This window comes from Talpa occidentalis, unplaced genomic scaffold (assembly GCF_014898055.3).
Source record: "Talpa occidentalis isolate TD23 unplaced genomic scaffold, MPIMG_talOcc4v2.1, whole genome shotgun sequence".
NCBI lineage: Eukaryota > Metazoa > Chordata > Mammalia > Eulipotyphla > Talpidae > Talpa > Talpa occidentalis.
This window is the reverse complement of record NW_026555331.1, coordinates 45,455,752-45,599,930: the sequence shown is the minus strand read 5'-3', so window position 1 is coordinate 45,599,930 and position 144,179 is coordinate 45,455,752. Positions and strand designations below refer to the sequence as shown.

Here is a 144,179-nt window from a genome sequence, read left to right as displayed (position 1 = left end):
CCCACTGAGGTAAGTTGATTTTATTAGGCTATAGTATCCTTCATTTGGAGCATCCGATTGGGAATTTGGTATTGGGGAAAGAAGCTAAAAGATGCAAAAGAAGATGATATTCAGGTGTTCTGAGGCAGTCAGTGGAAGTCCTGAGGAAGCAATGTGCTGAGTAAGTCTCAGCCATGAGGTGGAGAAAGATTAGTGTAGAGTGAGATTATGGAGCAAAAGTGAGAGAAGCAGAGGAACTAAGTTGCTGAGTGATGAGTGGTATAAAGCAAGCTGGGATCCTGCACCTCTTTTCCACTTCTACCAGGCATTTCAAATTCCCAGAAGAAGGCAGAGAATGCTGGGCCTAGTTCCATGTAATTCCTGTTTTCCTTGGACGAGTGGCATTCTGTTCCTTGCTACTAAAGAACACCTACCACATAAACACTCTCAACATTAACCATCTTGTATTGCCATTTTCCACTGGTACATCTCTTCTAGAAGTTCGCTGAGGGTACTGTTCTTTATTACAATTCTATATGTCTAGTACTAGATACAGTGCCCAGGCCACTGCAGAGATGGAGTCTTGCTGTCTGAGTAACGAAAAGTGTGCATAATTAATAAATGTCTTGTAAGAGTATCTGGGTCCATGGGCCTCCCTGGGGGCACTAGGGGTTAAGTACCGCACTATCAAGCAATTCGCAGCCTCTGCAGCACCGAGTTCGAACCCCGGGCAGGGAGCAACCCACATGGCGCAGCAGACCTCTCCTGACTCGCCCGCTGCTCCCCTCAGCAGTGTACTTCGGTCAGTCTGCCTGTTCAGTTTCCTGCTCTGTCTCTGGTGAATCCTCTCACCCCCCACACCTCTGACCTGTAGCCTAGCTCTTGTATGCGTAAATAAATAAATCTTTAAAAAAGAAAAGAAAAGAGTATCTGGGTCCATGTGGTACATTTCACACAGAAACTTCCCCCAAAGTAGGAACTGACTGTGTCTAGTAGGACCAAGTGTCAACCGACCAAGTAAGGAAAAACACTAACTGGTGTTGATGAACCCCCCAAATACCTGCTAAATATGCGGAAGGATTAGGAAGCCGATATCTACGCCGAGATCTAATTCTCCCCGCTCAGTTATGTACCTCTGTACATAATGAAAGTTTGAAGAAGTATTGCGTGGATTTTTATAGAACTCAAAAGTACATACAATTCTTCTGAAAGCTCACTGATTACTCTTAGCGCATTGTATTTTAATTTTGATCTCTGGAAAATATCAGGAACAGGGAAAGAACTCCCACCCCCACCCCACCAGCCCAGGGCTCCCTAGGAAAAACAGTATTGAAATAATACAAACATCTTGGATCAACCCTCTTTTGAAAGGAAGAAACTTGCCTCACCCTCCCAACAGGCCCAAAGTCTGCACAGTTTGTCCGCCAAGAGAGTGGGACTTGGCAGCTCTCCTTGTAAACTTCAACCACAGGAGGCCTCTGATTGAATTGAAATTGTTTCCTCCGGTCAGATTTTGTTGGTGGTACGCCCCCCCTCAGGATGTGAATTCATCATATTTGCTGTGAGGAGAGACTGGGTGGTGGCAGGGGCAGATGAGAGAGAATGCAAGTGCTGCGTGTGTGTTTCACATATATGCACATGTTTTCCCTGGTGTGCCTTTAAGGACATTGACTCTACCCAAAAGAAACCTGGAAGATTATATACATTCTTATTTATCCTTAATATCTTTTAAGGTAATTGGAATATAATCAACAAAAATAAGGAAATTGGAAAATGGACATGGAGAAATGCAAAGGCAAAATTGGCAGCAAATTTTCTACAAGTCACAAGTCCAACATTCTTTGACAGCACACACACACTTTGTAACCTTTGGGGAGCCAGCACTATTCAAAGGGATGGGGACTGGAGCCTCCCTGGTGGTACAGGAGTTAAAGACAGCGCTATCAAGCTATCACCAGCCACTGCAGCATGAGTTTGATCCCAGGCCAGGGAAATGACCCACAAGGCGCAGCAGACCTCTCCTGACTTGCCAGCTGCTCCCCTCAGCAGTGTATTTCAACAGATCTGTCTGTTCTGCACCCCACTCTGTCTCTGGTGAATCTTCCCACCCCTCACATCTCTAGCCTACACCCCAGTTCTTATATGCATAAATAAATAAAAGTAAATCCTTTTAAAAAAAGGATGGGGATTAAGTCTTCTGGCTTCATGGTGATGGGGGGGTGGGGGCGGTGGGAAAGGAAATCACCTTGACATTTATTTGGTGGGCCAGTATCTCAGCTTGTTCTTCAAAGAAAACCCTTTCACCTAAACTATATCATTCTATTTTTCTTATTGTGGCAAAAAACACACAACTTGAATTTACCAGCTTAACCATTTTTAAGTATACAGTTAAGTAGTACTAAGTATATTGACATTGTTGTGAAAAAAAATCTCTAAAACCTTTTTATCTTACAACATAGAAACTATACCAACTAAACACTAATTCTTCCTCCCACACTCCCTGCACCCAGCTCGCCCTTGGTGACCACCTTTCTACTTTCTGTTTCCATGATTTTGACTACTTCGGACACTTCAGGTGAGTGGAAGCACATTATTTGTCCCTCTGCGACTGGCTGATTTTTTTTTTTTAATAGAGTGTTTTATTTATTAATTTTTTAGTGTGAATTTTTTTTTTAATTTTTTTTTTTAATAGAGGAGGCATGCTTTTATTTATTTGTTTGTTTGTTTGTTTGTTTTGTTTATACATGCACTGGGTACAGTCAGAAGTGTGGGAGGGTGAGAGAATTCACCAGAGCCAGAGCGGGGAGCAGAGCAGGCAGAAGGACCAAAGGACACTGCTGAGGGGAGCAGCGGGCGGCAGGAGAGGTCTGCGCGCCATGTGGGACCCTCCTCTGGTGGCCGGGGAGCGGCCGGGGATCGAACTGGCGCCGCAGAGGCCGCGGGCAGCTTCGCAACCCAGCGCTCAACCGCTGCGCCACCGGGGAGGCCCTAGTGTGAATTTTTTTAAGATTTATTAATTTATGCATACAAGAACTGGGGTACAGGCCAGAGGTGTGGGGAGTGAGAGGATTCACCAGAGATGGAGTGGGGAATAGAACAGGCAGACTGACTGAAATACACTGCTGAGGGGAGCAGCAGGAGAGTCAGGAGAGGTCTGGTGCACCATGTGGGTAGCTCCCTGGCTGGGGATTGAACTCGTGCTGCAGTGGCTGCAGATAGCTTCATAGTCTGTGCCACCAGGGAGTCCCCTGCAACTAGCTGATTTTGCTTAGTATCATGTCCTCAAGGTTCACACATGTTGTATCTTATGACGGGATTTACACATTCTATAAGGCTCCATAATATTCCATTCTATGTATATTCTACATTCTCTTTATCCATTATATTTTGATGGACATATGAGTTGCTTCCACCTCCTGGCTATAGTGAACAATGCTGCAATAAATCATAGTTGTGCGATATCTCTTTAAGATACTGCTTTGAGTTCTTTGGGCTATGCACCCAGAGGTACAATAGCCAGATTTAATGGTAATTCTATTTTTAACTCTGAGGAAACTCCAGACTACTTTCCAGAATGGCTACACCATTTTACATTCCTACTAACAGTGCACAAAATTTCCAGTTTCTCTCCATATGATCCCCAACAATTGTCACTTTCTGTTCTTTTGATAGTGGTCATCCAGATAGGTGTGAGGGATTATTTTACCTCAGGACACTCTATTTTGCATGAGGAAACTAAAGCCCTCCTATGTGGGGAGAAAGGGTTCTTTCTGATCCCCAGGTCTAGATCTGGAACTTCTACATTGGAAAGTATGTCAAAGTAAATGTCGTGGTGTTTCCATCCTGGTTTCTGACGAGTGCTCCTTGGGGCCTGAGCAGCCTGCCCTGCCGGGGAGTAAGTGAAGCCGCAAGATAAACACAATGGATCCTATAACTCATCAATGGTAAGTAAATTTAAGATGTTTTATATTATAACAAGAACAAATATATTACAAAACTCACATATATTTTTAAAGATAAAACAGCCCTATAACGGAGACCCCACCTGCAGTGGGGTGCTTCAAGCCATATCCTTCACAACCCTGGGAGGTGCAAGCTCTCTCTTCTTCACCATTCGAAAACGGATAGCTTGAAAAGCACTAGCACAGTCCACAGAGTGCCATAAGTGTGTTTTCTTACCTTATTTAGTTATAGAATTGGGGAGGGGGGTTGGAAAAAACATTAGAGGCAGTTCATCTTACCCCTCCCCCCATTGTCCTTTTACAACAGGAAGCGAGGGGTGAATGGCTGTTCCCACCTCCCTGCAGCAGTGCTTCTCTGTTCCCCAACAAAGTAGACGTGCCTGCTCACAGCCTTGAGGACTTATGTTACAGCGGGAGTCACATGCATAGAGCAGCGGCAGACATGGAGAAAACGTGTTTATTTTTTTTGTTGTGTTTGGTTTGATTGTCTAGCAAGCGAGAAAACAATAAATCACTTTAAAATTTTAATCCAGTGCAACACAATTAAACAGTCTGCTAGGTGATGCCCAGTCCCTTATGCTTTTCTTTCCTCAGTCCTCTCCAGAAGGATGACTAGGAGTTCTGTGGCCCAGTGACCTCAAGGAAACAGAAAGCCTGGGTCTGGGGACCAACCTGCTGTTCTCTGGACCAGCTGCAGAGTGACTCTTTGGAACTCCACTGGGGAATCACTGGCTTGAGTGGTTCCTGAGCATTCAGCTGGTGTCTGTTGCTAACACCCTGCTGCTGATAAACTTGCTGTCTTTTCTTTGTCCGCCCACTCAGGGCATGGGGCCCCTCTCTGCTGGCTTGGCCTCCCCTTGGCTTTCATTGGTGACTGACCTCTCTGAGTATTGTTCCATCCTCCATCTGGTCTTCTAGATCTACAGTCCTTTGCTACACCCAGTCTGCTGCAAGGCCTCCTCACTCTCCTACATCAGGCCCCTTGGGGACTCAAACTCCCAATACTCATGCCACATTTAAGGAAGGGTAGCTCCAGGACACACTGTCCAGCCTGGCTTCATGAAACCACATTTCCCACTGACTGAGCTGTGCTTCCTGATGGTCTGACCCCATGCTGCAAGTCCCTGCAAGAGGAGCAGGTAAAGGGATCCCAGATGGTAGTGGTCCCCAACTTTATCTAACTTGACTATCCTCCTCAGGGTTGAAACCTAGAGAAGGCAAATGGAAACATCCACCTTAATTCTTCTTCTTCCTATTTCCCTCCCTCCCTTCCTTCCTGTGGCCCCAATGAGGCAATTCAACACTTAACATTTCTCTGAATTTAACATTTTGGGGTTTTAGGCAAGATTTTCCAGCTTGGGGCAAACTTGGGGTATCTCTAATGGGCCACGCTGGTTCTTGGGGAATTAGAGAGAAACCAAAAGAACTGTGATGGCTGATTTTATGTGTCAATTTGACTAGGTCTTTAGGGGTACCCAGAGAGTTTGTTGAACGTTATTCTGGGTGTTCTGTGTGGGTGTTTTTATACTATCTTCTTTTTTTATTTTCAGTCCTTTGGTCTGATACTAGAATTAAACCATCAGATCCCCTGGGTCTCTAGCTTGCCAACTCACTCTGCAGATCTTGGCACTTGCCAAACTCCACAATCATGTGAGCTAGTCCTCCTAACAATTTTGTTGGTGCTGTTTCTCTAGAGAATCCTAATACAGAAACTGAGAACAATTTTCCTTTCCTTTTAATTGCAAAGTGTGTTGTTGAGAACTCACTCTATTCTCCCCTCCAGGCTTGGTTTCTTATGGATGGGAAGTCATCGGTTAGTAGGAAATGCAAAGAAGGGAATTAAAGTCTATTCATTTAATATTTGTAAAAAATACATATACATGAGTTAATAGAGTTGAATGGTCAAACTATAAACAACCCACATAAATATCTGCGGGAAACAGTTTCTGCTTCAAAAATGTTCCCCAATTATCAAAATTATTCAATATACTGAGGAACAATGATCTCCTGCACTTAGTCTCTATGCAAATTATGTCATCTATATAGAAGAATGGAGTATCTGGTATATCAAAGGAGTTCTTGAAATGTAAAATTAAAGGTTAATTTTTCCTTCCTCCTTATTAGAAGAATAGGTCAGGAGGTAACAGCACTTGAACCCAGAAAGGGAAGTATGGGGAACAGAAATGCCCTCCAATCTTATCCCATCATTTGAAATTAGAGATATTGTCCCATATAGTTTGATTGACCAAACAGCAGTCCCAGGAGGTGGCAGGATCCCTGGGATGAGTGTGAGCTAGTCCTCCTAACAATTTTGTTGGTGCCGTTTCTGTAGAGAATCCTAATACAGAAACCGAGAACAATTTTCCTCTCCTTTTAATTGTAAATTGTGTTTCTGTTGAGAACTCACGCTATTCCACACTAAGCTCCACGCCTGAGGCTTTAGGGGCTATGGTTAATGTATGCAAACTCTCAGTTGGCCCCACGGTAGAAGAGTCATCTTCCTTTGACAGGATGAAGGGGCTTCAATAATGGACTTCTCTTCAGCAACAAGTTAATCTGAAGACTCAGGGACTTTATATGATCTCAAAGGGGAGCAATTGAGATTCTTAAAACAGCTGAATCTGGAGGTATGTGCAACCACTTGGTAAAGACTGAGCTGAATTAATTTTATTTATAAAAATAAATGTGATATCTCTTGAGTTTCAGAGCAATTGGTATCGATTGTACTTAGATGAAAGGTCTCACAAGTCATAGAAATACATCATAACTAAATCCATGGTTCAGCATTATTAAGAGTGATTTGGATCTTTCTAAGCTACACTTAAGTTCTACATCTAGTGGTCATGCTAAGAGTCCATGATCATTAAAAGACTCAGTCTTGGGCCTCCCTGGTGGCGCAAGGGGTTGAGAGACAACCTATGAAGCAATCTGCAGCTACTGCAGCACAAGTTCGATCCCCGGCCAGGCAGCTGCCCACATGGCACAGTGGACCTCTCCTGGCTCGCCCGCTGCTCCCTTCAGCAGTGTGTTTTGGTCCATCTGACTGTTCTGTTCCCTACTCTGTCTCTGGTGAATCCTCTCACGCACACTCCCCAACACCTCTGGCCTGTTACCCCAGTTCTTGTATGCATGGTTAAATAAATCTTTAAAAAAAAAAAAAAAACGCAGTCTTTTTTTTAAGATTTATTTATTTTTATGCATACAAGAACTGGGGTACAGGCCAGAAGTGTGGGGGGTGAGAGGACTCAGCAAAGACAGAGTGGGGAACAGAACAGGCAGATTGACTGAAATACAATGCTGAGGGGGAGCAGCGGGCGAGTCTGGAGAGTCTGCTGCGCCATGTGGGTAGCTCCTTGGCCGGAGATCGAACTTGTGCTGCAGAGGCCACAGACAGCTTCATAGGTTGTGTCTTAAGCCCTTGCACCACCAGGGAGGTCCCAAGAAACTCAGTCTTGACAATGACTTGGTCTCTGCATAATTGCAATATGCCAGTGAATTCTGCGTTTTGATACTTTTTTTTTATTTTCTCTCCCCATTCTTTCCTCCTTCTCTCCCTTTGTTTTTAAATTTACCAAACATCTGTTGATAACATCTTATGTACTAGATTTTGGAGATAAAATAAAATTGGAAATCCTTTTTCTTGAGGACCTTACAAACCAGAGGCATAAAAGAAAATGAACTTAGAAAGTGATAAATGCTCTTGTCAGGACACTATGACAGCATCAAAGAGCTGCCTTTAGCTTAGCCTCATAGCTCCAATTTTCAAAATGGAGATAGTAATATTCTCTTAACCAACAAAAAACTTGGTAAATGTTCTAGAAGCAAACATTAAATGTGAATCACATCATGGAACTACTGTATACTAATTAATACAAGATTGTTCCATGGTAGAAATAAGGCAGAATAATTAAGTAGTGACTTAAAAAACAAATATGAACATCATTTTAAATTTCAGTTACAGGGATTCAGATTCCATAGAGGTTAACCAGGACTTTGCACAATAGGAACAAGCCCTTGTGACCCTTCATTGTGGAATTTAGAATCGTTTAACATCGCCACAGTCATGGTTAATAGAAACTCAATCTTGAGCTGCCTATCAGCCTTCCACCCCAGCTCCATGCACAGAGAAAGAGGAAAGATTTCTGACTCCTAACTCTACCTCTTCTGCCCCCTTCTTTCAGGGCAAAAGGCAGGGAAGCACTTATTACAGGGAGGAAGGTGGGTTCTGCCAGCATCAAGTTCCTTTGATTAGAGGAGGTACAGCCAGGTGGATCTCAGACTTGTATTTCTCATCCTAATTGTTAAGTTTCCAAGAGACCTTTTAGGACTAGTATCTGAACCTTGTCACTTAAAGGGTATGAATCTATTTAATTGCAATATCCCACATCTTTCTTTGACATCTTGACCCATGATTATTTGTTCATTCTTACTTAATTTTTGAACTAACTGTAATCAAAAATATTTCAATTATATAGTTAAACTCCCTCAAAGTTCCACAGAAGTTTTATGTACAAAATGGAGAGAGAGAGTGAGAAGGAAAGAGAAAGAGGAAAAAGAAAAAACGCTAACATGGAAATGAATTAAAAGATTATTAGAAAAATATTTTCATGTATACATTTAATTTTTCATAGTTTGACACTATTTTTTACATCATTGTTTCAGTGTCCTTGTCTTATTTGAATGTGTTTTAATATAAAGTTGAATAGTTAAATACACCTTTCCAAAACCAAAACTTCCCTGAAATATTTATATCATTAGTAAATGGATTTTGGCACATTATCTATTATGATTTGTGGCTTTTAAATTAATAGTGAGTAAAACAATTAAAATTACTGATAAGCAATTGGATTATTTGTTTGAATTAAGCTTTTAATAAAAACAAAATAGGCAGAAGAAAAAAGATAAGGCACAGTTTTTCAGCATTCAGATGGTTATTCTTGCTCCAAGTTTCAGCTAGAGGATAAACCATCATAGGTAATTGAGAGCAAAACATCATTATGTAGATTTTATTATTATTGCTAAGAAAAAAATTCTCAGGGGTAGGTGGGAGGCAGGTTTTCAAAATTCAATCCCAAAACACATCCTTTGTTCACTAAAGTCTTGAAATTTTGCAAGCGACATAAAATTCAGTTGCTACCAACACAGATTCCATCAGGAATTATATATGGCTAACCAATTGAAGCAAAATGATACAAAGTACAACCCTAATAACTGAAAAATTTTAATTAATAAAAAAAGAATGGTACAAATAACATGACCAAATGTTGCTGTTAGACTGTAACACCACCACATCATCTTGGTGTTTTTCTCTTGAGTTGAGCCCCATAAACAAATGGGATTTGGATTTTTCTGTCTGTGCTTTCATTTGGACAGCAAGATGTTGAGATAAACCAGTAGTCTATGCAGGCACAAACCCAGCCGAAAGTGAGGCCAAGTAGAGGTAGCACAGGCACCTCTGCCAAGTCGCGTCAATAATGTATGGGCTGTCAGTGGTTGATCACTGAACTCGGCCCCTCTTCCCTTCTGCAGGCTCCTTTCCCAGTGGACAGTCAGGCCAGCTGTCTAGGCAGCAGGAATAGCCCTCCTTTCCCAAGCCCCGACCTGTGGGAAAATCTTCATTGGCCAGTAATTGATTCCACCCTGCCAGCTCCATTACTCTAGGCTCCAGTCAAACTGGCAGCAAGCTGATGAAGGGAGCCTGCTCAAGGGGTGAGGGAGTGGGAGCAAAGGCCATCAAGTCCCCCTGCAATTAACACTAATCTGAAAATTGGCCTCTGACAGCAAAGCCCGGCACCTGACAGCTAATTACTTATGTCAGACTGATGTGCACTTCATAGGGAAAGGTTATTTATCAGAGATCAGAGTTTCTCCCTCCGCCCCACTTATTTTTTCTGTTTGTGTTGCTTGAAAACAGTAGGGAATTGTTCCTGGTTGCTTAGATCCCGGAAATCCCAAAAGTTCTTATACTTTATTTAACCGAAAGGGTCCCAAATACTTTAAGACCTAATGCACATTTGGTGTGTTGCTCACCTGAGCCGGCGACCAGAGAAAGATGTCACTATCCCAGAGGGTAGGGTTCATTTCCTTTTATACATGGAGTCAAAGTGATGGGGACATGGGCAATCCAAATAATCAATGTCAAAACTGTAAGGGACTCAAGAAAGGAAAACCAGTTGCATTCATTTCATTTTTAAAGTGCCAGTTTACCATGGGGAAGATCAGTAAATGGCTTATTTTGGAAGTGGAATTTAAAAATCTGCCATCTTATTTTCAATATCTTCTCAAATCTTCACATGGCTATCTAGTAAGTGTATGGGTGACTCACGTGGACATACCGTCCTTCTGGTGATTATGTGTACTGCCTTGCCAATAGTAAAAATGATTATCAGTGGGGAAGCGGGACTAGCCCTTTCTTTCAGTCAACAAATATTTTTTGAGCACCTATTTTATGTGAGGCACAGTTCCAGGTTCCACGTATATGAGACAGGCACATTCTTGCTCTTAGGGAACTTGAGGTTTGGAGAGTGACACAGATTAGTAAGGGAATTACAAGGTAACAATGATATACTTTTTTTTTTTTTTTTTTTAATAGAGGCATGTTTTCTTTCTTTCTTTCTTTCTTTGTTTTTGTTTATACATGCACTGGGTACAGTCAGAAGCGCGGGAGGGTGAGAGAATTCACCAGAGCCAGAGCAGGGAGCAGAGCAGGCAGAAGGACCGAAGTACACTGCTGAGGGGAGCAGCGGGCGGCAGGAGAGGTCTGCGCGCCATGTGGGACCCTCCTCCGGTGGCCGGGGAGCAGCCGGGGATCGAACCGGCGCCGCAGAGGCTGCGGGCAGCTTCGCAACCCAGCGCTCAACCGCTGCGCCACCGGGGAGGCCCAACAATGATATACTTTAGAATGTTAAAATAAAAGTTTTGAAAATACCTAAAACAGGACCTACCCTAAATTTGTTTCCACAGAAAGTGTCCTTTAGGCTGAGAGTTGAATAAATAGAGGAGTTAGGCAGGGAACGGAGAGATCAGTGGGAAATAAAAAGATAAAGGAGATATCATGTACACGAAAACTGGAGTAGATAGGACCCCAATGAGGCTGATATTTAAAGCTCGTGGTCAGTTCCTCCCTAGGTTTTCCAAGTACGAATTACAAGTTGAACAGACTTTTTGCTATTCATCCTTGCTATCCTCTTTCATCCAACCTGACCTACTTTAGCCATCTACCACTGGGAAAGATCATGCCAAGGAAATCCCAGACCCACTGAAAAGCAATCAGGGTTATTGGGTTAAGATTGAACAGAATCAGAAGTCCTGGGAGAATGGAGAGCTACAATTTTTTGCCCACAAATGACCTACATTTTCAATGGGACTACCTCTCCTGCCCCCATCATATTGGAGTATGGGTTTTCATACAGATTAATTTATTGATCTAATAAATATTGAGTGTGACCTCTGTGCCAAGTGATGGGATACTGAAGTGAACAAGGCAGGCATGGCCTCTACCTTCAAAGAGCTACTATATCCCAAGGAGTAGAGAAATATGAAACAATTATATAAAAAATAAATTCATGTCATATGTGGGAAGTGCTAAAACTTCAAGAAGTAAATTATCAAAATCATCCATAAGGAACAGTTTGAAAACAATATAATAACTAAAATGAAAGATATTGTCATTAAGATATCTGCAATGTGAAGTCAGAGGAAAGTAGGGCCCATGGGTTGAATCCTTGCGCTGTGCTAGTTCTGGGATACAACTTTATCAGTTCAGTATCATTGGCTTCTCATAACCCTCCTCATAGGAGGATATTATTACTTTCCCTATTTTGCATATGAAATTACAAAGATAAAAGTGCCTCCTGGGTGGCTTAGGCAGTTGAGTGCAGCTCTGTGAAGCTGTCCGCAGCCTCTGCAGCACCGGTTCCATTCCGGCAGGCCGGCGAGGGTCCACATGGCGGCAGACCTCTCCTGTCGCGCCCGCTGCTCCCCTCAGCAGTGTATTTCGTCAGTCTGCCTGTTCTGTTCCCCGCTCTGTCTCTGGTAAATCCTCTCACCCTCCCGCACATCTGGCCTGCACCCTGTTCTTGTATGGATAAATAAATAAATCTTCTTTAAAAAAAAAAAGAATTACAAATATGCTAAAAAGTTTAAAGAAACTTGCTCAAGGTTACCTGACTGGTAAAGTAGGGAATGGTAAGGTCTGGGCCGAGCCTGATAGTTTCCCTCCATCCATAACTACCAAGAAAGCAACCCAGCCAGCTGTTCATCAACTTCACTCCTGAGGACTTGGGAACAAGTGTCCCCCCCAGGCACAGGCACACTGCTAGGGGCCAGAGCAAACCTGTGGGGAATGTTTTGTGGCCCCTGCAGAATATTTTATGGCCCTTGTCACATAGTCAAAGCAGCAGATTGTATCATCTTGGGAAGAATGTTCATCCTCCAAGGTATGAGATCCTTTTCATAAGACCTGGTAGACATTATGGCATGAATGTCATTTCTAGCCCATTCTTTCTACTGCACTTTGAAAAGCATGGTAGTGAATATAGAAAAACTCATCCAAACTTATGGTTCAGGAAGTTAATCTCTGTCAAGGCAGAATGATGGGATCAGTCGTTATTTCTGAAAACAGGAAATCAAAGGATACAGGAAAGAGAAAAAGGGAATTTATAAACAGGTGTAACTGCACACGAGTGCTAGCCACACTACACAGGACTGATTTCAAATCAGTGGTAGAATTAGGACCAGACCGTCAGTATGTCTGCTCTCTACTTAGGAAGCATTGCAGTTTCTAAAGTCACAGCCAAGTCTGTGCACACTAACACAAACTAACTCTGCGTTAGCTAAGGTACGAACAGGGAAGCACTAGGACAACTCAGACACAAAAACCTGCTGAAAGCAAGGAGCCTTATGCCAGCATGGCGCCCAGCCCATCCCTGGTCTGAAGTTTCCTCAGGACACAAAGCCCACAGTTCCAACTCGAGTGACCCCTGAGCTGGGGCTCTTGTCAAGACAATGTCAGCAGCAGTTTCTGAAAACCACAGACACTGTGATCTCTATCCATAACAGATCGTTATGTTTCGGCTTCCTAATCGCCCACTTGGAGGACAGAAAGAGAACACTAACCAGAGTGACCAGGCTGTGGCCTTCCCTTGGCCCCTGGCTCCCGCTTGGAAGCCACCTCCCCAGGCAGGCTTTTTTTAGGCACTCCAGTGGAAACTGTAAGATAGTCTCTTGGCCCCAAGTGAGGTCTCCATTCCACAGCTCCTGCTATCTGTCTAGCAAGAAACTCAAAAGTGTGACACACTGACACCCACTTGTGCTCCCTAAAAAACTTTTTTTTTGGTCAGTGTTGAAAATGCTTAAGTTTATCAAAGTCCTGTTTTTTCTTCCATTTTTATCTCTCAAAATCATTTTTTTTCCTGTAAAACAAACTGCCCCCAAAACAAAAACACAAAATATCTCTGGTACAAAGAGGCAACATGATTTTTTTTTTCAAGTTTTGGTTTGTTTCACTGAACTGGATTTATGCCAATTTGCTTATATAAACGGTGAGATGGTATGATTTTGGGTTCAAAAGTCTATCTCATCTGTTTTGTAAATAAAGGATTCATGTTTTTGGTCTTCTCAGAAAAGTTTGGGTTTTTTTTTGTTGTTGTTGCTGTTTTTTTTTAAAGAGCACCTGACCTGGCTTCACTCTAAGGCTGGCATTTTGGGAAAGCCAGCTCATGGAATAGCCAAGGGCAGGAATGCCAGCTTGCCCATGTGGCTCCGAACCACTACCGCCAATTTCCATTCCCCTCTGCTTCCCACCAACCACATATCATGAAACCATATGTATGCCCAGGACCCCAAAATATTTCTGCATGAGGGGTTCCCCATACAGCTCTCTGGATTGCTGGAAATCAGCCATCACTTTCAAAGCTTCCAAAGTCCCTGGACTGCACCAGAGTGCCCCACTGAGCCGAGTGACACCTGCTCTCTGCCTGTCTGGACCGGTGGAAGCCTGCTGTGAGATCACTGGCACGGTGAAAGACCCCCGGAGAACTCCCTTAACCAAATGCTTGGCAGGTGGACACCAAGGCCACCATCCCAGACACTGAATTAGAACACTATATTCAAAATTACCATCATCCAAAAGAAAAAAAGTATTTTGGCAGACCAAAATACAAACTCTCATCAAGTTTAATAGAGGATTATTAATAGAGACAGGCTTTATTTCAATTCTCTTTGCCTATATTCTGATCTCTTTGGAACACCCATTAACAACATGCATCAGAAAGCTGATTTATAGATTAATATTTTCTTAAGCATGAAGATGCTTTTTTAAAAAAATAATAACTGACTTTGGCTTATACAGTGCCTATCCCAACAAAGGGAAATGCACATCTTTCATAATCATCTGGCACTAACAAATATGCAAATGCCCCTCCACCCCCAGAGTGCACCAAGTTGTAGGCTGCACAGCTGTGAGTCATCACACATTAATGTGGACTTAATTTGAACTGGTGCTGGAAGTAGTGGGCACAACTCAAATTAGACATGTGGTGGGCGTTTAACCACAATATTACCAATCTCCATTCTGACATCTGACAGTCCTTAATAATTAACTGCATGTAAATGGTCAAACCTTCTCTCCCTGTTGGACCAGTCTCCAGCTATACCAGTCTCTGCATTGTAATTGCTAGTTGGGGCTGTCAATTGTACTTGAAACAAATCATAGGCAAAAGATCAGACAGCTTCAGGAGTCCTGAGTTCTCTGATCTATTTGCCTTGTAATTGAACTAGAAGGCCTTCCCAGCAGCTCCCATATGCTGCCTCCTTAGAAAAATAGAATATTCTCTCTCGATAAGAGGGAAATTGATTGTGTTTTGAGGTTTAATTGGAGGCTTTTGGGAAACAAGCTTTTGTGATGGGATCTGCAGGATTCCCCTGAAATACACCAAGACGGGCATGTTGCCCCAAACACACTATTTACTTCTCTTTCGAAGTAAGACAAAATGAACTTACTTTGGGTCTATCAAACGAGATTAGAGCTTTCTGAAAATCTGAGGGAAGTGTTGCCTGGAGAGTGTTGGTGGTCAAATCCTGAACTATAAACCCATCATCTCTTAAAAAAGTATTATCAAATTCAAGTTTAGATGCCCATGGCAAAATATTCTACTGCTTCTATTCAGCTAAGCTAATATCTTAAGAGTTATATTTGTTTCTGTTGGCCAACACAAAGATTCAATTGATTATTTTGGAAAGTATGACTGTCCACAAAAAGATTATTATACCTGATAGTAAAGGAAATCTTGATTGGTGAGTTCTGCAAATATGTAGCATCTAATCACACAATTGCATTTAGAACCAAATTATATATAACGTGGATAGAGACAGAAATGGATTTTACTTTTGTATTATGGATGAACAAAAATGTACTAAGTAAACAAATTATATAAAACTGATTATAGAATTTAGACAAGTAAAAAAACTTAGTTTTCTATTTAGTTTGAATTCTTTATGTACTATGCAGGTACAATTGATAGACTGACTATGAGGTTCTCTTTTTATTAAAACAACACCGGGCTTCCCTGGTGCACAAGGTGTTGAGCACAGCACTGTGAAGCTATCCAAGACCTCTGTAGTACAAGTTCGATCCCTGGCCAGCCCAGGAGCTACCCACATGGTGCAGCATACTTTTCCTTTCTCACCTGCTGCTCCCCTCAGCAGTGTATTTCAGTAGATCTGCCTATTCTGCTCCCCACTCCGTCTCTGGTGAATCCTCTCACCCCCCACCCACACCTCTAGCCTGCACCCCAGTTCTTGTCTGAATAAATAAATCTTTAAAAATAAACAAATTAATTAAATAAGTGCTTTTCTCAAGGCAATAGAAACTTTAAAATTAGAAAATAAAATAAATAACTAAAACAATGCCTCTAAGAACTTGTTCTAAAATCTTGATTGCTCCAGTTGGAAACTCTCTAAATCATCATACTGGCACTTTTGAAAGCAGATTCTACTATTCAAAGTGGATTTGCCCAAGTTAGGCTGCAATGGTGAGGTTTTATGGTGGAGCTGGGAGATATATCATTCCAGCTGCTATGAGGTACAGTAATAGGCATGATACTATATGTGACGTGGTAAATAAATAATTAAAAGAGCTGTCAAGCTCTGCCTGTGTCCTTAACCCTCTGCTTGCCCCCCAGGCCCAGTAAGCACACGTGAAGTATCACCCAATTATAACCTAATGGAATAAAAATGAGCCAAGAGGGAATAGGGACAAAATGGATTAAAGAGAGAGAGTGAGTGTAATGAGAGAAATCATCTCTTCAGATCATCATGTACATCTGTACACAGAATCCATGAAGCAAACAGATGTGAGGGCCCTTGGAACTTAAAATATGAGTGTGTCCTGATCATTTCTCTGTCACAGAAAAAGAATAAGCTCTTTTCAAAGGCCCTGTCTGAGGAAGGGCTAACATCAAACAACCTCAGAATAACCAGGAGATTAAAGCCTGAAGCTATTCAACTTCCTGCCTTGTAACTAACTAATCTACTTAAAGCTGGAAGAAGATGAGGAGCGCCATTGTAGCAGAAAAGCTCTCCAGATCAGAAGCGGCAGCGTGGTATACTGCAAGTTGCCCAGAGCAGGAACAGGAAGACTTAAGGCTATGGCCCACCCTAGGTCTGACCCTGTGACCCAGGCACTTCCATACGGGTATCTTACCTGGCCGTCTCCCGACATGGAGGAGGGATGCCCTGCTCAGCACTTCTGCAAATAGCCCCCGACACAGTAAGAACGATAAGAAAGGCTTCCTGGCAAAGGATGAAATTAACTCCTTTTGGGGGGCTCCGAAAAGTGATCACCTCTTGACTGTTCTTGTAACAGGGTGGTCCCCAGGAAAGGGGGAGGTTCCAGGTTTCCTGCCCCACCCAAGGGAGGGTGGAGCTGAGCAGGAAGAGAAGAGGCTGCAGAGGAGATTGAGGAAGGAAGGAAGCAGGATGCAGAGCCAGAAGGAGACCTGGAGGAGGCACATGGAGCCGAGAGGCACGTGAATAAACTGCGCTTGCCTTTTGGACGTGGACTGGTTGACACAGACGTGGGTAAGGGACCCGTGGGGAGGTGATAATGGCGGTTTTTGTCTTGATTTTGATTTTGCTCTTTTCCCTCCAGACTTGTCTGGTTGTTTCTGATCCTTTTCTGTGAGTCCCCACTGGAAGATGCTTTGGACTTGTAGCAAGTTTTGGGGCCTTGCTCTGAGCCAATCCCATTTGGATGGACTTTTACCCATGAGGGGATGGGTAACTTTGGGTGCTTGATTTAGAAACTATATTCTTTGTCTTTCTGTATTCTTCACTGATTGTATTAAAGTTCCTTCCCACTAAAGTCTCATTTGTTTTGTGTTGATGCGGCGGATGGCAGAACCTATTTAGAGGTTTGGGGGGTCTGGGGTTCCCCTCCCCCTGCCCTGTAACATTCAGACCACTGGCATAGCCAAGGGCACCTCTAACATTTGCATGTTCCCTGACTCTCCACTGTTCCCCAGGACCCATCTTTAACTGCTAGTTTCTAAGCACTTCAGGTCCTGCCAGCTCCTGGGTCTGGCTCTCTTTTCGTTCCATTCCCAGTCTAGCCTTGGCAGTCCCCGGTCCTGGCCTCAGATAACCGCCATAATTCAGGGTCCTGGCATGGCAACAGCACTTTAACTAGAAACCTAAAAATATTTTGGAAAATGACTGTGAGATGATTTGAGAGGGAAGAGTCACTTCCACAAGCAGTAACACTGACCAAAAGACCTTGCATATGTTCTTTTTTTTTTAAGATTTATTTATTTATGCATACAAGAACTGGGGTACAAGACCAGAGGTGTGGGGTGTGAGAGGACCTACCAGAGACAGAGTGGGGAACAGAACAGGCAGGTTGACTGAAATATACTGCTGAGGGGAGCAGTGGGAGAGTCAGGACAGGTCTGCTGCACCATGTGGGGGATTGAACTCATGCTGCAGTGGCTGCGATGAGCTTCACAGATTGCATCTTAACCCTTTGCGCAACCAGGGAGCCCCCCCCCTCCCTGGCATATATTCTTTTTTTTTTAAGATTTATTTATTTTTACAAGAACTGGGGTGCAGGCTAGATTTGCGGGAGGATGAGAGGATTCACCAGAGACAGAGCGGAAACAGAACAGGCAGACTGACAAAATACACTGCTGAAGGGAGTAGCAGTTGCGACGGGAGAGGTCTGCCATGCCATGTGGATATCTCCCTGGCCAGCCGGGATCAAACCAGCACTGCAGAGGCTGCGAACAGCTTCACAGCATTGCATCAACCTGCTGCGCCACCAGAGGAGGCCCCCAGCATATATTCCTTGATGAAACTTTGCAAAAATGTTAAGTACTGCTGCTGTCTGCCCACCTCCTCTCCCCAAAAAAAAGTCAGGTCTGCATATTAGTCAGGATCATATTCATATGCAGTTGACCAGCTTCTAAAACTGAAAATGTTGTTAATATTTAAATTAATAAATGAAGTGTCTGCAAATGCTCCCCTTACCATACCCTCGGTTACTCACCATATCACAAAAAAGTAAATTATTGTAATGTATTCAAGTCTACAAATATAATAATCTGCAATAATTTACTTAATAGAAAAATAAGGATGAGTTATGAAAACAAATGTGTCATCAAGGCCTATGGGATGCTAGTCCAAGCTAAAAATTGAAGCAGAACTGTAATTATAATAGAAATATAATTATGGGAATAATTACATTAAAAAAATAAAACTCAAAATTTGGTCACTCTAGGAAGAGACAATTAAGATTCCTACCTCTTACATCACTTGAGTCATTTATGAATCCAAGAAAATAGCGGTTGCTCAGAATAGTTGGTCAAGGTATCGGACACACTGAACCACAGACTGGAACATAAGGTGGGGGAGGGGTGCCTGAAGCAGGCTGAATAAGAACACTCACAGAAAATACTCCAATTCTCTATCAGCTAGATTAGTGAGAAATGCAGACATTTCTCACTTTTCATCAGCTCCCATTTGCTGATCTGTTTATTCTTTGCTGAATAATAGACAATTAGATTTCACATTTGTTAATTTTGAACCAGTAACTCAGAGATTTCTCTTAGAGTACAGATGAAAGCAATAACACAAGCACTTGTCAGAAAAGGAAATATACATTTAAGGTCTATAAGGAGCACATTTTGGCTAACTACATGTACAGTAATTCAATGTATCCTTTGTAAAGGGTAATGACCAAAATTCTTAAGACCGTCATAGTTAGTTTGGAATCCAACTCTAGGATTTACTGGTTTTGTGATCTTGTACAGTCAGAGTAATTTAACTACTCTATACCTCAGTTTCTTCATCAATAAAATGAGGATAATCCCTAAAGAGAAGGAGAAGGATTCACAGGATTTAAATGGAAAAATGTATAGGAGGAACAGAGAGCAATACTTGCATATTATAGGCATTTAGTAACTATTAATACTGCTAGCATCCTATTGCAAGCATACTAAAGGCTTTGAAAAGCATTGAGTTCTAGGGCCTCCCCGGTGGCGCAGCAGTTGAGCACTGGGTTGCGAAGCTGCCCGCAGCCTCTGTAGTGCTGGTTCGATCCCCGGCCACTGGGTGAGGGTCCCACATGGCGCGCAGACCTCTCCTGCCGCCCGCTGCTCCCCTCAGCAGTGTATTTCGTCAGTCTGCCTGTTCTGCTCTCCGCTCTGGCTCTAGTGAATTCTCTCACCCTCCCGCGCTTCTGACTGTACCCAGTGCTTGCATAAATAAATAAATCTTAAAAAAAAAAAAAGAAAGAAAAGCATCAAGTTCTAGACAAGTGTTAAGATACTATTTATGACAATATGATTGGATTTGGGAGGGTAGGCAATGTGAGAGAGTTGCAGTTATGAATTAAAAACCAAACATAAAAGTAAAAGCAAAAGAATAGGTAAAGAGATCAATGAAACAGAGTCCAGAAATAGATTTACATGTATATGTCCAACTAATTTCCAGATTAAGTACCACGTTAATTCAATGAGAAAAAGTTTTTTTTAAATAAAAGTTGGAGTAGCTGAATATTCATATAGAAAATGAAACTTTTGCCTCTATTTTATTCCATATACAACATTAAATTGAGATAGATCATAGACCTAAATATAAAACTCATAACCATAAAGCATCTAAAGAAACCACAGAAGTTAGCAAAGATTTTGTAGACTGCATGAAAAAGCACTAACTATGAAAAGTTTGCAAGACCATTGAAATTTAAAATTTCTGTGCTGTTAAGAAAGTTGACAAGCCGCAGAAAAACAAAAGTAATTGCATGCCTATATTTGATAAAATACATATCTAGAATACATAATGAACTCCTACAAAGTAGCAATAAAAGGTAAACTATCTACTTTTTAAACAGGAAAAAGAACAATCACTTGACAAAATAGAAATATAATTGTCCAATAAGCACATTTAAAATGAATGACATCAATAGCCATCAGGGAAATGCAAATTAAAACCACAGGGGTTAAAGACAGCTATTAAGCTATCGCCAGCCACTGCAGCTTGAGTTAGATCCCTGGCATACCAGGGAGCAACCCACATGGCACAGCAGACCTCTCCAGCCTAGCCCGCTGCTCCCCTCAGCAGTGTAATTCAGTAGATCTGCCTATTCTGCTCCCCACTCTCTCTGGTGTATCCTCTCACCCCCGCACCCTTTGACTTACACCTCTGTTCTTGTATGCATAAATAAATCTTTAAAAAAATAAAATAAAACCACAGTGAGATACTGTTATAGGACAGGGAGAGGGGCAGCCCAAACCCCGCAAACCTGCCTATTTTACATGGGTTCTGCCATTCGCCGCATCAACACAAAACATAGGAGACTTTAATGGGAAGGAACTTTAATAAAACTAGGAAACAATACAGGTGAGGCAAAGAGTCCAGTTTTTAAATGAAGCACCCAAAGTTACCCGTCCCCTCGTGGGAAAAAGTCCATCCATATGGGATTGGCCCAGAGCAAGGCCCCAAAGCCTGCCACAAGTTTAAAGCATCTTCCAGTGGGGACCCACAGAAAAGAGTCAGAAACAACCAAACAAGCCCGGAAGGAAAAGAGCAAAATCAACATCAAGATAAAAGCTGCCATGGTCACCTGTAACAGGGTGGTCCCCAGGAAAGGGGGAGGTTCCCTGCCCCATCCAAGGGAGGGTGGAGCTGAGCAGGAAGAGGAGAAGCAGAAGAAGAGACAAGGAAGGAAGCAGGATGGAGCCAGGAGACCTGGAGGAGGCGCATGGAGCCTAGAGACACATGAAGAAACTGCGCTTGTCTTTTGGTCGTGGACTGGGTGACACAGATGTGGGTGACTGTTACAATACCATTTCACACCTGCTAGAATGCTAAATATATATATATATATATATATATATATATATATAGAAAAGATGGAAACCAATATTTGTAGAGAATATAGTATATTTGAAGCTCTCACACATTGCTTGGGAGATGTAAAATGTCACAAGCACTTGAGAGAAGTGTTTGGAAGTTTCTTATGATGTTAAACTTACATTTACCTATGAAATAGCAATTTCACTCTTAGACATTTACCAAAAGAAATGAAAACATGTGTCTATATTAGAGTCCTATTCATTACAGGCATATCAATCAGCCCAAATGTCCATTAAGAGGAAGGTGGATAAATTGTGATAGAATCACATAATGGAATGTTACTGATAAAAGAACAAACTACAAATTCATTCAGTTACGTGAAAGAATTTCAAAAACATCATGTTAAGGGAAAGAAGCCAGATTCCAAAGGTGATGTGCCATCTGATCCCATTTATATAAAATCCAAGGACAGACTGACTATGGTGATAGAAGTCAGAAAGTGGTTATTTTGTTGGGGATGAGGGTATGGAAAGGATAGGAAGAGTCACAAGGGAACTTTCTGGAATAATGGCAATGTTCTATACATTGTTTTAGGTAGTAGTCACAAGAGTATACACAGTTGTCAGAAGTCATCAAACTGAGTCTCCCCTGTGGTGCAGTGGGGTGAGTGCAGCGCCGTGAAGCTGTCCGCAGCCTCAGCAGTGCCGGTTCGATTCCTGGCCTGCCCCGGGGAGAAACCCACATGGCTCAGCAGACCACTCCTGCCTTTCCCGCTGCTCCCCTCAGCAGTGTCTTCAGTCATTCTGCCTGTTCTGTTCTCTGCTCTGTCTCCGGTAAATCCTCTCACCCTCCTGTACATCTGGCTTGTACCCCAGTTCTTGTATAAATAAATAAATCTTTAATAAATAAATAAATAATATATTTTTTAAAAAGTCATCAAACTGAGCATTTAAGTTCCATATGATAATGTGTTAATTATACCTCAATTAAACATGTAAAAACACATAAGAACTTGTGACTCAGTGCCTGCCCTAGCAAAGTCTACAACCATGATGAGGACAAAAGGTATTTTCGTATGTAGAGTATTAGAGAAATTAAATTCCATTTATAGAGTATTTGTGGGGTCTAGTTTATTCAGACAGCATAGTGCATGACACACAAAAAAAAGTGTTTCCCGTGAAGCCAGTAAACTACAGGATCTGAATAAGATTTTCAATTCACAAAGAATTAAAATTCTTCTTTGGCCTTCCTTCCCCACAATTTCTAGTGGTTGACTGAAAGGAGTTGGCAGGTGCCTGTGAAGGGGTCATTCTCCTCTGGCAAAAGAGCCCTAGGTTATTAAATTCTTCCTCCTTGGGCCTTGTTCACCTCCACTGTTTATTGTTTTGTCTTGTTTATCTACTGCTGCCAGCCCAAGGCAGGCCTTGTCCTCTGTGTGCTCCCCACAGGGATTATGCCTCACTCAACACTTGGTAATGTTTTCATTACTGATCCTAGGGTGATCACAATGACTAACAAAAACAGCAACCTCCCTGACAGTCACACTCTTGATCTTGGGAGCAGAAAGAAAAAAAGTCCAAATCATTTTTCTCTCTTAGTTTTATTCATATGTTACATTTCTGTGTTTGTGTCCTAGGGCAATCATGCTTTTTTTCATTTGTGATGTTCTAATTGATAGTGACATGGGCCGAAAATTAAAAACCACTCAAGAGAAACCATTCCTGGCTCGCTGGGTCAGTGGATGAAGGGAAGTGTGCTGACACAGTTCAAAAAAGAAAAACCTCTGCAGGGTGCAGGGAGGGAGAAGCCAAGAACCAGTGCTTTATTTGGGGCATTGTTTCCGTTCCTAAACCATTCTATCGTGTGTCCTCTTTTCACTCACAAATGGAATATTGTTCCCGCTCCCTCTGCCAACAGACCCAAAGGGAAGAGGAGAGGGGGAGTTTAAGAAATGAAGCAGGTACGGCTTTCCCTGGTGGAGTAGCGGTTGGGCGAGGGCCTGAGAAGCTGCCCACAGCCTCTGCAGCGCAGATTCGATCCCCGGCCCCTGGCAAGGGTCCCACATGGCGCGACAGACCTCTCCTGCCGTGCCCGCTGCTCCCCTCGGCAGTGTATTTCGTCACTCTGCCTGTTCTGTTCCCTGCTCTGGCTCTGGTGAGTTCTCTCACCCTCTGCACCTCTGGCCTGTACACCCATTTGTGTATGCATAAATAAATAAATATTTTTTTTAAAAAAAAGAAATGGGGCAGGGGAAGGATATACAAAATGGTTCATTTTATGAGTAAGCTACACAGAAACTGAAGAGGTGAAAGGACCTGTATGGTTGCATTGTTCCTCCCTCATTTAGGGCAGATTAAATCGCATGGAGCAGATGGAGATAGTTTGCAAACACTTATAGCTCCCCTCTAAGCTTTTGCTGTGTGCTCCCCATTCAATAAAAACAATTATTACATGTGGTTAAAGGTAGTAAACAATCTTATTGATACTCCCCTAGAAACACCATTTGTACAGATGTCATCACCATTCCACATCTAATTTTTTTAAGTCAATTGGGTCTTTCAACTCGAATGAAATTTTCCTCTTGCCTTCCATTCTGCAGTCTTTTGACATGGAATATTTGAGCTTCTAGCCATCGTATAACCAACATATTCACATCTGATCCATGTTTCAGAATTTTCCAGATCAAGTATCACCTCATTCAAGAATTCCTGGACCACCTCTTTTTTCTCCACTCCTAAAAGTCCTCATGGTTTCCTCTATCATTACATCTGTGCTCTGTACCCTCTTACAGCACTTAGGATTTTCAACTTATTAATCTCTCCTGCAACTCTCAGATGAAAGACAGAGTTTTTAGTAAAGTATTTATCATCTCTTCTACATTAATGGACCCATGATTTCATCACACTTTGTGGAAGTGACTGTTTTAAACATTTATTAGCTCCTCTGTCTCTCGGCTTCAGAATCACAGGGATGATATCTCTACTTCATTGAATATCCAATATGATCCCTTACATGTGGTACACAATACATGTTACATACCCTTCCATTAAATTTAACAATTCAGACATCATTATGGGTCTTCTTTTTTTAAAATTAGGCAAGTCAGAAACAATATTGCAAGAAGAGTAAACAGGCATAGAGAAAGTGGCAGTTGTATGGATAGCTCTTGAATTTGATTGGAAAAAAAGAAATACAAAAGTAAATAAAGGGAGAAAATTGAATCACAATAAAAGTAAGAGTTTCAGGGATTTTTGAGAACTGAGCATATGTGCAGGCAACAAAGGGGAAGCAATAGGGAGAGCAAATGAAGATAAAAGAGCAAAGTCACAATAAAGATATCACGGTCTTTAGGGAGACAGGAAATTAAGAATGCTGATGGAGAATAAGTTTTGGAAAAAGAATAAAATGCCACTCATTCTTCCATAATGGGATGAAGAAGACAAAGTAATGAAGATAAAGACAGAAAAGAATTACTAATGAAAATAAAACCCAGAGGACATAAGTAAATTAGACGGTATCTTGCTATACTTTCTTAATAAGCAGCTTCTGCTGGAAGAAAATCAAGCAAAATCCTAGAGAATTTGAGAAGGAAAAAAGGGTCAGAGGAGCCAGTGGGTAGGAAAACAATTGTGCAGCATTTAATTTATTCTGTGAAGTTCTCCCTATGTCCCCTTCTCAGCTACCCTCATCTGAAATACTCCCCAAGTCCATATTAACTGATGTAAAAACAAAAAGAACAAAATCAGCAAAACAGAAATTTAAAAAACCAGAACCATTATACTCACGTTGAACATATAATTAAGAAAAAATCACTGTGAGGTTTCATTTATGAAGTTGGATTTGTTAACACATAAGCAGTTCTCTAGCAGGCACTTTTAAAAGTTGTACTTCCAAAAAGTAATCTAGTGATTCAAAATCTATTTAGGAAAATTTAACCTTTCTTATCGAACAGGTTCTGTGCAAGGCCTGGTTTTGAAGGGATCTCTGACCTCAAGAAGTACATGGCTAGGGCCTCCCTGGTGGCACAGGGCTGTTTACAGCCCTATCAAGCTCTCGCCAGCCACTGCAGCATGACTTCAATCCCTGGCTGGCCAGGGAGGAACCCAAATGGTGCAGCAGACCTTCCTGCCTCGCCCACTGCTCCCCTCAGCAGTGTATTTCAGTACATCTGCCTGTTCTGCTTCCTACTCTCTCTGGTGAATTCTCTCACCCCCCACACCTCTGGCTTACATCCCAGTTCTTGCATGCATAAGTAAATAAATCTTAAAAAAAAAAAGAAGAAGAAGAAGAAGTACATGGCTAGAGGTAGCACAGTGACTGATGTCTTTCCATTCATTCAACAAAGTCTGGATACTGTGTGCCAAGAATCTTGCCTGGACGTTGTAGGCAGATAGTACTGGACATCTTGTCTCTCAGAAGAAACAGAAAAAAGCAAATCCCAATTACTTATAAATTTCGAAAGTGCTACAGAAATGCGTCATAATTACATAAAGAAAAAAGTCTGAGGGCTAAGAAAGCATATACCAAACTTAGTTAAGGGGTTAGAGAAATTCTTTCTCAACAACTAAAGGATATAAGAAAATTATTTAAGCCAGGTAGTGGGAAGAGACTTCAAAGGAGAGAAGTGCATGCAAAGGCTCCAAAACAGTAGATCATGAGGCATTTGAGGAAATGAGAGGAAGCCAGGGCTGCTGGCACACCTACAGCAAGGGGGATGATAAAGCAGGGTGAGGGGGGCCGAGAACTCTATAAATCACATTAAGGAGTTTGAATTTTATCCTCAGAGCAGTGAAATGTCACTGATGGTTTTAAACAGATTAGATTATACTCTTTTAAAAGATAGTCTGTGTGCAAAGTGGGGAATGGGGAGAAGAGATGGAACCAAGTTTGGGTACCGACAAGCCAGCTAACTAGACTACTGTAGAAGTTAGCAAGAGCAGTGCCCGAGGCTTGGACTTGGATGTGGCAGTGGAGATGGAGAGAGGTTCAGCAGGAAGACTTGACAGGGTCAGATATTGGACAGGATATGGGAGAGAAGAGAGAAGCAGAGTCAGCTACGAGCAACTGAGTGGACAAGATGTCATTAAGTCGGGCAGAAACATGGAAGGAGGGACCCCTTGTCCAGTCATGAAGTGGATAAGCATGAATCCGGAAATCTCACACCGGTTCCCAATCCAGCCCTGCACAGAACAGGGAGAACAATGCTCCCTCCGGTACAAACATCAACAGTAGCTTGTTTGTGGTAATCAAAAGATCAAGCAGTTTTGGCTCACACGTGTGTACTCACTCATGTGCTATCTGACAGGGTGTTAGTCTTTCTTTCCTTCCTTCTTTTCCTGGCAGATATCTCTATCTGACAACAGGAACAAACAAAACTCTGGGATTTGATTTTCTTTTTCTTAATTCCCAATAACCTTTTTACATAATCTTCAACAATAAACGGCCTTTGAGTGTATGAGCACAGGCTATACTGTGTTGGAAAACACTTATCTTCCACACACTTGGATGAAAAGATAAGCATTAGTCTATAGATAAAGCATTAGGCAGCTAATACAGCATTAGGCAATGTGTTTTCCCTTCTACTTTTCTATTCAGTCATTAAAAGTGGCTGGCCTCTGGATTTGCCTGGCTATCTTAATCCCTCTTCACCTACTGTAGCTGTTTACTCTTCATGATGGGTTTGACACCTAACACAGCATGGAGCAGGCACTTAGCCAGCTTCTGTTCTCTGTTCTGTAAAAGGAAAAGGCAGGGATTCAAAATTCAAAAGGAGGAGCAGCTCAGAATCTAGTCCTATGGAGGAAGTCTTCCTGCTGCAAGAAGTCAGAGCAATGGCAAACTCTTCCCAGCCCCCACCTAAAAAATTATCATGTTCTCAACCACTTGCTTGAGACTGAAGTTAATGCTGTGTCCTTAGGGTATTCAAAACAATTCTTAGCCATAGAATTCCAAGAACAGATATTGGGAAAAGACTCTGGTGACCCATGTTCCAATCCTAGTTCTGGTATTAATTAGCTAAGTGACCTTGAACAAGTTATTGGGCCTTGCCAAGGGGTGGGAAAAGAAACCCTCACACACTGTAGTTGGTGAAATTGTAAACTGATCCAGCCTCGATGGAAACAGTATGGAGGTTTCTAACATATTAAAAATAAATATACTATGTTATCCAGCAACTCCACTCCTAGGTATCTATCCAAATGGAATCCAAATGGAAAAACACTAAGTCAAGTGTACACACTTATGTTCATTGCAGCACTATTTACCATAGCCAAATACAAACTACCTAAGTGCCCACTGACAGATGAGTGAATTAAGATGGAATCTCTTGGAGTAATTTGGTGAAAAATGATGGTGGATTGGGAGGGGTGATAACATTAGATATGGTGAAAATTGGTGGGATTCTGAATATGTTTTGCAAATAGAGTCAAAAGAATCGACTATTAGGTCAGAAATGAAGGTTACATAAAAAATGTAGGAGTCAGTGGCAATTCCAAGATTTTTGAACTCAGCAAGTGGCCAAGTTAATCAAGAACAGAAGACTGTGGCTGGTTGGATATGAAGGGAGTCATAAGTTCATTTTAGGAGCTAAGATGTCCTAATGTAATAGATGATGAGTAAATAGCATATGTGTGTGAGAGAATTCTAGAAGGGTTTTAGCTAAAAATCCAAATTTAGGATTAAGCCATGTGAGATCATTTGGGGGATAAGTGTGGCTAAGAAGATAATAGATGTAAAGACTGAGGAATCAGCACTTCAACTTGAAAAGGTAGAGGAAGTGAGAAGAATAAACATATTTGTGTATTTTTAATGTTTCTAAATTATATACTCTAACTCCTTAACATTCAGAGACCCTTCTAGAGAAAACCTGGTTGGATCCTTCTTCCTTAAAACTGACTCCTATAATGGATCCTTAGCATTTTCTAGAAAGTCACCTTGGATTAAGCTACCAAAAATTGCCTGTTGGAATTATGGGCTCTAAATTCTAATCCCACCATCTTTTTTTTGGTTTTGAGAGGGAAAGTGAGAAGATTTGAGAGTGGCATTGCATGATTCCTTCAATTATTTCCAAGGTAAAGTCATTCTGGAATGTTCAACTACAAAAGGCATATTGGAATACCAAGAAACATAAGTTATCTTACCCTGCTAATTAAGACACTATTCAATTTTACTTAGAAAGATGTAGACAGTACCTCTACCTTTGGATGGATCTTAGCAAAATACTTGGGAAACTTGAGCTCTAAACCCCAATCTAATCTGAATTTCCCTTATTTCAAAGGATGTAGTTTAAAGTTTATTTTTCATGTATATTTTATCATGACTCTTGAGGCTTTGACATTGTGAAATTTCCTTTAAATGTGAAAGCAATACCAAATAATACTTACAAGCTATTTTCTGACTTCTCTACCACAGACTGGAAGAAATGTGGGAAGAGAACGGTAGTCCTATTTTCGATGTAGAAATAGTTAAAATGTTAGTTCATTGAGGAACAAACATTCATGTGGAAAGAAATCATGGGGAATGTAGTTTTTTTAAAAGGAAATTTGATAGTATGGGTTAAGTGCTTTCTAATTTTCTTTTACACAAGCCTAAACTTTATGTTATTACCTTATTGTACCTCTCAGAATTTCTCAAACCTCTAAACAAAGGGGTAGAAAGTACACAACTACAAAAGAATCCAAATCCTTTTTCTGTGTCAGAATACAATACCAGGACTAGTCCAATTACATAGGACTAGTCCTCTTTTAGTTGCAGAAAGAACACAATCATGTTTCTTAACTGCACTTACATTCCCTGGGTAACTCTAACTGCTTTTTAAGCAACTAAGCAATAATAAGTGAGATGTCAACACCTAATTCAATTTCCAGATTAATATTTACTTTGAAAAGTTTGAATCATTGTTGAAAAAAGGAGGCAAATAATTCCAAATTTCTGACACTCACTGATATGTGTAGTCTTAAAATATATTTCATAAATTTGTCAATGCCTAAAGACTTGTATGCATCTAGACCTTGGGATAAATAAGCCTATACAAGCAAATGAATTCTCATTCTTTCAGGAAGGCCTATGGAGGAATATCAGCTTTAGAAAAGCATAGACTTGGGTTTGAAGATTAATTCCACCATTTTACTACTCATGCCCAAAGGCAAGCTACCTTACCAGTTTAAGCTTTAGCTTCCTTGTCTAAAAAAAGAAGATAATAGATACCTTCTTATTGGATTATTGGGAGTATTAACCAAGATAAATCAGGTGAATACCTATGGCAGGACTGTTGCTCAACAAACTTGATTACCCCCTACCCCATTAGCAATGGGGAGAATAGACTTACTTAAGGCTAGTGATGAAAGGAAATATCTTGAGTGTGTTTTGAAATAAACATCATCTACCAGAGGGAGAGCACAAAATTCTTTTTTCAAGTGACTACATCTTGTGATTTCCATCACTTTTTCATAAAGCAAGAAAACCTTTGGCATTAACAAATCTATTAATGCAGCAGTATGACTATTGCTCCAGGGAAAGCTATGATGAGCCTTTTCCCTTTTAAATTAGGTGTTAGAGGAAAGTTTTTCCAGGTTTGAAAATTCAAAAATTAGAATTCATTTTAGAAACTTCTACCAGTTATCCTTGCAATTGAGCTAAACCAAATCAAATCTTAGTCTGAGAGTTTTGTTTCTGAAGCTATATTTCCATTCACATAAATTCTTTTCCTTTTTGTATGGCCCAGGAATAACCAAGTTCTTTTGCTCTTGTTTCCTTATTTGTGTTCTCTAGAGAAAGCCAGATGCTCTTTTTTCATATTTGTTGAACCGTGACCAAGAGTGGTCTGATGTGCTCTGTGTACCTCTAGGCTAACTTTGTAATTCTGTGGTCAGTCTTTAATTTGTGTTATCCAGATATTTTCTGTAATTTTATCAAACTGTCTCCCAACCCTTAAAGTCTTTTACAGACAACTTGGTGACCAAATCTAACATGCCTAGAACTCATGGTCTTTAGCCAATCTCTTCTGGATTGAGATCTCACTAAGTAAGCAAAACCAGGCCTTGATGTTTCTTGGAAGGAAAACCAGAGGAAAAGAGAATGTGAGCTGAATTATTTAGTAGATGATAATCTTTCCTACAATCAGCACTGAATTAACCACACTTTGTAGTCTGAAGTTTAACTGTAGGGCATCCATTGGAATGACATATAAAACCAAGGTACTATTAGTTTTTCCTATTACAATGCATCATTTGTCTAACATTCTTGAGAATGAGGACTCTACTTATGCACTTCACAACTTATTGAAGTTTATTCCCCGTAAGTGCTAAAACTTTCTACTTTAAATTGAAATCTTTATAAAAATGACGGTTTCTCTCCCTTTCTTAAAGTGCAACAATCATCATTTCATCTTGTCTTAATGACTAAAGTCCATAATTATTCTTACTAATTGATATGTAAACATATCGATATATATTGATGACCTTCAGCTCTTTCTGCTTGGAAGACTTACTCACACTCCAAAAAAGATCCATATATTGTTTTAAAATTACTTGTTATTTCCTTTTTGGGTCTTAAACTTTCTTTCAGGTTATTGGTTACAATCAATAGTATCCTATCTTCCCCATTCTAATTGTCCATTGTGAGGTGGATAGTCAAAAAAACAATACCATTAGAACTGTACCTCAAGAAAAATCAAAAGGGCCCTAAGTGGGACTATCCTAATCATAAGATATATAACCTTTAGTGCATGGCCTTCCTGGATTTTTTTAAAAAGTGGTTCTCATTTGATATGAAATTATGTGTCCAGGTTGAAGTCATTGTATTGTCCAGTGAGGTGTTACTATTATTAAAACAGAACATAAAGCATTTACTCCTCATCACTTCTAGGCAGGTTTTGTTTTTTGACAAATCCTGATTTCTTACATTTGTTAATGGAAATAGAATTGTAAAGTGACTTATGCAAGCTCAGCAACAGTAAGGGCAGAATCACATACAAATTACATATTTTAATATTTCTGATCAACTTAGTAAATTCATGAATAATGTATAGGATTTGCACTAAACTGAAATTTCAATTATTTTTTTGAGGGGCGGGTAAGGGATTAAATGCTATGGACAGAGTGGTACCTGTTCATGACAACACTACATTTATTGATTTCTTAAATAATTAGTTTTCATAAATGAATGGACTGAAGGAGGCCTTATAGAAAGAGAGAATAGAGCTTTATCAGTTGAATTAATGGGCTAGATGCCTCATAATGCCTGTTTCTGCCACAGGAACTTGAACCAGATTTAGATTTTTTTTTTAGTGAAAATTATTGCCTATCATTTGGTCCCTTGATAACATGTAATAAAGTGAAAGGAGATATGTGTTTCTTGTTAGGTGTCTATAATTTCACCTGATATATGTAGAAGGAGTTACAGTGATTTATTTGATTTTTAGGAGGGTAAAATCCTGTGTACTAATCAATAGTTCTTTAAGCCTAATCTTTAGATCATAAAGTTTTTATTAGAAATGAAGCAGTATCTATGCTTAACAGAGTTATCAGTTTGAATTAAAAAAAAAAAAAGCCACATAGCTCACAACAGGGAAACATAATAAAGGTATTATCAGTCTACAAGTTTCTACCTTACCCCCTTCTCCCTCTAATATGGGAGCTTTGGAGTATGGATGGGGAATGAGGGGTAGCACGTTATAGGAGTGGGGAGATGGCTGAAAGCAAGGTAACTACCGAACACCCTTCCAGAGACTCTCCCAGACTGAGTGGATAAAAGGTCTAGTTGTCTCCAGTCCCATACTAAACTTCTAGCATTGTTCTGATAAAATTGGTTAACTCCTTGTTGTCCACAAGGAATAAGATAAAATTGGTTAACTCCTTGTTGTCCACAAGGAATAAGATAAAATTGGTTAACTCCTTGTTGTCCACAAGGAATAAGATAAAATTGGTTAACTCCTTGTTGTCCACAAGGAATAAGATAAAAATGGTTAACTCCTTGTTGTCCACAAGGAATAAGATAAAATTGGTTAACTCCTTGTTGTCCACAAGGAATAAGGTAGTGTCCATTGAACCATCAGCTTTAGTGTCATTATTTGTCTCTCGCAATAAATTATACTCAAGTCTCAACAATTTTTGAAACATGGTCCTATTCATTTGGTCGGGGGAAAAAAAATCCTTAAATTTCATTTTAATTTTTTAATGCCCTTGATCATTCAGTCAAGTCTTCTGAAAGTTAATGTAGCATAGGTACATGATGTAGAAAGAAAAATGTAAAATAAGGAGCAGTTGAGTTGAGACTACTTTCATCTGTCAAGCTTTAACCAGTTTGCCAGGCGGGAATTTACCTGACAATAAGTTTTTAAGGGGGTTGACTTTTATTCTGAACCCAAACCCCATCTTATCTTTCAAAATACACACGCATGCACACGTACATACACGGCAGGTTATGTAACGATGCCAAAACAGACAAGGAAGGGAAGTCAAGATTAATAGCAATAAGAATGGGGATGATTATAACAAGCTCAGCAAGTAGTATTTACATAGCATTTTCCTTCAAGAACCGCTGAGCTCTACACAGATATTATCTCACTAATCCTCAATGGAGCTTTCTCAAAGAGGCTTTATCCAGGCTTCCTCAATGGAGAAAGTGAGGCACAGCTAGGAAAGGTGGTTAAGTCTGTGGTAAAGCTGGAAACATAACCCAAGGCTCCTGACGCACAGGCCATTGTCCTTTCCATTCAACCACGCCACCTTCCTGTCAGGTGTCTGGTAAACAGGCTAACCGATCTGGTGATTAAAATGCCTTTTGCCTATGTGCAAAGTGACTGGTGGAATGTAGCTTTTTCTTATTAATATTAAATTTTCAGTACAGGGCCTCCCTGGTGGTGCAAGGGGTTGAGCACCACACTATGAAGCAATCCGCAGCCTCTGCAGCACGAGTTCCATCCCCAGCCGGCAAGGGAGCAACCCACATGGCGCGGCAGACCTCTCCTGACTCGCCTGCTGCTACCCTCAACAGTGTATTTCGTCAGTCTGCCTGTTCTGTTCCCCACTCTGTCTCTGGTGGATCCTCTCACCCTCCTGCGCATCTGGCCTGTACCCCAGCTGTTGTATGCATAAATAAATCAGTCTTTTAAAAAAATAAAAAAAAAATTTCAGTACAAATCAATAAAGCTGGAGATTCAAATACTGTGTTCAGTAGAGAAAAGTGACTCAGGCCAAATGCAGAGTGGGCGGTCTGAGCCCAGCCTGTCAGGAAGCTAACCGCTGGCCAAGGCACCCTGTGGGGCTCTTGTGAGGTTGTGAGGGGAAGGCCGCCGCCTCCTCTGGGAATGCTCAGTGGCAAGACCAGGGACCCTGGAGCCAGAGAAAAAGCACATCAAGCCTCATTTGTTAATTTTTTTTTTTTTTTTTTTTTTTTTTTGTGCTCAAATGCCACTGGCACATTCTTTAAAAAAGAAAAAGGGAAAAGGAAAAAGGTCCTGAGAAATGATCGGCGCTTGAACTTGGGGGCCCGCCGGAAGACAAGCGTCCTTTCGCAGCTCGGCCCCGGGGGTCGGCGCGCGGGCCGCGAGCGGGGGCGTGCGGAGGGCGGCCCCCGCGCGGCCGCGGCGGGGCCGGCGCTTTCCCATGCCGTCAGGGGTGACGAGGTGACGACTCCGGCATTGTGGCGGCTGTTTTTCACACAAGAATCCGGCTCCCAGCAGCTCCCTTGAAAGGAACCCCTTCACCCCCCGCCCCGGCGCGGGGCGCCCGCGCCCGCCCCGCTCAGCCCGCCGCCGAGCAGACGGCGCGCCGCGGTAATTGGGCACAGGGGCCTTTTTCAGAGTCGCTCAGTCGGTAAATGAAACGTCAGCTCCCCTGTGATCCCGCGTGTGTGGGGCGGCGGCGGCTGCCGAGCCGGGGCGCGGGGCCGGCCGGCAGCCGCTGCTCTTTCACAGCCCCGGGCCCTGCGCCGCTCGCGGGTGGCTGGCGACCTCAGTCCCCGGGCGCCCGCCTTCCCCCCCCACCCCCCCTCCCGCCCTGGCTGGGGCCGTCAGGGACACCCCAGGTCTCCCAGCCCGCGCTAGCCGGAAAGCCAAAGGCCAGAATGAAACCCTGGAGAGGTGACAACAGAGGAGCACCCAAAGTAGGGGGCGCTCGGGCAGCTCTCTGGAGAGCACTCAATTTAGCCCAATTATTAAATCCTTTTTTGATTTATTTTATTTTTTAAATTTTATTTTATATCTATTTTACATTTTTCATTTCTGCACAATATGTGCATTTTCATCTTGGTCATAGTCCCCATACAATTCCCAGGCCCCTTATTTTGACCCTAATCCCGCCTCCCCATCTCCCCCAACACACCCCCCCCTTATAGTTGCTTGTTGATTTTGATTTTTACTTTATTATAATTAGTCTTTTTCTTGGTACCTTATCTAGTTTTTCTAAATTTCTGCTGTGAGTGAGACCATCCGGTATTTTTCTTTTTCTTTCTGGCTTATTTCACTGAGCATGATCCCTTCCAGCGCCATCCATGTTGCTGCAAATTGCATGTGTTTATCTTTTTTTATTGCTGAGTAATATTCCATGGTGTATATATACCACATCTTCTTGGGCATTTGGGTTGTTTCCAAAGCTTAGCTATTGTAAATAGTGCTGCTATAAACATAGGGGTGCAGGTGCTCTTTGGAATTAATGTTTCTGTGTCTTTTGGGTAAATACCTAGGAGTGGAATTGCTGGATCATTTGGAAGCTAGATCTTTAGCAGGTTGATAAATCCTCTCTTTATTTAATGTATTCCTCAAAGGGAAATTTTCATACAATTCACTTAGATACTAACTGGTTCCTCTATAGTCTTCTCATCTGAAACTGCCTGAATCTAAGTTCTTTGATCAACCTGGAGGGAGACTTCTTCCCCCAATTCAGGGATTAGTAAATTGGCAGATACTCGCTTCCCAATTTATTATGCCCTCCTCCCATCCCCCAGCAAACTGGCTTCTTTCACCATGGCTTCTATTCTGCCTCAGGAGAGGAAGCTTGAGCTCCTTGAAGGCATGAGGTACTTGCCCTTCTCAGCATCACTCACTCTTCAGGGCTAATTGGGTCACTGCTAATTGCCCTGTGATAGCTGGACTTACCTACCTGTATGATGACCTCAGGAGGAACAGGGCACAGCTGGTAGGCATGAGTCACTGTTCCCCCCTCAAGTAGAGGCTCAGACGGACTCTGAACCACCTAATAATAAGCATAGGGCAACACCTCTTACTTAATACCTATTGTGGGCCCTTATTATTATTTACTCCTCACAGCAGTCTATTTTATGGATGGTGGATCAAAAATAAGTTCAGAAAGTTATCCTAGTTGTACAGGTAGTGTCAGGTCTGTCTGACTCCATGCTTATGATGATTCCAGTCTTGGGCTAGAGAGAATGTTTGTGGTAAGGCAGCAGAACGGACTGAAAGTGAAGCGAGAAGAAAGGGTAAAGCCATTTTACCTTGTTAGATAATAATTTGAAAACCTGGCTTGCAGAAACAATATTCATTCTCACTGAAGGGATAGCTTTTCCCTCTAAGAGATTCCTTCAAAGGCTTAAGTTTTTAAGTGCCTAACAGTGAAGATCCCAGCTTTCACTCCTCACTCCAAATTCAGAAATCCTAGTGAAACTAGCTGTTAGTTAGACAAGACCACCAAAACAAAATACCATAGAGTGGGTGCCTTAAACAACAGAAATTTGTTTTCTCATTTCTCTGGGGCCTGGAAGTCCAAGATCAGGATGCCAGCATGGTTGGAATCTGGTGAGAATTCTTCCTGGCTTGCTGACTTAAGCCTTTTCTCTATATCCTTATCTGGCAAAAGGAGAGAGAGAAAATTCTCTTATACTCTTCTTATAAGGTCACAGTTACAAGGTCACAGACTGCCAGATCAGGACCTCACCCTTATGGCCTCATTTAACCTTAATCGCCTCCTAAAAACCCTATCTCAGTGTGATCACAATGGGGGTTAGTCTTCAACACGTGAAAGTTAAGGAGTCACAATTCAGTCTTGGCTCTAATGATATGGGAAAGGCTAAAATTCATCACGGATACAGTATATAAAACCATGGTACTTTCACTGGCAACAATTAGATATAGATTCATGCATTGATATAAATGGAAATGGGGTAGGAGTGAAAAGGAGATAATAAAACGATGCCCTTGTTGCTGGTGTAGAACAGCTTTCCATTTTAGAATACATGACTCAATAATCATTATTTTGTATACAGTAAGTGAAACTTGATGTCATCTTCAGAGTCTAGTGCCATGAGACCCTCTTCAAGATGGAACTGTGTCAAAATGCCTTCTGACACTTCAAAAATTAGACTTCTTTCAGGAAAATCAATGAAGATCCCCTTCACAGAGAATTGCTCTTGAGGAAAAAAAAAATCTCTCATAATAAGAAGCATCATATACAAATATTTTTACAAAGTTAGAGTTATTTCTTTAATAGAGCAATTTTGTTTCAAGCTAATATGTCAGTGAAATGTCATTTCAGCATAATCGGGAACTGATTATGTTTCTCCATATATGGGAGAATAATCCTATTAAGAAGGCTTATCTTGCTTACGCATATGGACAACAGAAGCAATGATTTCCTGTTCACATTTTAATGACATTTGTGTAGGTTTGATTGATTGTGGCAAATAGCTAAGAACAGAGGACTGCCAAATTCTAATACAACTCCTCTCTGACCTCAATGCCTGAAAAAGAAAATTGATGCATTGGACCCAGATTGGCCAAGCACAACGAGTGATAGCTACTGTACTGGCCTAAAGAATTGCCTCCATCTGCCAGTCTTTCACATCTTAGTATGAATTTGTTTTCCTCTTTAGTGATGACAGAAAGAATCAATACATTTTTCCACAGTTTAATCTTTTACAAATCATTGTTATGTTGTATAGTGATTTTGCAAATCACTATTTAGTTGATAGTGTTTCTTTCCATAACCCACAGTCCCTCTGAAAACCCTTATGGAACAAGATGGGATGGAACAAGAAGTAAAAATAGGGATAATTCTGGTTATTTGTTCCTGGCTTCCTGGATGGCAACCTGCTGAAGGAGGGGTGGGTAATTGATGGCAAGAGGATTAGAGCTTCAAAACTTCATGACTGAAGACACTTAACATCCAGTGGAAAGGGGAACTAAGATTTCAACAGCTAGATAAGGAGCACAGAAAGGCAATTGGAAACCAGACTTCTTTGCTTTTTGGTTTAACTGGACAGATTCAAGCATGGGCAGCAATCTCCCATAATCCCCCCTGGAAGAGGGTCTCCTCTTACTGGGAAGGTTCATGTGGACCACAACACTATTAAGTCAGAAATAGAGATTACAGGACTGCTGAGACAACTATTGCTCAGAAATAAGTAAGATGCTGCACCCCAAATTGCATCAATTCAACTTTCCTAGGTTCCTGAGCTATCTATACCTCTTGATTTATCATTAATCATTTGTTTCAATAGATTAGTTATATTAAGCCACATTTACTAGAAAACTTAGGCTCAATTTCTTGACCAACAACTATGGAGTAATTACTTAAAATTTTTTTATTATGCTGAAATATGGAAAACATCATAAAATTAACCATTTTAATTATACAGATCAGTGGCATTACATACACCCTTATTGTTGTATACCATGTGATAATGGATAAATCACTATTTATCTCCAGTATTTTTCATCCTCCCAAATTGAAACTCTACCTATTAGACAGTAACTCCCAGTTTTCCCTTCCTCACACTGGTACCCACTGTTCTGGGTATATCTTTTTGGATTATGTTTTTATATTCTTCAGATGTATATTTTATATTCTTATATTTTATAAATATTTTATATTCATCAGATAAATATCCAGAAGTAGAATAGTTGGTTAGGTTATTTCTATTTAAAATTTTTCAAGTTATCTCCATATTGTCTTCAAAGTATCTGTACCAATTTACATTCTCACCATCAGTGTACCATACGTCTCTTTTCTAGACAACCTTGCCAACATTTGTTTCTTTTCTTTTTGAAAAAAGCAATTCTCACAGGTGTAAGGTGATTTCTCATTGTGGTTTTGATTTGCATTTCCTTAATAATAAGTGATGGTAAACATCATTTCAAGTACTCGTTAGCCATCTGTATGTTATCTCCTATTCAAATACTTGGTCCATTTTTTAATCTGGTTATTTTTATGTTGTTGTCATTGTTGCTGAATTATATGAGATTTTATAAATATGTGTGTATGTGTATGTATACATATATTGGATATTAGTTCCTTGCTTAAATTGCCAATATCTTCTACCATTCAATAGGTTGTCTTTTCATTTTCAACACTTCTTTCACTAAAAAGCAGAAGCTTTTTAGTTTGATGTATTGAATATCTCCATTTGTTTATTTTTGCTTTTGTTACACTTACAGTTGGAGTCCACAAAGAGTGGATGTTGAAGAAATTACCACCTGTGTTTTTTTTTATGTTTTATATTAAAATTTCAGGTCTTATATTCAAGTTTTTAATCCATTTGAATTAATTTTTGTGAGTGGTATAAGAGTGGTTTGGATTGGTTTAATTCTTTGGCATGTGGCTGCTCAGTTTTCCCAATACCATTTATTGAAGAGACTTTCCTTTCTCGATTACATGCTATTGGCTGTTATCCTAAAATAACTGTCAGTATATTTGTGGATTTATTTATGGGATCTCTAATTTGTTCCATTGATCTATGTATCTGTCTTTATTCCAATACCACACTGTTTTAATAGCTTCGTAGTATAGTTAGAAGTCAGGAAACTCATACCTCACTTTTGTTCTTTTTTCTTTTTTTTTTATATAGAGGCATGCTTTATTTATTTTATTTATTTTGTTTGTTTGTTTTGTTTATACAAGCACTGGGGACAGTCAGAAGCGCGGGAGGGTGAGAGAATTCACCAGAGCCAGAGCGGGGAGCAGAGCAGGCAGAAGGACCGAAGTACACTGCTGAGGGGAGCAGCGGGCGGCAGGAGAGGTCTGCGCGCCATGTGGGACCCTCCTCCGGAGGCCGGGGAGCAGCCGGGGATGGAACCAGCACCGCAGAGGTTGCGGGCAGCTTCGCAACCCAGCGCTCAACCGCTGCGCCACCGGGGAGGCCCTGTTCTTTTTTTCTTAAGATTGCTTTGATTATTTGGGCTCTTTTTTGGTTTCACATACACTTGAATTTTTTTTTTGTTCTATTTCGTTGATTTACTTAACAATCACACTGATATTTACATGTACAAATGATGCTTTCTTTCAGAAAGAACACTTGGGAATTTATAAACTGACTTACTAATGACTTAAGTTATGAACTGAATTATTTCTCTGGAAAATCATATGTTGAAGCCCTAATTCTAGGTACTCAGACTGTGACTGTATTTGGAGAAAGAGCATCAAAATAGGTGATTAAGATAAAGTGAATTCATTGGGTGGTCCCTAATTTAATCTGACTGGTGTCCCTATAAGAAGAGGAAATTTGGACATGCAAAGAGACAACGGGAGCACATGTGCAGAAGACCATGTGAGGAGACAGTAAGAAGAGGATAGCCATCTATCTGCAAGCCAAGGAGAGAGGCTTCAGGGCAAGTCAAACCTGCTGACACATTGATCTGGGACTTCCAGTCTCCAGAACTATAAGAAAATAAACCTCAATTGTTTAAATTATCCATCCACATTATTTTGTGATTTTTGCTGCTTTTGTGGAACTGCCTCAGAATTGGTTTAAGCCCATACACCATAAACAGCCTCATTAATTTGTTAATATTTTTTATTATGTTATTTTTTTTTATTGAGATGTTAGTTTGAAATACTGTATATGATTCAGGGGTATAGGTTCATACCTCTTCAAATGTTTGTTATCACACCACACCCGCCACCAAGGCACCCATAATCCCCACCATAATTTTATAGTCATAAACAATATCACTCAGCTTGCCTTTTTTCACTATCGTTTTTCAGCATATTTCACTTCCAGAGGCTTTTGACTCTTTACCAAAAAATTAAATCATCTCTTTTAAGATAAAATGCCTTTTACTGAGGATTTTCAAAAGAATACCCTGCCAAGTCTGAAGGCATTTCCAAAAGAAAATTTCTTTGAGCAGTTGAAATAAGTATTTTGTCTACCATGGTAACTTGCATTGAGGAGATAACACTCATTAAGACATGTTTGCTATTATACTTGCTAAAGAAACCATCACTTTTCTTTATATCCCTGCTTATTCTATCTTCATTTAATGTCTGTCCATTTGGAAATTGCCTCACACTTATTTCCTCCAAAAGCTCAAACTGTTTAAATAGTTTCATGACCTCTTTTTTTTTAAGATTTATGCATACAAGAACTGGGGTACAGGCCAGAGTGCTGGAGGGTGAGAGAATTCACCAGAGACAGAGTGGGGAGCAGAGCAGACAGAAGGACTGAAAACACTGCTGAGGAGAGCAGTGGGTGAGATAGGAGAGGTCTACTGCGCATATGGGTATCTCCCTGGCCGTCAGGGAATCAAACCAGCACTGCAGAGGCTGTGGACAGCTTCACAGCACTGCGCTCAACCCGCTGTGCCACCAGGGAGGCCCCACGACCTGACTCTTAAACCAAAGCTTCAGAGCCTACTGTTTCCTTAATCCATAGCTGGATTGCTTTGATACCTTGGTCAAAAGGATGACCTCTCAGTGGAGCTCAGTTCATGGGCAAGCCCCAGAGCAGCCCTCTCTCCCCTGCCCACAGAAGAAACAAGATGATGAAACACTTAATGGCAGGGAGAAGAAAGCGAGGATTTGTATGTTGAAAGAAAATAATTGAGTTGGAATCTAGGATCACAAGCCATTTTATTCAGTTTGATGTAGATTCAACATTCATCAAGCACTTTCCAACAAAGCTTTCAATTACGTTATCTTAAAGAGTTATTTTACCAGGAAAGAGGAGATTGGAATAGGAATCTTGGTTACTGTCATTGTTACATCAATCAGTGACTTTACCAAATGTCTTTATCTGCAAATATCCCATTGAAAATTTTTCAAAATTTATAACAATAATTTTCTTATTTTTCTAAAAAGCAATTTCATATCTCATTTCTCTCTGAATTGATCTCCTTGAAGACAGGGTCTGTACCTTCATCATCTTTCCACATTTCAGCCTTTCCATATTTCCATATGTCAGGCTCCTAGTGTATTCTGTAAAAGTTGAATGAATGACTTATAGCCCTTTTCCCTGTAATTCCAGTGTTTAATATCTTTTGTTGTGATCCTATTTCTTTCCTATTCCCATCTGATTTTTCTCTGTCAGCAATCCTCATGTTGAAGCCCAAATAGTAAAATTTTTGTCCATGGCCAGAATAACTATTAGTTTCTCACATCTCTGAATTTGAACTTATAGTTATGACAAATAAATGGTGCTATATAAATCTGGGTATGAGTCAGTGGGAAATGGACTTGGACTTGGACTGAAGTTCTACCTTTGTCTTGTTAATGATCTTTCAGGCAGATAAAGAAAAGTATCACTGTCAAAGGAATCTAGCTATTATAGCTCTCTTAAGTTCTAAAATCAAATGACTTCAAGGTACTACTTTAGATTTTGAGTGGTTAATAAAATTAGGTTAATGTAAGACAGCTCTTTTAGTTAAGAAAAAGAAAACCTAGTTCAGGATGAAAATTCTTTTCATCAAAAGACACAGTTGGGGGCCTTCCTGATGGCCTAGTGGTTAAGTCTCAGGGCTATCACCACTATGGCCTGAGTTCTACCCCAGCCAGCGAGCTAACCCACATATGGAGCAGCAGACCTCTCCTGTCTTGCCCACTGCTCCCCTTGGCAGTGAATTTCAATAGATCAGCCTGTTCTGCTCCCCACTCTGTCTCTGGGGAATCCTCTCATCCTCTTCACCTCTGGCCTATATCCCAGTTCTTTCACACAATAAATAAATGCATAAATCTTTTAAAAAATAAATAAATAGATAAAAGACACAACTGGACTAAAACACGCTTGTCTCTCATTGTATTCAGGTTGTGTAATTGTAATTGAAAGAACTCCTTCATTTGTTACCCAAAAAAATGCCATATACAAAATGATTGCATGTGGACAGAGGTCAACAAAGATACTGCCACATAGTGAAAGACATTTGAATTCCTTATCCTTAGGAAAATAATTTTCCAGTGAGCACTCACACTTCCAACAGACCACCGGATGGCAGGTGGGGGTGCTCCAAAACCCTGAGGAACATCTTAACTGTGTCTGACCTGGCAGTCATGCTTGTTGAGAATGAGCTTTCTCTTTTGTCAACCAAGGAATGCAATGTGCACAATTTCACTTTTTTCCTCAGGAGCTATTTTATTCCTCATTAATGCCAAAAGAAAGGGCTTATGAGGGCCCTTGACATGTAAATGTCTAATTAGGAAACTTTCAAAGCTGACATCATCTAAAATGCTCACTTTTTTTAAATGGGAAGAAAAAGGAAAAAAAAATTATTATATCATTATACTGCTAATGAAGTTCTCCAATAAAATGAGCTTATTTGTACATTACACTCAAGCTAGGCAAGGTCTATTGCTCTCTTCCATTAAGTCAGAGGTTCACGTTCTTATTTGGAAGAGTCCTGGGGGCAAGTGATAATTCTTCACACTCTCATTGTCTTAGTATGGGTTTCCCTGAAGAAAGAATCTGACACCAGGACTTGTTTGTAAATAGGTCATTTAGGAGGAGGAGAGAGGTAGGAGGGGAGGAGACAATAATGGAAGCACTGTAGGCTTTATTTATTCTTCACAGATGCCTCTCCATAAGCTGCTTGAGTGTCCTTATATCATGGCAGCTAGCTTCTCCAGATGAGTAATGCAAAAGAGAGAACAAGGCAGAAACCACAATATCTTTTGTGACCTAGACAATAGTATGTATGCTATTGGTCACACAGACTAACCTTGGTACATTGTTGGAAGAGACTATATAAGAATGGAAATGCCAGGAGGTAGAGATAATCGGAGTCTATCATATAGGTTGCTACAGTATGAAAATCTGCGTAAGGGGAACTGTCAGCAGAAAATGTTCCAAAACCCACAAAGAACTGACTGCCTTGGCCATAATTGAAATAATTCACAAGGCCATGAGATGTAAATCATGTTATTCCAGATGCCTGTTCCAACTACACTTCTTCATATTTTCAGTCGTACACAATCATTCCTTGGCTTCTCAATACAGCCTAGATGGGCAAAGCTGATCTAGAGTTGTCAAATATAAGCACAATAGATGGTCTGAAAATGGCATTCATTTTAAACCAATTAAATCATTTAGAAAGCTTATTTCTTGGTTTTCTATTATCTGGAAGCTACAACTTAGAGCTAGGACAGACTACAGAAACCAACACATGGTTGTCTGCCTACCAATAGGAAAACAGAACAGATCAGATGCCTTGATTTTATGGAACAGGACAATACATGACCCTAAAGGAAACAAATTTGTGGTAAACATAAATGATAATCAAATGCCTTCATCATAAGAAGATCCATTATGGCTTAAGTCCAGTCAATATTGTAACAGACTTCAGATTGGGGGATCATAAAGAATGATGAACACATGCCCCAAAGTTATTGCTTCACTGAAATACATGCAACAAAGTCATTTGCACGGGTGAAGGAAAAAAAAAAACAACACCGAGGTTACAAAGACAACTAATTGTTCATCCAACATCCATCTTCCCCTTCTTCCTTGCTCACAGAACCCAATTTTGATGGCCAGTCTTAAAATACTTCCCATCTTCAGATGACATGGACGCAGGAAATGGGATAAGAGAGGTGAGGAGGTAAAGGTCAGTTAGAAGTTGCTAAGGGAGGTAAAGTTCACTTAGAAGTTCTAAGTATAGTCTACACACTGTAGTCTTAGCAACAGCAGGTCAGATAGAGACAAGTGTTCTGGAAAATCTGGGTGCTTATATATCCATACTACTCAGGCCAAGGAAGTTCACTGGGAGGATATCTATTGAGTGAATAAATATTTCCGATTTCACAATGACTTAATTCAAGGTAGTAATTTATAAATTGCTTCATTTTTTACTGCAATTGGGAGATAAATGCTTAAAAATATTCATATTTTAACTTACTACATAATATTAATTTCAAAGTAGACATACGAAGAGGGATACAAATTAACTTACCAACACTTTAGTCCTGTTTGAAGAGGGGGAAATATATTCTATGCCTTGTTTTTATTGTAACCTCAATAAACTAAGAGCACTGGGAAGAAATAACATTTTTTTAATTGATAATACTTTTCAGTGCATCTTATGCAGTATTTGAAAGATTATTGATAAGTTGCGTACCACAAAGTTACTCCATTATAAAGAATTGACTAGACAGGGCCTCCCCTGGTGGCGCAGCGGTTGAGCACTGGACTGCGAAGCTGCCCGCAGCCTCTGTAGCACCAGTTTGATCCCGGGCCGAAGGCAAGGGTCCCACATGGTGTAACAGAACTCTCCTGCCGTGCTCCCTCAGCCGTGTATTTCGTCAGTCTGCCTATTCTGTTCCCCGCTCTGGCTCTGGTGAATTCTCTCACCCTCCTGCGCTTCTGACTGTACCCAGTGCTTGTATAAATAAATAAATAAATCTTTTTTTTTTTTAAAAAAAAAAAAAGGAATTGACCAGACAATAGCAGAAGCATGGAATTAATAAACCTAAGGTAGAGAATTGTATAGTTCGATAGTTTCTTTATCATTAACAAGGGCAGTAGGCTTATATCCAGAGACAAATGTTTGTTCTGACTGCCATCCCACTGGAAAAAATATTTTAAAAACTTGATGGTGTAAGAATGCATCAGGAAGTTAGGATTGTATAGTTGACTTTCAAGTTGACTAAAACAAGGATTACTGGTACCTTCTCTTACTACTACTTGGGGAATCAGACTCACAAAACTGTACTTGAGGTCAGAAAAACTAAAGGCTTCTGTTACCTTAGGGCTAATAAATTATACTTATTCACTTATAGATGGTTTTTTAAATTGTTGTTGCTGTCTTGTTTTGTTTTACTTCCAACTTAGAACAGACATAGCAAATAGCAGTTCTACTCTGTTTTGAAATCCTAATAAGTAAATAAACAAATACCTGGAACTTTCCCATGAGAGTATATATAGAAAGGCTGCCTGATGTTGGAAGTTTGAGTCTAACTGGGCCTCTTTCATAGCTTCCACAGCTTGTGTTTTCCACTTGAAGTATATAAAAATATGTCACCTGTTATGTCACAGTTTAATCTGTGGGGTTTGGGTTAGAAGAAACACAGATGGAACTGATGGAAATTTTACTGTTTGGACAATGTGATTATTCAGTCTGTTTGAGTGACATTGTTTTGTATATATACACTGAGAAAAGTTGAACAAGCCACCATTTACTATGAGAATGGGGGCGTATGAGTGGTTCTCAAACCAGAGAACAGAGATTATTTCTTTGTGTGGACAAATTTGATTAAGAGGCACCCCTTGTCCACTTTTTGTGGTATTGAACAGGGGACCAAATGTTTAGCTTCTATGTAACCATCTTTCCAGCATCCTTGAGGAAAAAGCTGCTGTCAACACTCCAAACAATATCTATGAGTGATGGAAGGGAAAGTACTGAGAGGCAGCAAAGTGGTGGGCATTGAAAATCTACAAGTCCTGCATCTAATTCATGAAAGAACCAGAATGCTCAAAAAGAGAATGGAATTCTGTGTCTTCCCCTCTTCAGACTCCTGAAAACTTCCCACAACCTTTAGACTCAAGAAATTCCTCCCTGGATACAATGAATACAGTGAATAATCTAATGTTTGTGCCAACAGAGAAGCAAAAGAGCACAGTTAACGTAAAATAATGAGACATCCTTTCAAGTCACACACGTAGTCACCTCCTCTGTGTCTGCTCTATAGACCAGCAAAATGCTATAAGTGGAGAAACAGGCGTAGCAACCAACTTTTTGTACCTGGAGCTGTGAACCCAGACTTAGATGGCTACTTGAAATCTGTATACATGAAATCTGTTCACAAAGAAGCTCTTTTAATTTCTGTTCAAAGTCTTTAAAACAAAGCAGTGAACTATCTTTACTCAGGACACAGGAGGGGATGGCAAAGTTGAGGCGCTGGGATGGAGAAGACTGTGTAAGAGAGGAAGGCTGTGAAATGGAGAGTTACCCAAGGAATTATTCCTACCCATCTCCTTGCTGCTTCCTAGCTTGGAGAGCAAAGTTTGCAGAACATCTAATCTGTAGAGAAAGGGGATCTTGTACAGTGAACCCACTGAATCAACTGAATTACTTTAATTACTTCAGTTTTAAAACTTTAAAACTGAATCAACTAAATATTGATGTAATTTTCTAAGTGTAGGATACTGTATTGAGCACAAAAGTTACAGAAAGAAGTAAAACACAATCCCTATCTTGGAGATATTTACAATTTACTGAGAAAGTATAAATAACTCTAAGGCATAAATCTATAAAGTACTAACTGGCTTCAAAGCAGAAATAATTAATCCAACCACCTTTCCATTCACTTATACTGAGATAAGGAAGGTTTAGGAAATCGTAGCAGGATATTCTAAAATTTGTTTTTAAAAATAATCTGTTTCTTGCTTGTTTTCATTTTCTTTTTTTTCCAAAACCTTTAATTTCAGTGATGGGCTGATAACAACTTTTTTTTTTTTTGTAAGATTTATTTTACCTATACAAGAGCTGGGGGACAGGCCAGAGGCATGGGTGGGGGGTGGGGGGGCAGGGGGGTTGGCGGAGCGGGGGCTGCGAGGATTCACCAGAAACAGAGTGGGAAACAGAACAGGCAGACTGACTGAAATACACTGCTGAGGGGAGCAGCAGGTACGACAGGAGAGGTCTGTCTCGCCATGTGGGTTTCTCCCTGGCCGGCAGGGAATTGAGCCCGCACTGCAGAGGCTGTGGACAGCTTCGCAGCACTGCACTCAACCTGCTGCGCCACCAGAGAGGCCCTGATAACAACTTTTAACATCTGAGACACAACTGTAGTTCTGGAAATAATGGACAATAGATTTTAAGAGAAAAAATAGATAACATAAAATGTGTGTTCATTTCTATAACTCTCCAAAATTGCTCTCAACTCTCTTCCAGACTATTGTAAAACAAGCTAATAAATTACAAACAGAAAAGCACAGTGACACCAATAAAAGTGACAGCTGACAGCAAAAAAAAAAAAAAAAAAAAAGAGGAAATGGCAAAAATGTTTAAGGAAAACAGATAGTCATTGAAGAGTCAGGATATAACCAGAGCTCCCACCGTAGGATTTAAAGCAGCGTGACATTCCTAGAAACCAGGTGCACTGACAAAAGTAAAAATTACCAGCTGATAACAAGCAAAGTGATAGGTAACAAATTACAAACATTTAAAGTGTTCAAAGATCCTGGACCACTCAGTAGTGCGCTAACAGCTTTACCCACCTAATAATCCCCAGGAAATCACATAATTATAAATTGTTTTTCATGATGGGGGCCCTGAGTCATGAAGGGAAACTTTAAATCCTGTTCAGTACTCTCTTTTTAAAAAAGGAAATGTTTTAGGGGCAAGAAACTGAGTAATACATTTTAGAGTTTGATAAATTTTGGTTTTGTAGACATTTATATATTCTCTAGCAACTGAAATCTCTCTGATTAATCAAGAGTTTACAATGTGTTTGATGAATCACATTTTAATAGCATTTTCTCTAATAAATGGTGACCATGTTAACATATCATTAGAAATGTTAGGCCAGAAAAATAGGTCTTATTTTCTATATATCGCTAAAATTATCTTTTTTGTTATGTACATTTCATTTTCCCCCAGTACCCTCCCTTATATCCCTATGACATCTTTTTGTCCCCCCCCTTAAACTTGCAAACCTCACTTCATTTATAAATGCCTGCTAGTTTTTATTAGTATATTTGTTGAATTTGCTGTGTAAATGTCCAATTATTTGTCCTTCTGACGTGCTTTACTACACACCACTCTCTTGAACCCCTTGCATTTTGGTGTGAAGGCAGCATTCTGTCTACCTCACGGCTAAACAATATTCCATAGTGTGGATGTATCACATTCTTGATGCATTCCTGTATCGGTAGATTCTTCGGTTGTTTCCATGTAGCAGCTGCTGTAAATAGTGCTGCAATAAACTCGTAGTTTTTTGTATTGGTGATTTCACATTATTTGGAGAGATGCTCATGATTGACGTTGCTGGATCACGCAGTATTTCCATTTTTAGTTTTTTAAGGTCAATTCAGTTTGCTTTCCAAAATGATTGTAACTGTCTACAATCCACCAAAAGGACAATAGGGATCTTCTCTCTCTCTGCATCCTTCCCGGTACTTTTTGGAAGTCTTTTTAGTGTGTGCCGTTCTCACTGGTGTGAAACGGTATCTCGCTATAGTTTCAATCAACATCATTCTTATTGGGAGCAATGATGATCACTTTTCCATATATCTTTTGGTCATGTGGATATCCTCTTTAGTGAATTATCTGTTCAGATCTGCTGCCTATTTATTAATTGGGTTGTTTTTCTATTGTTGAATTCTGTAAGTTTTTTATATGTCTTGGGTAGTAACCCCTCATCAGTTATATAATTTGTGGATATGTTTTGCCATTCAGTAGACTTTTTATAACTTATTTATATATTCTTTTTGCTCTGTAAAATGTTTTAATTTGAGGTAATCTCAATTTGTTTAGTTTTGCTTTTATTTATCCTGCCATAGGGTTTGAGTTTCCAAAAATATCTTTATCACTGATTTCATGCAACATATTGCCAATATTTTCTGATATATTTTATTATTGCAAGTCTTATGTCTATATTTTTCATCCAGTTGAAATCTTTGTGCATGGAGTTAGAGTGACCCAACTTTATTCAGCCATCCAGTTTTCCCAGGACCATTTATTAGTGGTTCTCCTTTCCCTATTGTGTGGTCATGGCTGATTCCTCATGAGTCACTGATATGTACTTGGGTTCATTTTTGAAATTTTGAGTCTGTGCACTTGATCCATGTGTTATTTTAATGCCAATGTTATATTGTGTTCAGTTGTGTTACTTTATAGTATAAGGTCTGGTAAGTTGATGCCTCTATTTCTTTTCTTCTCAATATTGCTTTTGCTATTCAAGCCTTTTATGGGTCCATATAAATTTCAATTTCTTTTGAGAATATTATTGGTATTTTGATGGGGATTGTGTTATATTTATATGCTGCTTTAGATAAGGCAGCCATTTTGATTGTATTGATTTTCCCACCCATAAGCTGGAATGCTGGATGATGCTACTTAAGGGAATAGTCCACGAAAACATCAGTTGGGCTCTGTTTGGGGGCAAGAGGGGAGGAACAAAGCCAGAACACACCTTGATCCTGTGAGTATGAGCAGCTAAGCCAGTTCTTAGTTACAATTGAGTTATTTTTCTATTCCCCTTAATAAACTTTGTAGAGTCTTCCTTGCACTCAGCCCACACTGTAAACATCCATGACAGTTTACTTCCCACCTCCTGAGGCAGGCTTGGAGAATTATTTAGAAGATAATCATTGTAAAGCAAATTCATCTCAGATGAATAAGACATTATGTTCTGGTTTATCAGAGGATCCAACTTTATAAACACTCTCCATTTTGCTATTTGTGGAATAAAATCTTTTCTGGTTTTTCTGGTTCTTGCTCCACACCTATCAGGTAACACTTAAATTAGATTACATGGAGACTAACTGTAAAACCCACTTGGTATATTTTCCAGAACTTTTTCTAGTCTATCACTCATTGCAAATTTCGTTAACACCTGCAGCAGGGTGAGTGGGAACAAAAAGGTGTTAACAAAAATGGAAATGATTATTATACTAGAAATTTTTCTGAAACAAAATTATAGGCATGGGACTACCTTAAATTGGCATCTACTTTGTGTTTCTATTTTGGAAATTTACTAGTGTATATAGGGCATTACTAAATATATCTAAAAGATAATTATGCAGCAACATAACTCAAACATAACATTATTTCTGACCAGTAAACTTGCAGGATTTGCCCACAATCCTTGTCTGAGCTGCCTGCCTGAGTGGAATTCCCACTACTTTTGGTATGGTTTTGGGAGTTGGGACATCGTCTTTATCTACTGGCTTCTGTGGTATTTACTGTATCTAAAATGAAAGATTCTACATTTAAATGTTGCCTGGAAAAAACACAATATCTTGCTTTCTTTTATTCATTCATTTGAAATAATTATTGCTATCACAGTCTCATGTGCATTTTTCCTAAACCATAATGATTTGAGACTTATAGAGCTTGGTGAAAGAGTTGGATTGTTTTTTCAAGTAGGCAATTTTGTGAAGCAAATGGTAGTAATTTGATCCACTTTTTGGTTTCTCAGGATTTCATCTGTCCACAGGATGATTTCAGGGTCCGTGTAATGTCTTACCTGGAGGCTAAGACCTTATCTTCAAAATCCCTTTCCCACATGTAAAATGCAGGTGTGAGAACTTAAAATAAACACGTTCATTCAGTTTCCTATATCCATTGGCTCGAAATATCTTAGTTCTTTGTAATTAGTTTAAGAGAAACATGGGGAAAATGTTACAGTCTTTTCAAACAAACTACATGTTTCCCTTAGGAATTTATACTAAAATGTGTATTTGCTTTTAAAAACCAAATGATATGAATATAAGAGATGTTATTCTGGGTCAGCCCGATGATCTAAGCAGCCTGTGGTTTCAAAGTCTCATAGTAGTCCATTAATGTTAGCCTCAGAAGTTGTGGGATTTATCTCAAACTCCCTAGTTTCATTTAATACTCAAATCTGGATTTATCATTCATAAATTCATCAAAACTTTTTTTTGAACTCATATCTTTTGTTTATAACAACTACAGAAGCAACGAGTCCTTCGGTGGTACGTTTACTACACCCTAGCCTTCATGAGACTACAGCAAAGAGCCCACTACTAAAAAAAAAAAGGTAGAATTGGGGTGAATAATTCAATCTATAACAGTTGTTCTCTTGTCACAATTATATCCCTCTCACATATAAAACTTACTCATTCCCATTCTAGGATTTCCCGCCCCCCCCCAAAAAATTCATTCAATCATGTTATCTGACAAAAGTAAAAGATCTTGTGACCTATATCAGAGCTAAATAGATCTTGCTACTCTTGATCCAGAGACCTATAAATTGAATAGTAAATTATGTGCCATCTACATGCCTGAGGTGGGCAGCTTCTGAGATGACCCCCCAGTGGTCCCCACCTCTTGGTATCCATGGCCTTGTGTTAGCCTCTTAAGTAACTTGCTTCTCACCAACAGAATATGACACCATTGAAAGGATCCCACTTTTATGATTGGATTACACAAGTTAATGGTAACGCTCCCTCCCCCCCCCACTCCCACCCCCAACATGAGGTAAAGTAAATGTTGAGAAAGCTCACATGATAAGGAACTTAGGGTGACCTCTACTCAACAGCCACCAAGGCACTGAAGTAGCTAGTATAGAAGGTCTCAAGGAACTGAATCTTGTCAAACACATGAGCTTCGAAGTGGATCTATCTATCCCAATTCAAACCTTCAGAAGAGACCCCAACCCTGGCTGATAATTTGAATGAAATCTTGTGACACACCCAGAATCAGAGGACCCAGTTAAACTGTGCCTGGTATCATGACCTACAGAAACTGTAAGATAATGTGTGTTGTTTTTAACTTAAACTTTGGGGGTAATTTGCTATTTAATAAAAGTTGATATTTTATTATTAAATAAATAAAATTTATTTTGAAAAAATTTTGTTGCTTCTTTTTCCTGAGAGTTTTTGATGTGGGGTATTCATATGTGTGTGAGTGTGTGTGTGTATGTATCCATCCACCAATCCATCCATCCCTTTTTATTGTAGTTTTGTTGGGAATGAAGCTAGATGTGTATATTAATCTGGCATGTTAACCTGGAATTCCAGGTTTAAAATGATACCAGTTAATATGATTGTGAGGTTTCTCTTATATGTTGAGCTACTTAGATGAGGTATGAAGTGGGTAGACAGATTTAATTAGGATTTAAGTTCACCCAGGTAAGCAATGAAGGGAGTGAGGTGATGAGACTTAAGAGTAGTTGATTTGCAAGGGAGTAAATTATAGAATATACCCTGGATTTTAAAGCTGGATAAGGAGGGTTATATGAACATGAGCATGATAAAAGCATGAAAAATTGGGAGTCGAAGGATTGAAACCTCAAAGACTTTTGCAATAGTGTTCAATTGGGCATACAAAATTGTGGGTCTACGACTCCTAGGCAGCCTATTCAGCCACCATTTTGTCACCTAAACAAGGTCAAAATGTCCTGGCCAGTTAGGTACAGGAGCCCAACCCTTCAGCCCTTCAAATCAAACAAAAGCACAAAGCTGGATCACACTGGGAAGGTTATACATCACAAGGTATGTCCGGAACACCCGGGAGGCTGAGGACCAATGCATAACATGTACCTCACGGGGTATGTCTGGAATGCCCAGGGGGCTGAGGACCGATGCATTACACACACTCCCGACTTATACATCACAAGTTATGACCGGGAACGCCCGGGGGGCCAAGGACCGATATATGACAAGGGACCCCAGAAGCTGATCAGTGGACCGCCTTGTTGATAAGATTAAAACCATGGCTGGGGATTAGGGTGTGTCATCAAGTAGATAAGAAGTGCCTGGAGGGCAGATTTACAATCCCTAACCTTCTACACCCTTCCCCTTTCTTTAATCTCCTTCCCCTTAATCTCCTTTTGCTCCTCCCCCTTACAACCAATTATGTGTGTCAATAAAAGGGCCAGGATCTTGCTCTTCAGTAGCATCCTGCATTATGTAGCCTGCTCCACGACTCCCGTTTCTTTATCAGTGTGGTGTTGCCCGACGCAACACAAAATTAAAGGAGTAAGAAAAATAGAGAGGGGAAGGCTTGAAATTTAGATTTCCAAGTGGCAGTTATTAAGAGTGACCTGGGGAAAGAGTGATATGTCAGACCGCTTTCCAAAGATGGCCTGACAATGCTTTTCATTATTTGCCCTTCTACAATGTGACATTGACACACCTCCATTAAGAAGTAGAATCTTCTTGGTCCTTCTGCCTGCTCTGCTCCCTTCTCTGGCTCTGGTGAATTCTCTCGCCCTCCCGCCCTTCTGACTGTACCCAGTGCTTGTATAAATAAATAAATATATCTTAAAAAAAAAAAGTATAAAAAAAAAAAAGAAGTAGAATCTTCTCCTGCCCCTAATAATTTCATCATCAGCTGAGTGAAGTGAGGCTGCATGAATTCCCAGGTAAGGTAGAAGAGGCCTTGCAGTTTCTTTCTAGCTCTGGCGAAAGTCAGCCTCCAGGCAAGCAGTCTAACTTAGACTGAGGGTGTTGGTGGGCAGCCAGGTTGGATATAAAAACCAAACACGTGGGCCTTGGGCTGGCTCGCTGTCACTCGCCTCCTGGCTACACAGCTTCTGGCTTGCAGCCAGCTCTCAGAGCGCCATTTTGGGATTCCTGATTGGTGGATTGGGTAGGACTTATTTAAAACTTTGTCTTCCACTTTTCTCCCTGAGCTGTACATTTCTTCATTTCCCCTTCCCTTGTAAATAAACCTTTTCTTAACCTTTTGTGTGTGCCTGCAGTAGAGCATTGATAAGTCCTTTTAAGTGCGTGGGTGAGGACCCACAGTCAGGCACCCCGTTTTGTATTGGGGTTGCTCTACAACAGTTTGGTGCCCAGCGTGGTTTCCAAGTTACACCCGCGGTTGACCAGCCCAAAGTAATATTCCTTGCGGGGAAATGATGTCCTGAGCTAATCCCATACAGGCTTTGTGGACCCCACCCCCACTCCAGACTAAAGCCATCAAGACATTGGGAAAGACAAATCCCATCACCACCAAAGGGAGGGTGGCTGGGACCTGAGGGTGGAGTTGGGCAGCCAGGTTGGATATAAAAACCAAACACATGGGCCTTGGGCTAGCTCGCTGTCGCTCGCTCCTGGCTACACAGCTCCTGGCTTGCAGCCAGCTCTCAGAGCGCCATTTTGGGATTCCTGATAGGCGGATCGGGTAGGACTCATTTAAAACTTTGTCTCCCACTTTTCTCCCTGAACTGTACATTTCCTCATTTCCCTTTCCCTTGTAAATAAACCTTTTATTAACCTTTCGCGTGTGCCTGCAGTAGAGCATTGATAAGTCCTTTTAAGCGTGTGGGTGAGGACCCACAGTCAGGCACCCCGGTTTGTATTGGGGTTGCTCTACAACATAACTACCCTGCTCTATCACGTAAGAAAGGCCACATGTATGTGCTCCGGTTGACAATCTCAGTCGAACCTAACCTTCTAGACACCCCTGCCAAAATTCCAGACAAGTGAGTGAAGCTGTCTAGACTCTGCTAGACTAGCCAGTTAGGTACCTCTGAATGACTTCAGCTGACATCACAAGAAACAAAATTCCAGTCCTGAATTCTTGACCTACACTAATTTGTGAAATAAGATAAAATATTTGTGATTTGCATGTTTCTTCTGTCTGGACCTCTCCTATGGACTCTAGACTCATATAGCCAGCTGCCTTCAGAAATTCTCTTAGATGGCTAGTACACATATCAAATTTAACGTGTCCAAAACTGAGCTCTTGTTAGTGCCCTCAAACCTGCTCTTCTCTCTTCTGGTTAAAGGTAGTTCAAATCTTCCAGTTACACATGTTTTAAACCTTCCTGTCATCACTCCTCTCTATCACATCCCTTGTATTCAATATGTTAGGAAATACCCATTGTCTCCAGCTTTAAAATACATCCAAACTGTGGACTGCTTCCCACCTCCTCCACTGTTATTCCACTGGCCCAAGCTGTCATCATCCTTCACTTAGATCACTGCAAGTCTCCTCGTAGTCTAGCTGTTGATGCGCTCGTTCAACATTAACGGAGGGACCTCCTCAGAAGGATCCTCCTAAAATGCCAGTTTATTGCTCTGCAAAATGATTCTCCATCTCAGTCAGAATAAATGTCGACAATATCCCGATAAGGTTTCCTCAACTTCTCCAGGTTAATCTCCTACTCCTCTTGTGCTCAGCTACAACTTCTTCCTGTTTCTTAAACTGGACAAGCCTCTTAGAATATTCTTTCCCAGAAACCATATTTTCAGATATATTCAAAAGTGAATTCCTTATAACCATATATAATCACATATGTCCACCAGAGTAATTGTGGCTATCATTTTGCAATATATGCCAATATTGAATCAGTATGTTATACAACCGAAACTAGTATGTCAATTATACCTCACTCTTGTTTTAAAAAAAAAACTTAAGCAGCATTGATTTACATCCTTGCTAGTGTATTGGAAGTAAATAATTTTCCCTAGTCACCACAGCACACCTACCACTGAGGCACCCATAGATAGGCCTTCACCATGGTCCATTCTGCTCTCTTCCCATCCTGCTTGCCCGCCTCTACATTCCCTTCTGGATTCCTCAGTTCCATGGTCAGCTTTCCAGGGTTGGTTTTATTTATTTTTTTTAAAGATTTATTTATTCATGTATACAAGAACCGGGGTACAAGCCAGAGGCGCGGGAGGGTGAGAGGATTCCCCAGAGACAGAGTGGGGAACAGAACAGGCAGACTAAGATACACTGCTGAGGGGAGCAGTGGGCGAGACAGGAGAGGTCTGCTGCGCCATGTGGGATTCTCCCCAGCCAGCCCGGATCAAACCCGTGCTGCAGAAGCTATGGCCAGCTTCACAGCACTGTGCTCCACTGCCTGAGCCACCAGGGGAGGCCATCAGGGGTTGGTTTTATTTTTTGTGGGACCCTCACCTTGCAGCCCAGCGCTCAACCACAGCGCCACCAGGGGAGGCCCTCAATGGTTGGTTTTAAAAAACTAGCAACAACAAATGTTGGCGAGGTTGTGGAGAAAAAGGAACTCTCCTGCACCGTTGGTGGGAGTGCAAACTGGTCCAACCACTATGGACAGCTGTGTGGAGATTTCTGGACCTACTAAACATAGAGCTTCCATATGATCCAGCAATTCCACTCCTAGGTATTTACCCAAAGGACACAGAAACATCAATTCCAAAGAGCACCTGCACCCCTATGTTTATAGAAGCACTGTTTACAATAGCTAAGCTTTGGAAACAACCCAAATGCCCAAAAATAGATGACTGGATCAAGAAGACGTGGTACATATACACCATGGAATATTACTCAGCATTCAAAAAAGATAAACACATGCAATTTGCAGCAACACGGATGGCGCTGGAAGGGATCATGCTCAGCGAAATAAGCCAGAAAGAAAAAGAAAAATACCGGATGGTCTCACTCATAGCAGGAATCTAGAAAACTTAAATAAGGGACCAGGAAAATGAATAACTATAAGAAAGTGAAAATCAAAATCAACAAACAACTATGAACCAGAGACACTCTATGAGGGGTGGGGGGCAGGGAGGGGAGGGATTGGGGTCAAAATAAGGGGGTTGCAATTGTATGGGGAATATAAAAATAAAATTTATTTTAAAAATAAATAAATAAATAAAGCTTGTCTTTGACCCTTTGTTTGGTTTCCTCATATTCCATAGATAAGTGACACAGTCCGGTTACATCTCACTTTTTAAAATTGTCTCTTAAAAGAGCTTTCTGTAAATACTTACTGTATCAGTGAAAAACACAAAATTTTTTCATCCAAGAAAAAGCAAACCCCTCTATTAAGGGCCTTACATTCATATCACACCTAAATTCCAGTTTCTACCTCTGAGCTCTCATAACTCAACTTCCTGCTTTACTTTTTTGATATATAACTAACATGTAACATTAGATGAGTTTCAAATGTACAACATAATTTGATTTGTATGTGAGATCATTACAGTAAGCCTAGTTAATATCCATCACTATACATTGTTACAATTTTTTACTCTTGTGATTGAGAACTTTTAAAATCTACTCTTAACAACCTTCAAATATACTACTAGAATTATCAATATTGACTATAATATGCTATATATTAACTATGGTGTACATTACATTTGCATGACTTATAGTTAGAGGTTTGTACTTCTTAACCTCCTTCACCTATTTCCCCTACTATTTCTGCCTCTGGCAACCACCAAACTGTTTTCTGTATCCATGGGCTTCAAGGTATTCTTTTTAGATTTCACATAAAAGTGAGATAATACGGTATTTGACATTCTCTGGCTTATTTCACTTAGCGTAATGCCTTCAAGTTTCATCCATATGCTTGAAAATGGCAGGCTTTCTTTCTTTTTCAAGCTAAATAGTAGTTACCTGTATATTTATATAAAACACCTTCTTTATCCATTGATACTTAGGTTGCTTCCACTCATGGCTATTGTAAATAATGCTGCAATGAACATCAGGGTGCATCCATGTTTTTGAACTATTTTTTTCATATTCTTTGGATAAAGTCCCAAAAATGGAGTGGAATTACGGATCTTAGTGTACTCCTATTTGTAATTTTTTGAGGAAACTCCATACCATTTTCCATAGTGGCTGTACCAATTTTTATTACCAATAATAGTGCACAATGATTTGTTTCTATTCTCCATATCTTTGCCAATATTTGTTATTTATTTTTTGTCTTTTGGATAACAGCCATTTTCACAGGTGTGAGGTGATGTCTCATTGTGGTTTTGATTTGCATTTCCCTTGTGATTAGGATGCTGAGCATCTTTTCATGTACTTGTTGGCCATTTGTATGTCTTCTTTGGAAAAAAATGTCTATTAAGTTCCTCTGCCCTCCCTGCTTTATTTTTGTCCTTTGCACACATCATTGTCTAATATATATTTTAATTATTTATTGTCTATTTCCCCCCATCAAAGGTAAGCACTACAAGGTAAGCAATTGTGTCTCATTTGTTTATTGCTGTTTCCCTGGTGTTTAAAAATAGTACCAGGCACATAGATAGCATTCAAAACATTTATTGATCAACAAATTTCTCAATACAGTTAACACTAGGAAAGAACGGGTATAAGAGGGGAGGAAGGGAGATACAGCTAAGGAAAATTATAAGAAATAAAAGCTATAATTACAGTTTCATTATGTCTTCTACCAATTATTTGCAATTTTCTAATTGCATTCTTGATAAGTATCTGGATTCAACAAAAAAAGGAGTGGATGCTTTAAGCAAAGTTCATTTATTTTTCATGATGCTCCTCTCTTGACTTTGAGTCTCTGCTCTCCTGGAGTCCCAGGAGAACTGCATCAGCCTCTAGTATAGTTGTATCTGTCGTTGCTCCCAGGAACCTGGACGTAAGTTCGAGATCTAACAGCCGCAGTCGGACTCTGGTTCCTTTCTGGTATTTCCTAAATGGTAAGAAAGAAAAAAGTTTCTTAATTCTGTTTATCATAATAGGAACAACTAAACTTTTAATTTATTAGCTGAACATAAAGAAACTAACCCTCCTATCTGATTAACAGTTGTTTTTAACAGAAAACAACTATGGGTTCTAGCAGAATGTTCATCTTACAGTTGCCTTTAAAGATTTTATAACATTAAAATGTATTCCAAACTGAAATTCAAACTAGTTGGTTCTTGAAATGAACATTTATTTTAATGTTACTGATTTCTAAAATCAGAGTAACAAGGAAGAAAGTTTTCAGATCCTTTTTTCTAAGATTGAAATCTTGTTTTAAAGTAAATTTTATAAAAGCAAAATAGAAAAAAAAACCTAAGTGCAGGGCCTCCTCAGTGGTGCAGCGGGTTGAGCACAGCACTGTGAAGCTGTCCACAGCCTCTGCAGTGTGTTCAATCAGCAGTTGGCCAGGGAGCAACCCACGTGGCACAGCAGACCTCTCCTGTCTCGCCCACTGCTCCCCTCAGCAGTGTACCTCGGTTGATCTGTCTGTTCTGTTCCCCACTCTGTCCCTGGTGAATCCTCTCACCCCCCACACCTCTGGGCTGTACGCCAGCTCTTGTATGCATAAAATAAAAATAAATCTTGAAAACAAAAATCTAAGTGCAAAGTACTTGGTATTGAGGATTGATTGCCCTGTAACTGGAGTGGAATGATGGTTGCAACATGAATGATGACTCAGTTTGGTCAAAATTCAAATATTTTATAATAGCCAGTAAAAACAAATACTCATTTGTCTTTTTTCCTTAATTATTTCAAGAGTTTAACATCAACGTTTTTATAAGATACAGGAGAGTAAAAATATTGCTACTGATTGAAAACCACAAATCTTTAAAGATCTAAAGACATACATTAGGCTATTTGGCTTTTTTTTTTGAAGTTATTTTCTTTCTGAACATAGAAATGTTCTTTTGCAAAATATAGCAGTAATGACGTCAGTCACATTTTCTAGTCCTCCTCTATGTATATTCTTATATATGTACACATGTGTATGTGTATATTTGACAGTAAAGATCATATTTTCTTCTTTGTTTTAAAAAATTAAAAATATCCTAGGGGCCTCCCTGGTGGCGCAGGCACTGAGCACAGCACTGTGAAGCTGTCTGCAGTCTCAGGAGTGCCGGTTTGATCCCCACCAGGAGCAGAGCAACCCACATGGCACGGCAGACCTCTCTGTCTCACCTGCTGCTCCCCTCAGCAGTGTATTTCAGTCAGTCTGCCTGTTCTGTTCCCCGCTCTGTCTCTAGTGAATCCTCTCACCCTCCTGCACATCTGGCCTGTACCCTGGTTCTTGTATAAATAAATAAATCTTTTAAAAAATACATCCTAGAAGGGCCTCCCCTGGTGGTGCAGTGGTTGAGCACTGGGCTGCGAGGCTGCCCGCAGCTTCTGCAGCACCGGTTCGTTCCCCGGCCGCCGGAGAGGGTCCCACAAAAAAAAAAAAAAATATATATATATATATATATATATCCTAGAATATATTTCTGGAGGCATAGCTTTTTAATATTCTAGAAAACAGCAAATATAGAACATACTCCATGTGAATTAACCTCTGGGAAAATAAGGTCACTTCAGTTTAGTGTCTATAATACTTGGAGCTGTAACCTGTATTCTAAAGGACTCTTTCCTTTGTCCTCACAGTGCAAATCACATGATTCACTAGATCAGTGTTTTTTCTTTTTTTAAAGATTTATTTATTTATTTACACAAGCACTAGATATAGTCAGAAGCGCGGGAGGGTGAGAGAATTTACCAGTGCCAGAGCGGGGAGCAGAACAGACCCACTAAGTACACTGCTGAGGGGAGCAGCGGGCACGGCAGGAGAGGTCGGCAGGAGAGGTCGGAGTGCCATGTGGGACCCTCTGGAACCGGCACTGCAGAGGCTGTGGGTAGCTTCGCAGCCCCAGCCCAGCGCTTAACCACTGCGACACCGGGGAGGCCCTAGATCAGTTTTGATTCAGGTTGTCCCCTCCCTTTGCCCCTTCTCCCCTGCCACATCCAATTAGGACCACATTTTGTTCATGTATTTTTTTTTAACACAGTTCTTGAACTTAGCCCTGCAAGTCTCATCATCCTTAGTTAAAACATGATCTTCCAGGACCTCACCTTTCTAGTAAACACCTTCCGATGGATTCCATTTATCTGGTATGCTTAAGTGGAAACAGCCTAGTGTCCACTCACAAATTTCTATTCCTCCAGACTTTTGCATCTGTGGTTGGCACTGCTTGAACTTTATAACTTTATCTAAATCCTGTTGATTCTTAAGCATCCAGGCAAAAGTCATCAAATGCAGCTTCTATGAGCCTTGACATTCCCCTTGTCAAAATGAAGAGTCCATCAGGAATTCCCATGGAACAAAGAAGTTTTGCAGTAACACAGACATAGAGCTGGGTTACTTTAGATAACTTGCCTTCTGAACCCCATTTCCTCATTCATGTAAAAGATTCCAAAGATTTTGCAGCTTTGCTATGAAGATACACAGAGGATAATACATTGAAGACACATAGCACTAGGAGCAAATGTTAGCACCCTTCAGTAACTTGTATTGATTATCTGTGTAATTCTGATTTCTCACTAGATTGCACGCACTCCTCGTACTGTATAGTCTTCCCAGGGCCAGTGCAACAGGTACTCAAATGTCTGTCAATAAACTAACAAGAAGCTTGCTCATAAAGCCACCAGGTCATGGATTATCTAGAATTTCTGTTGTCTGAACTTCAGCAGCTGTGTTAACTGGTTCATTTACTTAACCCCTCTGAAATTTGCTTGGCACATTGCCTGACATATAGAGATTAACAAATGTTAGTTTTCTTCTCCTAGCATTGTTTTTTGTTAGCCTATTTCTTTTACTTACTCATAGGTAGGCTATAAACTAAAAGTGATGAGGGATACAGTAACTCTTTTTTTTTTTTTGTTTGATTTTTTCTGTCCTTGCCATATTACTTTATTTTTATTTTATTTATTTATTTATTTTTTTTAATAGAGGCATGTTCCATTTATTTATTTGTCTGCTTGTTTGTTTGTTTTTTGTTTATACATGCACTGGGTACAGTCAGAAGCGCGGGAGGGTGAGAGAATTCACCAGAGCCAGAGCGGGGAGCAGAGCAGGCAGAAGGACCGAAGTACACTGCTGAGGGGAGCAGCGGGCGGCAGGAGAGGTCTGCGCGCCATGTGGGACCCTCCTCCGGTGACCGGGGAGCAGCCGGGGATCGAACCGGCGCTGCAAAGGTTGCGGGCAGCTTCGCAACCCAGCGCTCAACCGCTGCGCCACTGGGGAGACCCGGGATACAGTAACTCTTTATAAGTAGTTGAATTCATGTCATGAACACATGGTACAAATGTTCTGAGCATAGTCATGTGGAAAAAGAAGCTCTGTTTTGTGTCATATAAATGACAGTCCGTGTCATATAAATGCTAGCAATGTGCAATTAAAAAATAAAACCAGAAACACCATGAATGACCAATATGTTTGGTAATTTATGGAAGACAAAATTCTGCTCCCAATTTTAGATGCAGTAGCCTTTAATAAAAATTATGGAAATTATCCAGTAAGTTGGTAAATTAGATGAAAAGCTAACTGGAGGCCTTACCATGTGCTAAATAACAGAAGAAACATCAAAATGTACATTGTGCACAGTAAACAAAATTAAAAACCTCTAGAAGATTCTGTCCTCTGCTAACTGAAAACAGTTGTTTCCGCTTATAAGTTATTTTTTTTACTCTGTATTATTTAATTGTATGTAAGTGATATCTTTCTTATCACATTGTAAGTTTGTTAAAGATAGGGATATAAACCTATCTATGTCTCTCCCCTTACAATACCATGGAGAATACATTTCACTTAATGTAGCCTTTTGAAAGGTGGTTTTCATACTTTTCAGTACATCGGAAGCACCTCGGTTGCTTGCTAAAAATGCAAATGGCAGGAAGCAACCCCATAGAGTGATTTGACAAAGTGAGGAGAGGGACTGGGAATCTGCCTTTTCAATAAACTTCCCAGGTGATTCTGACGCAGTCTTTTCTGATCACCATTGGAGAAACTCAGACCTAGATTTACCTTTATTGCATACAATCAAGTACAGAAGGACAGGCCATCCTACACAAATACAAAGGGACAATAAAACAAGGACCTCTCTTAGAATTTTGTGGCCACCATTAACTACTTCCAAGAGTAACAGATATTTTCCATAAGTGATGATAGTTTTTTAGGATGAATAATTTAGACAGATCAAAACCTTAAGTCAGGGCCTCCCTGGTGGCGCATGGGTTAAGTTTAGTTCTGTGAAGCTATCCACACCTCTGCAGCACAAATTCGATCCCAGGCCAGGGAGCTACCCACATGGCACAGCAGACCTCTCCTATCTGGCCCAGTGCTCCCCTCAGCAGTGTATTTCAGTCAGACTGTTGTGCTGTTCCCCACTCTGTCTCTAGTGAATCCTCTTATCCCCCTCCCCCTGCACCTCTGGCCTGTACCCCAGTTTTTGGGGTTTGCATAAATAAATAAAGCTTAAAAAAAAAAAAAAACCCTAAGTCAGGCAATGACAATATGTAATGGAGAAACACACCTAAGAGGAGCCCCTCAGCAAACCTCACTGACAGCCTCGAGCAGGGCTGCCTCTCCATTCTGGGAAATCCAGGACATAGAGGGCTCAGCATATTTCTCCCTCAACAGGAATAACAGTCTGAATTAATGTGGATTTTTATTCTTAACTTTGAAACACTTTATTAAAGAGAAAGAGAAATAACTAATATATTTCTGAAAACTCCATCTCTGCCAATGTAATTTGATACGGTCTTTATTGGAATCTTTGATATTCACTGATAGTTTTCCCATTGTTCCATATAATAAGATTTAAAGTGACATGCCAGTAAACTCCTTCCTCAGATTGTATATGCAGTCCTAAAATGATCTCTTTAGTCAATGATTTTCTGAAAGCATAAAAATCCAGAAGAGGCAATGTAGTGATTAAGAGCATGGACTCCAGAGTCAGATGACGAGAGATGATGCTAAGTTCTACCATCTATAAATACGCAACTCTGAGTCATTTACTTTTTTTGTCTCAGTTTCTTCATTTGTAAAATGGGAATAATTACACCCATCTCCTAATTTCTGTGCGTATGAAATGAGTTAACTCATGCCAAGCCCTTATAAATGGTAGCCATCATCATCAATCACCGCCACCATCAAAACAAACCCACTGACACCTGGTACTCTAGAGATGGCATGATGGAGCATACAAGGGTACTCCTAGTTAGCTTTAATTCCAAGTTATAATTAAATCAATAAAGGATTCCTGTAGGAAGGAAACTGGTGGGGGGAGGAGGGGATGGGTTTTCTTTCAGTATTCACTTTGACTCAAATTCTTATTTTAATAGTATAAGGATTCCTCTCTTAAAATATAAAGTTCTACAGAGAATGAAAACAATATCTTTTGAAAGGAATGTTGAATTTCCTTTGAGGATATGAGGCAAAATAGCACTGAACAAAAGCAAGTAAAATTCAAAGAATTGCATACTTAACAGTTCACATTTCCCAGCACTAACCACAATATAACTGGAAATAAGAAGGTAGCATATATTGTCAGTCACAGAAGGGTCACAGTGATTTTTTTTTCACTGTAGTATTTGTTCAACAGTGGCTCAAGGAAGACGGAGGGGCATGTAGTTACCCAACTTTACCTATTTCCTATAACTCTTGCTTTTTTATTTCTTGACGGAGATAAGCCTTCTATAAATCTATTATACTTTTAGCACATACCATTTCTTGGAAAGATAATTTTTATAAATTCATTCTTTGTTCTTTAAGAAGTATTATTTTTCAGTGTCTTTTTAAATTTACCATTCCAATAGTAGACAATTTCTAACCAAATCAACCATCCCCTTTTTATAATTTTATAGACCTGAATCTATTCTATCTGCTTTCTCTCTTCTTTCTATAATGGATTTTTTGAAAACCAGTTCTTCCTCATTCCACTGATAAGATCAATGGACTCTTCCTCCACCCCTACCATAAGCAAAATTTTGCTACAATTTCAAGGGGTCAGTCACAGCTCACCTGAATGTTATCTACAGACCTCTAAGATTAAGAAATCTCCCTCTAGGGCCTCCCCGGTGGCGCAGCAGTTGAGCGCTGGGTTGCGAAGCTGCCCGCGGCCTCTGCGGTGCCGGTTCGATCCCCAGCTGCTCCCCGGCCACTGGAGGAGGGTCCCACATGGAGCGCAGACCTCTCCTGCCGCCCGCTGCTCCCCTCAGCAGTGTACTTCAGTTCTTCTGCCTGCTCTGCTCCCCGCTCTGGCTCTGGTGAATTCTCTCACCCTCCCGCGCTTCTGACTCTACCCAGTGCTTGTATAAATAAATAAATAAATAAATCTTAAAAAAAAAATTAAAAAAAGAATTAAAAAAAAAGTTTCATTTGTATTCTTCTTCACCTCTGTGTGTGATATTGTACTCAGCACACAGCAACGGAACTCTCTTACTAGATATTTAGAGGTTAAAATTAAATTTTCCATAAAGATAGCTTTCCCCTATGTTAAAGGCATAAAATTAAGATAATGGAAATAAAGTCACTTGCTTAATGTCATGTCATTAGAGGACTCACAGAGTCCTTGTTTTTGGTTTTCCCTTGTTTTTAATTCTTAATTACCTATGACTTCTTGCAAGAAGTGTAAACTTAATCCCTTTAGGGTGGTAAGAATTTACCACTATATATAGTCTCATAATGCCTTTTCTTTGAAATAAAACCTAAGCCACGTTGCGCTCATCCACTAATTATTTTAATTGTTCTCTATTAGGAAAATAGTAAATTTTAGTGGACATATGATGAATTAAATTATCAGAAAAAATCTCCACAGCTTCATGTAATGCTGTCTATTTCTTTACATTTTTTGATTAATTCTTTACATTTTTAAAAATTCTTTACATCTTTTAAATGGTTTTTCAGAAATGTTTTATTTCATATTAGAATACTGCTTTATTAAAAGCAAATAGGACGTCTCCAATGAGCACATTTCAAATGAAAGTAGCCGCTGTTACTGGTTGGTGTGTTTCTTTCTTTTAACTTCAAGTGTTTGCTTCTGACTGATCTTTGTGAACTCCAGCCTAAAAGGATTCAATCCCAAGCCTTCACCATGACTGCTCTCTTCCACTGTGCACTTTCTCAGACCATATGCTGCAGTAAATGAGTCTGCATGTCTGAGCTGTTTAGGAAAAGGGCAATTAAATCTGGTTTTGCATTTCTGTATTAAAGACATGGTTTAAAGACTTTCCTTTGGAGAGGTTTCTAACATTCTTTCCACAGGCATTCTTTAACATCTGTCAGTGCATGCTACTGATGGTTCTCATAGACTTAAAATAGAGAACATCTCTCTGACTAGTTCTTTGATATAAGTATATTAAGTAATACAAAGCCAATAATAAATACAAGGTTTGGACTGAATCTCAGGATCCACAGAGAACATTATGAGGACTTCTGACTTTGCTAGTCGATCTAGCTGTGTTTCTATAATGATAATTATCATAAGTTTTAAAAATAGTTCTTTTGAAATCATTAACCATCCATGTTTTCATCCCAATAAGTTAAAAGTGTATAACTTTTCCTGATTTTCTTATATTTTTAATGAAAAGTTCAAGTAAATTTTTCTTTCCTGTTTTGAAGAGACAAAAATTAAGTTATTTCCAATGGTTTAATTAACACTATTTTCCAATTCAAATAAATGTGCATAGTAATGGTGACCTATATATGAAGTCAGCAAATCCAATGTTTGTGTGTGTGTGTGTGTGTGTGTGTGTGTGTATGAAAGAGAGCGCGTGCGCACTAGCATGCAGGGAATGTGTATACTTTATTCTTTAAAACAACTCTCTGAGCCTCTATTTCATCATCATTAAAAAGCATAGTTTTAGAATAGCCCTAAGGTATTTTGCAATTTAATGATTTTATTCTACTTTTATACAATCTTAAGTGTTTGAAAACTGATATTAAGTGCAAAATTGATTAAATACTTAAGCAAAATGCAACAATTTAATACTTTATTAATATAACACATTATTATAGCCTTAGATATTCAATTAATGAACAAACCTTTATATACAAGTTACTTGGTGTATTTAGGATTTGTTTGCCATGTTTTCTTAAGTGATCCAGTCTATTGCTTCTTTCTGTTCAATCTGTAATGTCTATCAAAATTAACCATCATACTATCTGTACTGTACTATCAAGCATAGCTGCCACAGTTAACAGAGCCAATGCTGTAAACCAATGCTACCTCGATTTAAAAAATGAACAAAATTAACCCAAAATAAAGGTAGGCAGTGGTGATAAAGTTCTATAAATATCCAATATTTATAATCATTAAAATATAGCACAAATCTGAAGTCCTATTTATTATCCCAGGTCATCAGAAGACATAAATGAGGAAAAAAAGATTACATAATCAGAACTTTTGCTACCTGAATTATTATCAAAAGTCTTTTGAAAAACTGAGAATCCCTCAAACATACCATATAAAGTTTACTATTAACCAGGCCAAAATAAACAATGCATATCAACTGAGAATTAGAAACCTAAATTGCTCTGGGCAATAAGCAAAGAATACTGTTTATAAATCCAAACTACCTTTCCTCAAATTGTAATCATCCTGGATAAAAATTTTAACTTTTTTTGCAATTTTGATAGAAATAGATGAAATTTCCCCTTTAAGTCCAATTCTTTTCTTGCCCTGCTAGTTAGTAATTTATAACACCACAAACAGAAGTTGCATCTCTGTTGATTTGATAAAGTATTCTTTTCTGAAATGTGTAAATGGAGCATTTTAAAATATCCAATAAATAATTCACCTTTTACTAATGTGGGATATGCATATACTGTTATTACATATGGAATCAGTAATGGCAGTTATCTTTTCTCAGTTACAAAATAAGGTGTATCAAGCAATTAGGGAAAGGACAATCTTATTACTTAAAACTCTGTCAAGTCTATTTCTATTTTCACAAAAAAATTATTTGTTACTGGTCAAAATATGAAGTGTATGTGTGTGTGTATGGGGGAGAGAAGGGAGAAAAACAGAAGGAGAAAATGTTTTCAGGCACCTGAGATATGTTGATGACTAAAAGTAGGATCAAACTTGGGGCCAGTACTATGGAATCTAAGAAAAAAGGGATCCATTTTGTGGTGCACAATTTTTATTTTATAAGAATAGAAAATATATGCTTTATTGCAGTAAGTTTTATCAGAAAGAAAAAGTGGAAGGAATATGGGTTTTAAAGAATTACATGAAGATATAGGTTGACTGCAACTGAATACAAGAAATGCCTGTATGAGCTATCTACTCATTTATAAAACAAAGATAACAATAAATCATTTCGTAAAGTTAATGTGAAGCTTAAAGAATAAAGTATGAAAAGTGCCCAATATATATACATACTTAATAAATAGCAGCTGTTATGAAATTAACCACATTGATAAAGTGTAATAGATAATTAAAGGCAGAATAACTTCAAAAATGGTTTTATTAAAGGTACTAGGATACTGTTCATAAGGACAAATCTCGTATCAATCTTCAACATACATAAAAAAAAAAAACAAAGGCATTCTTTGAATTTGAACCTGGCCTTGAGGAAGGGGGATAATAAAGTCTAAGGATAACTTGATAACTAACTTACAGGGACAGATTTGGTGACGCTACAGAAAGTCAGAGCTGGGAAGGTTATATAACAAAATCAGCTGTGGCAGCTTCTTACAATTTTTTTCTTTTTTAAAAAATACTGATGCCTGAGGTCAATTCAAACCTACTCCACCAAAAGTAATAGGATAGAATTGGAGATTGATGCTTTTGTGAAAAATCTCCTCAACTGGAGCTGACCTTGCTCAAAAAGCATTGGTTAATATCTTCAGAAGTTACATCCTCTGAGTCTTTGTTTCGATCAAATTCCAAAAGAATGGTTCATGATAGTTTTGGGGTCAAGCTAAATCTCAATTTGAGCTTTCACTGCAATTCAAGAATTGCATGTCTAAAATATCAAATATGAGATAAGCAAACTTGTTTTCCCATAATGAAAACTGAAGAAATTAATTCGTACTTTCATGTAAACAAAGGGCTGGATCATTTTAGAATGGTCATGTAAGGTTTACTGAGGTTAGGATGTATATCATGACCAAATGATTTTCAAAATCACTTCCATCCTGCTTGAAAATCTCACTTGCTAGCACATACAACAAAAATCAATTTAGCCTGAAAATAACTTTGTCGGATGTCATCTAATTATCTCATCCCTAAAATGTCTTTAATGGTTGAACTTCTGTTTCTAGATTTCTAATTTCCTGCACTTTTGACTACATTAAGAAAACAGTTCTAAATTTGTGTGCCAACCTATTTGCCAAGGTTTTCTTTTTTGTCTTAATCTTGTTTCTGTCTCTCTAAATTAGCTACTTATTAAATAAATACTGCTGAATTTTCAACAAACACCTACTCATCATCCAGGAGTTTAAGAAGATACCAACAAGAAACAGAGAAGTTATTTTGTACCTTCCCAACCTAAGGCAAGAACAGAATGAAAAGTCCTAGTCCATCAATCCCCCCGGGAGGTCAAGCTACTTTTGCAGGTAGGTCCTGATTTCTGTATCCTTCCAACAAGAGAGGGGACTTTGCCAGATGACTTTTAGAAACCTAAACATAAGAGATTGTTACTGCAACAGGCATGGGCTGGCAAGGGTCAGAGAGAGTGAAATCTTCATAAAAGAATCAGACCCAGGGCCTCACCGGTGGCGCAGCGGTTGAGTGCTGGGTTGCGAAGCTGCCCGCAACCTCTGCAGTGCTGGTTTGATCCCCGGCCACCAGGTGAGGGTCCCACATGGCGCGCAGACCTCTCCTGCGACCCACTGCTCCCCTCAGCATTGTACTTCGTCAGTCTGGCTGTTCTGTTCCCCGCTCTGACTCTGGTGAATTCTCTCACCCTTGGGCGCTTCTGACTGTACCCAGTGCTTGTATAAATAAATAAATAAATCTTTAAAAAGAAAAAAAAAGAATCAGACCCACGCTGCAGAGATGATGTAGTCCAGTGCATTTTAACAGCGTTCTCTAAGACCAGACATGGAAGGCAGGAGAATGGAGTCAAGGGCACAGGATGAACTACAAAGACACCTATCACATGCTGATAAGGTTGAAGCTAGGTCGGTTTCAAAAGGACCTTTAGGGCTGGAATACAGCTTGAGACTTGACACTAACAGGTCCTGGCTGACATTTGCTCTTTACATTCCCAAATCTGGGTTTACTTATTAAAACACTCCACTCCTGACTTTTATGAAAAACTGAGGGCACTGAAGTCTAAAGGAAGTTATGAAATTAAAAAAAAAAAAAAGAACATTGACAACACAAATCCAGAAAACCCAGTAGTTTGAAGGCATTTCATGCAAAAGGTGGTTTAAGAAAACTGCAAACTCAGTAAGTCAATACCATTGTCCCTAAAAAGTTAAAGTAATTTAAGACTGACTTAGCACAAGTATATTTTCTGCATAATACAACACATATTCTACACAATAATTTCAATCTCTTTTCACTTTTCTGACCATTTCTAGAGAACTGTCATCTGCTCCAAGCAACACAACCAGAGAAGATCACTGATAATTGAGGTCTATCTAGAAGAAGATGGTAAAAGAATCTTGTATTATGTTGAATGAAGAACTGGATAATCTGAAAGGCTTTACTACTAAGGCAGTAATAACATTTATTTTGTGTATCTAATTTGTGTGCCTCCAAAATGTAGATATGAGAAAACTGGTCTAAGTTACAGGATTGCAAACCTAGCAGGTTTTTGTTTAATATAAAAAAGTTTTTAACAGAGCTGAGTAGAAAGGGAATTGGTTGTTTTGCATATTAATGGAGGAAATCACAGGGAATTTTCAAGCTAGGTCACCACTGTGGCAATGATTGGAGTTTGAATTCAGTATAGGCTGAATTAGATGACCTGCAAGATTTCTTCCATATCTAAAAAAATATAATTTTACCACTCAAAATGCCTATTTGGTCTTCCACATCAAGAAGCACAAAAGCTGTAAAGTCAGTCTAAAAAGAGCAACCTAACAGAAAGTAAGTCAGCTGTGCAGTAAAAAGCTTAACACCAGATTAACTTTCAGTCTACTGTTCATCATTTAACTCTTTCAGACCACAAAGCACGGTGTTCTCATTAATGACTAACCACATCAATAGCTGCTTTGACTTATATCCAGATAGCAATATCCATTATGCATGATTAATTTATTCATCTGGCAAAAATCTGAAGGTGGATATGATGCTTGACATGATTGCTGACTAGATGGCCAGCTAAATTTTGTTTAGAATATATCTGACCAGAACACCGGACCGGGTATTTTACCACCTCTATGAATTCTTTCTCAGGTAGGCAATATCTGAACTACTCTCTTCTAGTACACAAATGAAGAAAGAAACTTCAAGATATCAATATAGCTCCCTTTTCCTCTTATTTAGGTTACTCTCTTTAATAATTGTTAATGTGGTACTTCTGAACTTATACTTTGTAGCACTGCACAATACTATACCTAGTGCACATTTAATGAATGTTTATAAAAGTTTATAATAAACAAACATTCTCAAATGCTCCACAAAATTTCTACAACGAGTTCTTTAACTGGGGGTCTGCACTGAGTAACTATGCATTCCACCACTGGTCATAAGTGCTCCTTAACTTGGCTTCCAATCTCAAAACTGCATTCATTTATTTTAAATCCTGAGTAGCAGTGGAAGTGTTGACAATGTGTTACTCACAATGCTATAAGTATTCCCTGATCTCTGGGTCATTCATATCAAAACAGGAGTGTGACTACACAGTGACCAGGGGCTGATGCTCAACAGGTTGATGATCTTTTTTGCTTTCAATCTGAGAAAAGAAATTGCCTCTGAATACAATGGTATTTCTAGGGTGACTCTGTTCTGAATCTAACAGAATAAAATGCTGTCAAGAGTCAAATATCCTTGGAACCAAATTGTGCCAAAAATAAATATTACATACTGCAGAGTCTCTGAATCAAAAATCAAAGCATCTATTTATAAATTAAAGTTGTGAGGATGTAGTGAAAAAGGAACTCTCCTACACTGCTGGTGGGAGTGCAAACTGGTCCAACCACTATGGAAAGCTGTCTGGAGGTTCCTCAGGCTGCTAAAAATGGAGCTACCATATGACCCGGCAATTCCACTTCTAGGGATCTACTCAAAGGACACAAAAACATTGATCCAAAAGAACACCTGTACCCCTATGTTTATTGCAGCACTATTTACAATAGGCAAAACCTGGAAACAACCCAAATGCCCAAAAATAGATGACTGGATCAAGAAGACGTGGCATATATACACAATGGAATATTATTCAGCAATCAAAAAAGATAAACTCATGCCATTTGCAGCAACATGGATGGAGCTAGAAGGAATTATGCTCAGTGAAATAAGCCAGAAGGAGAAAGAAAAATATCGGATGGTTTCACTTATAGTAGGAATATAGGGGAACCAAATAAGACATCAGTATAAAAAAAATAATAACAGTACAAAACACAACAAAGCAAAAACAGACAATTATAAATCAGAGACATACTGCGGGGAGGAGGCGGGAGAGGGATCAGAGGGTAGGAGGGAGGAACACAGGGGACTGAGGTGATGGTGCACGGGTGCATTGGTGAAGGAAACTCAATGGACTCTACACCTGAGTGGGTGGGGGGAAGCAAATATTTAAAAATGAACAATGATGTAAAATAAATAAGTAAATAAATAAATAAATGTGAATAAAGGGTTGTTTGCTTTTTATTTTTTAATTTTTTTAGTAGAAGGCTGTGGCTTTTTCCTTTGGATTAGGTTATGGTATTATTGTTTTTTTTAAAGATTTATTTATTTATGTATACAAGAACTGGGGTACAGGCCAGAGGTATGGGGGTGGGTGAGAGGATTCACCAAAGACAGAGCGGGGAACAGAACAGGCAGATTGACCGAAACACACTGCTGAGGGGAACAGTGGGCAAGTCAGAAGAGGTCTGCTATGCCATGTGCATATCTCTCTGGCTGGGGATTGAACTAGTGCTGCAGTGGCTGCAGATAGCTTCATAGGTTGAGTCTTAACCCTTTGTGCCACCAGGGAGGCCAGGTAATGGTATTATTTTATAACTGGTATTACCCAGAAAACAAATTCATAAAATACTAAAATTCCAAAGAAAGAGTGGTTGGTTGGCATTTTGACTAATCTAAATATTTCTGGATAAATTATTATGCTTTTAAATTAAAGCAAAATAGAATAGAATAGTGATTTAAAGATTTTTTTTAACTGCTAAGAAGAGATTCATTGCCTCTAATAAGAAACTCAACTTAGATAAACATTCATTTCCCCTCTAAATTCTATATTATAAAGGTCATCTATATCTAGTTTTCCTTGCCCATATAAGTGAATTCCCTGAATGAGTGCTACAAAATGGGAAGAAAAAATTCCCAAGGTCCTACAGCTTTTTAATTTGCCAAGAACAGGTGAGTAAAGAGCAGAATTCTGTTCAGAGACTATATCATGACATATTAGTATAAGAAAAACACAGTTGAGTGATTTACTTGTCAGAGATATTCACTGAGTATACATTTTGGTAAAGAATAAAAGATAATAAATTAGATCATGGTAAGAATTATATAAAAAGTTAAAATAAGGGTGGTATGAAAAGAGAGTGGTGAAGGAAGGCATCTCTGAAGAAGTGATATTTAAATGGAGCCCTGAATGACAAAAATGGAGTCAGTTGTATAAAGATGGGAGCAAAGCGTCTTAGGTGGAAGCAGTTAGTTTGCACATTTGTATGTTCATATGTTCGTTATGTCCTTTGTTTTGTTTCTTTATATTCCACATGAGTGAAATTACCCGATATTTGTATTTCTCCTTCTGACTTATCTTGCTTATGATAATTCCCTCCACTTCCATCCATGCTATCATAATCAGCAAAATTTCAAATTCTTTTTTTAAATAGCTAAGTAGTATTCCATTGTGTATGTGTATACCACATCATTGCTCACTCACCTGTCATTTGGCACTTAGGCTGTTTCCATAACTTGGCTATTATATATTGTTCTGAAATAAACACTGGAGTACATCTATCCCTTCAAATTAGTACCTTTGTATTCCTCAGGTAGATACCTGCTGGGTATCTACCAGAGGAACTGGTATGAGTGGAACTGCTGGGTCCTATGGCAAATCTGTTTTTAGTACTTTGAGAAGCTGCCACACTGTCTTCCATTGGGGGTAGACAGACTACATTCCAACCAACAGTGGAGGTTGTTTTCTACAACCTCACTAACATTTGTTGTTTCTGATCTTTTCGATATTTGCACATCACACTTCTGACTATGGGCTAGTGTCCCAGTTCTGCAAAAACTCATACAACTCAACAAGAAAACAACCTAACTGAAAATGGGCAAAAGATCTAAATAGATACTTTTCCAAAGAAGATACACAGATGGCCAACAAACACATGAAAAAAAAAAATGCTCATCATTATTATGAGGGAAATGCAAATCAAACCCACAATGAGATACCATTATTAAAGGTGGAAGAGAAACATATCTCATAATGAGATACCTGTAAGAATAGCCCACGTCTAATTTTTGTTTTTAAGACTACTCTGGCTGCTCTGTGGAAAACAAATTATAGGGAACATGATTGGAAAGATCCTGGGTGGGGAGGATCGAAGTGTTAAACAGGAAACTTATCCATGGCCAAATACAATGCTGTGATATACAAATGCACTGTGAGATGCATGGAATTTGGTATACATACAGCAGCTAGATCAACACTGTCTTGATTATAACTCATTTGGGATCACCGCAAAGCTGAAATGATACTTTTAATATCCTGCTTGCATTCTTCTGGGTTTAGCAAACAATTTGTGCAAGTAGAGCACCACCCACTTCCTGTTAAAATTGGAGTTGGCCTGTTTGTAAGGTTTTCTGGGACTCTAAGGTTCTCTGACTTGGCAGTAGAGTTGGGTCCTCATCAAGGCAGACAGTTGACAGAGCTTTCAAAGCTGTGTGGTGGGATCTGAAGAGACAGGACCTTTTTAATTTTCTAAAGGAATGTTTACTATACTTCTTGTTTATATATGTGTATATAAAAATTTGGGTCAGCTTAGACCGCTATACCAAAATGCCACAGCCTGTGTGTCTTAACCATCAGAATTCTATTTTCTCACAGTTCTCTGGAAGTTAGAAGTCCACGATCCAAGATTTGGCTGATTTGGCTTCTGACAGGGACTTTTCCCAGCTTGTAAACTGGGAGTAAAAAGTGAGTATTCCAGTTTCTTTTCCACCTTTTATAAAGGATGCCAATTTCACTGAATTAGGGTCACACCCTGTAATCTCAACTAACCATATCACCTCCTTATATAGATCTTAGTCTCTAAATATTGGTGGAGATTAGGCTTTCAACATATGAACTTTGGGAGGGACACAATTCAGTCTATAATAGTGTTATAACAGTCTATAACAATATTAATTCCTATTTGTGCAAATACAGGCAAACGTTTGAATTTACTTGAAATAAGTATTTGTCATCCATATGTATCAAGCAGATACTCAGGATATAAAGAATAAGTCTGTGATCTTAAGGAGTTTAAAGTCTAGCCAGGAAGACAAACAACTACAATGAAATGTGGACTACTATATAAGAGACATATGCAAAGGCAAAGAATTCTATTAGGTAAGAAATGTAAGAGGATCTGAGGGATGGACAAAAGTTGAGACAATTACATTCAATTTTATAGAATGAATGGGAATTTACCAGTGAGACAGAAAATTCAGACCCACTTCAACCTCTATAAAAAAGGTTTTCCTCTGACCACACCAGCCTGAAGATAAATATTTTTTTACTGTTATCAAGAATAATTACTGTTTGCAAAGTTCATTTGGCCATTAAAGATTTAGGGCTCTGAGATTTGGTTTCTATTATTGTCTTGAACTATTATTTAAATCTTTCATTATTAACAATTTTCAATGAGTTCATGCCATATTTTCTAAGTAAAATTAGGTTTTTTCAAATAAGGATCATATCTGATGAATCCAACAGAGTAGGGGCTCAGTAAATGAATGCTGCTTTGATATGATGGGACTAAAGTATATAGAAGAGAGATTAGATGTGAGAGTTGTGAATTTTATTATCAGGTTCTGACTTCTTGTGTACTAGAGCATTGGTTAATTTTGCTGCATCTTTCTTTTTGTGAAAAAAGAGAGTTGATTAGCTATCTATGGTTCATGTAAGCACTAAACCTCTATGAATACATTAGTTCAGTCTCTCATTAAATAACCCACCTAATCTAATTGTAGGGTGACCTTAAAGGTTCCACTCTGTACTACTTTTTTTTTTTTTTTTTATTTTAAGATTTATTTATTTATTTATACAAGCACTGGGTACAGTCAGAAACGCAGGAGGGTGAGAGAATTCACCAGAGCCAGAGCGGGGAGCAGAGCAGGAAGAAGGACCGAAGCACACTGCTGAGGGGAGCAGCGGGCGGCAGGAAAGGTCTGTGCGCCATGTGGGACCCTCCTCCCGTGGCCGGGGAGCAGCCTGGGATCGAACCGGCACTGTAGAAGCTGCTGGCAGCTTCGCAACCCAGCACTCAACCGCTGCGCCACCGGGGGAGGCCCACCACTCTGTACTACTTTTTATAGTCTCTTTTGCATTTGTTCAGATTTTATTTGGGCAATTAAAAGGCCTTAACATTTATTCAATATTATATTTAACACAAATGGAGAGGAGTGAGGGACAACTAAAAAAATCATTCCGTTATCGATCTTTAAAGTTTAAGCTTTAAACTTAAAATACAGCTAACATGTAGTATAATATAACCAACTGTTCTACTTCAAGTAGTCTAGGTGGAAGACCAGATAGACAATATTGACAAACAAATTAAAGAATACTTACCTTGCTTTCTAGTGATTAGATTTAAACATATGGTTTAAATGCTTCAAAATACAGTATTTTTATTTAACCAAAACCCATTCCAGATGTATACAGATTGCTAACATGTAAAATATGTAAATCATGTACCTTCAACTGTAACAAAATCTTATCCTAAATGAACAAATGGGTTAACAACAACTCAATTAAAAGGATACTTTCTGGGGCCTCCCTGGTGGCGCAGCGGTTGAGCGCTGGGTTGCGAAGCTGCCCGCAGTCTACGCGGCGCCAGTTCCATCCCCGGTTGCTCCCCGGCCACCAGAGGAGGGTCCCACATGGCGCGCAGACCTCTCCTGCCGCCCGCTGCTCCCCTCAGCAGTGTACTTCGGTCCTTCTGCCTGCTCTGCTCCCCGCTCTGGCTCTGGTGAATTCTCTCACCCTCCCGCGCTTCTGACTGTACCCAGTGCTTGTATGTATAAACAAACAAACAAATAAATAAATCTTAAAAAAAAAAAAAAAAAGGATACTTTCTGTAATTCTGAAATAGATGAGCTTAGTAATTCTAAAAAATAAAACAGTCTATTTGAAAAGTGGCTACTGTTCTAACTTTATAAAAGTCACAAACTTTTTTGTTGTATCACACTAAATAAATTGGTTGTTAAAAACTAGTGTTTGCAAAAGTAATTCTGATGTCCAAGTGTGGGACAGGCTCCATGACCACAAAACTATGCCAGCTCTACCTTTTAAATAGAGTTTGCCAAGATGAGTGTGTTATTAGCCAGGCTTGGCTGAAACAATCCACTGCCCACAAAGCTACTTTAATGTACTGTCTCTATTGAAAATCACAGTAATCCAACAATACATTACGATACTTTCCCATCACTGCAGCATTTCCCACCACAGGCAACACTTTGTCTCCAACAAAGAAGCCTCACATTCTACGTCTGCAAAAAACCCAATCCTAACTAGTACTGTACGGCTGCCAAGCAGAACATCTGTGTGCTCGACAGTCCACAAAACCAGCTCTTTTCTTTTTTCTTCCTTTCTTTTCCTTTCTGTTTTCTTCTTCTTTTTTATTTCCTAAACAATAACCTGTGTGATTGCTTGGTAAGGAAATGGTCTTTCATTCCCTTCCTCTTCCCTTTTATTTATTTGTTTGTTTGTTTAACACAACAGTCAACTACATCTGCCGTCTACTATTTCCCTAAGTCCAAATCCTAAAAACACAGTAAATTTATTTTGATTTCATTTGAGTTTACACTTGTGAGTATCTGAAGAGTATTCACTTGAAAGATGAAGACCTCTAAAGGTACACTAATAAAATTATCCAATTCTAAGACTATTCTAGAACTTCACTTATATTTAAAGTGATAAACCCAAATAAAACACCAAAAAATGGTAATTAATACACTCTCATAAGTTCTTTGCAGAAAATTTACAATATAAGCTATTATTTCCCTATCAATATCATATTTGGATATTTCACATGAAGAAAGACTTTTCAGTTATGTTTACTTTTACCTCAATATCAGTACCTGGACCTAAAGAAATAAAAGAAATTAAGGCACACCAAGAGACAAATGGACAATGAATATTACCAGGAATTTATCAGAGAACAAGTATATGTTACAGACCCACAACTTCCATGTGTTCCTCAAAAGAAAAAAAGGATCAATTAACAGTCAAACAAATGCAAATTAAATCTAGATACTTTTGCGATCAAGTATGGTTATTACTTAAAAACAGAGTACCCACTCTAGCAAAGGAATAGATCAATTGGGACTTTAAATTAGTACTACCTTACTCATTTGACAATATGAGTATTTATACTCATTGGCTCAGCAAGTCTACTTTCAGGATTTTATAAGCATAAGGATATTTACTGTGGCTTATTTAAAATAGAAACAATTTAGAAATAGCCACATATCCAATTATAGGAGATTTATTAAATAATGATACATCTCTACAAGGAGTATCATACAACCAAAAGAAGTATAAGAGAATATATAATAAAAAGTAATGTTTACTATAGTTAATAAGTGAAAATAGGTCATAAAAATACGATGGCAATGTACCTTTTAGAAAGGGTTTGCTTACTTGGTAAAAGAAAAATGTTAATAGTGTTAACTCCATGTTGGTGTGATAGTTCTCTATTTTATCATAAACATGCTTAGTTTTAGAAACAGAAAAAAAGGTCTGCATTACTGCCTCTTAGGATAGATGTCAAAACTTACTGTATTATCATTAAAGAAATAAAGGGCAATTCATTTCTTCTCAAAGATGAACATTTTCCTGGGTTTGAAAACTGTAAAATTTCACACAAAAGCTGTATCAAGAGACAAACAGGAAAGAGGAAGAGGGAATCTGAGGAGACTGAGAACAGAAAAATCTCTTTGCTTTATCGTGTTAAGAAATAATGGACAATCCCAAAATCATACCTCAAAAAGTAAGGATAGAGGTAGGCAAATGATGCGATTTTTCTAGCCTAAAAAACAGTCCATGTGAAATATATTGCTAATTTTTAGTAGACTGATACATGAACAACAAATAGCTGTAATTGGTATGTGTAAAATTATTGGTAGAAATGAAAAATAATGAAGTTTTTTTTATTCTTTAAAGCAAAGAAAAAATTAAGTACAATTTTATCTTTCCTAATTTGAAATTACTTTATACTATGAAACTGAATTAGTAAGGAAATCATTTTCCAGTTTGATTTTAAAAGAATGCAAAGGTATTCTCTAATAATTTACATTTGCTATGTTTACTTTCCTCTGAGAGCTTGCATAGGGGCCAGGTAACCTGCAACAGAAGACCTCTGAGTTCTGAAAGCAGACAAAGTGTGGGATTGATCACTTCGGTTACATTACTTTTTCCATGATACATTTTATAAGCTAGTTTTAAATCACATAGCTTATGATCTCACTGCAGTAACCTGCCCATGTATTTCTTTAAAATAAATAAACCATCTGCTTAAGACTGCCAAAAGTAAAAGGTGTTTGCAAAACAGCAGTCAAATAAATGAGAGAAACCAAGGAACACTCCACTAAATGACACTGTTTACTACATGGAAACAATCACTGGAAAGATAATAAAGGTGTCCTGACTTGTGATCTGGATTTCTCTTCACTGTATACAAGCTGAGATCATGTTATATTTTGAAAGTATTATTACTCTAGAAGCAAATGAATTCATTTGTTTATTGTGTTCATTTGTATATGAGCAAATTATGTTCATAAACATAAAGGCAGAACATCAAGCTAGGCACATGAGACCCATCAACAAATAATGTGACTTTTAAAGGCTGTATAGGTTCTTTCTGATTTGATTATGACTAAACAGATGTTGAGGGAATGCTCATCCATCAAATGAAATGTGAGTACCCTAATACCAAGACACAAGTGGGGGGATACCACAGAAACACATGCCCTCTCTGAATGCGAAACTTCTTTTATAATGGAGTTTATTCAACTCTTATTATTTGCCATGCACTGTGCTTTGCATTTTACATGTAATTTCATTTATTCTCACACAAGCAACTCTAGAGGTAGATATTACTAACATTTTCCAAGTGGAAAATCTTTCCCTAAGTCACACATCTAGTAGACAGTACAGCTGGATTCAGACCCTAAGCTCTATGATTCCATTTTACTATTGAGTTAAGAGACGAAAACAGGCCAATGTTCAAATCATGGGCTACCTAATGATTGAAATTTCAGTAATAAATACTACCACACCCTTATTTGTCAGAAGAGGTTACCTTCTTCTAAAAGACACGGGTAAAGTGCATTTATTTAAGGAAGTTAGAGCCAGACAAGTATGTGACATATGAGAATTTGTAGATAACAGGACTTTTTTTTTTTTTTTTTTTTTGGGCAAATCTGTCAAAAAGGTGTATTAGAGAAGTCATCACCTAATTTAGACTATAGATCAGAGAACACTGGTTTGATCTCAAAAATAAATACAAAAGAAACAAAATTTATCTTTATTTACATTTACAAATATTTATTAAGTGAAACTAGACATTTAACACAAAACCTTGGGGGATCTTATACTTCCAAAATACCAACAACAATGTAAGCCAATATTACCACAGTTTAAACAATTAATTAATTGTTAAAAAATCTTCTATAAGAGGAGGATTCTTTGGCTGTGCTGAGCTGGCTGTAGGGGCAGTGAGTAGTGGGATGTCTGTGGTGACTAATGCTTCAACTTACACTGTCTATCAATATGCACTAGCAAACATTCAGAGACACTTATTGGAAGATCAGGGTAGTTTCTCCACAAATTCCGTAAGATTGGATTCAGTTATCTCATCCAGCTTTGACTAATAATGTTTATCCTTCATTTCAAAATAACTCTGCTCACACTGAAAAAAATACATTTTGTGGTTGTATCACATTCTTACACATTTGAAAGCAGGACAACACTCCTTTGACAAAGTCATTGCTTGCTGAGGGGCAAATTGATTCCTTAAGTCTCATCATGATGTAGTCGTGCAATCAAACATTTTCTGTATCACCAATCAGTCCATTATTATTTAAAAAAAAATTTTTAATCCTTTATGTGCATGGTGGTTTTATTTTTCATTTTTGCACAATGTATGCATTTTCATCTTGGTTATAGTCCCCATACAATTTCCACCACCCTTGTTTTGATCCTACTCCCTTCTCCCCCCACCCATGTGTCTCTGGTTTATAGTTGCTTGTTGATTTTGATTTTTACTTTATTATAATTATTTTTCCTGGTCCCTTATTTAGGTTTTCTAAATTCCTGCTATGAGTGAGACCATCCAGTATTTTTCTTTTTCTTTCTGGCTTATTTCACTGAGCATGATCCCTTATAGCTCGATCCATGTTGCTGCAAATTGCATGAGTTTATCTTTTTTTGATTGCTGAGTAATATTCCATTGTGTATATGTATCACATCTTCTTGATCCAGTCATCTATTTTTGGGCTTTTGGGTTGTTTCCATAGCTTACCTATTGTAAATAGTGCTATATAAACATAGGGGTGCAGGTGCCCTTTTGAATTAATGTTTCTGTGTCCTTTTGGTAAATACCTAGGAGTGGAATTGCTGGATCATATGGAAGCTCCATCTTTAGCAGATTGAGGAATCCCACACAGCTCTCCATAGTGATTGGACCAGTTTGCACTCCCAGCAAGGTGGTTTTAAAGCAGAAAAATATCCCTTGTCATAATTGCCTATAATATACAGACTTCCTTGCCCCCCCTTTTTTAGGTCATTGTGAATATAACTGCATTTAAAATTGTATTAGACAAATAATGTCATAAAAATAAGACAAAACTCAACTTGGTCTCAGTCATCATTAAGAAAATCTGTTATTGGGGCCTCCCCATTGAAAGCTTCTGCATTCGATCCCGGCTGCTAAGGAGGGTATGGCGCGCAGACCTCTCCTCTGCTCCTCTCAGCAGTGTACTTCGGTCCTTCTGCTGCTCTGTTCCCCGCTCTGGCTCTGGTGAATCACCCTCTTCTGACTGTACCCAGTGCATGTATCAAACAAATAAATAACATGCCTCTAAATAAATAAGAAAATCTGTTATTAAATTCCATTTCTCTGTAAGGAGTATGCCTTAGAGTTTTCGGTCTCTTTCCACAATGTTCCCGCTGCCATCCTAACTTGTCTCAGCTGTCTAGTATGTCACTTCTAATCTCCTCTTACGTAGGAAACCAAATAATCTTAAGAAATATATGTTAATGACAGTTAACTAGAGTGGGAAGCATTGGTTCTTTAATTTTAGTAGACTTAAAGTAGTTGGGGGATGTACTGACAGCTGATTTCTGGGCCTCATCCCTAGATAGTCAGTCTTTACATTTGTGGTGAGATTAATGTCTTACATGTTGAATAGAAACGTCTGGTAGGAAGATACCAGGTCTGAATACAGAAATTTGTGGCTACTGTTTGTAGAATTCAACATTATTTTCAGGCTCCCTGCTCTGTTCTGGAGAGCTCTCATTATAGAAGTCTTATTCTAGACAAATGACTTTTAAAGTTTCTCTTATAAATGCTTTCGGCATCAGTTTTACAAGATGTAGTATACACTACATTTTTTTTTTCTTGGGGGGGAGGCATAAACAAGTGTCTAAGAAGCCCTAACTTACTTCACAGCAAAAGAAACTATATAGCAGAATCTTTTTTTTAACGATCTCCAAAGGTGGTGTGTAGTTTTCCCACAGTATTGGGTTGCTGGTCTAGGTATACACACAACCTAAGTGATAATTCACTTAGATTTAAACTATTTTCAAAGCCAACTTTTCCAAACAATGCATCATCTACATTTTAAATGGTAGGTGAAATTCTACCACCACTTTCAAAAAAAGGGACAAGGAGGTGTATTGTATAGGACAAAGAAATGGAGAGAGAAGTATTGACAGTACAAGCAATCTATAGTGCCCTTGGGGTGAAAGAATTGTTGAGAGTTTTCTCACATGAAAAAGCAATGAAGCATACAGCATTGATTATATTTCATTTTCATTATTTTTGGATCTAAGGACTGATTCAAAAAAGAAGCTGTCATTTGTGAATATAAGTCCTTTTTTTCTCCTAATAGACAAATCAGTAATAAAAGCCTGTGATTGAAAATAAAATTAAAATTTTAAATCAGATTAGTGGGATGTTGACCCCCAACCCTAAAAAAAGAGATGTCTTAAGAAAAAGCGAGACATATAATCTTTGGTTGTTAATTTATAAATTTGGAGAGATATATGAAAAATCCTTAAATTTCTAGTCCTTCCTCAATTCCAAATATGGTAATTAACACACTGCTTCTTCTACTCTTCCAGATCACTAATGAAGAAAGATGCTCCAGAATGCACAAAGATATAGCTATTATTTTATCTATTAGTCTCTGTATATAACATATTATGATCATACAGTCTTAAGCCAGAGATTACTTAATACACACTTCCAACACTAAGCAATTATTTTATTTTTTTTAAAGTGTTTTTTTTTTAATTTATTTATTTTTTAATTTATACAAGCACTGGGTACAGTCAGGAGCGCGGGAGGGTGAGAGAATTCACCAGAGCCAGAGTGGGGAACAGAACAGGCAGAAGGACTGAAGTACACTGCTGGGGGGAGCAGCGGGCGGCAGGAGAGGTCTCCGCGCCATGTGGGACCCTCCTCCGGTGGCCGTGGAGCAGCCGGGGATCAAACCGGCGCTGCAGAGGCTGTGGGCAGCTTCGCAACCCAGCGCTCAACCACTGCGCCACCGGGAGGCCCTAAGCAATTATTAAGACAGACATCTGTAGAGCAAAACAAAGTAAATATATGTAAAAATTTGTCTTGTGGTGGTTGTCAGTAAAGGGGGTAGGCAAAATGGGTGATGTTGGTTAAAAGATACAACCTTGCACTTACTAAGTCATGGGGATGTAATGTACAGCATGGTGACTACAGTTCAGAATACTGAATTACACATTTGAAGGTTACTGAATGTAGATCTTACAAGTTCTCATAACAAGGAAAAATTGTTTATCTGTGTATAGCAACAGATGTTAACTGGACTTACTATGGTGATCATTTTGCAATATAGGCAAACATTAAATCATTATGTTGCACATCTGAAACTAATATAATGTTATGTGCCAATTATATACCTCCATAAAAAAATTTACATCCTTAGGTTCTCTGAGAAGTTACCTAGTCAAACGTCCTTCCCCTAGTTGTTCTAAACCAATATGGTATTTACAATGGAATTCAACTATCCAAGATGTTAGCCTCAAGTTTTTAAAAGTCAAATTAGGCAGCACAAACTAATGTGCTAGAAATGAATTTGGGAAGTTTGGTTTTACATGCTGAAAAGTTGAGTTCATCACCACAGATGAGCCACTTTCAATGAAAGAGAAAACTGTTTCAACAATTTACTCAGCTCCACCGAGAAGGCAGATATGTACATCTTTCATTGCATTATCCAGCATGCAAATTTAAGGTTGAAAATTATATATTAGGAAGACAGAGATTAAGATTTTAAAAAGATTTTCAAATTTTTCTAATTACTTTGAAGACCTCAGTCTATAGAAGAAGAGCAAGCACATTATGTATATTTAACTTACTTTAATGTGCCCCGATGTCCAGGAAATTTGTTGAAGGGGTTAATAAGGTAGCTATATCAGATAAAACACCTAGAGATGTGAGACTCAATCTAGACCCTACAGTGCACAGAAAGTTTCTTACTGAGTAGACAAAGTATCTGAAAGCAGTGAAGTAAAACTTGGATGGTAAAAAAAGAGTATTTCTGGTTTGCTGGGGGAGATTCAACAAGAGGAGATAATCCCTACACGAATGAGTAAATACATGGCAACAGAGACTGCAAGGTTTCTCCCTGGCTGATCTAGGCTGCACTAAGGAAATAATACATTTGGAAGGAGGGTGAAGCTAAAGTCACGATCTCAAGGTATTCACAAATTTTTATTAGCATTAAAAAAAACCTTATAGCTAACTCAAAATGGCTCAGTTTCCAGAACCAGCTCTGCCCCAAGTGAAGGCATGACATCTCTAGGATTTAGAAGATAAGACTCAAAATTCCAGAATTATCTCCCACAATTCAGGCTAAATGACCAATTCCAGGCAATATTTGTATCCATCTGGTTCTGTAACACTAGCTTCTTTCATTAAATTTCTGTAAACAAAGCTGAGAGGACCAGTCCTAGACGTCTGGAGTCAGAGATGTTACGGGTCAATGTGAATTTACCCAATAGCTCTCAAGAATACTCAGTGTTTTCATCCACTCCATCCAAAAGGATCTCTGAGTAACAGTAGACTGGCATTTGTACACTTTTATGATTGAAACTGGTCTTGAGATTGCTTTGTAAATATCTTCAAGTTTTATAATAAGCTATTATAACTATCATTAATATAAGGAAAAAATTCATATACTACAGGGTCTACAAATAAACAGAATTTTGAATATGTGACAAGCAAAATTCTACAGTTTTATGCCACAATTCTAAATCATTCACGAAGGGGAAATTCCGGGGGGCCAGTGGGGGGAAGCTAGCAGGAAACTCAATTAAAAGTACTTCAATATCCTTCCATTAATTATCTATAATTTAGGAGAAATCAATAGCCCTATTTCATTAGAATTGGAGAAGAGTTAAGATTAAAAGATTCCCCTTGTCAATTGTCTTTTTCATACTTCTGTTAAATTTTGTTGTTAATACTACTATTTCCCCAGCTGTGAAGTCAAACTAGCAGCTGCCTTAGCAAACCATGCCAACGCTACCGCAGTACATAAAGACAGCTGCCTTGCCTGTTCTTACAGATGAAAGAAGAGTGCTCAAGGCCTAGAAAAATCCCTAGTACTGGCAATGGCTATGAAGGCAGCTGCTTGCCTGTCATACTCTGAAGAGCAAGTTATGTGACAATAGCTACAAGAGACAAAGGAAAGGATGAATACAATTAATTTTACCGATAACACATATTTCCAAACTGTTTTAAAGGATGTTACATTGTTTTGATCATTTTACTTTTTGATTTCTTGGCATTCTATGTACAGAAACAAAGCCTTACTATTATATAAAGTCTATTTCTACATTAATAAACTAATAAAGAAATAGGTTTTTGTCTAAAAATTTAAGAATTAGAAACAAGAAATTGGTTTTCTAACAGCATTTTATAAAGCATCAAAATAATCTGAGAATCCTACCAAGATACAATTAAATTTTAGGCTACAACAACTTGACAGGAACTAATGACTGAAGAGAGTGTTTCTGTTTCATTAAAATAATCCTCTTTACAAACAGTCAATATGAATCAAAAGTCTAACTAGAATATATAAGTGGAACTGAGTGTTACATCTCTTTTAGGAAACAATTTTACTTTAATAAAAAAAAATTATACTTCACTATGATGTCTCCAATGTACTTTGAAATATTTTAAGCAGATATTTATATACATACTTCAGGAAGTGGTCAACTATAGTCATAATAAAATCCCTATTCTAGATATGGCTACTCTAAGTGCCTCTAATATCTATTTCAGTGAACAGCACCCCTTTTGCTAATCACCATTTGGAACATCAGAAAAGATTTCATTAGTGAAAATATTGGGCTATAAGCAAGATGAATATTAAAAAGTGGGCCCCATTTGTGAAATAAAGCACATTTAAGAAATTTGAGCTAGCTAAATAGTATTTTAAAGTCTTGACCTCCTTTCATGAATAGAGCCTAGGACTCTACTGTGGCATGGATTCTTTTCCATTATGGATGATGCCCAACTTTAAATTAAACATTCCTCTATCCAGCCACAAATATAGATGCTTTTGTTTGTTTGCTGATGGTATGAAAGAGGCAGAACTGTTCCATAACTGATCCTTTTCTGCAAGGTGTTGGTTAGAGTCTCTCAAAGGACTCAGAGATGGGGTTTCCAAGAACTACTTTGTGCCTGGCTCTAATATTTAGTTAATAAATCTATGTGTGTCTTTATGTGATGCTGAATTTGGTCTGAGATAGGCTTTCATAATAATTTTTTACCACAAAAATTTAAACATGAAGTTGTAAGAAGTAGCTAGTCTTTACCTACCTTAAATTTCTTTGGTGGCTACCATTATCTACCAAAAGGAAACTTTCTATAAGGCATAACTACGCTGGCTTAGGTCAGTGTGGAACAGTAGTAAGATAGGAACTGAACACTTAAAAATAATCATATTCAAAGCTATGAAACTGTCAAATACAAAATTTCAATTCAACATATGATTATTACTATCAAGGGACATTTATTAGTAATATAGTTAGATTGATCAACAGAAACATGACTGTACATCAAAACACATGAGTAATTCTGGAAAGTTCTAGGCATCCTGATTACATTGACAGGCCACTCAGAGATTTGTTATATAGTTTGTTAGGAAAAAATACATACATATATACAAAAAGAACAATTAAAGGAATGTTAGAAAAAAGGCCTAAACACAGGCAATATATTTAAATATAAATTTACTTTTCTAAAATCCCTCAGCAAGAAAACTGAGGGAAAACAACAGCCCTAAAACAAAAGAATAAATAAGGAACTTCATATATGATAGAGAAAACATTTTAAGTTTGTGTGGGAAAGGATAGACTAGTCAATACATTTTATTGAGAAAACTAACTCCACATCTGGAAATAAAGATATTAGATCCCCACAGCAAACAACACATAAAAATAAGCTATATAGGGCCTCCCCGATGGCGCAGCGATTGAGCGCTGGGTTGCGAAGCTGCCCGCAGCCTCTGTGGCACCAGTTCCATCCCCGGCTGCTCCCCGGCCACCAGAGGAGGGTCCCACATGGCGCACAGACCTCTCTTGCCGCCTGCTGCTCCCCTCAGCAGTGTACTTTGGTCCTTCTGCCTGTTCTGTTCCCCGCTCTGGCTCTGGTGAATTCTCTCACCCTCCCGCGCTTCTGACTGTACCCAGTGCATGTATAAACAAAACAAACAAACAAATAAACAAAAAAGCATGCCTCTATAAAAAAAAAAAAAGCTATATAATGGGTAGAGCATTTTCCTCTGGTCTAATTAGACAGTCTGGAATTAGACAGTCATGGTGGCTGCACAATAGTTGTGAATATACAAAATGCCACTAAATTATATACTTTTAAATGGCAAATTTTATGTACTTTATCACAATAAAAAGAGGTTGCAGCTACATTACAGAAACTAAGTGAAAAATCAAGCCTTGAATATTAATATTTTAAAAATACAGAAATATCTTTTTGACTTTAGGGTAGGAAAGACTTTTCCAGATAAGACATACAGAGTAGTAGTATTGCAGCTGAATTTGAAATCTGGATACTAAAAACAGATCTATCATATGATTCACAACTTCACTGCTAGTACCTATCTGAAAAATACAAAAACACTAATATGTGCACTTCTATGTTCATTACAGCATTATTTACAATAGCCAAATTATAGAAACAACTTAATTGCCCAATGTCAGATGAATGGATGAAGACTGATATATAGACACAACGGAATACTATTCAGAAAAAAAAAGATGAAACCACGCCATTTGTGACAACATGGATGGAACCAGAGGGGATTGTGCTAAACTAAGTAAGTCAGAAGAAAAACAAATACTGGATGGTTTCACTCATATGTGGAATATAAAGAAACAAAAAAAAGGAACAAACAAAACTTAACCAAAACAAACCCTAGAATCTGACTGCAGAATTGAGGCTACCAGAGGGGAGGGTGGAGAATGGTGAGCAAAGTGGGAAGGGGGACTATTGGGGGTATGGTAGAGTACTATGGGTGTATTGGTGGTGGGAGTGTGTGATGATAAACATCTCATGAGGTGCGAACCTATACCCCCAAATCACACACGGTATTATAAAACTACATGACCTCAATAAAAAAATAAAACAAATTTTTTAAAAAAAGGAATCTGAAATCTGAGTAGGGCTCAGTATGGACAGTTCATCTCTGTTTCATATCCTGTCTGTAGTCCAGAGGTGGCTTGGTTATGACTTACCTACACAGATGGCAAGTTAGTACTGTTTATTGGTTGCTACATACTTTCTTTAGGGTTTGGCCTTCTTCACAGTATGTTGGTTGCATTCTAAAAGTATCCTAAGAGACAGGAAGTTAAAGCTGCTAGTTTTTAAAAGTTTAGCTTTGCCAAACTGCCACAGTGTCATCTCTTCTATATTCTATTGTTCTAGGAATCATGTAGCCCAGATTCAAGAGGAAATATAGACCTTGAAGGCAGGAGTGTCAAAGGATTTGTGTTTTAAGGCTAAACAACCTATAACAGAAAAGATGTGCACTGTTGAGGAGAGCAAAAATTTAAACCCTTGCATGACAAAAGTCACCATTTAATAGGTGAGACATAAAATAATATAAAAAGAGGTAATTTCTAATGTATGAAAAGTAAGAATATCTAGAATATATATACACACATATATAGAATATATAAAGTATATCTAGAAGAAACTTAAGTGGCCAATAGATATATGGAAAAGATGTTTAATGACCCTTTACGGTGGTTAGGGAAAAGCAAATCAAAATAACTCATGTATTAGATCATCAAAATAAAGTCTCAACAAATCCTCAAAGTTTGGTGAATGTATAAGAAAATAGGAACTACAACAAACTGAGGGTTATAATAAATTTAAGACAGCAATTTGGCAGCATCTAATAAAATAAAAAATGTATACACAGTCTTCAACCCAGTGATTAAGCTTCCAGATAATATAGGGAAACAAATGTATCTGCCCCTGAAGACATGTATAAGAATTCTAATGCTCACAATGCTCACAATAATGAAAAAACAAGAAACAACCTAAAATTTTATCATATGGAAAAGTATAAATAATAACTGGGTGTATTGTACAGTGGAATCTACGTGGCAGTTAAAATGAGTAAACTAGAGTCAATGTAGATTCTTGGACAGATTTCAAAGACACAATGTCAAATCAAAATGTTATCAAATGACAATTTAAAACACTTAAAAATAATATTTTAAATGATATTTTAAGTAAAAAATACAGACAAAAGGCAATATCATGTATTCTTGATGGATAATAAAAATCACAAAAAATTGAAGTATATGCTATACATTCGTGGTAATAGTTGCCTCTGGAGAGAAAAGAGAATGGTACAGGGTGGCTGAATAAAGTAATTATCCCAGAGAAAACTAGCTGTTAACCAATGACTTGTGTACCCTGTTCACAGTTATTGTGGGGAAGTCAAGGATCTTATTTCCTAGCAATCTTACAACTACGTGGAGTACATGTGATTTTTCTCACCAATGGAATACGAACAGGATTGAGGCATGCCACATGAAGACCAAGGAATAACAGTGGGGGTAGTAGCTTCTTTCTTTTTTCATCATTTTGATACACATGAGCACCACGACCTTGAACATCATGGGATAAAGACGGGAAAGCCATACAATGGAAGGAGTCTGGATCTTTCTTTATATTGCCACATGAAATGCTGGTCACCAACCAAAAGCAGCCACCATGACACTGTTATATGTGTGAGAAATAGTGGTAAGCCATTAAAATTGTGGTATTTGTTTCAGCTAGCTTTGCCAACTATACAAACCGACTGGTCTCTGATTCTTTGATTAAAGAGTCTGAAAACAATTACAAACAAAACAAACATCACTATCATTACCACCACCAAAATGTCAGCATTTGTTAGTTGTAAGTGGTAGACATTCAGGTAGCTATAAACCACTTTCTATAATTTCATAGTTAAAGAGAAGTTTTATTAAGAAATATTCAGTACAGCTGGCCATTCCTCTAATATTTTACAAGAATGGTATCTTTTTTACTGCAGTTAACATTTCCACTGTGGCACACTCTTAAAAGTTATTTTCTCCTCTGCTGTAACTGCTCCAGTTTTCTCCAGATTGCAAATATTGCTTTTATGTCAAGGATTCAACTCAAAGCACATGTTCAGAGCAATTATCTTTTAATTCCATGTTTACCTAAAGAAATGTAAAATCTCATTAAATGTAAAAATAAAGAGTGACTTCAAAAACTTTAAGCCTATGTAGAAAGAAACTATATGGTCTAAAAAGTATGAGAGAATAAAAGAAAAAGCAAGCCCATACAATTAATCTCGTACAAATCAGAAGAAAAATAGTTAATATTACTGAGTACTTAATATGTACCAAGTACTATCATCAGTCAATATTCTTAATGTAAACTCATTTAGTCCTTAAAGCAACACTAAGGTATGTACTATAAAGTCCTATTTAACATGAGTGAAGAGACTAGTGAAAAATCTTCCTGAAACTATTAAATCTAATTTGTATTGGGGGCCAATCCAAAAAATATCTAACAAAATTTCAAGACCAAGATGGACTCCACTTGGGTCACAATGTATTATCCCTTAAAGTTTTTTTTTTTGAAAGATAAACACATGCAATTTGCAGTAACATGGATGGCGCTGGAAGGGATCATGCTCAGCGAAATAAATCAGAAAGAAAAAGAAAAATACCAGATGGTCTCACTCATAGCAGGAATCTAGAAAACTTAAATAAGGGACCAGGAAAATGAATAACTATAAGAAAGTGAAAATCAAAATCAACAAAAAACTATGAATCAGAGACACTCTATAGGGGGTAGGGGGCGGGAGGGGAGGGATTGGGGTCAAAATAAGGGGGTTGCAATTGTATGGGGAATATAAAAATAAAATTTATTAAAAAAAAGGTTTCTTTTTGATTGCTAACATTTTATTAAGGATTTTTGTTTGTATCCATTTATGAGAGATATTGGTCTGTAGTTCTCCTTTCTTATAAAACTTTTGTCTGATTTTGGTACCTGATATTTATATTGTTATTATTATGAGTTAGTAGATAGTGGGAAATCAAGAAGGATGGATGCACTTACTTATGCTTGACAATTATAAATGGAATAAAAATAATTATTTCAGTTATTCAGTATAAAGCAGTGATTTGGACGAACCCTGGGGCAAAAACAGGGCCATAAATTTTAAGTATTAAAATTGTATTTCATTAAATAAAATATTCAATACTACCTTTCCAGTTATTACTTATGATCAGAGATATTGTACAGTATAACTAATATGTATATTATACTTTTTGATATAACATATCTAAATCAGTATTAGTTCACAATAATTGCTCTCACATGACAGAAAAATAACTTGGTATGACTTCATTTTGTTGATGGGAAGATTATTTACCATTATACACCAAGCTTTTGGAATGGAAGGGAAGCTGGCATAACAGAATCGACAAACACTGGAGATCTTCATAAAATGACTAGTGTTTCTATATTTCATCGTCTATATCTTATTTATTCCAAGGGTACAACCAACTAAAAAAGTTTTAATACTTCATGCACACTTACATACAATACACACATTATCAATAAAAAAAGTGCTTATCTCACTTTCTGCAGTGATCTTTGTGTTTAAGGAGTTTGGGTTAAACAGTAACAAAGCCCTTGGTTTCAATGTACTCTTAACTAGGGTTCAGCCTTTCTCAACTGGGATTTTGTCAAGGAATTAATCCCTACAGAAAATGAGCTGAATGACCATTTTTTCAGTTCTTCCAAGGATGATAACTATAATCCAGGTATCTCTGTGCACCCTGCACACAAGCAAGGGCTCGTTTGTATTGTGGGTTCAGGTAGCAGACCAGTGGGAAGGGAAGATAAATTTCCCCAACCCTGGCTTGGGAATCACATTTTCATTTTGCACCAAACCCTGCAAATTTTGCAGCTAGTCCTAGGAGTTCTTGACAAATCTGAATCAGCCATGGTGCTATCTCCCTCTGTCAGTGACTGTTTTATATCTCAGCATTTTATAAAACATGGCCAACAACATATGAAGGAATATCTGTAGAGGACTTTCCAGGAGAATGTTCTTACTCTTCAAAGGGATGCACGGGAAAGATGCCTCCTTTTAAGCATCTGCAAATTGTCAGTTCTAGATATAATACCTGGCATTGTTGCCAACCATCTAGCAAGCATAAAAGGATAAGGCCCAAGTACAAACTTATACACAGAGGAGGAGCAGGGCCAGTCTAGACTATTATAAAGAGGTAGATCTAGCACTCATCATAACCAACTTAGCACTCTCCTCTTCTGAATTATTTATTATGCTAGTTAGTAAATTCCCCACTTGTTTAAGACAGTTAAGCCGTTATTTCTGTTAACTGCAGCTGAAATCATCCAAAATGTTAAAAATAATGCATAGGGCATTACACTTTTGATAGTAATATAGATTTCAGAGAACTTACTTTAACATTATGAAACAACTGTCTATTCCTTTAACATATTACCAACCTGTCTTTCCTCAAGTCAATTTTACATATTCCAGAGCCTAATTCTAAGTCAAGGCATTAAAAAATATTCCCTTCCAGAAAAGATAAACAGCTGGGATTACATCAAACTAAAAAACTTCTATACAACAAAAGAGACAATAACCAAAACAAAGAGACACCCTACTGAATGGGAGAAAATATTTGCACTCCATGCAACTGATAAGGGTCTGACTTCAAAGATTTATCAAAAAGCTCACATGATTCAATAAAAACAAAGCAAACACTCTAGTCAAAAAATGGGCAGAAAAACCTTTCTCCAAAGAACAAATGCAAATGGCCAATAGGAATATGAAAAAATGTTCAACATCTCTTATAATCAGGGAAATGCAAATCAAAACCACATAAGATACCACCTCACACCGGTAAGAATCACCCATGTTAAAAAAAAAACAACAGCAATGACAAATGCTGGTGAGGATGTGGAGAAAAAAGGAACTCTCTTACACTGCTGATGGGAATGCAAAATGGTCCAACCACTATGAAAAGTTGTGTGGAGGTTCTTCAAATCACTGAAAATGGAGCTACCACATGACCCAGAAATTCCACTTCTAGGCATATACCCAAAGGTCACAAAAACATTAATTCAGAAGGAAACCTGCACTCCTGTATTTATTGCAGCACTATTTACAATAGCTAAGATATGGAAACAACCTAAATGCCCCAAAATAAATGACTAGATCAAGACGATACGGTATATATACACATTGGAATGCTATTCAGCAATCAAAAAAGATAAACTCATGCCACTTGCAGCAACATGAGTGGAGATAGCAGGGATTATGCTCAGTAAAATGTCAGCAAGAAAAAGAAAAACACTGGATGTTTTCACTTATAGAAGGACTATAGGGGAGGCGTCCCTGGTGGCTCAGGCAGTTGAGCGCAGCGCTGCGAAGCTGTCCGCAGTCTCTGCAGTGCTGGTTCGATCCCCGGCCGGCCAGGGAGCAACCCACATGGCACAGCAGACCTCTCCTGCCTCACCCGCTGCTCCCCTCAGAGTATTTCATCAGTCTGCCTGTTCTGCTCCCTGCTGTGTCTCTGGTGAATCCTCTCATCCTCTTGTGCATCTGGCCTGTACCCCGGTTCTTGTAAAAATAAAATAAATCTTAAAAAAAAAAAAAGAAGGAATATAGGGGAATCAAACAAGGGATCAAGAAAAAAAAAAGACAAAATTAGTAGGCAAACTATATATCAGAGATATTCAGCAGGGGAGAGCGGGGGAGAGTTATCAAGACTGGGGAGGGAAGAACACAAGAGACTATGGTGATGGTTCATAGGTTTCTTGATGGTGATAATTTTACAGGGATTATACCTCAGTGGTGAAATCAAATGATTTCTAGTACAAAAATGAACAATGATGAAAATATATAAATAAATTTAAAAATCTCCCTTCTAAAACTTGTTAGAATATTTCAGTGGTTTCTATAATCATATTTAGACAGACATAAACAATTTAATTCATATAGACAGGTATATTATCATGATGAACTTCACATGGAATATTAAAAAACTAAGTTTCTAGTAAGACTATGCTTCCTCTTCTTACCCCAGCCTTTAAAAGTAAGTTCATTCTCAATGTGCTGCATACTGTATAAATGGAGGACAGGAACACATTTACATTGGGAACAGAGATGTCAGAATGCTTGATTTGGCAGGAGAAAAACATTCAAAAGCTCTCGTGCAGAGGCAGAAATGGTCTTCCTATGGAATATTCTAGTGTCAAGATCCCACTGGGCTGGCACCTCATCTCCACATGGCAAAATAACTATCACAGAAAGTATACCAGTAGATGTATCCCTGTGTCAGTAATGGAGGCTTTCCCACCTCCATGAAATAGGGTCCTTATCATAGGGAAGGGTTCCACATCCTCAAGAGAGTTCCATATTTCCCATAGGTAGTTTCTCTGCTACAGGGAACCAGTTGTTCAATACGATGACTAGCGATCTCTTGAGAGCTGCCTAGCTCTTCTGCAAAGCACATGATATTCCTGGATAACAATAAAAAAAGACTGGATAGTAGTATTTGCAATTACTAAAATAAGAGCAGACCAGGAACAAAAATATCCTCTGTTCTGGGGGATGGGGGGAATCATAATCCTGTAAACAATAAAACCAGTTAAAACATAATTACAGCTTTCTTAGAGATAACTTTTGGTAGCAAGAAAATTAATTAAACATTCTTCAGAAGCCATGGAGCTGAAGTCAGTTGCACTGACTAACAGAGCAGCTGTCAGTACAAAGTGGGTTCCTGTCCTAATCCTCTTCTGACCTCAAACTTGAGTCTGAGAACCTGTCAGAAAGGTGCTCTCACAGCAAAGACATCAAGCAGCAGCTGCCTGCCTCAGGCTGCAGCCGTTTTCTCTCACTTTAAAAAATACAATGCCATTCTGGTCGCATATTTCATGATATAAGGCAGTGTGCACAGTTCTGGCTGTTGTAGAGGACAGTGAGTTTTCAACTCCATTAGCACACTGTCGTCAAGGGCAGGAGCCCACAAGGATCACTTCAACATGTGGAGCTGCATCTATATGCACGGATGCACATAGTTACAGTCACAGAGAAAAAAACTTGCTAGGAATATAACTCTCCTTTTCCAGGAAATTAAAAATTAACAGGCATTGTTCTCATTTATACTGAAACAAAAATGACTTTTAAAACTTCTTTTAGAATAACTGAGGAAGGAATAAATGAAATACAAAAGAAAGGGCGGAGGAGAGAGGTCAAGTCATATAGAGTGATAGCTCGATAACGATCTAGATCATCTACTTAAGAGAAGCAGAAGAGAGACATGCTCTTACTGCCTCTTGATTTTGTGATGGTCCTCTGTGTGCCAGCACTATACTGGGTAATGTCTTGCTAGTGGCAACATTTTTAATGGTTTCTCTCTGAGCCTTCTCTTCTATATTTGGAGGATGGAGACGGGGATGTCATGGTGAAGAAAAATGGAATTAATGTGTTCATTAATTCTTCCTGATATAATTACACAAACCCCTCCAATGCCTGACCTGGAGTGACCACTCCACTGGGCTCTTTCCCAGGTTCCTTGCTGCCTCTCCCATTTCTTTTATCACATGAGCATGGTCATTTCTTTTATCTCATGAGCATCACTGCTATTAAAAAAAATTTTTATGGCTTTGCTTCTTTTTCTATATAGACTGATGCTACGGATAGTGTGATAGTTTTATGTGCTAAGTTGGCTACGATATGGGGTACCAGTTATTTGATCAAATGCTAATCTAAGTGTAATTATGAAGGGATTTGGTAGTGGGATTAACACCTACAGTCTATAATTACCCTTAATAATGTGAGCAGGTCTTATGCAGTCAGCTGAAGGCCTTAAGAGCAAAAGTTATGATTTCCTGGAGAAGAAATTCTGTCTCAAGATAGCAGCAGCAACTCCTCCTTAAGTTTTCAGCCTGCCAGCCTGCTCTGTGTATTTTAAACTTGCTAGTACCCACAACTGTATGAGTCAATTCCTTAAAATAAATCATCTCTATCTCTATTATCACCAACTGGCTAAATTCTCTGGAGAACCTTCACTGATAACAGATAATAACACCAACCTTTCTATTATGTGAGCAGAAACCCTAAATCTTCCCATCTATGCCGGGTATCGTCTCAGGGCTAGGATACTGACTCTAGGTACTATCAGGAACTTGGGGAACACACAGACACCCTGGTGTCATGGGGACTAAGTTCACTACCCTAAACTTTGATCAAGTTTGACTCTTTCATGTCTGATTAGCAGTTTTCTCTGCTGTCCCACCTCTGCTGGAATTTTCCCCCTGGCTAGAGACTGCAGAGAAGGTTATTCCCTTCTTTTGTTCAGTATCCTGTGCTATATTTGATTCTAATTAAAACAAAAATACATCTATGTGTACTTAAATTAGATCAGGAAAAAAGAGTATGTATTTTTCTTTCTTGAAAATACAATATGGAAGATAGATGTAGCAAAACCTTGATTATATCAAAACTATGGAGGAGGAGGCTCTTTTGTTAAGTGAATTGCCTGGGTTGCTGGAAAATCAACAGACATTTGTACATACCAAAAGACATGTACAGAACATGAGCAATAGTAATTATCATAAGAAATTACCCAAATGTTCAACAATGAAAAGGGTAAGTTGTGGTTTATTCACATACTAGGATACTATCCAGTGATAAAAATGAATATACAACAGTCACACACAGCAATAAGGCTCATCACAACAGGCTAGCAAAAGAAGCCAGACACACACACAAAAACACCTACTGTATAATTTCATTTAAACAAAGTTCAAAAACCAGGGAAAATTAATCTACATATTAGATGCCAGGTTCAGGGTGACCTCTGCAAAGGAGAGAAGTAGTGACTGGGAGGGGGCACATGTGAGGCAGCTGAGGTGCTAGTAATTTCCTATTTCTTCAAGTGAGTGGTGGTGTGTTCACTTCAGGATGATTTACTAAGCGATATACTTAGGATTGGCACACTTTCCTGTGTGCACTTTTTGTATCAAGGAAAGTTTTTTTTTTTAAGTTTTAAAAAGTTTTTTTTTTTAAATAGATGAACTTGGGCCTCCCCAGTGGCACAGCGGGTTGTGCGTAGTGCTGTGAAGCTGTCCGCAGCCTCTGCAGTGCCGGTTCGATTCCCGGTCAGCCAGGGAGAAACCCACTTGGCACAGCAGACCTCTCCTGCCTTGCCCTCTGATCCCCTCAGCCGTGTCTTTGGTCCGTCTGCCTGTTCTGCTCTCCGCTCTGTCTCTGGTGGATTCTCTCACTCTCCCGTGCCTCTGACTGTACCCCAGCTCTTGTATAAATAAATAAATCTTTAAAAAAAAAAAAAGATGAACTACCAAATAACATCAATAACTAATCTGACCAATTTATTGACCAAAAACTAGCAAGCAGTCCTCAGTCAGAGCTTCTCACATGAATACAGTGTGACCTGGTAAGGGGCCTACGCTGGCCTTGCTGTTGTGGCTCTCCTCCTGCAGCAGCTGCCCCCACAGGAACTCTCTACTCAGGGACCTGGGCTCACAGTCTTGAATGGTCTGTGCTTGCTTTGCTTGTTTTTCCCTCACCCCTGTGAATGGCATAAGTTACTCATTTCTCTGTCTAGAAGGCTTTCTCCTCGTGGCACATTCTCTTTAAAACCAAAGTCGCATCCGCAAAGAAACTTGAGGAAACACCATGAGGTAGAACAGAGCCTTTTCTTTTCCCACCCCCCAAGTGTGTTTGGCTATGAAAGAATGGCCATATATATATTTTTTTTTAATAGAGGCATGTTTTATTTATTTATTTATTTGTTTGTTTATACAAGCACTGGGTACAGTCAGAAGTGCGGGAGGGTGAGAGAATTCACCAGAGCCAGAGCAGGGAGCAGAGCAGGCAGAGTGACGAAGTACACTGCTGAGCAGCGGGTGGCAGGAGAGGTCTGCGCGCCATGTGGGACCCTCCTCTGGTGGCCAGGGAGAATGGCCATATTTTTAAGACCTCAATTATCACAGTGTTATCTTCTGGACATGCTTTTGCTTTTGTCTGTCCACTCAACTAATGGTAAGACTATGGAGGGCAGGAACTATATTACGGTCATCCCTCCATCTTTAACATCTAAAACAGTACCTGGTATACGTCAGAAAATTGACAATATTTGCTGAATAAATGCATTTTTAAGCTGCAACTTTCAGGACAGTACAGATGAACAATATTATACTAAGGTATTATTACAAGCTGTTAAAATTAAGTTAGGTTAATGGTTTAGTTCATATATAATTTGTATTTTTAACTCTAAAGTGGGATACTTGGGGAAAGAGTAATTGAAGCATAGCATATTAATATATTTTTAGAGTACTTCCCATTATAGCTTTTAAACACAGCTTTATTGATAGAGTATACATATAATAAAATTTACCCATTTAAAGTATACAATTTAGTGATTTTTAGTATGCTTACAGACTTGCACCACTATTATCGCAGTCTAATTTCAGAACATTTGCATCACCCCCAAAGAAACCCTGTACCTGTTAGCACTCCCCAGACCTGCCTCTCTTGGTCCCTGGCAATAAATCTACTTTCTGTCCTTTTGGATTTGCCTATTCCGGACATTTTATATATGTGAAATCATACAGTATGTGATCTCTGTGTCTGGCTTCTTTCATTTAGCATAGTTTTTGGAATTCATCCATGGCTATATTATCACTTCTTTATCTTTTACACTGTTTTCAAAAGTAAGAGCCAGAAAAGAAATAGGTTATCATCATTTTTGAAAATCTCCCTCAGGTAGCATAATACGTGTTATTTTTTTCAAAAAAATTTATTGCTACCTAATTTTATTTGGCACCACAACAATTTTTAAATGATTCACTAAGTTGTTTTAGTGTATATTTCCTTAATGCAAAAAGAGTGGTTGATAATTCTGCTGATGGGCACATATCAATACAAACTGATGTAGAAAATGATAGTTGCCCTGACACTCTACTCTTTGCACACAGCTAAAACAAAAGTGGGACATGCTCCACACCACAGATTCTGGATGTTGCTGGTATAAAGAGTAAGAGTAGGGCCTCCCTGGTGGCCCAAGGGGTTAAGCACAGCACTATGAAGCTGCCCACAGCCTCTGCAGCACGAGTTCGATCCCCGGCTCAGGAGATACCAACATGGCACAGCAGACCTCTCCTGTCTCGCCCGCTGCTCCCTCAGCAGTGTATTTCAGTCAGTTTGCCTATTCTGTTCCCCGCTCTGTCTCTGGTTAATCCTCTTACCCCCCCACACACACCTCTGGCCTGTACCCCAGTTCTTGTATGCATAAATAAATCTTTAAGGAAAAAAAAAGAGCAAGAGTAAATTTTTCTTGGAATTTGTAAGATATGTTTCAAATTCAACCGCCACACATACCAAAATTAGCTTGGAGTTTCTCAACTCTCTTCAATCAAACAAATTATACAACTGAAGTTAATAAGGGTTTGTTGTGAGTCTATGTACCAACATTGCCTTAAGCATAGGCATGGATTATAATCTAGTTTTGGAGACAATATGAGTTAAAGAATTAACACAAGCTTGTCTCTGAATGAACACCAACATAAGTATATTGTGTAGACAGTAGCAGTATGCCCATTAACAGCTGGAGCTACACAACAGATTTCAGAGTAAAATTCTTTCCTATTTCCATATGTGAACTTATAAAACATACAGGACTATGTTCTTTTAACTGCAGAAAAGATTACTGAACTAATGACATTCTATTGTTAATCTGATTTTAATTCTAGGAGTAAATCAGCAGCAAAATACTGTTATTAACTTTCTTATAGCAGTGAAATAGTACTGTATTAAGTGAAGCTTTAAAGAACAGGTCTGAGAAACGGAGAGCTCTGTAATACAGAGGTCATAAAACATGAAAAAAATAGAATTGTTATTCCCAATGACATGTTCTACCCATTTTTAATAGTTATGAGGAAAATGGCTTTTAAAATAAAAAGGCTATAATGAAATTTTTTTCAAAGAACAAGATTTTATGTTGTTTATTACATAGACGTAGACATAGTTTTTTACATTTGGTTTTCATCCTGAAAGATTTAAATAGTACAATTCTAAATGGGACAGAAGGAAGTTTCTAATGCAAAATGGTTTCCCCTATCTGAAATAATTTTATTTTCACATTCAAGTACATTTATATGACAGATTTTCAATATAACTGAAAGATTACTACAGAAGCTTTAGTCCTAAAATCTTGGGTTAGGAACCATCCAAATAACAAATCAATTTATTTTAGCTAAGAAGTAGAAACTATTGGATTTTAAATGTGTATATAATATTAATTTTATCAAAAACAACTATGAAACTACAGTACTTTCCTTTCTTGAAGCACTGAAGCCAAACACTGCCACATTGTTCTGGGGTCATTCCCAAACCTCAAATTTTGACATCCTGTTTCACAGGGAATGCTGCTTTCCACCAGGTAGAGTCTCAGAAAGCCAATGGGGCTTTCCTCTGTAGGTTTAAAGTAGGCCCCTCCTAGATGTAGCAAAAGCACCAAGCAGTGACTCACTACAGGAGCCCTGCTGGGTGACAGGTACTCTTGCTTCCTTCATAAAGAGACAAATACAATAGGAAAAGCTGGATGGGAAAATGCCTGGCTGCTTTGTCCCTTGTCTGGACAGCCTCTCACTTTCCCATAACAGGTAGGTACAAGCACAGACTGCTGCTGAATGCTCCAAACCTTGCCAAGATGCTGAAACCCACTGATTTCAGTGGTTGTCCCATTTTCTACTGATCCTGGCTCCTTGCCAGAGCCTAATTAAGCCACTGAAAATGCTGGATGGTTAACCCTCTCTACACTACAACCACCTATAATTATTTGCAAAGCACTTCAATAAGCTTTCACTTTTCCTAAGATAAAGATAAGTAACAGAATCTACTAATGTACAGCAAGGTGATCGTGTGTGTGTATATGCAGGTACTCTCAACCCAGCGCCAAAAACTTCTGCCCCATTACTTACTGTGAAGAAGGAGAAATTCAACAGCTAAGGATAGGGTTCAGGAAACCACTCCAAAATATATACGTAGCTTGCTTTTATTTGTCAGGGTTTGGAGAAAAGTGCAAAAAGAAGTCTACATGTTAATGGTGTTTAGAGAAAACAATTTTCTATTGTGAAAAAGAACACAAATATTTGGATCACAATGTCAGTTGTGAATCCCCTTTACCATATGAACAAAACATTATAGAGCTTTTGAAATTCCCAGAGCCTCTGCTGTTCATTAAAAAAAGAAAGCACTCTTTTAAGATTTAAGTGCTTTATCTTTTGCAAAATGAAAAGATCAAACATAAAACCTTATTTGTAAGCAAAGCAATAGTGTCTCTGGGTCTCTTGCTAAGATCAACAGCAATGAGGATGAATGAGGGGAAGCGATGACAATGGTCAAAATGGGTGAAAGGAAGCTCTCTGTTGAGGCCAGCCTTCCCTGATTGCAATCTTTAGACCCAAGCCCCATAACTCTGTTTAACTACTATATCCTGAATAAAAAGTTAATTCTGCTCTAATGAGAAGCAAGTGAAGTTGCATGATGAGAGGAACACTGAGACCTAATTGAGCCCATACAATCTGCTATCAGAGAAGATCTGTATTTGAAGATAATTTAAGAATATCTAAACTGGATTCAGGAGAAATGCAGGAAATCGATTAGTCAGGCTAATTATTTTCTCTTCTTGACAACAGGGTATCCTACTACACACAACACATAATTAAGTAATCTTTTCTCATCCTAGATTCTCTAGCAACAGACATCTGCTACAGATGTTCATTTTCCATTTTCCAGTTAACAATGAGGCAGAATTAGATGGACCAAAGCGAGAGGAGTCACTTTTCAACTACCCAGTGTCAAATTCATACTCCCATTTTATTTCAGTAGTTTTCCCCCTTTTTTCTTGCACTTCAATTCCTATTGCTTTGTAGGAAAATAGCACCAAAGTTGACTGCTTTCCCTAATAACTACCATGGGCACACAGGAATATTTCTATTTGGTAAAGACAAAAGATTTCACACCTATACAATACCACAATATGGCCCAGACAAAGGAGGGGCTTAATTAATTGCTGGCCAAGAGCCATGTTCTTTCCAAATCAAGGCTTCTGCAAGATGGCATATGGTTTGTTATTTCTCACAAATATGAAAAGTCTTTTGAAGTGATTCGCTTGGTAGCTGTCAAAATAATTCTGTATATGAACCAGCAGCACTAAAAAATGAAAAAAAGTATTATTTGTAAAAAAAGATTTCATTATAAGAATTTGAAAATAGTTTTCATTTCCAAGGGTGAAGATGGTGACTGGCGTGCATGTTAGTAAATATTTTAATTCCACATAGCTGGAAGATGGAACTTTACTTAGAACCATTAATGGGAAATATAATTTTTAAGTGGAAAAGCATTTCTTCATTATTGACCCACACTTTCAAAGGTAGAACAAATTTAGTGTTTGATTTTTTTATTCTAATAATGTGCTATTTATGCTCTTAAATGCAAAGACTATGCTACTTTTTTTTTCCAAAATTGTGCTTGTGGTGAGGATGGTTAAAAAAAAAAGGCACTGAATCTGAGCATCCTGAGGGTAAGTTTTTTTTTATTATTTATCTTTGTATTCCATTACCTAGCAAGTAGGAGGTAGAGATGAATTGCCATCCTTCCTATGCATAACCACCACAAGCTCAGTGCAACCAGTCCTAGTACACTCAGAGAGACTTATGGCAAAAGGCATGAGCTGAGCCAGGTTGACAGGACTCTGGCATAGAAGGTGGTATAACCCTGGCACACTGGCACCCTGAATGGTTTCTCATCAAAGTCCCAAAGGGATTTGTTACTATTCATTTAGAGAGACTGGATCAAGACACTTAGGAAACACAAAGTGTCAAAACACTAGAAAAACCTTAAAGTTACAAGGTCTTAGAACTGCTTCCCTCTATTTTGTTTTTTAAGATTTTTTTAATAATTCATCATTTATTTATTTTTCCAATTTTGGTAATACTAGCATTTTCCCTATTTTACTCTATTTCTTGCATCAGTTCCACTTCTGATATATTTCATGTTACCAGTGCTTGTGAAATAGAACTAAGATAATAGACTTTTATTTTAAAATTGTATGCCAATCCCATAATAAAAATATTATAATAAATATTATAAAATAACAAATTGTGTAGGTGAATAAAAATATATGGTATATGGATTTTCATAATTGTTGGGAACACAATTCCTAACACTATCTAGATACTTTCTCTTTCACTAATCTAAAAGTAGTTCTCCAATGTCTATGGTATACCAGGACTGACATATACATAACTTTTGTTCTTTGGAATACTGAATAAACTAGAAAGGATAGGTTTACTAACAATTAGTAGCCATAAGCCTCAATTCACTCCATGAACTTATCATGATTGGGAAAGTTGGCTGCTCAGCAACACCCTATGTTGGGAAAACAGGGCCATGAAACCCAATGATAAAATGTGTAGACATGCAAACAGAATGAAGTTATAAGAGGCAGACACTTCCCAGTGACTTAATATGATGATGGGATCATAGAGGATTGAATCCTAAAAATTACCTTTACCTTACATTCTTTAAAAGCTAAAACAAAATCAGGCTTACTCAATCTGGAGCCATGAAAAAGAACTGTTATCAAAGGAAAATATACGCAAACAGCTGTGGCAGAGGCTGTTTTAAAGTATCCGCCTTGTTGAACTTCTAGTTTTCCTAAGCCATTATCTATTTTCATTTAAAAATCATTACTGTCCAGCATATAAGAACCTAGACACAGAACAAAAAACACATTTTTTTGGTGGGGGAGAGGGAGACAAGGGGTATGGGTAACCAGATGTCAATAGCTGCAGCTGTGACTATATAATTACCTGTTTGCATTAACGCAGACCACAGTTTAGATTTAATAGGTCAGATGACAATGCAGCAAAATGCATTTAGCCTATGATTACCCCTTTTCAAACATTCTCTCACTCGCAACTTCGACCCTGGGAACATAGCAGGCACAGACTTAGGTCAATAAGAAACACTGGCCGGCACAATAGGCCTTGCCTCAAACAGCGCTGTTGACAGACACCAGCACAAAGGAAATGAATAGAGTCCCCCTCAGTTCTCACACAGAGCGAAGAATGACTCAGTGTACTGCTGCTTTGGTGCTCTGTTTGTACAGTGTATACAGCTTTTGTCCTCAGCCACTGTTCACAGCTCAATGGGGGCTAAAGAGCCGAGGAAGTGAAGGCGGAAGAATGCTCCACACTCTTCCCTGTGGCCAGCAGTTGTATCCATGTGGACATGACAGGTCAAGTGAGAACTGAAAAGTCACCAGATAAAACTCCTCCTATCCCAGTTTACATGAGTAAAGTGATTTTTGAATTAAAATACAAAGAAGGCATTATTTAGAGTACATAGAAAAGTCACCATTACTTTATTATTAATAATACAGTTACTTGAATTATTGTTCTTCTGACTTTGTCTTTTCTTATATTGCTCATATTTTCTTTTCAGAGGCTTGGGTTAGGTGTAGTGACAACAGTACTGGTTCAAAGTAGAGAACTAAAGTAAAGTAGGCCACCAGACACTATTGGGATATTACCAGAAAGCAGATAGAGAGATAAGATTCAGTTAGAGGTTCCAAGGCATTAGTAAAGCTGGCAGTGGCATTTCTTTGCTTGTATCTTAACAGCATATTATTCCAAGTATCTACACATCTCTCTTTAGGCTCACTTCCCAAGGTTCTTTATAATAATAAAGAAGCAAATTCAGGGATAAAATAGAATTCTAAGACAATTCAGTGGAAAACAAGAACAGACAAATTCCACATGCTTAAGACTGGTTTGCTTGATACTGACCAAGAAACCTAGCCAAGACAAGAGACAGCTCCAGTAGAGAATGGAATGCCATTGCCCTAAGCCAAAAATATCTCAGCAGGATTGCATCTGCATTTAAGAGCGCATGTTTTGAAATAAGACTGTGTTCAAATTCTGGTTCTACCAACTATAATTTGTGTGACTTTGTATAACTCTTTGTATCTTAACTTCTACATGTATAAAATGGATGTCTATTTTTTAATTCAAAAAATAACTATTGAGATAATAATAGTATCTACTTCACTGGTTTTTGTGAAGATAAACTAAGTTAATATGTGTAAGATACCTAGAAGAGGACTTGGTATCATGTAAGCATTCAATAAAATTACCAATAATAAATGTGAGCCCCTATTGCTATTAGTCCTACTACTACAATCCTACAACTACTACTAACATGTACTAACATGGTGAGCCCCACCTCCACTCCTACAGTGAAGTAACTGCTACACCCAGGACTCTATGAAAGTTCTTACCAGGTGATAAGGGATCATTGATCTTGAGCCCATGAAGCTAGAAGCTATAAGTTTCTAGTAAAACCATAAAATCAAGTTTTATGGATGTTACATATATGACAGAGCTGTATAGAAGACACATAAACCTATTCAAATTAAAACTTGAAATTCTCCCCTCAAGTCTGCATCAATGCACAGTCTAGTAATTATACCAGGGAAGAGAGGGAAGAGAACAAGAGCAAACATTAACTGCCTGCCTATTCTAGAGGCCAGATACTCTAAGTGATTAATCCAAGGTACTATTATTCTTACTGTGAAGAAATTGAAGGACAGAGACTTAAGTAATTCACTTAAGCAATCTGACTTTCAAGCTTGTCCTCAAAAATATTACAGTATGAAAGCGGTTATAACAACTTGCTAAATAGTACTATCCTTATTCTTACACTTAGTAAAGGAAAGAAGTCACTTTCTTAGAAGGTTTGGCATAGAATCAAACCATATCATTACAGTAACCTCATAAATGATAATGTGCCATGAATAAAGGCATGTTTAGGGTATATCCGTTCATCCTTTTTGAAGTATATGCAGTTGATGACCACATTTATTGTAGTAGGAGTCAGAAAGTAAAATGTTTTAAGTGCTTTCATAGCCTCATGATCACACAACCAAAATTAATTTCATGTTTATTAATTTAATCTTAGATGTTAGTTATATATGTAATGATTCTGAGATTGCAAGAATTTAATGAGAAATAACTGACTTGAGGTTAGATGCTTCAAGCATAAAAGTATTTCAAAAGGAAAAAAAAGGGGCTCATTGTTTTAATAACTTCCAGAATGCCTCCCCATATTTAAATCTCTCCTGGTATCAGTCAATGGAATCACTACCACATAGAAGCTTAGAAACTTTTAGCTTAAAATTAACACTTAAAGGTTCACTCAATAAGACTAATATATTCTTCAAGATCTAAACTTATAAACATATACAAATATTCATGAATGATCTTGATTTTAATTAAATTAGAAATAAAGGTAGGAGACTTCCACATCCAGCAGATTATTAGAATGAGTAAACGGACCAAAGCTTCTGTTGAAAAGAAATAAACATAATGGCGAAAATGCCAAAATTGGCATTTTCTTTAATTGCATCATTGAGCTGGCAATTTAGAACTGATTATAGAAAGGCAGAAAACAAAAATAAAGCTGGAACTCAAAGAACAAACAGAACATTGAAGGCGAATTTTATAAAAATTGAGCTTCTTTCAACATTTTTAATGGCATGTATCTCTTTGTTTACTTAGGGTGGATTGAACATTATCAGATTAGCACTTTAAAGTGGGAAACACCATGGTATGTTCAATCCAAATGTCTAAATTGGACTGAAAATAAGAAGGCCTGATCTGTATATCTAATCACTCAAGTATGTTGTCTAAAGATCAAACTGGCAGACCTGGTGTACCAGATAACACATCTTGGAAGCAAATCTTTGACAACAGCCAAGAGAATGAGAGCAGGAAGTATCATGTGGGGATCCTGACTGCAGGCTCTCAGAAATAGAAACTAACCTAAACTAGCTTAAGAAGAAAAAGAGAGAAAATGAAGTCATTATAAAGACGCATTGGTGCCTTAAGAAACCTTACAGGTGACTTTAGGAAGGGATGGACTCAAAAACTAAGAGAGATGGCAGTAATCTCTCGTGATTCTCACCTCTTGCTACATAATTTTTCTTTCTTTGAACCAACTTTCTCTATTCTTCAGTGTGCATGGCATATAATACAGCTGTTCAAAGTCCTTCAATTTACATGCCAAAGCCCCACATGTGAAGAGTTAACATTTTTGTCTTGTTTCCAATTCCAAATTCCTGGTGGGTTGGATCCAATGTGGTTTAGTTACCTACAATTGCCTAGTCAAGTAGAAAGGTCACATGATTTCACAATGGCTGCCCACAGACCACTGTTTGGGTGGTCAGGGGACAGCTACAGGTGTCTTATTTGCTGGAAATTGCAAAAGGCACTTGGCACAAAGAAGAAATAAGAGTTATGCACAGGCAAAAATGCTTTCTGATGGAAGCTTCACACTGCCTTGTGTCTGGTGGGCAGGTGTCCAGGTGGATAATCAAGATTGAGGGCACTGCCTAAGGCCTTGGGTAGGGAGATAGGATGCCATTTACCCTCAGACAAAGAAGAAGCAGATTTCTTCAAAAGCAGACTGATGTGTAGCTAGCACTGCCCCAAGAGTTAATTGGTCACATTTGAACAGAAAGATGCCAATTCTTCCCTTTTACTTACCCTACATTTGGATCAGACATAGACACTACCAACAGGCTTTTCTCCCTAGAGCTGTTACTAAATAGCTTGAGTTTTTACCTCCTATACAAAACAGTATGTTTGGTCTCAACTCACATAATTTAGCACATACTATTTATATGATCTTGACTATACCAATTAAAGTAAGTATGGCAAAATGATTTTGTTCATCTTTCGGGGGTTAGTATGATTATCTACCCATTTGCTATGCCATATAAATTCTAACATAATCCTTTATCTCACCTCTATCTCCACCTACATATTTACTTTACTTTGAAATCTTTTTAATCTATTCCCTCCATTCCATCAACAATGCTAGTCATAATTTAAGATCTTATTCTAACTGGTCAGAATTTTTAGAATAGCCTCCTAATTGATCTTCTTGCCTCTAAATCTCCAATATATTTTGCACTAACTTTAATAATACCCAATTAAAGCAGAATCTTGTCTGTGTCATTCCCCTTCTCTACTAATTTATCACAGGTTATAGCAGAGTTCCCAAGCTATATCAAAATTACCTCAATTCCTGGTCCTCATCCTAGACTTTCTGAGTCAGAATTTCTTAGAGTGGGGCTTAGAAATCTACCTTTTCAACAAACTCCCCATTTGATTCTCAGGTTAAGTCCAGCATCAGTCTTTGGACTTGTTTTATAGTACTGCTCTGTGAAAAAAAAGTCCACACTCCTTGAATGGAACACCAATTTACAATTTGATTCCAACCTACCTCTTTCTAGTGTCATTCCTGCAACTGTTCCTCCCCCATCCTCCTCACAGCATATAATCCTTTCATAAGGCTGGGTATCTACACATTTGCCTTCTCCTTTTCTCTACATAGGGAATGTCTAATCATTCCTTAGGAATCAGTTCAAATGTTATGTCCCTCTCTGAAGCCTGCCTTAACTGCCTTTAGCACTTATTCATGACCATAGAGCTTCAGAGGATGTCTACTATGGTATTAAACATACAGGTTCTTAACCAGACTGTGCATGTTTAAATTCAGGTTCTGCCAATTACTAATGGGGAGTTGGCATTGTACAAGCTACTCAAACTCTCTATGCCTGTGTCTTCATTGTAAAATAGGAACTGGGATAGTGTATATCTTGTATAACTGTTACAAGGGTTGATGGTTAATGCATATAAAGTATTTGCCTAGATTCCATTAAATTAAATATTAGCTTTAAATATTAGCTTTCTCTTTAGTTGTTATACTTATGTCTAGACTACGTACGCTTTTATATTAAACCAATCAGTTTAAGAATTCCCCTTCTTAGTTATGGTATAAAACTAAAAAAAAAAGTACCTTAATAGAGCTTCTTTATATTTACTCCTCAAAAGGTGGCTCAGGGTGATGTATCAACCTATTTAAGAAAAAACTATAATTTATGTGCAAAGAACTTAACTTGCGGGTTTTTTTTTTAAAGATTTATTTATTTATTTATACAAGCACTGGGTACAGTCAGAAGCGCGGGAGGATGAGAGAATTCACCAGAGCCAGAGCAGAGCAGGGAACAGAACAGCCAGACTGATGAAATACACTGCTGAGGGGAGCAGCCTGCGCGGCAGGAGAGGTCTGTGGGCTATGTGGGACCCTTGCCTGCGGCCTGGGATCGAACAGGCGCTGCAGAGGTTGCGGGCAGCTTCACAGCCCAGCGCTCAACTGCTACGCCACCAGGGGAGGCCCTTATCTTGCGTTTTTGATGATAATGTCATTCATTAGATGCAGAAACAATGTGGAAATCTTGGGCATCTACTGGAGTTTCAAAGAAGGGAGGATATATTGAGCCTAGTTCTGGGGCATTTTATTTAAATGTACAGAGAAAGAACCAAAAAATCTCATAGACAAAAATTTCCATCACTTATAAAAACCAAAAGTTTAGTCAAAATATATCTTAAGAAGTCTTGTAGACTTTTAAAACACATAGCAACAGTACAAAATGAAGTGGAAAAGTCACCTGTCACAAACAAAATATGGTTACTCAAGATGAAAAGTAAATTTATGCTCAGATGTAAAATGAACTTCTAGACTGTTACTAGATACAGTTTTATCTTTTCTTATTTTGCTGGTAAAATTTTAGAGAAGGGTAGAAACATGATAGAGAGAAATGTGGTCAAAGAGTTGGCACTTCCACGGAGCACATTTCTCCTGGATGTATTAATTATTCAATAAATATTTACCTAACTCTTATTATTATACACGCTTGCATATAGAAATAAACAAAAGAGCTGGTGCATGTGGTGAATTCCTATGGCATTCATCACGGGAACAACCTCTACCTTCCAGCAAGTTCAATATACTTTATACACTGCCATAAGGAACATATGGTTCCACCTCCAAATTATCACCATTGCATTTGTATTAGCTTCAATAATTCCCATTTTAAAGCAAAATCTTGTCCTTGCCATTCCCTTTCCTATAAGTCTACTAATTCCTCAGGGGATTTTTAAAAAAAACTTATAAAACTCCATAAGTTAAAATTTCTCTCGCTTCCAGGTCTTCAGGTCATGGGTTTTAAACTTAGGTTCATATGACCCTAAAGTTTAATGGGTTGGGGGAATCTGTGAACACTGTAATATTACATGCAAAGTCTGAGTGTGTAAATTTTCCTAGACAATGCACTTTCACTGCATTCTCAAGCGGTCCATGACTCCCAAAATACAAACAATCTATAAGTGTAGGAAAATTCCTACAATTCTGTCCTATTGAAAAGGTTGCTGCCAAATTACATAGAGAGCACTTGGCAAATTCCCTATCTGACATTTTAGAGCACAATGTACAATTTTATGATCGATAAGTTTTGGTCATCTAATGTTTTGAGTAACAACAATGCAGTCAGCCTGTTAGACAAAAACTTCTTGCAAAAAAATTGTTTACAGAATTTGGGCTCCAGCATCTCTTGCAATATAATCCTTGTGTATAACTGAACCACAGAAAAATAACTCCTTAATTTGTGGTTAGAATAACCACTGCAGAACAACCTACAGTGGGTGGCACAAAACTATCACAATTATAAAGTAACCAAGCAAATAATATACTATGTCTATAACAGATAAAATGTTATAAATCCAAAACATACATTGCTATAAATAAAGTCTGTGGTTATTTGCTGAGATACTCTGAGGAACACTGCAGTTACTTTTCATGTGTTTCATAATGGAGTAACTAAAACTATTTGACAGTAGACTCAGAGGCACCACATGTATTGTTTGGGCTAAGAAATGAGGTGAACTGTACTGCACAGTAACTTTGGGAAAATGCTGCCTTTAATATAAACAAACAATGGACTTTCCTTCAAAAGCCATGATAAGGGAGAGGGAGAGCAGCAGCAGGATTAGTTCTACTAAATAAACATGCCTGCAATGTGGGGAACCATTGAACAAGAGCAATCAGTGTGTCTGCATATTTGTTGACAGTTATAATCAGTTCATTTCCCCAAAAATTAAAATCATAGATTTTAGAGTTGGGAAGGCCCTGAAAAGATCAACAAGATAATGGAACAGAGGACGAAAGAGGGTGCATGACTGCCTTAAATTCACAAAACAGACAGAAAGAAACTGAGTCTCCTGCTGCCATTCTTACCATGAAAAGTTCTTTTAAAAAATTTACATATAGGGCCTCCCTGGTGGCGCAAGGGTTAAGACACAACATATGAAGCAATCTGCAGCCTCTACAGCACGAGTTTGATCACTGGCCGGGCAGGGAGCAACCCACATGGTGCACTGGACCTCTCCAGACTCGCCTGCTGCTCCCCTCAGCAGTGAACTTCGGTCAATCTGCCTGTTCTGTTCCCCGCTCTGTCCCTGGTGAATCCTATCACCCCCCTGCACCTCTGGCCTGTACCCCAGCTCTTGTATGCCTAAATAAATAAATCTTTTAAAAAATTTACATATAATTCACCTATCATCCAATTCACCCCTTTAAAGTAAGCACTTCAATGGCTTTAAGGATAATCACCAAACAGAGCTGTGCATCCATCATCCCAATCAATTTTTTGGATATTTTCATCACTCCAAAAAGAAACTCTATTCCTTAGCCACATCATCACCATAAGACCTGCCCTCATTCTTTCATCACAGGGCAATTACAAATCTACCATAAGACCTGCCCCTCCCCTTCCACCTTTAGGCAATTACAAATCTACTTTCTGCCCCTATATATTTGCTTCTTCTGGACATTTCACATACATGGAATCATGTATATATAGTCCTTTCTGGTTGATTTTTTTCACTTGGCATAGTTTTCAAGATTTAGTCATGTTGTATCCTGTATCAGTACTTACTACTTTCTCTGGCTGAATAATATTCTATGTGTGGAATACATTATATGAGATACATAGATGATATGTGTGTGTATGTCACATTTTGTTTATCAATCCCTCAGTGGACATTTGAAATACAAAACTATAAAATACTTGAAGGAAATATATGCTAATATTTCCATAGAGGCAATGGTCTTCTAAGGGCAAACTAGAAAGTATAGAAGAAAAAATATATATATACATAATCAATTATATAAAGGAAAACTTGTATGGCAAAGATAAATGATAACAAATTGAGAATATTTTTAGCAGTTATGACAAAGAGCATAATTAATAAGAAAGTGATAAATCTAAGAGACTAATAAACAACAGATCCATGAAAATGGAAAACAAATTCATTTCATAACATAGCATTTTTAGATTGGCCACATCACAGTTCATGGCTTACTAAAAAATAAGACCTAGTGTCAGAAAGAAATGGTTATTTTGTAGTGAATTAGAAGTATGCATAATTTTTAAAAAATGTATATTCTTTAGGGCCTCGCTGGTGGCACAAGGGTTTAAGATGCAACCTATGAAGCTATCTGCAGCCACTGGAGCATGAGTTTGATCCCCGGCCAGGGAGCTACCCACATGGTGCAGCAGACCTCTCCTAACTCCCCCGCTGCTCCCCTCAGGAATGTACTTCAGTCAATCTGCCCGTTCTGTTCCCCACTCTGTCTCTGATGTTTCCTCTCACCCCCCACACTTCTGGCCTGTACCCAGTCCCTGTATGCATAAATAAATCTTTCAAAAAATGTATATTCTTTATAGTTTTCCCACTTATTAAATTTATTCCAAAGAAATAATCATTCTCCCTTTCTTGGAGACATTCCCTGGTTGTCTATGGCTTAGGATTCAATGCTTTCTTGTTTTCTTGACCACAAAGGAGACAGAATCTTACACCCAGGATGCAAGAAGAGAGAAGTCAGTGCTGATATTGTCAAGATGCTGAAGCAACTCTAGAGTCACCAACAGCCAAGATTCTTATGCAAGAAAAACAAGTCTATATGTTTTAAACCACAAGTTGTCAAGTTTCCTGCTATTTGCAGTGGAAAAAATTCTAAGTGATTTGCAAAGTCAAATTCTGAGGTTCACTCTTCTCTCATGTGAAGTAGGAATAATAATAGCAGGTATGTATGTACAGCATCTGTCTGACATGCACAAAAGGTCCAATAATGTCAGATGCTAACTGACGACAGTGATGATATGAAGGCCTTATTTAATTTTCCACACTAACCATTTGGGTAATTACTATCATAACATCTATTTTAAAAAGAAATCAAGGTTCCAAGAAGTTAAGCAATTTGCCCAAGATCACACAATCAATTATAGACTCAGGATTCAAAATTCATGAATTTTATTTCAGAATCTATGAGCTTAAGCCAATATGATGCTTAGAAAAGAGACTGAACATAGTAAGAACTAACAGCTAATGACTGTTGACCATAATGGTTATAATATTAGACAACTATAAAGGCAAGAATAGGTATCTCCTAATTTTTAATTGTGGAAAATAATAAATTCTAATTGAATTCACATTAGTTTTAGCTTTTTTTTTTCTTACAATTGAGAAAGCTCTCATTTCTTTACTGAAAAAGGAAAACTCAATACTCTAATGTAATTTACTGTTTCTTTATAACACCAATGGAAAACTAGAACAGTATATCTCAACCAATAATTCTAACACCCTACAGTTAGCTAAGTGCTTTTGTGACTCCTGTCTATCAAGAAAGTAAGTAATGAATATTAATGTTGAACTTATAAAGTACCCCAAAAAAGCCTGTATCAGACATTTCTAAATGACTTTTCCAAAAGATTCAGCATACATTCATTTTCCTCAAATGATTTAAGATTTCTTGAAAGGCAGAATCTCGTAACAGCAGTGTCTACTGTTATCATCAGTTACCAACATCACCAACATCATCACCACCACCATCATCATCATCATCATCACCAACACATACAGAATTGATATTACAAACTAGCATAAGCTACATTTTACTTTTGGAATGTTTTCCTACATATTTCAGATGTCTTCTTCCATGAAATAAATGAGACAAAGAACTTAAAATTCATGCTGAAGGCACAGTATTTGCAAAACAAGTTAAATTCAGAATTAAAGTTTCTAAATAAATTACATTCAGGAAACAGGCAGACTAAAATATTTGCAATTACAATTAGGAAGAGATAGTTAGTTCGGAATAGATCTTGAGATTTAGAGAGTTTATGCTTAGCTATTAACTAACCAAAAAAAAGTATGGCATTATCTGTCCAGTATATAAAAGAATAAATATAATGTAAAGGTTAAAACAAAATGGGTGATAAATGAAATAGAAGTTTTGAGGTGAGGTTAATTCAAGTAAAAATGCTGAGTCTCAAAATGTGTACAATGTATTTTGAAAGCTAAGTAATTTGAAATCATATGTTCTATACTGAAAACAGTATAAATAGTTGATAATCCTATTTCCAAAAAAAGTGCATAAAAGAAAATGCTTTCAAGGAAAATATATCAAGGAAAGATTCACTGGCTTAATAAACTAAAAAATCACATAGGCAATAACATAAAATCCACAAGAACATTATAATATGCTCAATCAGTACTAATTAAGGATCTAATTATACCTATTTAATAGCTAATTTGCATTTTAAAAAGGAACACAAAGTATTCTATTTTAGGCCCCAAATTATGGATATGAATTGAAACTTAAAAAGAAACCTAACTGTATTATATTTATGGAAAAATTTTTCCTTAAAAATTAAAACAACCTAAAAACAAAGCATCATATTTTCAAGTAGAGGACTATATTGAACCTGAATGCTTTCTAATTTGCCAAATAAAAGAAAAAGAGATACATATTACGAAGATATTTATAAGTGTCATTTATAGGCATATAAAGTACTTTTCAATTATTATAATGCATGGTTTTTAAAATGGGGGAGCTCAAGAACACTCTTTGAGCAATTCTCTTGGTTCCATTAGCCTACTATTTAGACTCCCGTTAAATGAACTTTTTACTGCACATTCTGACTGATACAGGATTAGAACCTAGGCCTCTTGCCCTCCAGTCTCACTGTTCTTACTAATAATTGCCCTGTCCAACTTCCTTGCCTATTCCCAAAACTACTGTATCTCCTCCCTACCATTTCTATCCTCTAAAATGTTAACAGAACACTTTCTGAGGAATGTAGAAAAACAAGTAGAAAGAAATCAAGAAAAGTAAGGTATGTGACAATGTCAGAGAAGGGAAAAGTCAACAGAGTTGAAAACTTCAGAGAACTTGAGCAAAAACTGCTGGGCAGAGGACCAGAAGGTCACTGATGAATTTAAGAGGATGCTTTCAATTAGTACAATAGCATGGGCAGAGAAAGGTATGCTAAACTTAGGAATGAATGGAAATCTAGAAAACAAGGGTAATTTTGGGGATTGGAAGAAGTAGAACAATACTTTGAAGGGAATACAAGGTAAAAAAAAAAAAAGGGGGGGTGAGGTTCAAATTTTATCAAGTTCCCTAGAAAAGACAATATAGAGAAAATTCAAGGCAGAGAATAGAAAATTCATGTAGTATTAGGTTGAATCAATAGTTCAGACAGTCAACAATTTTTTAACTTAAAAAAAAACAGTAATTTTACATGGATCAAGTTCACAATGTATGAACTTGACTTCAATAAAGAGGTAGAAGAGACAAACAAAAGGACTGAGAGTGAAAAAGGTAAAGCAATAGATCTATCAGAAATATGAACCTATTTGAATACACCTGGAAAGGTTACATTATTTCTCCCAAAGGATCCCATCTGCTATTGTTAAACTGTATTTCACTTTTAGAAATAAAATCTATTCAAATGTAATAGGATGCCTGAAATGGGACACTGCAAGATTTGTTCAAGTGAGTCACTCACATTTAGTGTGGCACCAATTTGCACTGATACCATTGCTTTGGTTTTTGTCATTGTTTTGTTTTTGCTGATAAAAACAGAAGGTAGACAAATTTAGAGCCTCTTATGAAGTTGTTAATTCCAGGTCTGCTATTATTCTACTGTCTGGTTTCCCATAATTCCAATCCCATACTGCCATATATTTACAAAGTAATCAATGTCTAAAACAGACCTCCAGGTCCTGCTCTCTGATAACTTCTTTTATCTCACTTCCCTACTGCTGTGAACTCTATTTTTCTAATCACCTGGGCTAGAAAGCTCAAGCACCAGGTATCAAATCCTATCAGTGATTTCTTAGAATAATCTCATTGCACTTTCCTTTCCCTTCTCTTCCATTCTAACCTAGTCCCTAATCAGTCTCTGCCTGGATTATTACAAGTCTCAGAACTGGTCTTGCTGTGTCCAGTTCACCTTACAAGTCACTGCTAGTGTAATCATCTCAAAGCATCAAGATCCAAATACCACTTCTCTGTCTCTCCACTGTCCTAACTTTTCAGCATGAAATTCCAAGTTTTCTGTAAGGACCCTAGCCCATCTAGTCAAGCAAGTATTTCACTACTCCCTACAACTTTGGCCAAGTCACAGGGCCTTGACCACTATGGTTTTAAAATATGAACATGAATTTTGTACATACCTCTTTCTAAAAGGTAGAGGCTAATTCACCTCTCCTTGAGTGTGGGTTGGACTCAGTGACTTGCTACTAATGAATGCAATACGGCTGAAGAGAAAATGCGTGACTAGGTCATAGTAGACATCACAATAGTGTTAAATTATCTCTTTTAAATTTTTCACTCTCAGGAGAAGCTGTTATGTTGAAAGAACACTCATGGAGCCCAACAGGAGGCCTGCGTGAAGAGGAACCAAGGCCTTCCTGCCAATTACTATCACTAACCTGCCAGGTATGTGAGGAAACCACCTTAGATGCAAATCTTCCAGGCCTAGCTAGTATCTTGACCAAACCTCAAGAGAGTTCCTGAGCCAGAACCATAGATATTCCTAGGTCCCTGACCCACAGCAATTGTGTGAGATAAAAGTATTTATTGTTCTAAGCCACTATGTTTTGGAGTAACAAGTTACATAGACATCTTGATAACTATAATTAAGATGCACAATAAATATTTGTCAAGAATTGTGTGATGTGAAATTAACAAATTACACATAAAAACACACTCTGGAAGTGTATTTGAACAGTATGAAATAAAGGCTAACAAGGACTCAGTTATATTGTCTCAGGTCTGCTTATTAACTGCTGTCCTCGGATAAGTTACTTAAAAAAAATCTCTATAAGCCTTTGTTTTATTTAGGGTTTTTTAGTACGTATTCTAACAATACCTACCTCAGAGTAATAAAACATTAAAGAAAATAATATGTGCAAATTTCAGCCAAGTGACTAATACAAAAAGTGTTCAACAAATGTTAGCTATTATATTGTTTATCACAAATTACAAAATACATGTTGAAATTCTGGGTTTCTGAAAGCCTCGAAATGTTATCAAGTGACAATCTAAATTAAAACAAAATCCCACAAGCTAAAATAGAACTCACATTTTCTATTAAGACAGCTTTTAATTTTTCTAAAATCCACTCTTACTTGTCAATAGACTCACAGCCTGAACCAATTGTAGGCATGCAGCCTTGACTTTTTCTCCTCTTTGTCCTATTAAGCTATTAACTTCAAAGCTTTTGTGGGAACACTTAATTGCTTACATTCCTTAACAAGCAGATACCATAGCAGTTTCCAGATTCGCTTTTAACCTTTAGAGTCCTGGAAAAGCCTATAAGGGAAACTTACTAGTCATATAAATTTATACAATCTGTGCACTGATATAGCTGTACAAGTGTGAATATGCTACATGATGCAAATTAACTTTGCACATCAATAAGATTAATCCAATAGAACAAATCAATCCATTAAAACACTAATATGCCATATATATGAGGGGGAAAGAGCCTCTAATGCTATTCAAAATTTGAATTACATGATTTTTACAGATTACAAAAATCTGAATTCATGAACTCAAAATATTTCTGAGGTCATGCTTTATAATGTATACATATTTTTAAGGTTTCTTATTTAAAAAGTTAAATATAACCACTGTTCTTTTATCCTAAAAAGAGATCTGTTAAGGTAAATTTGATAGAATGATTTTCAATCACCAGTGTATTTTATTTTTTTTTTTTTTTTTTTGATAGAGGCATGCTTTATTTATTTGTTTGCTGGTTTGTTTGTTTGTTTTGTTTATACATGCACTGGGTACAGTCAGAAGCGCGGGAGGGTGAGAGAATTCACCAGAGCCAGAGCGGGGAGCAGAGCAGACAGAAGGACCGAAGTACACTGCTGAGGGGAGCAGCGGGCGGCAGGAGAGGTCTGCGCGCCATGTGGGACCCTCCTCCAGTGGCCGGGGAGCAGCCGGGGATCGAACCGGCACCGCAGAGGCCGCGGGCAGCTTCGCAACCCAGCGCTCAACCGCTGCGCCACCGGGGAGGCCCTCACCAGTGTATTTTAAAATGATGGATACTTTTAAATTCTGCAACATGTCCTCTGGAATAAAAAAGAATCACTTAATTTGATTCTCTTCCCTTTTCCCCCACCTATACACCCTGGAAACTTCAATTCTTGAAACATTCAATATCCACCCCACTCTTTATTTGACCCTCTATATTACACACCTGAAATAGAAACAAAGACTGGGAAATTAGCTTGTTTATTCCACCTTAATGTCAAACAAAAGTACAAATAATATTCAGTGCACATGCTAGTTACCTTAGAACTGCCAATCATTCTTGTTTTGAAACACTTCGATTTTCAGAGCTGTCAATCATGTGTGTTGTGATAGAGATGCCAGTGTAGAAATAAAGCTTTAAAAAATGTAAACTTCATTAACACATTAACAAATGGACTTAACTTGTAAAGTTGAACTTGAGGATTTTATAGAAATGTTTGTAATTCTTGAAAATCAAAATTAAAATCATTTAATGAAAAGATTACGTAAAATGATAAGCATAGTTTAACAACAGGGGTTTTCAATTTCAGTGAAAAGAGAAATGTTCCTTAACTATCACTAATCAGAAGCATTATAACCACAATTGGGAATTGTGGGAAAGAATCAAACTAATCTAAATCTGAGCATTTTAATTTTTATTTTTGAAGCAGACAAAAATATCCATGTATTACATTGCCCTTCTTCATCTCCCCAATCAAGCCCAAATTACTATCTACCTAGTCATTCATGTCTGAAATCTAACTTTATGTAAAACTTCCCCTTAACCTCACAACCCATAATTACTTAGCAAGACCTCCTTCCTCTATCTCTTCAACTGTTCTTGGAAGTCTCCTTTCCTGACCCTCAGATGTAATTCACATTCTCATCATTTCTTTCCAGCAACTTTTTTACTGGTCTCCCTAACTCCATTTTCATTCTTCTAATATATGCTGCACACCAGTGCCGGAATGATCTCACCGAAACACAAATTTAGTCCATGTTACCTGTTATAATATGTTAATGGCTCTTTCAGATAAAAGTTCAATTTTTCAGAAGGGCACACAAATCCCTCAAAGATCTGGTTTCTGCCTTTGCACACTGACCCCTCCCGGCCCCTCCATCATGTCTCCTAAACTCTTTGTTTTAAAGATTTATTAATACAAGAACCGGGATATAGGCCAGATGAGCGGGAGGGTGAGAGGATTCACCAGAGACAGAGCGGGGAACAGAACAGGCAGACTGACTGAAATACACTGCTGAGGGGAGCAGGGGGGCAAGGCAGGAGAGGTCTGCTGCAACATGTGGGACTCTCCTCAGTCAGCTGGGATCGAACCAGTGCTGCAGAGACTGCGGACAGCTTCCCAGCGCTGCGCTCAACCGCCTGCGCCACCAGAGGAGGCCCACTTCTCTTAAACTTAAAACAACTGAACCACTTTAGTTTTTAGAAGAGCCAAGCTCATCACTTAAAACTTTTTTTTTAAAGATTTATTTATTTTTTTATTTATACAAGCACTGGGTGTAGTAAGAAGCGCATGAGGGTGAGAAAATTCACCAGAGCCAGAGTGGGGAACAGTGCAGGCAGAAAGACGGAGGAGACTGCTGAGGAGAGCAGCGGGTGCGGCAGGAGAGGTTTGCGCACTATGTGGGACCCTCACCAGCAGCGCTCAACCACTGCGCCAGCTCACTTAAAACTTTTCTAAGTACACAACAAATGCTGGCGAGGGTGTGGAGAAAAAGGAACTCTTCTGCACTGTTGGTGGGAGTGCAAACTGGTCCAACCACTGTGGAGAGCTGTGTGGAGATTTCTGGACCTACTAAACATAGAGCTTCCATATGATCCAGCAATTCCACTCCTAGGTATTTACCCAAAGGACACAGAAACATCAATTCCAAAGAACACCTGCACCCCTATGTTTATAGCAGCACTGTTTACAATAGCTAAGCTTTGGAAACAACCCAAATGCCCAAAAATAGATGACTGGATCAAGAAGATGTGGTACATATATACCATGGAATATTACTCAGCATTCAAAAAAGATAAACACATGCAATTTGCAGCAACACGGATGGCGCTGGAAGGGATCATGCTCAGCGAAATAAGCCAAAAAGAAAAAGAAAAATACCGGATGGTCTCACTCATAGCAGGAATCTAGAAAACTTAAATAAGGGACCAGGAAAATGAATAACTATAAGAAAGTGAAAATCAAAATCAACAAAAAACTATGAACCAGAGACACTTTTAGGGGGGCGGGGCGGGAGGGGAGGGATTGGGGTCAGAATGGGGGGGCTGCAATTGTATGGGGAATATAACAATAAAATTTATAAAAAAAAAAAAAAAAAAACTTTTCTAAGTACAGCTAAGTACTGCTCGCCCAACTCTTGCACTTTCTTTATTTTATATCTCCTCTATTCTTTCCAATTCATTTCAACTATTTGTTCCCCTGAGAAATTCTTCTGAATCATCAATTTCTCCTTTTCTATTCCTGAATACAGTAAATAGTATAATATTTATGGTATTATATTTATTGTTTTACTTTTCTGTTCCCCTGATTGAATTAGTATCTCCCTAAAGGCAGGAACTGTCTTTAATTAGTACATTGCTAGCATGAGGTAGCAAATAATAGCTGCTCATTAAATATTTGCTAACTCAGTGAAAAGTACTGCCATTGCACAGTTTATTTTTTAAAAATAAAATCAATAGCTTTTAATTATTGAGACTGACAAAATGTATTATAATTATATTCCAAGCTAACCAAAATAACCAATGACATAAACCAATTCTTTAGGCCAGCAATGTTCTTAAGGACTTTACTCATTACTTACCTATTCACTGTAAGAATTAACAATATCTCAAATAGTATTTAAGATCCAACAATCCATCATGTTTTATTTTCGCTACTGTTCCTACAGGAGGTGTTAAAATCTCAACCACAATGACTGCTAATGTTCAAGACACTCAACACCTTGAATAGTTCAACAAACATGCTGATATGTGACAATTCCTATCAAGGGCATCAGGGAATAGGCAGTCAACACAGGCAAGGCCCTGACACAGTCACACTTCACTTATCGGGAAGTTAGTTATCTAGTGACATCAAGTCTCCACAGAAGCCGATGAGAATTAAACAGAAGGAGTTTAAAAGCTGTCAAAATACATGTTAAAGTTCATGTACTAAAGTATACACACTTTACTTATAGAAGAGGCTGAAAGGTCCTTACTCAAACATTATTTTAAGCACAATAAATTTGATGTACATATTCCCAGTCATCAGCGTATCAGAAGAGGTCTAAGAAAGCTATGAAAAGCAGACACAGGCACAGCAGAAAAAGAAAATGACACCCCAAAATGAAACAAACAAAATACAAATCTGAAGGCTTATGTGTCTAAGGGACAATAATTCTATGTGTTTGAATTTATGATACAATATAGAAATTAATGTTTATAACCATGACCCTAGGTCATTGCAAAGACCTCCAAAACACATTCAACTACTTTAGATTTATTTAACAAGGTGCAAAGGAAACAAATGACATATTTTATAAAAAGAATCAAAGAATTAAAAATAATTACATGCATAAAATATTAATTTTCTACTATTTGCAGAATAAAGTTTTTTTTTAAACATTCCCAAATAACATGAGGCATGCTGACTCTAACCTACTAATTGTTGGGCCAGTACTTGTGATTACAGATATCACCGTAATTATGATGATGGATAAATAAATCCAAAATAAAGCCTGGACCTGCTGGTCACTAGACTATTGGTGGTGAGACTATTCAAACACACTATACCGTGAACGCCAGGATGTTATAACAGTCTACCTACCATTCTTCCACCATCACACTGGCTCCAGAACCTTAATATTAACCTGGTTCATATGTGACACTATTTTGGAGTTTTTCATGGCACTTTAGTAAATACATGTTGTAGGACTTGTAGAGCAGCATGGTAGCAGCAAAGAACATTCACAGGCTATGATACAATACACAACATCCTAGATTTGAATTCCTGCTTTGTTAACTACCGGTTTGTCACTGCAGTACATTATATATGCTCAGAGACTCATTTTCTTCATTTGGAAAATAAAAATAAATGTCATCAACTTTATATATCTTGTGAAGAACAGAAGATATGATATACATAGAGTGCCAGTGTAGGTTTTCAAAAATACTTAACTATCATAATAATCAGACAAGCATATGGAGAGAGAATAATCTAATTCATACTAGTATACATTTTGTGAAATGTATACAAATTAATACAAATTGCATGTTGTATTAATGACACAAGAAAAAAAATGTCTTAAAAAGCAGGCAAGTCAGGAAAATTGCTTTATATCTTTGAATCAGAGTTGAAGCCCTCTGACTCACAGGCTGCTTCATAGGAAAGTAAGTCAAAGCAAGGACTCACTAAAAAAAGTATACATATACTCTATTGGGAGAAAAAAAAGGTATACATATACAATGTAACATAAAGACATTAACTTAAAGCAAGTAAACAAAACTTCAGTGTTGGGCCAAGCCTTCTCACCGGTTAGTTGGCCACTCACTGGAGCTCTGCACTGATTTCCTTACATACATCCATACTGGGATTGCCAGCATCAATGACGTTAAGGTAGATCAAGAACAAAGCGACATTTAGAAAGCAATTCCTTCCATATTTTTTGTAAACCCCCCCACCCCATCCTTATGGTTTTCTTGCTCAAACTAAATTCAAAAGCGATTTCATTAAAAACCAACAAAAAAACCCTCTCTTTTATGGAATCTTTCCAAAATATTACAATTCCTTGTCATAAGAACAAAAATTCTTTACATGCTCATATTTTAAGAACTTATGCAATATTCAAATAAATTTCGTAATAATAAATAATAAAATAGGTTTTGGAACTAGAACACAACTAGCTGTAACTAAACATATACCTTGACTAGAAAAAGTAAAAGTGTTCAGATTATCATAGAGGACCACTAATCCTAATTTTCTAAGTGGTGTTGGTATCAATCAGTGGCTTTTACAAAAGAGAAATTGTTGAATAATTAGCATATCTGTTAGATGATAACTTCCAAAGAAGTTAATGCCAGAGTCATTCTTAGATTTGTGATAATCTAATTTCTAATTTGAAGTTAGAAGTTAAAGAAAAACAATATAACGGTAAAAACTTTTGAGATTGGTATTATAAAAATTAGGTCCCATCCATACCTCTCAAATCTCCAAATTTACTTACATATCTATTTTACAACTCACTCTAAGTAAATCGTAATACCCCTGTTCAGCTTAAATGCCATAGTTAATATTCTGGAGGCCATCATTAATGTAATGTCTTTCTAGAAAAAAGTTTTAAGTGTTTTCCAAACTTAATTTTGTTGCTATAGAAATATTCACTACCACTCTCCACATACACTTTAAACAAAATGTTCCCAGAGCAGTATAACATATAAACAATGCATGCAAAGGTGTTCTAAAAGTAGGGCCTAATTTCACCTCTACCGAGACAGCAATCTCTGAAACCTTTCTGCAGAACTCTGGAGATTCTTGGGGCAAAGGTTGAAACCTATTCCTTTAACTTATAATCAAATACCAATATTAAAACAAAAAAATTATAAAACTTATTGAAAGGCTGTTTCTTAGCTAGTTAGAATACTTACCAATAACTTACTTGTGAAATTTATCAGTTAATCTAAGATTAAAATGCTACCAAATTTATTAAAAGTAATAATGAAATATTAATACATTTTGCTAAACTGGGTGCTTTATTAAATTTGAGTTTTCATTGCATTCAATTAATCTTTATATTTCCCTAAAGTAGAACAGATTTAACCAAACAAGAGTAAATGAAGAGGAAAAAAATGTGTCTCTAAAGGAATAATAAAAGGAGGTGATGAATGATGAACAAATTGCACAAATACCTACAGCTTAGGTATAGTCACTTAAATAAATGTATCAAAGCAGGAAAATCTGCCACTATTGAGACGTAGTGTCCCAACAGCTGCTCAGTCAAAGGCAGTTGGACATCATAGAGCAGAGTGTAAACTTAAGGCCAGACCACCAAGCTCTTCTATCTGGTCATATTATCTAAACATGTAGCTGGATCTCTTCACTTTCCCATTTGGTGTTATTTTTCCACCACAAGAAAGATAAGAGATAACATTTGAATAAAATATTTCCCATCCAACAGCTTGGTTTTGGATACAGGTAGAAAAGCAAAGTAACTTAAATAGTAATTATGCTGATTTGATGCTTTTCTATGATAATTTCAAAGACTAAGTGACATGACGCAGAAAAGGGTCTTGGAAAGAACCTAAGTATTTCTACACATAGGAATCAAGAGATACAATAAATATTCTAAATTATAAACCTTTAAAAACTAAAAACTAAACTAAAACTGAAAACTGTATAACATGGAATTTGCTAAATTAGAAAAATTTTCCTCAAAAACCACATATGTAGATAAAGAACTTTGGTTGTTATCCATATGTGCCATAAGGTGTGTACATATATAGGTAGATGGGGAAATGAAATAATCCAACTATTCTAGTTAAATTTTTGCTGAAGTGAACTACTCCTTTTAACACTGTTAGAAATAACATTAACACTCTGTAGTACCAGAGAGGGAACAGAGCTTTGACTTTGGCTCTTATTTATCATTAAATAATAATAATAATATTAATAATAATAATAAGGCATTCTGATGGCATTTCAGACTTTTAGCAATAAAAGCAGATAGAGGTCAAAGACCATTTTTGACTACTTACCAAATATTTTGTCACCATAGCATCACTCATGCAATTACCAAATTTTTAAATGGATTTGGGGATTTGTTAATTATTCTCCATCCCACCCTTACCCTCTAAAATAATATGCACTTCATAAGAGCACAGAGCAGGTCTCTCTTGTTTACCAGCCTTTCAACAGTGTCTGCTGAGTTGAAGAGATTTAGTAAGTGGATGTTGAATTGATGAATAAACAAATAAATGAACACATTAATTCCTAATTCCATATGGTTTCACCCTCTTCATGACCTTCAATTATGAATATATTGATTTTGTGAATACTTTGGCAGTTTAGGGCCTCCCCGGTGGCGCAGCAGTTGAGCGCTGGGTTGCGAAGCTGCCCGCAGCCTCTGCAGCACCGGTTCGATCCCCGGCTGCTCCCCGGCCACTGGAGGAGGGTTCCACATGGCGCGCAGACCTCTCCTGCCGCCCGCTGCTCCCCTCAGCAGTGTACTTTGGTCCTTCTGCCTGCTCTGCTCCCCGCTCTGGCTCTGGTGAATTCTCTCACCCTCCCGCGCTTCTGACTGTACCCAGTGCATGTATAAACAAACAAACAAATAAGTAAATTAAAAAAAAAAAAAAAATTTAAAAAAAAAAAATACTTTGGCAGTTTAAGTGGGAATTTCTGGTGAGATAACCGGATTGTCGGCAAATAGAGGGAAACAGGAATTAAACGATAACTACTGCAGATAACTACAGAACAAAGAGAAGAGGATATTTAACTTTTGTGTGTGTGTGTGTGTACTGATACAGTAAATGCTCCACGGACTAGAGAATTTATTTGCGAAATTATTATGAGGCACCTCTCCTCCCCTCCCCCCAAACTTTCATTAAATATTCAATAGACTGCTTCAATGGGAGGAGTAGATATGGAAGTGGGGGTCTTACTATATGTAGCAAAATTTCTGTAGTAGAATGTGTGCTTATGTAGCATGTGCATAGTTTTAAGTGAAAAATGAATACTTAACAAGTGTTGCAACAGATTCCAATATTTACCTATCCAAAGCTTTACAATACATAAAATAAATTGTAATCATATTACACCTACAATTAGAGAAATATCTAGTAATAAATACTGATATTTAAAATTCTATGATTTAGTCAATAAAGCAGGAGAATCAAATCAAAATTCCAGATCTTTAACATTATAAAATGTTATACTAAATAATACAATGACTTTTATTGCTGAAAGCCTGAATATAATGACAAAACTAGTTTTAAAATTTTACTAAAATGGGGGGAAAAGAACAGTCCATAAAAGAACATCAACAAAGAAATACCCACAAAAGAAATACCATAAACAAAATTCCATCCACAAATTAAAAGAAACGTGTGCATCATCAGCATTTGCAATTTATAATAAACTCAAATGAGCAGGTGAAATAGTCATACTTCAGCAATTATCTATAAAATACATCTTTTTATGGCCTCCCTGGTGGTGCAGGCGGTTGAGCGCAGCGCTGTGATGCTGTCCACAGCTTCTGCAATGCGAGTTAGATCCTGGCCAGCAGCAGAGATACCCACATGGCGGGGCAGACATCTCCTGTCTCACCTGCTGCTCCCCTCAGAAGTGTATTTCAGTCAGTCTGCCTGTTCTGTTCCCCACTCTGTCTCTGGTGAATCCTCTCACCCTCCCACACATCTGGCCTTTACCCGGGTTCTTGTACCCATGAATAAATAAACTTAAAAAAAAAAATGCAAAAAAAAAATACATCTTTTTATAAAGTTTACACATTTTAACTTACAAAAATAAGAATGGCAACTTGGAACCTATGGTAGCATGATGAAAAACTTAGCAATTGTAGGATTTCTTTTTCTAAAATACAATACCTCATTTTTAAATTACTGATTTATCTTCTATTAATGAAAAATAATCTGCTACAGCTCTTGCTAACAATACCCAAGTACTTAGGAAACTCCCTTTGAAGGAATTTTAGGACCACATATCTTTCATACTTTCCTCTTGCATAAATCCTCCACAACAGGAATTCTTTTTTTTTTTTAAAGATTTATTCATTTATGCATACAAGAGCTGGGGTACAGGCGAGAGATGCCGGGGGTGAGAGGATTCACCCGAGGCAGAGTGGGGAACAGAACAGAAGATTGAAGTATACTACTGAGGGGAGCAGCAAGCAAGTCAGGAGAGGTCTGCTGAGCCATGTGGGTTGCTCCCTGGCCAGCTGGGGATGGAACTCATGCTGCAGAGGCTGTGGATTGCTTCAGAGTGCGGTGCTTAACCCCCTGCGCCACCAGGGAGGCCCCACAATAGGAATTCTTGAAGGATGTCATCGTTAGTTCACAAAAACCCTGAAGCACTAGGATTTCTAGCAGCAGCTATTCACTATATACCGCTCACTGTTCTAAATAAATCTTCATATATGTTATCTAATTTAGTCCCTTTAAGAACTTATTACACCATAAATACAGTATTATAATCTGTATTGACAGATATATACTACACAGAAATTTCTTCAGGTCTTACTACTTTTTTTTTTTAAAAAGATTTATTTATTTATACAAGAACTGGGGTATAGGTCAGATGCATGGGAGGGTGAGAGGATTCATCAGAGACAGAGCAGGGAACAGAACAGGCAGTCTGATGAAATACACTGCTGAGGGGGGCAGCGGGTGAGACAGGAGAGGTCTGCTGCGCCAGGTGGGTTTCTCCCCGGCCGGCCGGGATCAAACCCGCGCTGCAGAGGCTACGTACAGCTTCACAGTGTGACACTCAACCGCCTGCGACACCAGGGAGATCCCAGGTCTTACTACTTTAGACTAAGCTTGTGTGTCATCTGATATGATTGTAAGGCCCTGTCTAGGTCATTACCTCTCATGCCCGAGTAGCACCAAAGTCCATTATCTCTTTCAGGTATCAACTGGTTTTTACCATCCACCTTGCTAAGTTGCTGTTAGCTTCTGATTATCTAAGGAAGAGGTATACCATAGCAGCTTATGAGAGCTGACCATGCACATGTATTCCCAACTCTGCATTCAGTGACACCACACTAGTAACTCAAAATTGGCCATGGTGGGAGTATTTTAACACAACAGAAACTGGAAGATCATGGTCATTCTTTTTATGGGTAAACTAGCTGTTAAATATTTATGTAACACTAATCTGAGGATATGTATATTAACTTTGTCAGGTCCTATTCAGATTCAGTTTAGATCTCCTATTAGATAAGTCCAGATACACAGAGCTCTCGAGGCAGACGCAACCTATTGCCATTATAGAAAGGTCTAGAGTAGACACTTTCTCTATTTATTTCTATAATATGACTCGGTCTTAAGCATTACAAACTCCTTAATCATTGTAATTCATCACATATAAAATACCATTGATTGCTAAAAGTTAGCTTGAATTTTAGGTGTGGAATGGCTTATTCTCAGAATGAACAATCTTCCAAAAAATTGCTAGCACTGCTTTGAGAAGACACAAATCCAGCCAAACTTGACTAAGTATTATCCAAAGAAATAAGCACATCCTTTCAAAAATTACCTAAATCCAATAATACTTTTGAGATATCTCCATTTTTTATGAACACTCTTAAAACACTTGGAATAATTCTACTTACTCTCCATCCACTTCTGGTCTTCTACATACACAATGAAACTTGCCGCCAAAATCTATATAAAGATCATTCTCCACGATATGAAAGATTCGTCCAATAACCAGTTTATCTTTGGCAGGTCCCATTTGTGTAAGAGGAGAATGTCTCAGCATAGATGCAAAGGATTCCACATTTTTCTGAGAGTCCTAAATATGGAAAGAAACATTTATATGCACATAATTCGATATAAAAGTTATATAATAAATCTTACATGGGGAAAACTTTTAAAGTTTAATTGATATATATTTTCATTTTATAACAATAATAAAAAATATTTAAAGAGAATTTTCCTTTAAAAAGTCAGGTATACTCTTCAACTTCCTCTTCTTCCCTGTCCTTTTTGTAGGAAAGCCAAAGAAAATTAAGTATTTGCTTCGTGGGAGATGGTGCAGAAGTGGTGACCCAGAGAGAAATCTGGAATCCCAGTAGAGAAAGAAGTGTCCTTAGATAAACCCTTCTAGTGTGGGCAAAAGAGGGGTGGTCAGAGTCTGAGCAATGAAGAAGGCATCCAAGAAGAACACTGACTCTGTTTCTAATACTGGCCATGTGCAAAAAAAAAAAAAAAAAAAGTCTTCAAATTCAGATATAATGAAAATGACAATTCTTTAACACAAACTTAAATATACATTATCATAAAAACGACTAAGGGCTCCTCAATTAGCAGTCTGAACATGAGTTCCTGTTGTGGAATATTTTTAAATGACCACTTTGTTATAACGTTATTTTTTCCCAAAATTAAAATTTCAAAGGAAAAACAGCTTCTCTAATTGTTTTGTGTTGCTTTGTTGTCTAGAAGTCTTTTTACAGATTGAATTTACTTGAGGTATAACTGAACATATAATACTACCTAATTACTTCATTTTTTAACTTAAAAAATTTTTTCCAAGCACAAGCTTTTTCGGAAATTCATGAATACAGATTTGTGCCTTCTACTGATATTTAAATTGTATCCAGGTTCATTATAAAAGGATATAACTCAGAAACACGCGGACAGAAGAGACAAACAGGGCAAGGTGTGTGGGGAATGGGCTTGGAGCTACCATGCCCTCTCAGAGCACATCACTTTTTCTAACTGCACATGTTCACCAACCCAAGAAGCCTCCAAACCTGGTCCTTTTAGGTTTTATAGAGGCTTTGGTTTCTAGGCATCTTCAAGTAAATCATTGGTCGTTGTCAAATTGTTTGAATCTCAACTCCCTTTCTCCACCCAGGAAAGAAGGGTGGCAGTGGGTAGGACCTAAAGATCCAACCCTTGAATTTCTTGGTTGGTTCCCAGGGAACAAGACCCCATCCTTAGGTCACCTAACAGTATTCCAAGTTACATCATTAACATGATAAAAGACACCTTTACAAATCTCTTCACAACAAATTTCAAAGGTTTTAGGAGTTCTGTGTCAGGATCTGGGTCTAAGACAAATACATATCTCTTATTATAAATTACAGTACCATAGGAAGTGAGATTTCAGGGTATCAGAAGAGCTGCCAAGCAGTTCCAGACTGAGGATAAAGGAAAGCAGACTCTGAAAAAGTTGACAGTCTGGGAGATAAAGGTATGAAACATTAACGTTATTGAAATCATTTAAAAATGGGGTCAAAGTGGCCACTGAAGAGTAACTACTTTACTGTCCTCTGTAATCTAAGGCAACCCTTTAGACTGGGCCAAACAAATATCCTCCAAAGAAGTCAATAAAAACAAGAATCATCTGTCTGAGAGGAATGATAATGTAAATTTTACTTTTACTTTGTGACAGCCCTCCCCGCCAACATCTTACCTGTGACTGACCATACCTCATCCTCCCATATTGCCTCATCTTCCTTTTCCCCTCTATAAAAAAAAAAAAAACTGTTGACTTTTGGCTCTCCTCAGGAGATATTTTAGGTTTCTGCCTTAATCTGTGTACCCAGAATTGCAGTTCTCTACTATACTCACATAAATGCATTTCAGCTTTCCCATTAACTTTGCCGTTCTCTTACTGAAGGTTAACAAAGGTGTGAGTAAGGAGTTGGAGAAAATGACAAGGGTAAAACTGTGGCCCCAGAAAAGGCTCAGGAATTTGAGAACATAAAGAGAAAATCATTCTAACAGATAATAATATGGCACCTGCAAAGGAAAAAAAAGTAGAAATGAAAGTCTTAGAACCACAGTTACAAAAAAAGGCTGGGGGGGGGGGAGAGGGAGAGAGGGGGAGAGAGAGAGAGAGAGAGAGAGAGAGAGAGAGAGAGAGAGAGAGAGAGAGAGAGAGAAACAAGGAGGCATATCTACCTACTATTCTAAAAAAAGTCTTCTGCATCAACTTCCACCCATTCTACGGTACCATTCCTCTGTACACCACCCACACTCCAATGTTTAACAAACATACCAGTTAAAATGATCTTTCAGGGATGTTACATAAAAAGCAAATGCAAAAAGTGCTGTCAGAGATCTGATATAAAATAGTACCACTGCTACTTCTTACCCTAACCCTGCACAGAAAAAACACAGGAACAGCACAAAGTCTGTGAAAAGAGTCCAGGACAGGAACGGACTCATAAACAAACACTCAGAAATGCCCCTAAAGTAAGGCTGTGAACACAGAGATGAGACAACCAAAATGGCCCCAGGGAATAAAACCTTAAGGTAGGGCTATCTGAATTAATTCTGGGCTATCTGGGGTTGGTTCTCTGAACTGATTTAATTTAAAAGCACTAATGACCCTATTTCCAATGATAAGAGGCATTGATAGTTTATGGCATGTGGTGGCAAAAGAGTTTCTTAACACCTGTAGACACCTATAATCAAGTGCCCAGAGAAGGCAAGGCTTTGTGGTGAGAAAGTATTTGTTGCTTCACATCAATTTGCTACATCAAGTCAAAATGCAGAAGTATAAAAGTGTTGACCGTTAAGTACCCTGAAAAATTGTAACATCACAGTTTTAAACTCCCAGCTAAAGGTCAGTGTAAGGGACCTAAAAGAATCTATGAGTATCCTAGAAAAAAATCTTTATTTCATTTATTCTCAAGGCTTGAGATTTCTGAAAAACAAATCCAAAGTTCAATTCTCCAGAAGGCAAAATGACAATACAAATTGAATTTTCAATTCTGTGGGATCTCCAATGTTAAAATGAGGGTGCTGATTAGAAAGGCCATGGATCCTGAAAATTAGAATGGAACATATAAGTAAATACTGATGATCCTGAGAACCTTCAGACCCAAACAGCCATGTGCTCTGTACCAGCAGAAAAGTCCTTCCACCCCAGTCTCAGGAGGGTAGTCTCCCCTTTCCTGAAGATTCTGCAATGGACTACTCTGTAATAGTTGCAAGAGGCTACTGATCAATCTAAGCACCTATCTCTATCACTTCTCATTGCTTCCAGATCTGTATTATTCAATATTGTATCTACTAAACATAGTGACTACTTAAATAAAAGACATCAGTGTAAAAGAATAATAACAGTACAAAACAGAACAAAGCACAAACAGACAATTATAAATCAGAGACATACTGCAAGGGAGGAGGAGGGAGGAGCACAGGGGACTGAGGTGATGGTGCACAGGTGCATTGGTGAAGGAAATTCCATGGGGACTGCACCTGAGTGAGTGAGGGGAAGCAAATATTGTTTAAAAAGAACAACAATGTAAAAAAATTTTTTTAAATTTTTAAAAATGTGCTTTAAAAATAATAAAATTTAATTAAAATTCAATTAAAATTAAAATTCAGTTCCTCAGTTATGCCATACTTCAAATGTCCAGTAGCCCTTTGTAGACAGCATAGATGTTATGGGGAATGAGCACCATCACAGAAAGTTCAATTGGAGAACACTGACCTAGACCTGTAACCAATAGCAAGCGTCATTATACCCCCCGGGTTGAGATACACAGTATAGTCCATGAGGAGGAGCAGAGTAGACCAAAATAATTGCATGATTTTGCTAATTTATATAAACAGAAACTGGGGACATGTGGAAATGGATCCAAAGTATACTGAATCAGTGTGACAAGACAGTGTTGTCTTTGGTCAAATTTACTAACACAGGCTAATTGAGCAGAGATGCAGAGATAATATGTTAGCTTAAGAAGCTAAGCATGGCTTTTAATGGTTTGCTTGGTTGGGTGAATGAAACCTGGACCTACAGATGAGTTGAAATATCAGAATTTCCTTAGTATACCATAGACAAAGGCACCTAAAGACTTGGAACTGGAATGCTGGACTAGATAATTTATTATTTTATGGACTCTCATTTACTCCTTACTATAGTCCCCAAGAGGATCTATAAGATATTCACCACACCAAGGCTAGGAGAAATACATTTGTGAAGGAAGCACCCGCATTCCTGAAGACCTGTATGGTGGCTATTACTGTTGGCCAGGACTGTAAGTAGAAACTTTAGCCAGAAAGAGTTCCCTGAATTCAATAAAGATGATTAAATCCTGAAGTTACAAGAGTCAAAAGAGCACTTCAAGCCAACAACATGGTAGTCATGGATATAATGCAGCAGTCTAAGGAGTAATCAGAATAGTCTGACCTGTAGAGATCTTTGGTGTTGGGTGGTTGATTATTATGTACCCAAGAAAGAAACAGAATTGAAAATTCTAGTTCTAGTGAAGAGTAATCTGATAGGAATCACCATAAATGAATATCACGGCTCCTCCACCAATTCCCAAACTTGACCAATTCCTAGATATCAAGTCTCTCGAATGAAGAGATCATGCTCCACAAAGAACCTACTACATAGCCAAAAATTCATACCATCAAACTTCCTCCTGGCTACCCCCAAAGGACCTGTTTCCCTTGTGGTTATTCGGCAGGAAAATTATCCATGGAGAAGGAGAAATTTTTATCAAACTTTTCAAGAATTATCTGAATTAACACTAACTTTCAGAGACCTGATCTACTACCAGTTAGAAAAGGGGCTTATGGAGGTCACATGATAAATGGAGTTTCAGCTCAGGTTCATCTCCCAAATCCACTCTGAGGCTGTCTTCCCAGTTCCTGAAAGCACAACTGTAATAAGTATACTCACCTACTGGCAGAAACCCCACAGATTCCCCGACCTTTTGAAATGAGGGCAAGCAGAAGATACTAGAACTTCCCCTACCTATCAAACAAGTAAATTGAAGGCAATGCTACATTTCTGGAGAGACTACAATTAGTGCCACTATCAAGAACTTGGAAAGTGAAGGGGGGTAATTCTTACCACATCCCCATTTAACTTGTTTATGTGGCCCTGCAGAAAACAAATGGATCACAGAGAATGAAAATTTATTATTATAAATGTAATCAAGTGGTAACTCCCACTGCCACTGTTTTTCCAGATGTGATTTCATGGCTGAAGTAAATCAAATATGCCCAGCACCTGACGTGCAATAATTGATCTAGTAAATGCTTTTCTAGTCCTGCTAGTAAACACTATATTCCACACTGTTATATCAATTTTCCAGCTCCATGTCATAATCTAGTCTATACAAACTTTAACTGGTAGTCTATTCTACTAGGTATCACTCTGATCTACCAAACCTGCTGAGTGGAGCTGGAAGCAAGAAGAGGCAACCACTGTGGGCACATGGTAAGACACAAATAAGGCAAATGGTGGGAAATAAATCCCACAAAAATGCTGGACTTGGGTGAAATTCCTAGAGACATAGTGGTCTGCAGCATGCTGAGATGCCCCTCCACTAAGAATGAAGCATGATATCCAGTGGGCCTCTGAATTTTGGAGGCAACAAATATCTTATTTGGACAAGCTTCCCAGCTCTTACCAAATAACTCAAAAAGCTGCCAGTTTTGAGTGGGCCAGAACAAGGTAAGGTTATACAACAGGTCCAGGCTACCAGGCAAGTTACTCTGTTGCTTGGGCTTTACAGCCTGGCAGATGTGATACACTTATAAGTGTCTATAGAATATATAAATATATAATGGAGAGTTAGACAGATCTCTATAGGTAAATCACAGCCCAGTGTCCTGAAGGAAACTTGTAAAGAAATAGCTTCCCAAGGTGCAGAACTTCAAGCAGTGGTCCCAAATGATCATTTTGTCAGCCTAAGGTATGGATCTATATTATTTATATGAAGTAGCCAATGATTTTGCTGTATGGTTATGGGTTTAGAATGAACATGATTAGGAAATAGATAAGGCCTGGAAAAGAAGGTATGTAGATAGCCCTCTCCAAATGGGGTTGGAGAAAATAAATGAATCACATACAAATGATTTCTTCAGCAGAGAAGAATCTTAATAGTCTATAGGACAAGACACCAGTCCTGTGAATGTCTGTCAATCTCTTTCCTCAGCCACTCATGTCTCTCCTAAATGGGTTCAAGAACAAAGGTAGCATGGTAGCAGGAGGGGTAGCTCAACAAGCAACATGCCACTGGCTAAGGAGAGATTTCACCTAAGTGGCTAACAAGAGATGGAGCTATGCATGGATTCAGGAACACTGACTTATACTCACCAAGGTACATCTAGCTATAACCACTGTTAATTAACCAACCTGCCAACAGCAGAGACCAACACTAACATCCAATAGACAGCATCATTCCCTAGAAGGATTGGTCGGTCACCTGGCAGCAGGTGTATTACATTAGGTCATTCTATATGGAATGATAAATCATCCATATAAATACAGAATATCTCATCACTGGAACAGAGATGCCCTTCAACTAGTAACATCAATGAAATTTTAGGATAAGGAACTATCACTGAATACAGACTTGTATTCCCATCCCATAATGCTTCTACCAGTTTCACTTTCCATAAACTTACAGAATCTCTTATTGTCATGGTAATCCATGCAGCACTGCTTCTACACAAAGAAATAATTTTACAGGAAATGATGTGAATGGAATTCACTGGTGTTAATAGTGAGGAGTCTCACAGACTAGTGAAATATTTTTTTAAATTAAACAGTCTATCCTGCTATTCCCTGATACAGATGTATCACAGATTGTTTAACCACTCACCAGCTGAAGGACATTTGAGCTGTTTCCAGTTTTGAGTTTTACAAATAAAACTGTTACGAACATATGTGTACAGCTTTCTATATGAACAGTTCTCAGTTCTTTCAGATAAATTTCCTTTGCTCCAGTGTACATTTATCTCCTCTGGGAGAACCCAGTGATCAACTTGGGTCGTGGGCCAAGCTGATTTACTGAGTCCCCAAAGTTTTAAAAAGGGAGATTAAACCCAAACTAAATCAACATTTTAATCTTATTCCTAAGTTCCTACAAACCAGACTCTGCTCAAAAATGATCTGTTCCCTTTTCTTTCCTGTTGCTTAATACAAATAGATAAAATCGAATTTAAGGGTCACAATCATGCTACAAAATTAATATGACCAAAGAGAAAAATTTAACATAACTTTTAAAAGGAAAGCAAAACAAACCTCAAGCACAAAAGAATGGGGCAAAATTTCTGAGCAAAAATGAGATTAGGAAAGATAGACATATAGTGCAAGCTATGCTGACTTGGGAAGTCAGAAGAGTCTAATTGGGCATGATCAGATCATATAACCACCCACAAAATAAAATACATACAGAAAAGATTCATCTTTTTTCCTAGGAAATGTGTAGTGTTATTTATAAACTTATTTAGTTGATAAAAACCTGCTTTCCTTAGATAATTGTATCAATCTCAAAAACCCTTTTTCATTGTCTTTCTATTAATTGCCATTTCTTCTAAACATACTTTGAAAATGTTACTCAAAAGTGAAACTAAATATTTAAAAAAAATTTTATTACTAACTCAGAGAGAATGCTCTGAAAATTCTACAATGAAAAGCCAGCAGGCACACGGTTAAAACCAGAAATATTTTTCAATATTCCTATATAAAATACTAGTTTTTAAGACAATGGTAGAATTTTAAAACTTGTCATTATAAAACAAGTGAGAAAGCAAAGAAATAAATGAAATTATATAACTGCTACTATGAGTTTAAGAGACTTAAAACTTACACTAAAAATTAGAGAATTTCCTCATCTTGAAACAAATTCTCTAAATAAGATGTATTATGGGTTTTTCTAGTATTCTGAAAGAATAAAATAGTAATTTAAATATTCTATCTTCTGGAATATTTCAGCATTTTGAAATAAAAAATACCAATGAGAAATATTCATGAAAAAGTGAAAAATGTTTGCATCAATATATTGTAAAAATAAAACCACAAACTACTAACATCAATATTCTACATAAATAAGCTGAAATAGAAAATGTCATTCTCCACATTACTACAATAAAATATTCTGTGTGGTTTCAAAATTTCTTTCAAGCCATTTCAGCATTCAATATGCCGAGGGGTGATAACCCACCCTCTACTGTTAAAAAACAGTAATACTCATAGAGTATTGATAGAAAAACCATTCTTTCTCAACTACTGCCACCTTGTGGCTACAAGATGGGTCATTTGTTACCGTATAACTTTCAGTCTACAAATTACTCTCTGAGATTTTCTTAAATATTTTTTGAAGGGAAAAATATATGTCTTAAATAATATATTTATCAATTGTTTACCAGGCCCTTTAAATGTAAGTGTGTGTTAAGCTAGTTGCAAAAATTAAAAGGATTTGATTCCTACCTTCAAAACAACAAAAACAATAACTAGTTGAAGAGAGAGATGCATAAACCAATATTAAAGGTAATAAACCAAAGAAGAGAAACAAATAAGTGAGCAAGGGGGGAGTATGTATGCTACAAACTTCCATACAGAACAATGGCCTGTCAGGTTATTTAAACTTGAGATTTCTTCAACTAGGAACCTCAATGAAATTTTAAGATAAAGAAATTCAGGATGAACTACTCTTGATTAAATTCCTACCCACAGGAGGGGGAGGGAAAAGAGAAGAGGGGGCTACCTTTTAAAGATAACTTGCTAAAATCAGAAGCACAATGAGGTATCACCTCAACCCTATGAGAATAGTCTTTATCAAAAAGACTGGAAACAAATGCTGGTGAGGTGCAGGAAAAAAAAGGAATTCTTGGTTAAGGGTGGGAGGAATGCAAACTGGTGCAACCCCTATGGAAAACAGTATGGAGAGCCTCTACCTCCTAGGTATTCACCCAAAAAATATAAAACACTATGAAAAGATTTATGTACTCCTATGTACCTAATAATACTATGTTAGTATTATTCACAGAAGTCAAGTTATGAACCAACCTAAATACCCCTCAACAGTATACTGGACAATTCAATTTTAGAGCATATATTAAAAGAAATAGTCAGCTATTTTAAAAAATTAAATAATGCCTTCGGGACAATATAGATGAATCTTGCGATCATGCTAAGTGAAGTAAGTCAGAAAGTGAAAGATAATTTACCACGTGGTTTCACTCTTTTGTGGAATATAAATAACCAAAGAAAACACACTGGTAAAATGCTATACAAATAACCCTAGATTCTGTAGAAAATGTGGTTGTGGGGGGGGGAGGAGAGAAGAAAAGAAAGAATAGAGGTGGTATGTGATATTGGCAATGGAGGGCCAGTAAAGCATGTGCCCATATTGAGTTGTGAGTTTGTATTCCCAAAATTATATAGTTTTGTAAATGAATGACAAATCAATACAACTTGATTTTTAAAGAAAATGACACTGAACAAAATAGGCATAGTTTCTGCCCACCAAAAATAATACAATCAGTTTTCCTGATGATTTTCAGTAGCAGCAAATAAATATATTGAGTGTTGGGCCTCCCCTGGTGGTGCAGCGGTTGAGCATGGGGCTGCAAAGCTGCTCACGGCCTCTGCAGCGTAGGTTTGATCCCTGGCCACCAGCGAGGGTCCCACATGGCGCAACAGACCTCTCCTCCTGTGCCCGCTGCTCCCCTCAGCAGTGTGTTTTATCAGTCTGCTTGTTCTTTTCCCTTCTCTGGCTCTAGTGAGTTCTCTTACCCTCCTGACTGTACCAGTGCTTATATAAATAAATAAATTAATTAAAAAAATATATTGAGTGCTTACTAAGTATTAGGCACTTGTACTAAGTGTCTAAATACAAGCATTCCTTGTTTTATTGTGGTTCACCTTTATTGCACTTCACAGATCGCATTTTTGATAGACTGAGGTTTGCTGGCAACCCTGCTTTGAGCTAGCCTATAGACCATGTACTCATTTCATGCCTCTGCATCACATTTTGGTAATTATCACAATATTTCAAACATTTCATTAATTACTACATCTGTTCTGTTGATCTGTGATCAGTGATCTCTGATACTACCACTGTAATTATTTTGGGGCATCTCGAATCACGTCCATGTAAGACTGGGAAATTAACGGATAAATGGTGTGTTCTAACTGCTCCTCCCACCAACTGTTTTCCCATCTCGCTCCCTCCCTCTTCTCAGGCATTCCTACTCCCTGAAACAATATTGAAATAAGGCTAATTAACCCTGCAATGGCCTCTAAGTGTTCAAGTAAAATAAAGAGGTGCAAGACTCTTACTTGAAATCAAAAGCTAGAAATGATAAAGCTTAGCAAGGAGGCCATGTCAAAAGCCAAGATAGCCAAATGCTAGGCCTCCTGCACCAACTGGCCTTTATGTGAATGCAAAGGAAAAGTTCTTGAAGGAATCAGTGGTGCTCCTCCTGTGAATTCACAAAGGGTAAGAAAGAAAAACAGCCTATTACTGATATGGAGAAAGTTATAGTGGTCTGGATAGAAGACTAAATGAGTCACAACATTCCCTTAAAACAAAGCCTAAGCCAGAGCTAACTGAAGGCTGAGAGAGGTAAGGAAACTACAGAAAAAAATTTTAGGCTAGCAGTGGCTGGTTCATGAGACTGAAGGAAAGAAGATGTCTTCATAAGATAAAATATTACATGTGTATACATACGTGTGTGTATGCTGGAGAGTGGTATACCAATATATATTTATATGTACAAATATGTACACATACACACATATAAATTATCTGGTGGTGTGTACTAAAGAATCCTACCTAGAGAAGTGAGGAAAAGGAAAAGGAGGCTTTTACAGTTCACATGAGCTTCAGTGCTACTTAAAAAATTTTTTTAAAGTAAGGAAATATTACTTTATTATTTTGTAATTTTTTTTTCAAAAATCCTGATGACACAATAAAGATGAACTTTATTCACCTTGTAATCTTAGGATATTCCTTTAATTAAGTAGATCCAGAAACTTCAAAAAGTGAAATTTTCTTCACAAAGTTGAATGTCAACACCTAATAACTGCTCACACTCTTCCACATAAATGAAGGCAGAATAAGCACTCTTCCACATAAATGTTAGGCAGAAAACTTCCAATGAACACTAAAATTAAAACTAATGTGGTATTTTCAGTTTTCTTATCACTGTTACAATTTTTTGTTCAATTATTCTGAATGAGAGCATTTAACTGATAAGCTGAAGCCTGAACTATTCTCACTTGTACACTTATGTGCAGTCACACACAGATTTCAATTCAAAGACAGTCCAGGCATAACTGAAGTTCAATGTGTTATGTATATTGTTCATTCACACATTTGGCAAACATTGACTGCCCACTTAACACCATGCACTGTGCCAGATGCTGGGGACATAACAGAACAAGACAGATGAGGTCTCTGCCCTCTAAAATTTATATTCTAGTAGGGAAAAAAGTCAGGAAAAGCTTTACCCTGAAGTAGCACACTTTATTCTGTAGCCACAAGTTAGTATGTTAATATGCCCTTAAATTGACAAACAGAATAACTTGTTCAGTTTTAAAAGGTTAATTCTTATTAAATACTTAATGAAATAGTGGAATTTCATTCAAAGAACCATATGATCCTGGAAGCATCTCTGTGTGACTACACTGGGGAAGGCAGGAAGCTGGAGGAGAAATGGCTAGGTGCACATAAAAGCTAAATTGTATTGTGTTAAAGCTGACTCGGCATCAGTCACTAAGCTGAGAGGATTTTAAGATGACTAAGTCATCTTAAAACTAAGTCTAAGCTTTACCTCTGCACTGGACTGGGTCTTGAATGGCACAGGCCACTGATGGGGAGATGTGTACTTCTCAGCAACATGAATGAAGGTTTCCAAGATTCTCAAGCAAAGCAAAAAGATCATCTCATTAAATTTTAGGAAGATGTAACTGGAAATGCTCCAAAGCTAAGAGTTAGTGAAATGAAGACTACAACCTAGTCTCCTCCTGGAAAAACACAGTAAGTGTGAAAGGGGAAGTATTCTGAGCTTCAAACACTTACTGTTCTTATGATGCTCTAAGTCATACCACATATATTGTATAAACCAAAATAACCCAGTGTTTCCTATAGACAGCCTGGGTATGGCAGACTTCACCATCTAGGTTTATGTAATTATACTCTGTGATGTGCACACAATGACAAAATTGTACATTTCTCAGACTCTATCTCTTGTTATATGACTCCTACTTAACAGTACTTACTTCTCAAAGATTTCTACCAACAATGGACCTAAAAGTCATCACTTAGGACACTTTCAAGTCAGTCACTGGCATTCTCTTAGGATTTTACAACTTCTCCAGGTATCGGAGACAGAATTATGTGCCCCCTGAGATGTCTATATTGTAATCTATAGAATTTGTGAATTTTACTTTTCATAGCAAAGGGGAATAAAATTGCAGATGCAAAATGCAAAATAAAATTACTGAAAATAAGGACATTGCGCTGGATGGTCTGGGCAGGCCCAATGTACTAAGGGGTCATAAACCTAGAAGGGCAGGCAAAAGAGAGGCAATAGTAATGTAATATGAAAGGGACTCAACCTATTGCTATCTTTGAAGACAGAAAAGAGCACTATGAGCCAAGAAAGTGAGTATGCGCTCTTTAAGCTGGAAAAGGTAAGGAAACGAATCCCACCTAGAAACTACAGGAAAGTTCTTGCCAATGCCTTGATTTTAGCTCAGTCTAAACTCAGCACCCATCAGACTTCTCACTGACAGCACTCAAAATAAAAAAGTGTTGTTTTCACCTACTAAATTTGTGGTAATTTGTTATGACAGCAAACAGAAAGCCAACTACACCAGGCTTCTCCTAATCCTCTGATCGTAAGAAATTTCCATCAATAATGGCAGCTTCTGGTTATATACTAAATTGCAGGCAATTTTCTATAATCCAGAACACTACCAGTTTATGAAAAGTTTGGTATTGATGCCATAGACACTAAGTACAGAAATTGAGTTAATTTTTATATGTTACTACTACCAGGCATCCAATTTCATGTCTAATAATAAAAAGAAACTTCTGACTTTGTTTATGTCTTCATTATCGAATAATTCGGTTATATTTTACAAAAGTATTGCTGAGACAGATGGATAGTTTATCCAACTTAAAAAAAAAAAATCTCATTTACAGAAAAGGAAGGTGAAGCAGTGACGGGATAAATCACTTGCACAAGTTCACAGAGACAGTAATTCTCTCATTCACCTCAATGGTTTACGAAAACCTCAAAAGGTTCCAAGCTGGAGCTACTGTGTAGAACAAGAAAGACACAGTCCTGCTCTCCGGTGAGTCCAACCGGCCTCTGGTCGCCCTAGACAGCACCCGCCCCCGAAGGCAGCGCTTCTAGCTGGTTTCCCTTGCAGCCAGGCGGTCGCTCGCATGGACTGTGGACAGCACAAGTGCAGCAGGTGAATATCGTACAAGTGTACTTTTCACCCGAAGGAAAAACACCAACCATGCTCTGTTCCAAGTAACCAGCGCCTGCAGCCAGACGCCTGGGGAGTCCCTCCCCACCCGGGCTCTCCACGCTCCACCGCACGCTCCAGCACCTACACGAGGCTCCACCCCAATCCCCGCCTCCCAGCCCCACCTCCTAACCCGGCCGAGTTCCCGTCTGGCGATCGCCCCGCCCACGCAGGCTCCGCCCCCACTTCTGGCCCCGCCCATAGCGCATCTGGCGTAGTTCCCGCGACTCACTGTCATCCGCCCGGGCTCCGTCTTCCGCTGCAGCTCCGAGTGCCGCTGTAAAGCGCTCGCAAAGCCGCCTGGGCGCGCTTTAGACTCTGAGGAATCAGAACTATCGCTCCCGGAGCTACTTTCGGTGCCTGTACTTCGACAGGGCCGGGAGAGGAGAAGCACTCGTAGAAAATGACTCTCGGCCGTCACGGCACGGGTCCGACACAGCGCCGCCATGACTGCTTCACAACCTCTAACCTTTGACCCCTCCGCATGCGCGCCGGTCACGGGGCGGAGCAGTAAAAGCTCCGCCTACCCACGGTTTGAGGGCGCGGTCCAGACGGAGCTGGGAGTGGAGTGGGGGTCGCGGGGAATTGCCATTGAATTTTTGGTGGCTGGACTTTACCAGCTGGCCCCGGTTCGCCGAGTTGTGCTTGGGAAACATTTTGACTCGCAGGAATTCGCCCGCCGGGGCATCTCTTGGGCCTTATTCTGCTGTAAATTCTGGTAATATAATACCACGCTACGGTCTGTTTTCTGGGGTCTCCCCAAAAGGGAGAGAGGCCCCTTCGCCAACTGTTCTTCAGGCGGTTATTCAGTTATATGATGCTCCCTGATTACCCTAAAATTGGGAAACCCCAAACACACACCCGTTTTTCTCCGTATCATTTTAACACTAAAATGCCGATAATTTCCTTTTGTTTACCGTCTGCTCTCCCAATTTTATAAACTCGTTGAGATGTTGGATGCCTGAGGCCGGGTAGAGAGTAGGGTTCAACAAGCATTTGTGAAATCTCTGATCCTAGTTTGTACTCGGTCGCCTCTTCTGTAATGCACCCATGTTACAAAAATGGTAATCTGAGACGTTTGTCACTTCCAGTT

At 38.3% G+C, this 144,179-nt stretch overlaps 1 protein-coding gene across 1 annotated transcript; it reads right to left on the bottom strand.

Annotated features, from left to right (window-relative positions):
* Window positions 1-58,055: 58,055 nt before the first annotated feature.
* On the bottom strand, window positions 58,056-143,573 carry MRPS28 (mitochondrial ribosomal protein S28). Its single transcript, XM_037504943.2, has 3 exons — window positions 143,319-143,573; window positions 129,450-129,631; window positions 58,056-58,507 (listed from the first exon to the last, which is right to left on the bottom strand). Exons 1-3 carry the CDS (start codon window positions 143,532-143,534, stop codon window positions 58,339-58,341), a joined length of 567 nt encoding a protein of 188 aa, XP_037360840.1. The 5' UTR covers window positions 143,535-143,573; the 3' UTR covers window positions 58,056-58,338.
* Between the last annotated feature and the right edge of the window lie 606 nt (window positions 143,574-144,179).

Excerpts from the sequence above, each read along its gene's own strand:
- MRPS28 (XM_037504943.2), bottom strand. The coding sequence starts at position 143,534 with ATGGCGGCGCTGTGTCGGACCCGTGCCGTGACGGCCGAGAGTCATTTT. Across the intron at positions 129,632-143,318 it reads CGGAGCCCGGGCGGATGACA|GACTCTCAGAAAAATGTGGA; the intron begins GTGAGTCGCGGG and ends TTCCATATTTAG. Across the intron at positions 58,508-129,449 it reads AGACCAGAAGTGGATGGAGA|GAAATACCAGAAAGGAACCA; the intron begins GTAAGTAGAATT and ends CTTACCATTTAG.